We start from the raw sequence: 144,179 nt of genomic DNA, 5'->3' as shown, positions 1-144,179 counted from the left end.
TATTTTTTATTACATCTTCATCATTTTTTAACTCTATTGATGGAAACAAGACATACAATTCATATGCCTTCATACCTTTATTGTCCTTCAAGTATTTCTCCCTATGTCTAACAAGTCTCAATTGCTCTTGACCCTTCTAGTGTGATGTCTCAATTTCGTAACGAGTTCAAATTCTCTCGACCAAATGACACTTTTGTGCCCAACAAATTAAAACTAAGAACATCTCTCCTAGTTTTGTTAACCTTTCTAAAAAGTATATAATGTATTAATGGTCCATTAAATATTATATTCGTCTCTATTATTTAAAATAAATTAACATTTAAAATATAATATTGACCCTTACTGAACTAAGAGAGATGCTATTAATTTTAATTTGTTGGACATGAAAGTGTCATTTGGTTAGAGAGAATTTGACCTCATTATGGAATTGAGACATCAAACTAGATAGGTATGGAGCTATAGTAATATACGAACAAAAATGAGGATATGAAGGGATATGAATTGGATCCTTGTTTTCATCAATAGAAATGATGAAGATGCAATAAAAATAGCATTGTTTTATTTTATTAAGTTCGCACTGATGGGGAAAGACCAAAAACAACAAATGAACTTTTAAGTTTCTTGAGCACATTGATGACTGGGAGGCATTCTATAACAAAGACTGGGGGAAATATTTAATGATAATGAAACACCTAAGAAAGAATTTGAAAGATAAAGTAGACAAATACAAGGAGAGTACGAACATGAAACAACAAACATATAATTTGTATGGCTTCCCACTTGCTTTATAAGTTTGTTATTATATCTGGTTTAAATTATTATTACCCTCGTTGTATTATTATTCGTCAAACAAACAATATTTTACATAGGTATGGGCATATGAAACTGTATCCTCTTTAACTAAATGTATTGCTAATCAGTTGAACGAGGATGCCATACCACGTATTCTTCGTTGGTCTTGCTCGCACTCTCATTCATACGTTGGGATTAGAGATGAAATGTTTGGTTCTGAAGCGATATGTTTCTTTATAATGTTTTCATAATGATCACAGTATATGTTATTTATAGTTATTGATTTATTGTAGGCAATGATCATGTTGGAGCTTGTGCCCATCGAGCAAGAGATTGCGTTTATGGATTGCATTGATGAGCCACCTCGTGCATCCTGTTACCACCAGCACCATTGACACCACCTAGCGCACCTAATGATGGTGGCAAGCCTTCAACAACTCACACTCCTGAGGATGGTGATGTGAATGATGATGGAAAGAGGAAGAGGAAGCAGAAGTTGATTAAGTTACTTAAAGACATTAGTCGTCACGTTGATGTTCTTGATCAGTGTGTGTAAGGTCTCGAAAAGAACATGAAAGCAATTAAAAAATATTTTCACTGGTTGTCTAAGGTATGAAAAAATTTAAGGAGTTGTATTAGTTAGGCTTCTGTTTGCTTGTTTATGCCAAAACTAAAATCATATCAGTTAGTGTTTAATTGTTTATGCATGTGATGTATGTAATAATTAAATAAATCATGTATGTGCATACAATATGCTATGTAGATTTAAAACCTCACTGTAGGAAGCATGATACATGCATTGAAAGTATGTTATAAAATGTTATAATATATAGTATGCATGTTAGGGTTATATTTAATATAATGGTTATATTAGATATGGAATGTCTTTGTTGAATGTTGTGAATGTTTAGCATGTCTAAAATTTTATAAGTTGTTATAAAATTGGGTTAGATGTTTATAAACTATAACAAAGAACAGTTGCATGCTTACTTAGGTTAACAACTAGTTTTAATCATTAAAATAGATTGTTACCTTATAAGATTTGATTACAAACTCAAATCGGTCCATAAACCTGTCTAAGGCTGGGGGTACTTAAGTTGACGGTTTATGGAACACCTCCTACCTGGGGATTATGATCGAAAGATTGAGTGTTGTTTATTGATTTTATGAGCTTACATGAGCAATATGAAGTAATAAAATGGTTTATCACCTAGACATTGTAGGTTAAAATCCAATTATAAGCGTTATACTTGGATAAACCACTTAGACTTAGGTTGTTTAAATTTAGCCATTATAACTAAGTAAATACCCAAACACATAGAACACTTCAGTGAGAGATTAACAATATATTCGATATATAGTTATTAGCTCTCACGTCCTCAAGAGTTCACACCGTGAGATCCATGCTCGGCTTCGTGTCACTTTTATCGTGACTGCTCCATTCGAAAGTGTTTGCATGTGTCAATAATAAGGTGAATGAGGGAAGTAGTTCATAGTAAGTGGGTGAAGGAAATGTGTCAACATTGTCCTATGGTCTCCTCCATTAGTTTGAACCGTGAGATTCCTATGTTGCACCTACTGTCGTTTTTAGGCGGCACTAGCTAGTCGTTAACCACGACGATCCCCCTAGGAGGGTTGTAACATAGGATTCGGAACAACCCAGACTTTAGTAAAATGAATAGGGTCTTATAGTTCCATCTTGGGTATTGTCTTCTATTTCGGGGGCATATTCATATTGTTCTATAAGATCTAAAAATGGCGGGTTACACTTACAAGAATTACTAATTGTTAATAAAGATCTTGACCGAAAACGATAACCAAAAGAACAATAGGAGTAAAGAGTTATTTTGATATAGTATTTGGTCAAGAATTGTCTTGCTTCTATGAAGGAATTATTGACTGCCCCTCGGTAGCAATTGTTCTCAATCACTAAAATATCGTTGCAAATAAATAAAGATTTATTGGGTACTTTATTATTTTGCTAAAAATGGATTTAGATGCATTATTTAATAGAGTTTGTTTAAAATATTTCAGCAATTCGAATTCAATCATACAATTACTAGCTTCCGATAAATTTAACGGTGAAGGATATTGGAACTGGAAATCCAACATCAATACAATATTAGTTGTGGATGATTTGAGGTTTATATTGACGGAGGAATGTCCTCCAGTTCCCAGTTCAACATCAAACCTAAATGTTGAGACATCTATGATAGGTGGGTAAGGGCTAATGAGAAAACTTGGGCCTATATCTTAGCAAGTATATCTGATGTACTTAATAAGAAGCATGAGGTTATACCCACCGCCCGTGAGATAATGGCATCGCTTTAGGAGATGTTCGGGCAACCGTCATCCTCTGTTCGACATGAAGCCATTAAGTATGTCTACTTACGTGCATGAAAGATGGAACCAACGTAAGAGAACATGTTCTCAATATGATGGTCCATTTTAATGTTGCAGAGGCTCATGGGGCGATGATAAATGAGACGGACCTATTAAGGTTGCAAACTCTTTGCTCTTGATCTGGAATAATGAAACCCTCTGGTTAAGCCATATAGATGGTCTTCTTAAGATTACCATTAAGAAAGGAAGTCTTGACGTCAATTTGCCATATCTCATAATCATAAAATGTGGCTATGGATAGGAGTATACTGATAGACTTGAGCATGACAACAAGTGAGAAAGTTTCCTCATAGCTCACTCCCTCGACCTGGGTGTAACCCTTTGCCATGAGTCTAGCCTTAAAGGTTTGCACCTTTCCATCTACACCTCGCTTTCTCTTGTAGATCCACTTACACCCTATAGGTTTTACCTCATTAGGCTGATCCACAAGCTCCCAGACGTTATTGAAGTACATAGACTCCATCTCTTGGTTCATGGCCTTAATCCGCTATCCTTGTCAACATCCTCCATTGCTTGCTTAAAAGATAATGGATCCTCGACCCCATCATTAGAAATGACATTCTAGGCTTCAGTCAAACCCATGTAGCGATCTAGTGGGTTCATAACCCTTCTACTACGTCAAGACAACTCAACTTTGAGATGGTTAACTAGATGAACCGACCTCAACAACTTTTATTGATCTGTCAATCTGTTCAACAACTCTTTTTGAACTCTCAGTAATCTCATTCTCACTAGAAATCTCACGTAAAATAAGCTTACTTCGTGGTTTATGATCCCTGATGTGGTCTTCTTCCAAGAAGATAGCATTTATAGAAATAAACACTTTGTTCTCACTCGGATCATAGAAGTATCCAACCCTCGTTTCCCTGGGGTAGTCTACAAAGAGGCAAACTTTCGAACGCGGTTCTAACTTCTTCGGGTTAGTCACAAGCACATGGGTCGGACATTCTCAAATTCTGAAGTGGCGTAAACTACCTTTACGACCTCTCCACAACTCAAATGGTATTTCAGAAACACTTTTCTAGGGAACGTTGTTCAGAATATAACATGCAGCAAAACCCCAAAATGAGTTTGGAAGATGAGCATAACTCATCATAGACCGAACCATGTCCAACAAGGTTCTGTTTCTCCTTTCCCATACACCATTCTGCTGAGGTGTACCTGGGGCCGAGAGTTGGGACGTAATTCCATGTTCTATCATACAGTTTTGGAATTGGAGATCCATATACTCTCTACCACGATCAGATCGTAGTGTTTTTATCTTCTTACCTAACAAGTTTTCAACTTCAGTTTTATACTTCTTAAACTTGTCAAGGGCTTCAGACTTACGTTGCATTAGGTAAAGATACCCGTACCTTGAATAATCATCTATGAAAGAGATGAAATATTCATACCCACCTCGAGCCCTAACACTCATCGGTCCACAGAGGTCTGAATGTACAAGCTCCAAGGCTTTCTTGGCTCTGTAACCTTTTACAGTAAAAGGTCGTTTGGTCATCTTGTCTTCGAGGCATGACTCACACACTGACAAGGAGTTTTCTTCTAAACTCTTTAGAAGTTCACATTTCACCAACTGCTCAATCCTATTGAAGTTGATGTGACCTAACCTTAAATGCCAAAGATGGACGTTTTCCTTAGGAGAAACTTTTGGTCTTTTAGCTATTGTTGCTGTACTAAACATTTCAATATTAAGCAAGGATTTTATGACTAATGGCCTTAGTACATATAAGTTACTTTCCATTGAACCAAAATCAATCTCCATTCCATTCTTGCAAATAAATACTTTACTTTTAGAAAAGGAGATGGCATAACTTTGTACAACGAGACAAGAAACCGAGATTAAGTTCCTCTTGATATGAGGAACTACGAAAACATTATCCAGTAACAGATAACGTTTCTTATCCAAAAATAACTTCAGCCTACCTATAGCAACAGTTGGAACAACCTCACTAGTACCGACTTGAAGAGTCATCTCTCCCTGTGGCAACATTTTTCAAGAACTAAATCCTTGGTAAGAGGAACTAACGTGATTAGTAGCACCCGAATCAAGGATCCGGGAAGAATCATCATTCTCTACCAAACACGTCTCCAAGACCAATAAATCATATTTATTGTCTTTAGACATCCTTCTCTTTCAGAGAGTAGTGGGATCAGTATTAGAACCTAAATAAACTTCAAGTTTCATTTCAGAGAACACTTTTCGTCAATGAACTTCAACAAAGTCAGCAACACTTGCTTTCTCTTCTTGGAGTTTAACTTGGGAACTGACACTATTGGTTTTGTCATCCATCCCTCTGTGCTTGAAAAGTAAGAATGACGTTCAAACAAATCTTGCAACGAGTCCATGATCTCACACACAATGACCATGTTCTCAACCTTTTTGGCCAAAGCATTAGGTATGCTAGCCAATATGTGAAGTCGGGCCAATGAATTAGCCTTCATCCACACCTCATATGCACTACAAATACTTCGCGGTGCATCAAGGGCCGGGACTTGAGGACACTCCTCAACCATGACAAACTCGAGGTCATTTACCACGAAATACATTTTACAAGACTCTTTCCACTGTATGTAAGCGGTCAAACTAGAGGCATTTAACGGAAAATCAAACATGTTGTTGAAACAAAAACATATTGACCTACGTTAGGTTTTAAGCAAATACTCATTAAAAAAACAAACAACATCCAATCTGGTTTAGCAAAACTAACACGAACCCCGTGTGACATCTAGTTTCGCAATGATGCTTCAAAGGTTTAGGACAAAAGTCGTCGAAGGGTGGTCAACTTATCCCTCCTCTGAATTGAGACATTCTCAACCAGTCATTAATACCAGAAAAACTTTTGCTCTTATAATGACTAGCCATCATTGATTTGGTCAAGAAATCATTAACTTACTTAACAATTTTCCATAAGTGTGATCCATCATTTTAAGCCCTAGAGTTCCGTCCCAAGCAGCCAATCCAAAGAGAAAAAATCCGATTGAGGAAAAAACTAAAGTGACCCTATCCATTTCTGGAGTTCACCTTGATATTGACCAACTGCACAAAACCCATCCAAAGGGGGACGCTCCTAGGGCGCCATGAGGGAATGCAAGAATGATCTCACGGTGTGAACCAATGAAGGAGACCGTAGGACGTGTTGACACACACCCTTCACCCACTTACTATAAATACTCTCTCCGTCCACCTTGATATTGACTCATGCAAACACCATCCGAAGGGGGATGTTCCTTGGGCACCATGAGGCCAAGCATGAATCTCACGGCATGAACATTCAGGGAGAAACGTGAGTGGAATCATCGATATATCACATATATCTCTTCCTCCCACTGATTATTTTATAACCTAGGATTTAGTTTACTTAAAAAAAACACGGCTAAGAATTTTAACTAAGTGACTTTTTAGATTTGCCCAAGAGTAACTTTTACCTTGGATAGTTGAACAACTTTTGATCATCATCCATTAAACTCTTTAACGAAGTCTTTTACCAACTGTTGCATGCTTGCAGAAAACCTATCTAATTCACCTTTCCAGGTAGGTTCCCAGGTAGGGGTGTTCTGTCTCCGTCAGCTTAAGTACCCCAGTCTAAACAGAACCCACCTTAGACAAAAGGTCCCTTATAGATAGATTTAATACAATTTTAATATTTTATGCCGATCAATTTAATCCCATTAAACCGATTTAAAAAGATTAAACTAGGTTGTTAATCCAATTAGAATCTTGAACTTAGGTCTATCTCAATCCAATTTTAAAACCCTTTTAAAACATGAGTTCGCCTAAGTCCGCATGCAACTATTTCTTATCGATTTTAGTTTTAGTTTTCATTATAACACTTATAACCAAAAACAACCAAAACCATTCACAATGCAAAGCAAACACATACAAGACATTTATAACAATTTACAAACAGCCTAAGTGTCATGCTCCATGCATTTTTCATTCATTGCTACTTTTATATAACTCTATACAAAAAGCAACGAACCAAGTAAATATGCTTCCATTCACCCTTATATTGTAATGCTTATAATATAAAGATGATGCATGAATATGCTTACTGCAAGTATAAATATAACTCTTATATTTCATGATGCATGCACACGTTTTCTTGTAATTTCATCATGTCATATTATAACACTTATAATACATGATGCATGAATAATTGCACAACCTAAGGTGGGTTTCAAATCTATATGTTATACATTATGCCATATAAACCACATACATCTCATGTATATTAAATAAAAGTTAATGAACTGGGATAATTAGCCTCAAATCCACAAAACCAAAAGCTAACTATTACAGAAGCAAAGAGTCTCCGGTTCAAATAGGCGAATCGAGTCTTTAACCGTCTGGTCGAAGTCAGTGACTCCACTGATCGTGTACCAAAACTGAGTGATCGCCTACACGAAAGAGTAAACACTTTACTCAATTATTTACCTACGCTTCTAGAGCTAAAAGATCATTTATCAACGATCGTGTACCTTTTACTGTGTAATGAAGCATAAGGTACCCGATCGTGCAGCGCGCCGCGCATAACGCAAACCTTAAACGATCGTTTAAACGACAACAATGTAGTGAAGCACAATCGTCTAAACGATCGCTGATTTAGTGCCAAAGTATCGTATACCGCGTGATCGTGTAGTCAGTAACTATGCAATGAGGCATGCTAACTACACGATCGTTTAGTGCTCGTGTCTTTTATTAAACGATGAGCATCAAATGCTCCCACTCGATCGTTTACCTCCAGCGTCCACGCGATCGGGCAACCAACACTACACGATAGAACAAATACTTTACCCCATCATTTAGCATTAGCTAAACGATCGTTTAGTAAATACTACACGATCGTTTAGCAAAGTCCCAACAATCATTTACTTGAGGCTACATGATACGACCAACACTTGGTCTTCTTCCTCGCCGATAACCGCATCTCCATGCTTCGAAACTTCATCACGAACGACTCGACAAACTCAAACACTTTGAATTCCAGACTAGATTGCTTCTTAATGATGTCCAAAAACATAGAGGACCTTACAAATTAACACTTTGTAATCGAAAAGAAAGCTTTAAACAAAGGCAATTATACCCGTAGACATTCATCAACACCATCTACAAACACAGTTAACACTTAAACACAAATGCAAAAAACCCACCACGACTGTAAAAGAAGTTCAAGACAAAAGTGAAATTTAGGATATTGAACAACCTAACTCTGATACCAATTGAAGGAAATTAGACATGAGGATTTCCATGAGCAGCGGAACGATCGTTCCAGATTTCATTCGAAATTGAACACTAACAATTATAGGCAATAAACAGAAACTTACAGGCCATGCACAATACGAAATTGCAGCATGCTATACAATAAGATCAAGGGATAAAGTATCATACCTTTGAAGACTCATGCTTCAAAATCCTTCGATCATGAATGCTCGTTCAGTCTCCAAGATAGCAACACACGAACGCTCAAACACTATAACCGCAACACAATAGGATCAACAGCAAACTCGAACTCAACGATCTCTAAGATCACGAACCCAACGAACGGCGTCCAAAACCTAGAACTCAGTCGAGTTGAGTAAAGACACCACCAAAATGGCTACCTTGGTATTCTTGGTGTGAGAATCTAGAAGTGTGGGCTTTTTGTGGACTTGGTTAGAGGAAGAGACTGGAGGAATAATAATCGCGTAGACGATTGAGCAAGTGGGAAATGAGAAGAGTCTATCGTATAGACGAATGCTCAATCGTTTAGAAGAAGGAAATCTATTGTATAGAAAAAGCCCTGTGATTGTTTAGCTATGACCGGCTGATTGAACTATCATATAGTAACACTCCACGATCGTTTAGTCTCTCTTTCAGCTATCGTTTAGTGAAACCAATTCACCTTACAGCAATTACGTGAGTACTTTTCGAGAATAAAAACTCTTCTAAAAATAGGAAAACATTTTTTCTTTTATCTCACGGTTACCATAAATCCACCAATAACCTCCCACTCAATTGGTTATTAGAGAAAAAGATATCCAATATTATTATAAATATATATGATAACCAACTTACCGTATTATATTTATAACCTATAGTTTTAATATTTATCTCATGAAACATATAAACCATAGCTCTTTTTCTATTTTATGGTACTTAATGTAAATCTCATTTACATTAATCCTCCACTTGATGTATCTCATACATCATACCAATCATATCATATATAATCAAATTTCCTCTTGTCAATTTGAACATTTCAAATCAACACCAATAACTGATTCTGAACTCGAATCCATTGATCTACCAAGGGGACCTTATGGACCTATAGCTTGAAGCTCCAATAGTATGTGAATAACTGACTAAACTCTTTAGTCACGGGATCCATCATCCATTAATTGTCGAGCACTCCACTAAAGACTGAAAGCTGCACTCTCCTCACTACAGATATATTTTGTGTCTATATCAACCAATCAACAGTGTGATAACCCTTCACAGATCGCTCATAAGTACAACTGGGTTAATTTACTGTTATGCCCTTATAGTTACATTTAACTCCTTAAGTACCACTGATCCCTCTAATGAACATAAGTCATAGTCCTACTATGACCGAGTCCTCTCTTCCAAAGAGAAGTTGTGGCCACTATGTTTAAGACCCAGAATCAGCCCTTAAGAGAGCATTTTATCTACTTACCCCTACTTCGGGGAAGGAGTGAATTCCATCTTGTTTAATTGAGTTCCCAGCTCCCAGATCAGACAAATCCTCAAAAAGGTAGGCTTGTTGAATTGGCAATCTGGCTACTCTCACCTATACTAATCAAAGAATCGCCCTCAAAGGCAAAACTTCTCAAAACATCCAGGATTGAGGTCATGTCACCTATGGTCGTTTAGGTGAGATGTAAGTCTCTAGTATCAATGGCGTTATATAAAGAGACGAATCATCTCGTGGTCCGGTCTTATACAAACTCTTTGTATAGGATACCCCCGCTCGCATGTCTCCACATGAATGGTCAGGATCTACCATCTGTAGTAGTTCACAACACTTGTAAACCTCTACAAAACGGGTCGTATCCGTAGTGTCACAAGAATCAGGTATCCCTCCTTAATCCTTATACTACAGACCTTTTTAAGTTATCACTTTAGGCATGATCCACTTGTATATCTCATATGCATGCTTAAGTTTACATACAATAACCATGGAGCTTTGTTTATTGGATATGAGTAAATGCCAGATAAAATAACTCTTATTTTATTTATAACAATGTGTATAATTTACAAACTATGAGACTTCGAGAGAATTAGGACACCAATCCCAACAACTTATACAATAATAAGAGGGTTTTAAGTAATACCTTTGTATAACCTCTTTAATCTCGAATTCAGCTGCAAATTTTCTCTAATTCTTCTTGTGAATCACCTCAAGATCTTCCCCACTATTCTTTTGGAGCTTTAGATTGAGTTGTGGGACTCAAAATAAGCTTGAATGAAGGGAACTTGGAGAAGAACACACTGCTGCACCCACTTGAAGAACACCTTCTTCAACTCAAAATTTTCAGCAAAAACTCAACTGATGCATGCTTCATTTCCACTTCAATCCTCTATTTATTGCAGGACTATCATGCAAAGGAGAAGGCTGCATGAGGTGCAACTCATGCTTGGTGAATTGAAGCAAGAGTCAAATGGGTTTAGTGTGAGCAACTTGATAAAGGTGAGTGGATAAATCCCATATTTCTCATTTTTGTGTTTTTTTTCAATTTTGATTTCAATTTGTTTTATAAATTGATTTCCAAATTTAATTTATTTTTCAAAATTAAAACTTTATTAATTTTACAAAATTAATTTTCTAATAAAATTAATGATAAATAAATAATTAAACAATTTAATTAATTCTAATTAATTTAATATCAACTATTAAATTAATTTTACACAAATTCTACCTTCATGAATTTAATATTTAAATCATATTTAAATATTAATTAATTCTCCAATTTCATTTAATTCCAAAATTAAACATGTAATTATATCTCATATAATTACTAATTCCCTTAATTCTAATTTGAATGTTTCAAATTAACTTATCACGCTACTCTAAAGCTAATTCATTTACGAGCTAGTAGAGGGACCTCGTGGACCTACAAATCATGGGCTCCAACGATCCGAGATTAATTGGCTAAACTCTTTACACCGAATTAACCCTCATTCGTTAACTAATAGGTCACTCCACTAAAGCCCATAGTTGCACTCCTCTCACTATAGATATATTATGTCCACTCGATATAACCATGAGTAGTAAGCTAACCCTTCACAGGTTGTTTGTAATAACGGTTGGGTAAAATGTCTATTTTACCCCCGAAATTACCTCTAGTCCCTTAAGTCCCACTGATCCTCTAATGAATAATTGATTTATGATCCAATCAACAAACCGAGTCCCTCTCAAGCCAATGAGAGGGTGAGGCCCCTTGTTCAAGACCCGAAGTCAACACTTAAGGGAACAACCTCTCTACTATTCCTAAAAGCAGGTAGGAGTGAATTCCATCTTGTACCCTATTTCCCCAGCGATCTACCTGGTCTTACCCCTGAAATGGAGGTTTATTGAGTTGGCACTGTTGAGCCAACCCTTACCTATGAAAATCTAAGGATAATCCCGAATAAACAGGAGTTCATAGTTAGCTCAAGATTAAGGTCAAGTTACCTAGGTCATCGCTTTGAAATAGTCAATCTTAAACATTAAACATCTTTATAAAGTAAGAGTGACTTATTTCGTGGTCTGATATTATACAAACCCATTGCACATGATGTTCCCACTCCTCATGTCATAACATGAACGAATCAGGATCACATCGTCTGTAGCACTTTACAACTCTCTTTAACAACTATAGAGTGGGCCGCATCCAATAGTGTTACCAGAATAAGGCACAAAATCTCATTCATATACTATAGATCATTTTGACTATTTACTCGAACCTGATCCACTTTTATATTTCTACATAAAGTTCAAGTACTCATGTAATAGTCATGGATCTTTGTAGTTTATTGGATTTATTTCTAAAACGAAATAAGCAATTCATATATTCAATAACAACTTATTGAATTTTTAGAATAAGTTTTATTATTTACAAACCACGAGTTTTAGGACATAAAACCCAACACCCCTCTCTTGACCTGAGAGGGGTTTGGTCATAGTTGGACTATGACTTATTGTTCATTAGAAAGATCAGTGGTACTTAAGAAGTTAGATGTAACTATAGGGGCAAAACGATAATTTTTGCCCCAACAGTACTTAGGAGTAATTTGTGAAGGGTCATCACACAATTGACTGGTTGTATTCAATGGACACAAAAATATATTTGTAGTGCGAAGAGTTCAGTTGTCGGTCTTTAGTGGAATAACCGGTAGTTAATGGATGTTGAATAATTTAATTAAAAGAGTTTAATTAATTATTCAAGTACCATTGGAGCTTCAATCTATAGGTCCTCTCTGTAGCTCAATAAGGATTATTAAGAATCAAGTTTGGATTAATTTTAATTGTTCAAATTAATTTAGGGAATTAATTATATGTGATATAATTAAATTAAATATATATGATATAATTAATATAATGTATTTGATACATTATAATATAAAATTAACTATAGGTTATAATGTATTTGATACAATTTAAAAGCTATAGATTATGTGCCTTTATCGATGATCCTCCTTAGGATGCTATAGAGAATAGGATTGATTCGGAGAAGAGGACTCGGGAAGATTAGAATGGCTAGTTCAAAAGTATAACTAATCCCCCCATCTTAAAATTCTTGAAATGGAATTTTCACCATACCCAAATTTGTCTATCTCTTCACCCCCTCTAAAATATGGATACCCTTAGGACTCAAACCTAAAGCCCAAGATTGGAATATAAGAAGAAGACTTCTCTTTAAAAAATAATCAATGTGGGATTCTTAACCAAAAGTTTTTTTCCTTTTCTTTTAAAACTTGAAATTTCACCAAATAGGTTATATGCGAAAAATTTCTAAAATTATGGGAATAGAAAATTTTTCATACTCATTCCATTTATTGTGTGTCACATCAGCATATTTTTTAAAATAGTGTATATATATATATACCATGACATAGTCTATCACAAACAATAAATTTTTGCTATATTTATAAATATTTTAGTTCATTTTTCTATATTTAAAAACAGTCCTATATAAAACTACATCATTTTTGCAAAAAAGAGAAAAAAAACACCCACATATAAATTATAAATCCATAGAAAATAGTAAGAAAAAGGAATAAACTTGTCGGGGACAACCAAAATCCAAGTTACCAAAGCCGACTCCCTCCCACCTCACTGGGCCCTTTCGAGCGGCAAAGAAAAGAAAAAAAACGGTTACCATTTCAAAATCACAAACTTAAAATCTTAACCATGGTTAATAGGCGACCAATTAAAAATATTTAAAATTAATTACTCTTAACTAACCTTAGTTAACCTCCACTCGTCCAAATATCTCCCTTCTATTTTTTCAACTATAAAATGCTTCATCTTCTTCCTCATTTTCCATTGAAACATACATTTTCAAAAGAAGGCGTCTTCATAAACGCCTTCGTCTCCATTTTCGGTCTCTTTCTTCTTCGGAATCGTTTGATCGTGTTTTCTGTTTGTTATTCGTTGTTCGTTCTTTCGGCCGGAGAAAAATGAGGGAATGCATCTCGATTCACATCGGTCAGGCAGGGATTCAGGTCGGCAATGCATGCTGGGAACTGTACTGCCTTGAACATGGAATTCAGGTATATCTCTTTATGTTTTTTTTGTTTCACTTTTTGGTTTATGATGTATTTGAATCCGTTTTTATTTTAATCTGCTTTAATTTGTTCGCTTGTTGTATCTTTCCTTATTGCATGTTTGCTTGATCGATTTTGAATTAATTTCTGAACGGTACTTCTCGATTGCGTGATTTTGGTTTGGTAATGTTTTGATCATCTGCTAATTTTCTGGTTATTTCGATTTATGTATGTTTTTCTTTTGAATTCTTGTATGGATTTTTTATTTAGGATATCTGATAGGATCTTTTTAGGACTATATTCGATTATCAGTTCTTGTTTTACATTTGATATGTGGATCTTAATATTTCTATTTTCTCTTTAAATTTACGAAGATCAGGTTGATATTTGTGGAAGTAGTTCATTGTTTCTTATTACAATTTCTAGCTTTAGAACTTTCACGTGATAAGAAATGAATGGTAGTGATTGATTATTTGTAGGTTTGGAATTCAATGCAAGTGTGCGAATGCTCTTTCTTTTCTTTTTCCATAAGAATCGTAATGACTTTTGAACTTGAGTTTCATTCTGTCTAAATTTTGTCGTCTGTATTTCAGCCTGATGGTCAAATGCCGAGTGATACGACTGTAGGTGGAGGCGATGATGCGTTCAACACCTTCTTCAGTGAAACCGGTGCAGGGAAGCATGTTCCTCGTGCTGTTTTCGTCGATCTCGAGCCTACTGTCATTGATGAGGTGAGGACTGGAATGTATCGCCAATTGTTCCATCCTGAACAGCTAATCAGCGGCAAGGAAGATGCTGCCAACAACTTTGCTCGTGGCCATTATACCAGTAAGCATCTCAAATTGTAACATCCGTATGAACTAATTCAATCAATATTTGAACGTACATCATAGTTTTTTTAATGAATTGTGTAATGATAATTGGAAAATTTGTGTTTCAGTTGGCAAGGAGATTGTTGATCTCTGTTTGGATCGCATTAGAAAGCTCGCTGATAACTGCACTGGACTTCAAGGCTTCCTGGTGTTTAACGCTGTTGGTGGGGGTACTGGGTCTGGTCTTGGCTCCCTCCTTTTGGAGCGTTTGTCTGTTGACTATGGCAAGAAATCAAAGCTTGGTTTTACGGTGTATCCCTCCCCACAAGTTTCCACCTCTGTTGTTGAACCTTACAATAGTGTTCTTTCAACCCATTCCCTCCTTGAACATACAGATGTTTCTGTGCTTCTTGACAATGAGGCCATTTATGACATTTGTAGACGCTCCCTTGACATTGAACGACCCACATACACAAACCTCAACCGTCTCATCTCTCAGGTACATTTTGCCTTTGATTTTCACGACTGTTGTGGCGATAAATTGGTTAAAATATCGTTTTCATCCCTGTACATTGGGACCGATTGAATTTTTTAGTACCTATACCTTCAAATGTCAAATTTGACTAGATTTTTATAACAGATTACTGCTCTTTTGATGAGATGTTCAGGTTATTTCATCCTTGACAGCCTCTCTACGGTTTGATGGAGCTCTAAATGTGGATGTCACTGAGTTCCAAACGAATTTAGTCCCTTACCCTAGAATCCACTTCATGCTTTCTTCCTATGCCCCAGTGATCTCTGCAGAGAAAGCATACCATGAACAGCTCTCTGTAGCGGAGATCACCAACAGTGCATTCGAGCCGTCTTCCATGATGGCCAAGTGCGATCCTCGCCATGGGAAGTACATGGCTTGCTGTCTGATGTATCGAGGAGACGTTGTGCCAAAGGACGTCAACGCCGCTGTTGCAACCATCAAAACCAAGCGCACGATCCAGTTTGTGGATTGGTGCCCCACAGGTTTCAAGTGCGGCATCAACTACCAGCCGCCAACTGTGGTTCCGGGCGGTGACCTTGCCAAAGTGCAGAGGGCTGTCTGTATGATCTCCAACTCAACGAGCGTGGCGGAGGTGTTCTCTCGCATAGACCACAAGTTTGATCTGATGTATGCGAAGAGGGCCTTCGTGCATTGGTATGTGGGGGAAGGCATGGAGGAGGGCGAGTTCTCTGAAGCTCGTGAGGATCTTGCGGCGCTCGAGAAGGATTATGAGGAAGTGGGGGCTGAGTCTGCTGAAGGTGATGATGATGATCAGGAGGAGTACTGAGACAAATGGAAGGAAACTCAATTCTTCTAATAGGTTTGTGTTTGAGTTTGTGCCTTGTCTTGTTTATGTGCTCTCTTTGTTGGGAGTTTTGGCTTGGAGCTGTGTTTTGTTGAATGTTTGTTGTATGCCATTGTTGATAAACCTTGGTGTTTCTGTTTTGCTGAAGTTTGCATTCTTGTGATTTGTGAAGAGGATGGTTCTTTCTTTATGGAGACTTTGAATTTTGCCTCAAGGTGTTTTTTTTAAGTTAACAATACTTGGATTTGAACTTCCATCTTCTTGGGTGAGAAAATGTATCTAAATGAAAAAAATTTCTAATATGACTTCATTTACCATTTAAGTATTACGTGAAGTCTACGAAATAAATGAATAAATCATTTGATGACATGTTGAATGAGGAAGTAGGTATTAGTCCAGTCATGTTTATGTTGGGTTCCGTGAAGAGTGCTGAAAAAAAAAATGTCTAAAATGTGATGATTGATGAGTACCATGAGTTTGAAATCATCTCAAAAGTTTCTGATTTGTTTTTTGTTTTCTAACGATTATCTCATTGCTAGTTGGATAACATTTTTATATTTATATTTTTAGGAAATTATTTTAAATTGTTGTGAAAAATATTTGCTATTATTCAGTTTATGTGCAATAGAGAAATTTTACTATATTTGCGAATATTTTTGTTCATTTTCTATATTGTCAAAGAGAGTATAACTCAGCTAGTTATCTAATCATGAAAATCGGTTCAAATCCCCCGACCTATTTTACTAAAAAAAAAATAATAATACTGAAGGGATATTTTAAAATTAAATAAAGGATAAAACTCAAGAAGGTTTGAATATAAATGAGATATTCCAACTTGAACGTTGGTTGAGGCATTTCATTGTTAAGTTCAAACTGTTATATTCATAGGTCCAAACTTCCAGATGTTATGAACTACAATGTGAGTGTAATTAAATGAGGAATAGGTATAGGAGTGTCAAAACTAATTTTTACTCAATTGAAATTGAAAGTCTTATCTTAAAATATACAAGTTATAGAAAATATCGTGAATTTTATACATTATTCAAAAACACCTATGGATTTTTAAAAATTGTTCTAAAAAATACCTCCATCATTAAACTTTTTTTAGTGGTTTTGAAAATGACAAAAGAAATGTTTAGTTGTCAAGTTTCAATATTATTTTTAAAAATTAAATATAATTTTAATTTTTAGAATTATAATGTAACTTTTTTCATAAATTTATATAGATATAGAGTTGGAAAGCAATACAGAAGGCTCCATAAATGGTGAAAAATATGAAGCAGAGCTGGAATATTTTCCATTAAAACATGAATTGAATCTTCGAACGAGTTATAGTAGCAATATATATATATATAGCCACAAAGTCCACCCATTTTGTTAAACATTTATAGTACTTTTAGATCTCTTTTACCTCTAGTGCAATTACTTTTCAAATATAAACTCATCACCAGAAACATTACCTTCTTTATACTTGTTTTTGCTACGTGAAGTATAAAGCCTTGTAAATAAATCTCTTATTCCAAAATCTTGAAGGTTCGTCGATGATTTATTAAAAAGATTGGGAAATTTTCGGTTTTGATCCAAAAAGTTTTTTTTTTCATTTAAAAAGTAACTTCATTTTTAAAATCTACATTTTTTTAATATTTTTTTTCCATTTTTTCAGACTTTAAGTGGAGGGACCCACCACATAAAAATACAATTTTGCCCCTTAATTGAATTCAAAAGGATAAATCTTATCGCAAAGACTTCATCTTCCCATAGAAGTTAGGGTTTTCTATTTCTTGTTGAGTTTTCAACCATTGTTGGACTCTCTCCATGCAAAGATTCCCTTACCTCTATAAAAAAAAAAAAAAAAAAAAAAAAAAAAAAAAAAAAAAAAAAAAAAAAATCTTTTGTGATCATTGGATGTCTTCCGTTTTCCATTCATTCGATTAAGATTTTGACAAAAGGTAAACAATTACCTTTTCTATTTTCTTTCTTTTTAAATGATTAATCAATTTTATTGTTTAGGGGAGGGGGAAGTCTGTGTGATTTTTTATAGGAATGTGTAGTGAAAAGCCCAAAACTCTTTTTTATCAACGAGATATTGCTATTCCATCCTTTGAACTTTAATGAATTTAAAAGAACCTGTAAAATATGTGGGGCAATGGGGTAAATGTTCATCTGGGTTTGATTTCACATTTTTTAGGTGTATTGAATTTCACGAGACAAATATCTCGTGAAGTTGTTGCGAATATTTGTCTCGTAAAGTAGTCCCAACAGTGGGAAGTCTGTAAAATAGCTTGAAAGCTCTCTATCGTTTGTCTCGTAATGTTGTAAGTTTGCTTATGAAGCTTATGAATTTACTTGATGAAACAAAAGACAGAAATCAACTCAACTTTACGAGATAAAAGACAGAAATCAACTCAACTTTACAAGAGACAAAAGTCAGTCTTTTGTCTCGTAAAGTTGAGTTGATTTTTGTCTTTTGTCTCATGAAGGAACTTTATAAGACAAACTTATAACTTTACGAGACAAATGACAGATTATCTCGTTTATCTCATAATGTTGTAAGTTTGTCTTGAGAAGTTACTTCATGAGACAAAAGGCTTACTTATCAACTCAATTTTACGAGATAAATGATAGTTTGTAGTCTCGTAAAGTTGAGTTGATTTCTGTCTTTTTTCTCATGAAATAACTTCACAAGACGTTTAGAACATTACGACACAAACAATAGAGAGCGCAACTCAAGCTATTTTACAAACTTCATGAGATGTTGTGAATACACCCAAATAACTTTGATGATGGCTATCTGGCTTCTTTCTCGTGAAGTTCGTCCTTTTTAAGGGTCTTTTCTTTCACTAGAGATTTTAACATTGCACCATGTTTTGTGGCACTTATAGGCAATTATTATGGAGTCGAGAATCGATCATGCAGGATACTTTAAGGCTTCGTTATCTTCGTGTTCTCATTTGGCTAAGACCTATATGATGATCCGTATGAAGTTAACGTGGGTTCAGTTAGACATGTTTAGGCAAACCATATTCAGACCCATATTAGATAGTACTTTTTCCTTCAGTGGACAATTGATACATCACCTACTTCTCAGAGAGGTCGTGGATGATAGACCAAACGTAATTTCCTTTAATATGTTTGGGTATAGGGTGTCATTTGGTAAAGATGATGTTGACCTCATCACTAGGTTTAGGTTACGGATATGAGTGGTGCGGAATAATCCTAACCCTACCAGGCTTAGAAACCTACACGTCAACAATAGACCTAGATTGAAACAGACTCAAGCCGAAGAACATTTTTTTGCTATGGACTTTAGGAGTGACGAGGATGTGGTGAAAGTGGCACTTGCCTATTTCATAGAGTTAGTTATGATGGGTAGGGAGAAAAAGCAAGTGTTTGACTATACCATCCTTGGTATTGTGGATGATTGGGAAATTTTTTGCAACTACGACTGGAGTAGTATGATTTTCAAGAAGATAATTAGTAGTCTTAAGAGATCTTTCACTGATGCTATCGATCGAGCAGAACGCGGGACATTAGTTAGATATAGCCGGTATGGATTTCCATTTGCCTTACAGGTTAGTCCACATACATATTCTATGCATGCTTCCTTCTCCATTATCATTAATTGTTTTTCATGATTTGATTTTATCTTCTTATTTGTAGGTGTGGGCATGTGAGACGATTTTTTCGCTCAGAAATTTTGTGGCAACTCGTATTAGTGAGATAGTCATTCCACGTTTGTCTTGATGGAAGAGCAGGAAAACCCAACATACGCCTTATTAGACATAGATCTTTTCAATCCATAATGGGTAATGGATTTAAAATTCTTTTGATATATTGTTCTAAGTTAATGTTGCTTAGACCTTAACTTTTCACATACAGGGAAACCCTGTTATAACAGTACAATTGGTACCAACAAAGAACGAGATATCTCATATGCACCATATAGTTCTTGCCCCTAAAGTACATGTATTTTCACCGAGGCCTATTGGTGAGGATGATGATCGTCGTGTTGAGGGTGGGGTCATAATGACAAGGGTAATGACGAAGGTGATCATAGCTTCAAACTGGATCATGTCCACACTGAGGGTAATCATGGTGACGATGAGGGTGATCATGAACATGATGATCACCAGGATCAGAATGGGATTGATGTTGAAATGAGTCGGGTGGAAGAAAATCCCTCCCGTTCAAACATCGACATTAACAATTCTCCACATTCGACACATTGTGGAATACCAGATACACATGTTACAGATAAGCTCAAACCGCGTCAGGCGCGTATAGATATATTTGAGGCTGATCCGAGGTCTAAGTTTAATGCCTTGAAATCGACATCTAAAGTAATGGGAGAAATAAGATGATTGGAAGGTCGTTTAGATCGGTTTGAGGCCAGTGTTAAGTTTGAGTTCGATACCCTCCAAGGTCGCTAATGTATAGCACGATGTCTCTATTATGATGGGATATCTAAGGCAACTACTAAAGGTATGATTTCCGTTGAACCTATATGCTTTTTAAAATTTTGTATGTTTGCTTACAGTTTCTTTAACGTGCCTGCAAGGAAATGATGTTGCGTAGTTTGATGATACGGATGTAGAACTCGAAACCGATTTCCCTCATATCATGAATGAGGATGTTCGTGGCCCATCAAGAGTTGGAGGGGGGAGGGGGGATATTTCATCGAATCCCTTTAGAGTATGAGCTCAGGGAGCAAATGATAACTCAATTGTCCTCGGTGTTCAAATTGTTCCTAACACCATTGAGGATATTCGTAGTCCTCAGGAACTGACACACAGAAGACAGAAGATAATTATATTTGACTCACAGGACATTAGTGTCATGAGGACTGTGTCTTCAGGTGTCGGTGGAACAAGTAAGGATGAATCAAATTACTCACCCGCAAATTCCTATTTCAACTAATTTATGTTGTTATTAAAATAGAAATCATATGTTCATCTCGATGACGTGGCAGAATAAATGAAGACTGACGCCTCGTTCATCGTACCTAGTTTGCATAAACAAGGCCCGAGAACAGAACGTAGACACAAAGCATACAATATATCAGTTACTGAGACTCAACCGATTGGTACTCTGCATGTTTTACGTACGCTGTTATATTAAGTTTATTCATTTCGGTTAATCTGGTTTTGTAATTCAGACAATACAAATGGTGGACCATGAGGAAGAGGATAAAAAAAGGAAGACAACCAATCGTAAGGGCAAGATATCCATAACCTCAATTACCGAAGTTGTTGAGGTTAGTATTTTACGATGTCGATGTGTGCTTTCGAATGTCGTACTACATTCCTAATAGTTATTTGGCAGGATACATCCACGAAAACACTAGATTGTTCGAAAATGGACAAGGAATGTCAAAAGTACCTCAAGGCCTTGGAGAAACAATGGAAAGCTACTCAATTGAAGGGAAACAGGAGGTAGTTGAGATACTGGATGACCCAATTTCAGTTCCTGTACTTATTCTAGTTATATCGCACGTTCCAATGGCGTTACAAGGAGACCGATCCGGATTGGTGCGTACACGTTGAGTTTCGTGGAAACTATCATCACTATATAAAGCCCCTAAATCTCAACTAAACTAGGGTAAGGGGAAATAAACGGGATATAATCCAATGGTCTCAATTTCAAAACAAAGTGATAAGTACATGATGAAGTGGGTAAATCATCCACAAATAACACAGTCAAGCTTGTGGCGACTATGTATACTGCCTATGAAAGGGAATGACTAATGGAAGTCCCTAATCTGTCCTCAATGGTCGGATGACGAGGTAATCATCTTAATCTTTTCATTATTTACTTTTTTTTATATAGTCTTTATTAATATATATTTTAACCTCCACATATAGCTATGGATCTCTTGTTCATATTCTTACAAAACAAAATACCAAGTGAAAAGTCTCCAACCCAGGGTATTCATTCGTTCACGACAGCTGATCGAGTAGTTACTGTAAGTTATCGTCATTTAAGTATAATAGTTTATCTACGACATTTTTAATGTTCATCGTAACTAATTTTGTCGATAGAACTTCTTCCGTCGTCCACAAACACTACACTCTAGGTGGAAAAAATCAAAATGCACCACAACATATGACTAAAATAAAGCAAGCACAATACTGAAGTATGCTTAACGCAAACTGACTGACTAAAGTATTCCATAGTCCACGATTGATGCCAAATACATGCCTTACAACATATCTGATGTACATTGGATCCTGGTCAAGTTAGACATGGTGCGAGCAAGGTTAGCTATTTCCGATTCATACAAGAGAATATGTATTTTCTGGAGTTAGAGTATCATTTGGGGGTCATGCAAACGGTTGTACCCACATTACTTTACAGAGCAGTTGTGATGTTGGTTCGCCCTAAACTCCCACTGACTCCTTTGGAGGAGGAGCGAGTTGTGGATGCACTACATCAATCAGTTAGTGGAGATTTATGTATATTTTGTGCTAAGACTTTTGAGTATGTTGTAACTGGGTGTAATATGTCCACGTTGACCCAATCAAATATGGATTTCATCAGACGTCAGTTTGCTATACAAATATATATGAACAAAGCTATTTATTAGTACATTTGTTTATCTTCAATGGTGTTTATTTTTTATTTAATATTAATACTTCATTTGAGATAATTAAATATTACACCGTCACGTTAGTTTAATTACAGGATGTTACATCATAAATAACACAAATAAATTGGATTCATGTCGTTGTCAACTGTTGTCAGCATGTTACTCGATTGTGGCCACGCATACTGCACCTAGTACATTTCTGAATTTGAGTGACCTCACTTGCAGACGATAATCTTATCTCCTGGCGATGGCTAACTTGAGCAGCACGCATCGGTGGTAATATTTGGATGTCTTCGTAATCATCGCCCCGAGGCCATTCTGAAATAGGACCTATAGCCATTCTAAGATAGGACCTACAGGTAAAATGGGTTTTGCATATGATCCATAAACAACCTAAATGTTGTAACAAGGAGAACAAAGCATGTATGGGTCAATGTTCCAGTTACAGGCTGCTGCAATCGCATGGGAGCATGGAATGTCGTAATAATCGAAATCCTTGTACGTACAACTACACGCATTCAAGTCAACAACTCCATAAGGGTGATTATCAATAACTCCAAAAATGGGTTGATCAATTGGCCTTACAAAATGCCTTCTAGATTTATACTTTACCATCGCCTCCATAGAATCTAAAAGCATCGTTTGACGACTCGACGTGTAGGTTCTTTGACAATGAAACCAATTTTGCAAAATACCCCTTTTTTTCTATCATGAAATTTGGTTATTAGCAATGTTCTGGCATCCTTCAATACAACGTTCAAATTCTCAGTTTTATTAGTAGTCATCTTATCGATCCTTCATCTATATTGAAATACCCTAGCCCATTTTTCAAATCCAATTTCCTATAAGTATTGAGTCATTCCTCTGATTGGGATAATTTTGGCCCAATGTACATGAAAAGTAATCTAGCAAGGGTGATTTTGTAGCTAGGAAAAAATGGGGAGGGGAGCTTTTTTTCCATAAATACTTGAGTAGGTTTAGACTTATATGATAAATATAGAAATAGCAGAAGAAAATATCTTATCAATTGCCTCGCCAATGCTTGCTTTACGATCCGATACAATGAGAAGTTCAGATATAACCCCAACCGCCTCTTTAACCTGCTAAAAAAACCATGTCTATGCGTCTTCTGTTTCACCATCCACAACAGAAAATGAACCTAGATATATTTTACCGTTCCCATCCACCGAATTCGCACTCACATGACACCCTTAAACTTACCTTGTAAGTATGTCCCGTCAACAACCAAAACACGCCTTATGTAGTTCAAGAAGCCTCGTACTAACCGACTCAAAGCCATGAAGACGTACTTGAAGTAGCTATCATCTTGAAGCTTCAATTTGTAAACAATGTTAGGGTTTGTTATCTTCAAAGCATCCTCATAAGCATTTAACTGGCTAAAAAACTCCCCTAGCCTACGTCGAACCATTATTAACAACTCTTTTCTAGACCGTCAACCTTTCGTATGACTAATGTGATATCATATCCCTTCCACATATCCTACATGTCCTTTAGTCTATACATCCTACTAACGTTCATGAACTTGGACTTAATCAGATGACCAACTAACTTGTTTCTAGCTTGATGGTGGTCATGATCCATTAGTTGTTGTGAGCATGTATGGACATCATGATACCTTGTTATTTTGAACAACTTCGAATCCTTAAGCTTTCGAGCCCGAATCCTCTAATGACAGGCATCACGTCTACACTTAACAACCAGTAGTGATTTCGTGGATTTGTTAACCCTATGTTCAAAATTTCGAAGTATAGTGAATAGGGACAATGCGAATCAAAGTTCTTCCTTTGACAGATATACCTATCCTACCTTAATATCAATGTCCTCGCTCTCAAACATCTGACCTGACAATCATTGCCACTTCAGGGCAAGCACTCAGAGGTTCTGCATAAGTGTTTCCCAAGTATAGGCTGGTATCTTCACATTGATGGTTAGCACATTCACCCTTCAAACGCCTCTGTCATCCTCTTCCGTCAGATCATCAGACTCATCATCCAATTCCTCTGGTAATTCCAATTCATAGTCTGAATTGTCTTCAACTACGTTCTCCTCTTGGTTCACATTTTCTTCAACGACACCATGCTAAAAAATCCCTTCAACATGTACATTTTCAACTTCCATCTTATTCTTCTCACTTACATTATGTCTCAACCCCCCATTTGCACAAACATTATCCTCCTTACCATACATTTAGGATGATGGATCATTATCCTCGGGATTGTATGGATAAACAAAGAAACTGTCATTGTATAGGTTATAGGGGGCAACATTATTATTTAAAGGGTTATTAATGTAACATAACCTGATGGATAATTTTGTTCGAAAGAAGGTTATATAGGATAGTAAGGAGTGGACATTCTTAGGCTGAATTGTATGGAAAGTTTGGTTGGTATAAGTAGTTGGAGTTCTTTAAGTCACTATCGCCATACATAGGTTTGCACTTCGTTGATAAATAGATAAGGGGCTTACATGCATCCTCACTATTTAAAACTAACCAAAGTTCTTAATCATTTCGTACAAATACATACAAACCCTAGATCCAAAATTGTATAAACATCTTAGGGTGAGAACTATTGGGATTGGTGTCCTAATTCTCTCAGAGTCTTGTAGCTTGAAAACATTGTACACATTGTTATGAATAAAATAAGAGTTATTTTTCTTTTTGCATTTACTCATATCCAGTAAACAAAGTTTCATGGTTATTGTATGTAATTTTAAGCATGTATATGAGATATACAAGTGGATCATTCCTTAAGTAATAACCTAAAAAGTCTGTAGTATATGGATTAAGGAGGGATACCTTATCCTAGGGACACTACGAATATGGCTTGCTTTGTAGAGGTTTATAAGTATTATAAACTACTATAAATGTTTGATCCTGACCATTCATGTGAAGACATGCGAGCGGGGGTGTCCTATACAAAGAGTTTATATAAAATCGGATCACGAGATGATTCGTCTCATTATATAACGTCGTTGATACTTGAGACTTATATCTCACCTAAATGATCATAGGTGACATGACCTTAATCTTGAGTAGTTTGGGAACTCTTGCCTTTAAAAGCGGTCCTTTGATTAGTATGGGTGAGAATGGTCATATCGCCAACTCAACAAGCCTACCTTTTTGGGGATTTGTCTGATTTAGGAGCTAGAAACTCAGTTATACAAGATGGAATTCACTCATTCCCCGAAGCAGGGTAAGTAGATAGATTTCTCCCTTAAGGGCTGATTCCAGGTCTTGAACATAGTGGCCACATCCTCTTTTTGGAAGAGAGGACTCAATCATAGTAGAACTATGACTTATGTTCATTAGAGGAATTAGTGGCACTTAAGGAGTTAGATGTAACTACAGGGGCAAAACGGTAAATTGGCCCAATTGTACTTACGATTGATCTGTGAAGGGTTATCGCATTGTTGATTGGTTGATATGGACACAAAATATATCTGTAGTGAGAAAAGTGCAGCTGTCGGTCTTTAGTGGAGTGCCCTACAGTTAACGGATGGTGGATCCCGTAACTAAAGAGTCTAGTTAATTATTCACGTACCGTTGGAGCTTCAAGCTACAAGTCCATAAGGTCCCCTTGGTAGCTCAATAGATTGAAGTTGAGATTCAGTTCTTGGGGTTGATTTGAAATATTCAAATTGACAATAGAAAGTTCGATTATATATGATATAATCGATATGATGTATGAGATACATCAAGTGGAGGATTAATGTAAATATGATTTACATTAAGTACCATAAGAAAGAAAAAGAACTATGGTTTATATGTTTCATGAGATGAAATATTAAAACTCTAAGTTATAAATATCATATGGTAAGTTGGTTATCATATTTATTTATAATAATATTAATTATTTGATAATTATCTCTTTTTCTCCAATAACCGATTGAGTGGGATGTTATTGGTGGTTTATGGTAACCGTGAGATAAAAGAAAAAATGTTTTCCTAAAATTAGGAGTTACTAGATTCGGAAAGAAACTCACGGAAAAAGCTATCAGGTGAAAGTGTTTCACTAAATGATAGCTAGTAGAGAGACTAAACGATCGTGGAGTTTAACTATACGATAGTTCACTCAGCTGATCGTAGCTAAACGATCGCGTGGCATTGTCTATACGATAGGCTGCCATCTTCTACATGATTGAGCACATCGTCTATATGATAGACAACTCTTATATCCCACTTGCTCAATCATCTACACGATTTTTGTTCTCCAGTCTCTTCCTTTAACTAAGATCATACAGAGCCCACAACTCATGGATTCTCACACTGAGAATATCAAGGTAACTATTGTGGTGGTGTCCTCACTCAACTCGATTGATTTCGAGGTTCTAGAGGCCATTTGTTGGGTTCGTGATCATTGTGTTCATGCTGTGCACCGATCATGTTGTTCGAGGACTGTGTATTGCTGTCTTGAATGCTTGGAGATTGATCGAGGGAGTTGTGAAGAATGTTTCTTCAAAGGTATGTATATTCTATCCCTTGACACTCTCTTAAAGCATGTTGTAATTTCTTGTTGTGCATGACCTGTTAGTTTTTGTTGTTGTACTATAATTGATTATGTTCAATTTCGAATGGAATTTGGAATGATCCTTCTGCTACTCATGGAAATCCTCATGTCTGATTTCCTTCAAGAACATGGTTGTTTGGGTTAATCCCACTTAGATTATACGACTCCAACAAAAAGTCCTGAAGGCAAATGTCACCTCTTACGTCCAAACCCCCTAGATTACCGTCTGCATATACTCGTTCATCCTCATTCCAAATACCACAGTAGCAAACCAACACATGAGGCATTCTACATGTCACACCCCCTCCCAGATTACCCCTTTTAACTTGAAAGGGAATATGACTGCAGCAGTTACCAACCCTTTTGCTGGCACTTACTGCCTAATATACGTTCCTAACCTGTCTAGAAACCTTGATATGCATATACAACATTTAACCATCAACATTTACATACACAGAACCATTAGAGCATTCACATTCATAACCACATGGTTTCATAACATTTAACATACAACTAACACATATGTACAGAACTAGATGCAGTGGGTCCCAAAACATAGTTACTAGTCCCTGAAAACCCTCACTTAACATGTGTACAGTATATACAGATATCTACCTAGGTTCTTCTCTTCTAAGTTATGTCCTCGGGTGGCAGAGCAGCAGCAGAATAAACTTCTAGGAACTTGACCACTACTTGGAGGTGGAAAAACATTTAGAAATAGAGTGAGCTAATTGCCTAGTGAGTGACTTAAATAAAACTGAAGATCTCATGCTTAAAACATTAACATAAACATTTAAGGTTTAAGCTAGAAAACATATCAAGCAACTTTTCATAAATCATAAAGCATAAAACATAACATCATTTCCCTTTTTAGAACTAACTGAACTTTAGTTGAGAATGAACATCCATCGCTCTAATTCCCAATGTCAAGCCATGGCCATAAGAGATCCCTACTTCGATCTCTTCATACTGAACTGTGGCCAGGAGAGACCCCTACGTCGATCTCTTTATTGAACTATCTACGTGCACGTGGTGTTTAATAAGTACTATCAACACCTTAGGTACATTTACTCAGATACCTTCCTTACCTTTAGTATCCGGTTCACTTAAGCTATCGAGTTCTCAAAGAGCATTAATAAAAATAGTTTCCAAATATAGCATAGAAATTTCTTTAGGATACCTTCTCCACCGTCAGTATCCTTTTTCATTGTGTTTAGAAATACCAACGCATATACTTCGACAACCTTAGGTATTTAAAACATAGTACATCAAGTTTCATTAATTCTTAGTTTTAACCCTAACGCATGCTTGCATTTTTACAAGCTAGTTCAACATGATTGAAGCTAACTTGTTTTACAAAGTATGAAGCATGCATTAGACATGGAAAACTCATACATTAGTAAACATCAAGTGTTGGTCATGCTTTCAATCATAGAAATAGGTTGCTTGAAATCACATAAAAGGTTAGCATGACAATAACGTTGCAAAACATAAACTTTATCATTTAGAAACATTAATCACTCACACTTGTCCCAACCCTTAATGGTTTATAGGCTTCTTCTAGCTCTTCTCGGCCTCAAATTTTTAGTTCCAAACTTGATCTCTACAGCTTGTTATCTTTCGAACATCATACCTTATCCAGATTACTCGAAATCCAGACCAATCGCTTTTTCCTACAATTTCACCTCAAAATTTCAGCTCAAAATTCCTCGTGGTTTGGTCAGGAGCTTCTGATCTTTGAGCTTTTCTCAAGCAGCTGCCTGCTTGTTCAATAATTTCCAGATTCAACTTCCAAAGCAAATAACTCGAATTCCATACTTTATCTTAAGAAATTTCCTTCAACAAACTTGTTTAGAATTAAGTTAACAATACCTGAAAATTTCAGCTCAAAATTCCTCGTGGTTTGGTCAGGAGCTTTTGATCTTTGAGCTGCTTGCTTATCTTTCCCAAGCAGCTGCCTACTTGCAACAATTTTCAGATTCAACTTCTAGAGTAAATAACTTGAATTCCAAACTTCATCTTAAGAAATTTCCTTCTACAAAGTTGTTTAGAATTGAGCAAACAACCCTACCTTAAAATTTCAGCTTGAAATTCTTCATGATTTGGTCTAGAGCTTCAAATCTTCATCGTTGGCCCCGATGCACCCGAGACTGGACCTTCTGGCAAATTCTTCACTCTCCGACCCTCTTCTTTGAAGATCTCTCTCTGATTGCCCAACCTCTGAAACTAGACTTCCTCATCTTTCCAATGACACTGAAATCTCTCAAGTGTCCAAAATGAGCCTCAGAATATTCCCCCTTCCTTTTATACCACCAGCTACCCTTACTGCATGAAATCTTAAGTTGCCACTTCACCCCCTAATGGGTTTTAAGACACAAGATTAAGCTAGTTGTTAGGTTAAACGGTGCTTAAGGCACTAATTCAACCTTAACTCCCTCATTAACGCTTTACTTCAGCTTGTCACGCCTAGCCGCACCATCACCATTGCTAACGCCCAACTCATCACCTAAAGCATGTCACACGAAAAACACTTAAGACAATTTTGGCCTGCCTAAATTTTCTAACACCAAACTCATCACCTAAGCCTTCTTTCACGCCAAGGATTCCTTCAAGCTTCCATACTCACCCAAAATTTCTACTCCTCTAACCACACACACTTCACCCGAGGCCTAACATAACTCAAGTTTCCTTCTTCACATTCTTCCTTGTTTTCCTACATTATGCCATACTTTCATCTATCACTTAGCATTATAATCACATGGCTATCATACTTAGGTAGGGAAAATAGGGTTCGGAGTTTACATTGTAAATGAAGATAAAACTTACTTGCCGAAAGAAAATGTATAAATAAATATTTAAAAAAAAATCTTAGAAGAAAGTTGACTTAAGTTGACCAAGTCAACTTTACAAGAGAGTTAACTTGGTCAACTTTATGAGAAAGTTGCCTTAACCCACTTTACAAGAAAGTTGCCTTAGATAACTTTATGAGAAAGTTGACTTGATCAACTTTACGAGACAGATTGATTGGTTCAACTTCACAAAAGTGAATAAATGAGTTGTTTCGTAAAGTTGAACCAACTAAACTTTTACATAAAATTGGAAATCTTTACGAAAAAAACAATTTCATGAGACATCTACTTTGAACTTTACAAAACAAACCACAAAACGGCAACAACTTTTCCATGTTCAACAATGTTCCAATACTTTTCATTTTTCAATTCTATCAACATTTTCTATTAAAACGTAAAAAATCTCCTTTATGATGTAAATAAGTGAGAGAAGTAAGATTTTCATTAGTTACTGAAAGCTTTCTTTAAAAAGTATTTTTTTTTTATCTATTTTGTCTGACTTTCTAAAAAAAAAAAAAAAGATTATTTTTCGACATACCCAACTCTTTTGGAACTCTATAAGAGAAAAGTAATTGTTCGGATTATTCCTCTAAAGTTGAGACTCTCGTGTAAAACATTTTTATATTGAAAACAAAATGTAAAATTGAAAATTGAAGTTTCTAATTTAAGATATGTTAGGTACGTTCGGTAAGTTCGATAAGTTTGGTGATTTCATATTCAAGGCAATAACCATTTGTTGAGAGACAAGGTAGATTTCTCCATTTCAAGATTTCAAGTCTGAAAAGTTGGAAAAAATATTAAAAAGAAATGAAGTTACTTTTGAACGGAAAAAATATTTTTGGGTCCAAACGGACAATTTCCCTAAAAAGATTTGGATGTAATGTTTCTCATGCTCCAAAAACATCAATAAGTAACCCTGTATTTTAAGATCCTCAAGTTAACGATCAAAGCCATAATTATTAAGATTATATATTTTACGTAAGGTATTGTACATGATTTGCAAGAGTATGTTTACATAATTTACATAGAGAAATGATATATACAGAAACTGATATACAATTGGGGGGTCGCTTCTGGACTACCAAAACGGGCACCACCTGCGCGAAGAACAGTTGCAGTTAGATGTCAAAGTACTAGATAACAATGACTAGAATACGATTTACAACAAATACATACGCCACCGCCCACCAGTTGTACACGGCGATGGCATTATAGTAAAAGATGTACAAGATAGTAAATTTGTACCCCAGGCAATCATTATTGTCATAACAGTTGGTTTTCCAAATAAAAGGATGAAGGGAGGCAGGAAAAGGAATGAACTTTACCCGACGTAATTTTGACATAGGTTTTCGTGTGACATAGCTTGACCGATCAACTTCTCAACTTGAAGCTTAACAGAGAGACCATGATCAACTTCACGGGAATCCCCAGATATTAACGTGCTATGGTCTACTGCATGCTGAACCGAAGCAGTTGACATAGAAGAACAAGTGGGGAAATCCCGTCCGGTCAGTTTATTACTCATTCGAGCCATCACAACAACAGCACGCTCATTCAAGACCTCGTTGGCATCACCAAGTTGATTAACAGCCTACAGAATGTGAAGGATCAGGAATCATCCTAAGAAAACTTAAGAATGTTGATGTCTCAACTTTTTACCTGAAGAAGTTCTCTTTCACGAGCACCTCTTTGAGGTTGAAGAAGTTCACGACTTTGAGCAGAATCTTCAGCATTCACGACAGTAGGGGCATGAGTGCTTGCAAACATCGACATTTGTGGGACTTCATTGAAGTTGAAAAGACGCCAATTTATGAGAGGGTCGTGAACAAAAGCCTGAGAACAATATACGTCAAGGGCCAATACCTCTACTTCTATCATCATGTATTGAAACAGAGAGTGGGAGAGAGAACAGTAAATCAAAGTATGTGTGCTCCATCAATGAAAGTTTTGATGGAGAAAATTTCACACAGAACTATTTCATTCAAGAATTTGAAGGAAAGAAACTTTGATGCAGCATAATTAGTTATATACTTGTAGACTTGTAGTCTTATAATTCCTAGTTTTTGCATGTTCTGTATTAGTTAGGGAGGAAGACCAATACTGATTGAATTAGTCCTCTCTTAGCGTTTTAATTTACTATACGTTCCCTTCCAAATCAGTACTGAAGTCCAAGATCGTGGAGAAAAGATGAGTGACTTCATTTGGGCCGGAGAAAAAAGGGTTTGGAGGAATCACATCAGCAAAATGCCCCCGATCACCCAAAAAAAAAAAAAAGAGAGAGAGAGAGAGAAGAAAAGAAAAGAAAAAAAAAAAGCAAAAAAAACGCGTCCAAGCTCAACATATCAAAATACTCAAACCTAACTAAAGCAAGTGCTGAACACAACCGTTGATATAACTTCATTCAGTCATAAATGCACCCACATCCAGCTATACACCATGATCCGAAAAGAAAACTGAACAAATAAAAAACTATTTCATCACCAGGTTCACTATAGTAAAACTCACAATGAAGTTAAATCATCAAGTGAGTGGGAGTACAATAGTAAAAGACAGTTTATTTTTCTAATCAGTTCTCATACTTATAGTCTGGACAAGGGAGGTTGGGTTAGGCCTAAAAGCTTCCAGCCCTTGGGGGTTTGTGGAATAAGATCTGTGAGCGGTTTTGGCAATCAATGTTAGCAGACTTTAAACAGTTGATAAGCTTTTGGGAATGAACAGTAAGCATCTCCAAGACTTCCCTTCTGGTCCTTCATCTTACAATCAGAGGATATTCTTGGTAAAAGTCTCCAAAATAATCTAGCAAAAGGTGTGGCCAAAGTTCATTCCTTTGTTTTTTGGGTGGGATTTGGAGATGGGGCGCATAAAAAATGCAACAGGGATGGATATCATACAGAGAAGCATGCAGTAGTCTGTTTTCATAACTATGCCTCATTATTTACAAAGTACGCATAATAATAATAGTCAAGTTTTCAAGACTGTACCTCCATCATAGCCATAACACTATCCTTGTTCGATCGAAGAACCTGCATCACATTTTCACAGGTGGAACGGAAGTTTCCCTCAATACCACTAACCTCCATAGCTTTGACAAGCATTCTAGTCAGTCGGAAGGGCACCTTAATCAAGAAACAAGAGATTAAAAACAGAAAATCGTGGAAATAAAAACTAAACATAAGAAACTAAAAGTTCGGAAAAACCTTCTCGGGAAACTTCTCTCTGTTCATTGAAGCTTCAAAGCAATCTCCAAAATCAATATGCAAAATCTTACCACTGTAAGAGCCTCAAAAGCCAAGGAAAATGAGGATATGTTTAAGCAAGAAATCGGTATGCATACTTGTAATATAAAAACTTACGTATAACGATGAAGCATAAGGTTACTTGGGTGTCGATCACCCAAACCAAGAAGATAACCAACCTGAAAAAATTAATAACCATGAGATTAAAGAACAAATTAAAAAAGAAAAGCAAGAAATAAAGACAAACGGCCATAGCAAGCAAGCCAAAGGTTAAGTAAGCAAGTCAGATGTAACTAGAAATTGAATCAGTGCCACCACTTTGTTCGTATAATAGTTCTAAGTGTAATTTCATATTTATTTATTTTATGTTCCTCTTATTTTATTAGTATATTTTTTTCTCGTACGAGAATTATAACAAAAGGGAGTCATCACTAGGGAAGATACAAAAGGGACGTAAGTATCAACTTTTCCCCAAAAGCACAGAACAAAAGTTATTGTTGGTGGAAGCAAGTAAATATCAACTAGCCTTGACAAGGAGTACTGAATGGCAAGAACTCATTTGGGTGTGAAAGGACCATAAGAAACGAATAAACAAAAGAATGAAATATCATTTCCGTCTTTGTTCTTCGGGATCCATTCTACTTTAGACCCTATACTTTCAATTGTCCAATTTTAGTCTCTACACTTTCAATAAATATTAAAATCAGTCCATATACTCTTAATAAATCTTAAATCTAGTTCTCAAAGTTAATTTTTATTGAATGGTTGAATAATAATAATTTTCCATGCAATAAAAGACAATGTGAATATTTTTTTCAAAATTTATAAAAGGAATGCTAATAGTGACTATTTTTTTTTCTTTTGAAAAAATCAATAATAAACTACCTGCATAAAGTAGAAAGTATAGACTAAAATTGGACATTTAGAAGTACAAGAACCAAAATGAAACAAAAACCAAAACACCGAGAACCAAATTATATTTTAACCACAGATAGATAAACAAGTACCAATTAACATACCATACTCATGACTGCCAAACTTCGGGTATAATTGGTCCTCCTCTCTAACCATACCTCAGACGTGCGACTTTTCAACCATAGAACCTACAAGAGGATAATATACCCTGAGATCGTATCTTCAAATAAAATTCAAGCAAAGTTTAACAGTAACATTATATGAAGTACCCTTGCAAGGTCATTTCCTTCGGTATTGAATAGCGCATACTCAAACACTTCCACTTTAGCTATGAGCGGTAAGTGATCGTAATCGGGGGCAAAACTAAGCATGTATTTGTGCTCTTGGTTCAACGTAATCTGGAACCACGAAGCGATATCAATACTCCCAAGTAATGAATAAAAATAAACCCCACAGCCTCATGCTAAAATCAAATGAATTCCAAATTTTAGGGATGCTTCCATTAAATGTTAACTGACCTTCCTGGCATCTCTATACTCACGAATAAGATGATGCAGGGTGTCACAATGTGGGACCCAACCAATCAATCCACTATTTGGGGATAGTGGAATAACATCATACCGTTGAATGGAAAGATCCTTTTCAGCAGTTTTTCTTGAATTGTCCAGCAATGTATTAACCAAACCAAACAGCTGGACAAAGCCAGAATGTCAGATTAGTACGGGGTAACTAAAATAAGTGAACTTTCAATGCAAAAAGTAAAAGCTGAAGTCTTGGAAACTAGCAATCGTGCTAACTTTTTAGAGCACAATACCTGCATGACACGTTCATCTTGCCGTAAGTCTTCATGCCCCTTCAGTAAGAATGCATAATCCTCACCATCACTCCCATGAATTGTCAACTTTCGGGGCCGCTGTTTTGATGTTATCACAACAAGCTGTGTTGCAAATGATGCAATTGTCACGACCGGTGACTCTAGAACATAGAAATTAGATGTGTAAGAAACACTTGTGCTATGTCCATATTCCTTGGAAAAACACATGCTAAAAAACCATATGCTAATGTACCTGCACGATAAGTACCAGGAACGGCAAGCTCCAGATTACGACATTCAAGTAACTCTGGTGAAACAGACTACAATACATTTGTAATGACAAGATCAATACCACTTACATAGTTGCATGATAAGATATAAATTTAAAGAACTTCGTTTCAAAAAGGTAAACTAACCTGAAGATCCAGGGTTGTTAGGCTCTGAAGTTGCTTGTCTATTCGTCTAAATACGTGGTAATACAGATCCCAAGCCTGACCACATAATTATTATTGCTGTTAAGTCAGATGCAAAAGCAAAGCCATGCACGTAGATATAAACTACAGATATTCATTAACCTGTGGAGACCATCCCCAATTAGACAAGGATTTGGGAGAATTTTTTTCCTGTTGGGTAAATGGGAACAGGGATTATATTTCCCATCCCCACCCCCAATTAATTAATTAATTACATTATATTATATCAAAATATATATTATATTACGTTGAAGACTAGAATATGTTATTGTAGTATTTAAACTTTAATTATGGACACTGAAGATTTTATAATTATCTTTACACATTTAATATTATTGTTTTTAGTAAGAAATTTTATGACATTATATTTAAACAAAAATTGTTTTGGAAGTGACCCATTTAATGCAAAAAATATCGAAGATTTTATTTCGTTGAGAATAAATTTAACAATTGATTTAAAAAAAACACACGCAGATACTCAAATGGGGAATTTTGCAGGGATGGGGATTGACATAGGGGTTGGGGGCGTATACAGGAAAGCCTTCCTTGTCGATGTCTCATGAACATCTCTAACAGAAACTAAAAAAACCACTAAACTATCACAAACAAAAAGCTTGTGAATGTACACAAATGCACAAAGCCCGTTTTCTTACATAAATATTTTTAATGGAGAAAGAATGGGAAACAGATAACAGACCTGAGTAAGTTCAGCATCTTTCCCCGTTTTCTTATATTTCATGCAACATTCATAGGCCTCGAGCAACTCGCGGCGATATGCCTGAGAAAAAATAGTTATAATTTGACTACAAGAAATATGAAAATCTAAAATCTTATCAATGATAAGAAATCGTTAGAAAAAACTTACACTATTAGACAGAGAAAGTTATTTAGAACACATGAAATAAACTATTTAATCGGTAAAAGGTACCAATATCTTTTAAACTAAAAGGTTTAGGTCATGCGAAAAGTTTTAAGCAGTTAACTGGGGAAAAAAAAAAAAAAGCGACATCACAACCAAAAATTGAATTGATAAGTTTTGTAACATTATAGTAGAGAGAAGAAAATTAATGATACAACCTCAATGAATGCCCTTTCCTTTATAGTTGTGTTATTCTTCATAGCCCCATCTTCAAGCATTTCATGCAAGGGCTCCAGAACCTTGAGCATCCCCTCAATGTTATGTTCACCAAAGTACAAACGACTAGCTTCCTCTAGAGCCTCATGCCATGTTTCATGCCAAAGTATGGCAACTCGAATCAATTCTTTAGATACAAGTTGAGCCTACAGGTAAGAATATGTATAGATTACTGGTTAAACAAGGGCCAAAAGTACAAAATTGTAAAATCTATTTTACACTGAAAGAACCTGATCAACAAGAACACCACTATGTTGTCGAACTTTGTCAACAACTTCTTGAGCTGCAGCTCGGCGCAAATTGCTAATTGATTTACATGCTACAAGGAGAGGGTACATGAGTGCCTGTTAAAATAAACAAAATCATGTAACTGCCAACTTAAAAAAAAAGTCATCCCCCTCAACACCTTTCCATAGAAAATTTTTAATCAACCTTGTTTTTTATTATTATTTTTGTTTTTTTATAATTTTTACCAACCAGAGGATTATGACAAAGAAATGACACGTTACAATTTAACTAAATCAAGGAACACTTAGATCCAGTAAGCTTAAGACTAGGCACCTCTTCAAACACAAGCAACAAGAGTAGTTCTATATCAACATTCATTGGAACGATGGCCAATGAAATAACACCAACAAAATTTGATGTTGCTACTCAGTATGTGCTTTTTTTTAATTTTTTTTCTAAAGACAACCCGCCTAACCCTACAACATTTAGGTGTCAAGAAAACTCATAATATTAAATCCTAGGTAGGTGATCACCATGGATTGAACCCCATGACCTCTTTAGCCCTTTATCAAGGGAATGTTCTCTTATTTACCATCATGAACCCATGATGGTTGCTCCAGTATGTGCATTGATTTTCGTTTTGTAGGAATTTTGAGCCTGGTAAGTTCCAATGCCTCTTGGATTAAGAATTTTTAGCAATTCCATCTGGAATTCTGTAAGGTTCTACTTTCCTTGATATTAATATGAAAAACGGAAAGGAAAGCCGTAAGGCAATTACAAACTCTTCCCAGCCCATTCAAGAGGGCTGGTAAGCTCTCCTCCTGACAATGGCTTTTCTCACAAGAAAATCCGTACCACTCTAGGTCTCACTATGCATTTTTTTTTTTTTTTTTTGGGTTTGAAACTCTAGAGGCAAGTTATGCCGTGCCATTACTTCTTTTTGGTATAAGACACAATTCATTGATATGTAAAAGGGGGAAACCCCAAGCAAATAACAACAGAGACTTGCCAAATTACTGAATAAAAAGGATAAACTGAAATGAGTGAAAGGGTGCTTTAGTTTACACCAAGAAAAAGTCGTGGATAGAACAAGCTCCAAGAACCGAAAACTAGAAGAAAAAGTATCAATAAATAGTCCTTTGTTGCATTCACCCATAAGCACCAAAAGAATGCACAAAAGAAGGCCAACCAAATCGTCTTCTTAGTACCACCAAAAGGATGACCCACAAATAATGAAGCCAAAACATCATAGATATTATTAGGACAAGTAAAAGACCAACCAATGCAGGCAAAATAAGATCCCAGAAGCTGGTAGCAAAAGAACAATGGAAAAATAGACGGCCCAATGATTCATCATGCTTGCCACACATATGACACCAAGAGGGAGAAAGAGACATTCCCTTACTTTAGCTCGGGACGTACTGGAAAAAATGATTCAATTATGTAATGATAAAACTAAAAAATATTATTTACCAAAAACATATGATCCATTGTTAAGCGGACCTTACTGCAGACGAATTCATTTTGTTTTTTCATTCTCAATGATAAATGAAACATCTAGAAAAAAATTATAGTGAAGACGTTTGGACAAATAAGATTCATGCTATCTTAAGGTATACGGTGCTGCAAACAGTCAGTAATATTAATGACATCCAACTGAGTTCCCAAAGAAAGATTTTAATTATTTTGGGATATCCATCTTTCCAAATCACTGAATAAAAACCAGTCAAATCAGGATTCATGTCACCAACCAAGTCATCCATAAAAGATTTAATAATAAAACCCATGGAAGGATCAACCGGCCACAACCAAGTATCAGGAGAGGAACGCAAACGGATAGAGACCAGATAAAGGGATAATGAAGCCCATTCAGCAATCTCCAACTCAGTAAGATTACGACGTAAGTTCAAGTTCCATGCAGATGTAGAAGGAATCGAAGCATTAGCAACAGTAACCTCAAGCTACTGTACAAGACGAAAAAGTCTCGGATAAGCGTTGGCAAGAACAACAAAAGTTTCAGCAGTAGAGAACAACAAAGTGCCATCAGCAAACTATAAATGGTTCAAAGAAAAAGTCGATTGACCAATAGATGAGCATCAGTAAGACCCAACGTGGAGTTAAGATCAAGAAGACGACTCAAACAATCAACAACTAAAATAAATAAGGGAGAGGGAGGGTCTCCCTGTCTAATGCTGCGTGAGGGAATAATCTTGCCATGAGAGCGACCATTAATAATGATGGAATAATTCACACTAGTGATGCAACCTCTGATCCAAGTGCGCCAATGACAACCAAAACCTTTAATCTGGAGAATGGAGTCAAGAAAGTCCCAATCAACCGTATGAAAGGCCTTCTTAAGGTCAATTTTAAGACAACTCCTAGTTTTTTACTAAAAGTCCAATTATCAATGAGTTCATTAGCCATCAAGGAAGCATCAAGAATCGATCTGTTAGCCACAAAAGCAAGCTGATTGATAGCAAGGGTGAAAGAAAGAACATTCTTCAGATGACTCGATTAAACTAATCTTGTAAGCACATGGAATGAGACTAATCAAATGATAATCAGAAACAAATTTAGAGTTAACTTTCTTAGGAATCAAGCAGATATAAGTCTCATTCATCTTAACATTAATGACCCCAGATGTGTAAAAATCATTAATAAGGAACATCATATCAAGTTTAAGAGTAGTCCAGAAAACTTGAAAACTCGACTGTAAAACCATCAGGGCCAGGGGATTTACTAGTGCCAAGGGAGGAGACAGCAGAAAAAACCTCATCTTTAGTAATGAGGCATTCCAAATCCATGGCTTGAGAGGAAGAAATAGGATTCCAATCAAGATTAGTTGGAAGAAAGCGCTGACCACCAATTTTTGGGAAGAGATGAATAAAACGTCAAGAATTTAGTCTCAATATCATAAGAAGTCAAAATACTAGTGCATCCATAGATAGAATTTCAGTAATGGAGGATTTACGACTGCGGACAGCAACAATTCTACAGACAAACTGGGTGTTTTCATCACCTTCAAGAAGCCATTTAAGCTTATAACACTGCTGTCAATGGATGTGATCTTGAACAGGCAAGTTTTCGATCTGTTCCCCAAGTAAGCAACATCTATTAAGGTGTCTTTATCTTTCAGATCATCTAAAGCTTTTAACTGTGACACAAGTGAAGGAAGCTTTGTAACCTCGCTGCACCGAGAGTTATTCCATTCACGAATAATTGTTTTCAAACCCTGTAGCTTCAACATAAAACCATGGCTAGGCCAATCAGTAATAGGGTGGTGATTCCGCCAATCCTCCACCAAGGGAGGGAAAGAAGGAATCTGAAGCCATGAGCCATGAATTCTCAAATCTAATGGGGCAAGGACCCCAATCAATATTTCCTGAAGATGAGACCAATGGGAAGTAGACAAATGTGATTCGATCCAAGCGCTTGAGAGTAACTAATCCAAATTTACGAAGAAAATTATCTGTAAGTAAAAATCAATCAAGAGACAAATATTATATAGGATCAGTGCTAGACCAAGTAAAGCAACCATTCGTCAACTGAATATTCCGTAATTGATAGACAGATATCCATTGATTGAAAGCACGCAAACTAGAGGATATTGTTCTGTCATATGATTTCACCCAAGACCATCTAGTGACGTTGAAGTCACCACCAATAACCCAATTTTCATCTCCCAGTCCAGCTAAATAATTGAGCTCTTGCAAAAAACCAGCTCTAAAAGCATTACCTAATGGGCCATAGATTGCTGTAAGCCATAAAGAGAATCCATTTTTCAATGATACATGAATTGAAACAGAAAAGTGGCTCTGGATAACCTCGAGGATAGAGAAATCAGGCACACTCCAAAGAATAAGAATACCAATGATGTATCAATGGAATCTAAGGCAGTCCAACCAATGTAGGAAGAGCTCCAAATAGATTTAATCAAAAAGGAATCAACTGATGACAGCTTTGTTTCTTGTAGGAGAACAATACCAGGGTTATGCTACTAAATAAGCTTCTTAACCAAACAAAGCTTCCTCCAAAAATTAAGACCTCGGACATTCCAAATGAGGAATTTCATTGGTTGTCGGACGTGCCCTCCCTAATAGCCAAGGATGCAGATTTATCATAATGGATCGAGGAGAAAAGGCCTTGTAATTCTCGTTGAAGCTTGGGTTTTTTGCTAGTAGTATTTATGCTTTTTTTGGTTTTGGAAGTAGGAGGGATAGTTGGAACAGCCATAACACAAACCATGGAAGGACAATAGAGATGCCAATTCATGAAGACTGATGAGATGATGGCTGCAGTTGGTTAATTGGGTGGAGGGCATTAATTGGGGTGTGTGTGTCTTGGTCAATAGGAAAATCAGATGGGGTCCAGATTGGGGCTTAAGTCTGGTGGGGAAAGGGGGGGAAGAGTATGTATTGGCAAATGGTGAATTTCATCCGGCTGGTCACCAAAGATGGTCATATCAAGGGGGTGAGTGGTGAATTTTGTTTCTTTGGTGGGGCTAGAAAGATAACCCTCTATTATGAGAACTGGCAGAGGGAAGATTTGGTTTGTTGGCTGATCCCCACCCCCCAAAAAAGCATAACTAACTCTCTCCCTCAATAATGACTCGGCTTGCCCCTCCTATATTGTTGTATACTCGAGGGCCTAATAGACTCATCTAGTAGGGCGCCTTATCTTGCACTCATTCTCTTTTTTCACCCTTGTATAGTCCCTAAAATCTAAATGAACGAGTTATTCAGGATGCCTACTCAATTAACTATTATTATCAACTGAAATAAATAAAAGATGTAAATTCCAATGTCGAACACAGCTTGAACCTTCATTAATTCAAACTTATGTCAAGAGAAGGAAAATCTGATGGGCGGCAAAAGAAAACTCAATGTACATACCCCATCCTAAAAATAATGCAAAAGGATAATATAGGAAACAAACCTGAGGATGGCTTTGCCCAATTCGAACCAATAGTGACTGTATGAGTTCTCTTACTGCATGGTTATTTGAATGTATCCTTGCAATTATCTGAGGTAAGACTACCAGCCATGTGTTGATATTTACATGAGCAAATCCTTTTTGTAGTGCCATTTGGACATCTGCAGTGGCTCCATGGTTGAACCATAAAGTGAGAAGACGGAGGATATCCTGAAGTAGATAGAGAGACAGAGTATTGTGAGTTGGAGAAAAGAATCAAATAAACCAGTAAAAAGAGCTTGATCAAGAAAATGTGAAAGGCAAGAAGGATAGATAGTTCCTTTGAACAAAGTATATGATAAAATAAAGCTTGAATAAAGAACTTTGTGATTCAAGATATTTAAATAATTCAACCGATATTTATACTTCAACGTCAACTTAAGCTAAAATGTGCACGCCTGCATATTTTTTTTCTCAACAGAATGGGCCAATACTATAATGTCAATTGAAGAATCAGACAGCTCTTACCAATTGACATTCAGATAATTCTTAGGCCAATGATTTGAAAACGGAATGAAACCAGATACAGTTGACTAACCGAGTTATCTTATCTACATATCAAAAATAAATCTAAAAGACATTATTCATCAGAGAAGTATTCTTTTCTATTCTTTTTTTTTTTTATTTTTTTAAATAAAAAATTGATTAAAGGTCCAATAGAAAACTTTCTAGTTCCTAAACATGACAACAGCAGCATCTGAATGAGATCTCATGGGAAGGCCTAGAAATTTGAAATTCATTTAAAATCTGCAGATGGAACTCTGTATACCTGTAAACTGTCATCTACACCTTTAGAATTCGCAGCACATGCTATAGAGTGAAAATATCCTGTTACTGCAGCAACAACAAACTGTGCTGCAACATCAGGGAAACCTCTCATTGTATAATGAGACATCACAGCAGTATTAAACAGCGCCCACATGTGCCATGCCTTGGCCCAAGTATTTGCACACTGGGTGGCATTCCGGAATGCAGTCAGAATTTCTACAACAAAAATCACCCGCAACAAAACTCAGCAATAGATATAAAACCAAAGGTTAAATTAATGAAGGTAATAATACCTTGTATAGAATCATCATCTAATCCAGGAGACAGGGCCCATTGCCAGGTTCCAAGTTCAAGGCATACACGAGCAAGCAGTGGCACAGTTGAACTTCTACCACTTGACAAGCTACTGGGCTTGACAGGTTGAATAATAGGTGAAGATGAAAGCTCCCTAGACAAAACCTAAAGGAGACAAGTCGCAATTCAACCATGTAGGCAGATAAATATTGAAGTAAATCATACGGAACACAGTGAGAAGTAGCTTTACTGGAGGAGAAAACCTTACTTGTAACCTAGCAAATGCTTCCTTGCGTTTAATATCCTCCCCAAGTGACCATTGGTATTTCAAGTATGCCAACATTACTTGAGGTGGCCCTGAATACCATCCATTTTCTGAAGTTTCAGGATCGTACTGTGCAAAATCATGAGTAATATTGTTAGAAGATAATTGTAAAACTAGGAGCAGCAGCAACCTAAAAGTTCTTACACATATACAATAAATATGAAACACTGACCTGTAAGAGCTTAACAAGAGTAGATCTTGCCTGGCTAACTCTCCCACTTTTCCGACAAAGAGAAGCAAACTTTAGCCATGTGTCAATATCTTCTGTTGGAGGTAGCACAAGGGCTCTAACAGCCAATACTGCTTGCCAGACCTACCAAAATTGATAGTAATAGTAAGGAAGGTAACATCTAAAATCAATATTTTGAAAATAAAAAATTGAGAGAATATCAAGAGAAGATTAAACTTTTCACTTAAGCTTTTGCCATTTGGAGCTAGTGCAACTTAATATTAAGGGAGAAAATAATCAACGTTCAAACCTACACAATAATATTCCTTACTAATACTTAATAGTTCACTCATAGGCCCTAGACTAATTTTTTTTTTAAATGGAAACGAGACTCTTCATTAATAAAATGAAATGAGACTAATGCTCAAAGTACAAGAGAATTATACAAAGAGCAAAAGGGCCTAAAGATAAAAAACAAGGTAAACTCAGCCACACAAAAGAGTAACAAGCAAACAGCTCCAACATAAACCCTAGACAAAACAGAACGAATAATTACAGAAAAAAACTCAAAACTAAATTAACTATAGGAGATCTGATCCGAGAAGCAATCCAAATTGCCTTATCTACTGAACGATCAGAACAAGATAGGATAACAACGCTTCCCTTGTGGTCTGAAACAGCAATAGTGTCAACAACCAAAATAGAACAATTAACAATTATCCTCTGTGGAGGATCAGAGTAAAAATGCTCCAACTAATTAGCATCCCCAAAGTATCAACTTCCACAACAACATCTTGTTCAGCTACTTTCCCAAAATAAACTGTCTTCAAACAAATAGATTCAAAAGTGCATGGTCATCCAAAAACTAATCCACATTCTTCAACTATGGACTTCAGATGTGGTGGAATTTCAGAATGATGCAAAGGAGAAAGACATGAAGTACCCGCCACTTTTAAATTCAATTCTCTTCCTCGTGAAACAAAGCGTTCAAATCTTCTCCCAAGTTATCGTAATGCGCTGGTGTTTCTTGGTCAAATTTATCCTCAAAGCAAACTGTATCCTCACTGCTTATACTAAATGGAGAATCACTGGCATAATCAGAACTCCTTTTCTGGTGCAAAGTCAAAGGAGTGCAAAGGGTACCTCTTGGAAATTGAACCTCTGAATTAGGATTAAAAGTAGAGTAATTAAATTTCTAGGCTGAAGCTAAGATAGAAACCGACTTCTTGGCGTGTTTTGGCTGTTGAGCACGCACAAAATAGGCTTCTAAATAGTCCGGGTTAGTCTCTGAAACAGATGATTTAAGGTTGGATCTCCTTTTTCTTGAGAAATGCTTGGGATATGGTTTAAGAAGTCTCAAAAACTTGTGATATTTAGGAAACGGCTTTAGAAGACTTGAAGACTTGTTTTTGCTGGAAATCCTTTTACTATGTGCTTGAGTTTTAGCAGGGAGAGCATCATTAAATGAACATATTTGCTGAGGCAAGACATCCTTTGGAAAAGGCAAATTCATGTCATTTGAAACGTTGAAAGAAGTGGGGATAGTGGGCCGTTGTTTGTCCTTTGGAGAAGCAATTTCAATAGTATCATTAGACAATTAAATGGTCTCATTGATCTCTTGGCTGACTTCCTTCTCTTTCTGTAATAAGTGAGTCTCTTTAGATTCTTGAACTAAGTTCACACCAGACAAATTCTTTATCTTCATGGGATTGTCAAGGGACACAATATTAACAGCTTTATCAGTAGCTAATACGTTCCGACTAAGTAAGTCAATGGGCTCGGTAGCTTTGTTCTCCCTCAATAAATTAGACTCTTCAGTTACCTCATTTGCAATCACACCAGGTTGCCTTAATGAATTCTTCGGGTCCCGCGAGAAAACGGCTTCAGGAAAGGAGATCTTAACTTCTGGTGAAGCTTGCTTCATGTCCCAATCTTGATGCATCATCTGAGAATCATACTTAGCTAGAGCCGCAAATGGATTCCTTGAAATATTCAACAAGTTCTGAGATAGATCGAGGAATTTCCATTCTGGATTTAACAAATTTATGTCAATATGTTCATCTTGTAAGACATGATTCAGTCGAACTGAATCAATGGGATTATTAAAATCTTAACAAAAGGATCACCCTGAACTGATAAAGGAGCCTCCATCAACTCAATATCGCCAAAAAAAATTTTAAAAAAATGTTAGCTCGTTGTTAAGGTTTATGTTCAATAGTTGCTGGCATGAAACCACACAAATTTTCCTTTAACTCAAATTTTTGCTTCAGAACAATTCAGAAGATTCAGTGTTTCAATTGCACTACTCTCAAGACCACCAAAATAAGCTCCAGTGACTTCAAACGTGTTTCTGCTCCAATAATCTAAAGGGAGGTTTTTTATCGACAACCATCCCACAAAACCTTTCATGAATAAGGGCCTGCAATGAATGGACATGGACCTATTCCACTTTTTGAACAACAAATGAAAAGGGACACGTTCTTGCCATTTGCCAGGACATTCGATCAACTCCTCCATCTTGCCTTCAATGAATTTAATCAAAGCCTTGTTCGCAAACAAGGGATTGATAATTAATTTAGTATTGAAGTAAAGATCGAGTGCTTTAGCAATTTCCTTCCATTCATTGAACACAAACCGCCTTGAGACAATCCATAAATTACTAAAATCTTCTTTGAAAACATCATGATTCTTTTGAATCCAAGAAGAGGTCATATTCTGTTTTTCCAGCTAAAACAAAGTTATTTGACTTCGTGTTGCACAGTGCAATTTCCTTGCTCTGTTTTATCGAGTATGAAACAGAGGATTGTGAGTAACTTGATTTCTTCAACCCACAAGTGGAGGGGAGGGTTGAAAAAGAAGAAAGATGTTAAATTTACCCTAACCTATCACCTTTAATCTTTTGGGTCTAGTGGAGAATAACAAGACATGCGAGATTTATTTATTTACTTATGTACTTTAATGGAAGGAATGATATTTCAGTAAATGGGTTATGGATTCTCTATACTCTTGAGAACTGTTTGACATGATAAAACTCCGACATACACCTCTAAAGTTCATCACAAAAAGCTTAGCAATTAGGCATTTTTTAAAATTTTCTGCAGTCACTTGAAGAAAAATGAACAGATTAATAAACAACATTTGACGATTCACTAAGCCAAATAAGTAATTCTTTTTTGAAAAAGAAACAATTTCATTGATTGATGCAATGATTGAGTGAAAACACCCAGCACCTATTGGTGATTACAACAAATATCTCGAATTAGAGATTAAATATGTTAAGCTGTAACACTAAGCCAACTAGGTAATTCCTACCGTCTACTTTTGAGAACTGATTAACATGGTATATATACTTTGCACAACACAATTATGAATACATAAATAACATATAATAGCAATTCAGCAATTTACCAAGAAATTTAGCAAGCCATCTCAAAAAGAAAATTCAAGAAATTAATAATAATTATATTGAGCATGGGGTTCCAATTAGCAACGAAAGAAGTGGTCTATGTATCTTGGTGTAAACAAGTCGAAGAGTTCTTAAAATTTGAATAATACCTCAGTTATCTTAGTCATATAGAGGAACGACTACTTATATAGGCAAACCCAAAACAGCCCAACACTTGAAACTAAAGTTACCACATTGTAACAAAAGGAAAATTACAAACAGAAAGTAATAAAAGAACTGAAAGAACTAAAGTATTACAAAGAAAACATTGAAGAAAATACCACGAAAGAACCTTAAAGAAAATACCAAGAAACAACTTTAAGGAAGCATCAGTACCTCTACATTCCGTTTTGCTCCTTGTATGCGTTCTGTCCACATATTTCGAATAAGAGCTCGTCGCCCTTCAGCAACAGAATTCCCAACGGGCAGTGTGCAGTAATCAATGACCTAAGTGAACACAATCATCAAATATCCGTTACTTTACCTAAAGAAGAAAAGGATGATGAAGGAATTAGATGGTATTTTTTAATCATAAACCACCTCCTCTAGTTCTGAAAGTTGTTGAACTCTGACCATATTGCTATAAGCACGCTCATAACTCTCCAGTACCTAAAGATACAGATGTCTAGTTAAAGCACCACCAAAAAAAAAAAAAAAAAAAAAAAGTATGCTTCTTGGGTTCACAAGAACATATATGACTCCACCATATCATATGCTTATGTGAATTAGTAGAACTGTAGAAGTAGATCTCATCCAAACAGAAAAGATTCGAGTGCCCTGAACCTCATTCCAGGTGACATGAACCATAGCCAGCTCCTTAATTTAAATGTTTAAAAAAGAAAGAGTGGCTGCTCATACACTCTGCAAGCTCAAAAATTGAGAAAGGCCCTCGATAATATCTAAATAATCCATTGGAACTTCTCATAGAGCTGAGTGCAGCACTCATGAAACAGGAAATTCCTTTTAAAGAATGAAAAAGTCAAGGTTTGCTTTTTCTTTTTTAAAAACAAGAAACAACACCTTTTATTGATGTAATCAAATGAGACTAATGCTCAAAAAGATCCAACCCCACAAAGAAGTGAAAAGGAAAAAAAAACACAAAAAAAAGTAAATGAAATATTAAAGAGAATTACAAAGGATGAATAAAAGCATTCCAATTTAAATCAATATCCTAAAGAGAAAAAGCTTATTTGACAAACTCACGTGTTCACAAAGTGAAAGTTATTGAAGGTTTAACAATGGTAAGTCTTTGAAAAATAATACTTGAATTTTGAACTCCAAATCCATTTAACCCTGTGACTTTCCTCGTATATAGGCCATAAAACCAAAAATATATGAGTATTAAATCACCAATCAACCTAAAAGCTTAAGCTTATGGGTTACAACTTATAATAAATTTAATATTATGTCAACACTCTAACACTCCATCTCACTTGTGGCTTAAAATTTGTTGAAAAGACAAGAAAAATTCAATATTAATTGAGGAAGAAATTCCTTTACAGGGGTCAAACCTAGGACCTCCTACTCTACACCATGTTAAATCACGGGTCAACTCAAAAGCTTGAGCAGATGGATTATGACAAATTTAAAATTATTTAAGCACTAACAAAAAGAATAAGAAGCAACAATCATTAGCACGAAGAGAATTTGACTCATTATAATAATTTAGTAAATGATAAGGTATAAAATAGAATATAATTTTTTCGGTTGGAGAGTGTTAGTGGGAGAGGTTACTAACCAAAGCAGCAAGTTCTGTTGCTAAACATTTTCTAGCTCTGTCAACATACTCACGTGCTTCATCATACTGGAACAGAAACATTGGCGTCAGAAACCCCCCATGAAAAATAGTGCAAATGGAACACAAGTACAAAATAGCAAAAAAAATATAGACCTCCGATTAACGGTACCTTTCCCTTACGAATTAATAAGACAGCCCTGTAGAAGGTTCCACTACTGCTTCCATCACCACTAGCAGCAGTGTTACCCAAGCTACGAAGTTTGGTTTCATCACCATCATCTAACCGAGAAACATATTCTGCCATTTGGTCCCACTCTCCCATGTTCCACGCAGCACTTGCAGCCTGGAGCACCCTTAGAAATAGATAAGTAAGAACTGTAATGATTCAAACATTGTTAGGTCAACGTCAAACACTAACCATAGGAGCCATTTCTAACCGAGCAGCTGGCTCGGCAGGGGTCCAATACTCCTTGCATAGATTGTTAAGCTCTTCCCAACGAGCCAATGCAGCAAGGCATCTCATCCGCCCTATTAAACATCCAGATTATATTCAAAATAACCTCCAGCAGTGGCTGCCATAGGGTTTTCACAATTATAAGATAAATAATAAAATAGTCTGATTGTTTTCCATTTCTGTATGATAGAAAGATGAGACCATTGGAAGAATGGACAAAGATTAAGAATCATATAAAGGTTTCTTCAAGTCAATAGAACTTTATTTCTCACAAGCTTCATTTCACTGAGAGCAAAATAAGAGATCCTAGAAGTTAGTGGGCAACACATGGTGTCTACGCACCAATCCAATCCTAAGAAGCAGAGATATGGATACGAGTATGGGAAACAGGTACGATAGGATATGCTGACATGTCAGTTTCTAAAAAACTAAGATACAATACATTGAAGATACATTATTTTTTATATATTATTTCTTTAGGATTGGCAGTTAGTTGGGCGAGGTTGAGTGGTGATAGGGTGTGAATGGAAGGGCATTCAAGAAATAGAAGATGAATGAGGGGGGTCATGAATCCCAAAATCGAAAGCTATAGGGCAGTGCTAGGAGTGAGAGAGAAGATTTAATTATCAGTCTGTGCTTCTTAAAATGCATTTGAGGATCTTGACCATCTTTTCGGAAAATGTCATTAACTTTTCAGTTTGGAGCTGTCTTTTAGGCTTCTTTTAGGCATTCAATTTCCATTTATATTGACCAAGAGGTTGTAATTCTATGGTCGAGTAGCTCGTAAATATCCCTTTTCTTGTTTAGTTTGGCTCCTTTTGATTTGGGCTTTATTTTTTATTTTTTAAAAAGAAACAAGACTCGAAAAGAGGTTAATGCTCAAAATACAATAAATAAAAGATAAAACACAAGATTACAACAGATAATACAAAATTATACTGGAATTTTTTCTTTTATAGAAACAACTCTCATTAAGAAAAATGAAAGATAAAAGTACTCCAATTCAAACTAATATCCTGAATAGAACAATCAGTAAAAGACTTGGATGGATAACACTATGAAGAAGCAAGAAGACAAGCTGAATCCAGACAAACAATCCAAGAAAGTGATTTATCATGCAAAACCCTGTGATTACGTTCAAACCAAATCTCATATAGAAGCTTTAACTGTACTGGACCATAATAGTTGAGAACTAGTAGCCAAGTGTGGACCAACCAAAGTCTGAAAGATATATACCCATATTCATATCTATGTATATAAGTAAATATGTGTATAATCATGAGGAAATTCTTATCTGTAACTGTATCTTTATCAGTTAAAAAAGTAAATATGTGTATAAGAGAAAAAAGAGAAAACAGGCTTGGAGCCATTGGCATCCTTCAAGTTTTGATCACCAAAATATTCATATCCACAAATTAGTCGAGTTGTTATTAGTTTTATTACATCTTGTCAGAAATATATTGAATCTACATACCGAAAAAGAAATAATCAGGGGCTCTACCATCTTCAAGGCTGGGCATTAAAATTATTGAAGTAAAATTTTAATTCTGAAATTTTGTTTGTTCTTTACAAAACTATAGGTACAAGTACAACTCCCTACCAAGCGCCTAGTGCACATAAGTTATACGAGGATACATACATTTATAACAGGGTAACGGAACAAGCCATAATTGTAAGGAATGAGATGTGTCAACAAGTCACAAACCTAACATGGCATCTAATACAAGATGTGGATTTGATGCTTGCGATGCCTTAGCAGTATATGCCTTAAGAGCATCTTCCCAGCGTTGCAATTTCTCGTACCTTAAAAATAGCAAATAAGGTGATTACTTATCATTTCACATTCACCAAATTTAAAGCTAACATTGCTAAATTAAGGATTATAAAAGAATACAACAAAATGAATTCCTAATAGTAGGGAAATGGGGGAAAATCCTATTCCAACACTATTTCCTTCTAAGAAGCACTGATACAAATACGAGACATAGAATCAAAAGAATAATATTTTTCATTTTTGTAATTAGCTCCACAAGGTAATTTTAATTTTAAACTTTCAATTTCATTAAACTACATACATAACGAGAGTGAGTTAGTCCTTCGAAGAACCAAATTGGCAAATTGCCTAACCCAACAAATAATTCAAATGAAAAAGCAAGAAGAAAAACAAAACATTCTAAATTACCAAGATTCTTTCAGCTGAACGCCCAAATGTTGTTGAGCATATGTCAATATTCCAACGGCAGCCTAGAGAACGGAAACATGTATCACTAAAATGGCAATGAATATTTCAAGATATCCCATTCCAAAGGAATGAGAGTATGCAATCGAACCATGTGAAATATCAGCTTAAAGTATATGCTTGGAAAAAATTGACAAAGAGAAAAAAAAAATGGTTAACCTCATGCTGGTGCAACTGATTGTTGATATGAATAAGTGCTTCTACTACAGCAACAGGATTAGCATCCATCTTCTTGGACCTTGCACCCTCAAATTCCATTTCTTTGTAATGCAGAGCTTTGGCAAACGCACGACACTGAACAAATTCTCAAAATAAACTGCCTATTTGTTCCTCTTCAGACACATCTGAGCTATAAATTCAGAAAAAAGAATGACGGAATCATAGAGTTTACCTTCTCTGCAAGAGCACCAAGAAGACGAATGTCAATAGGAAGAGGCTTCTCATCATGTTCCATAAACTCCGCCTGCCAAATTTCCAACATATTCCGCAATACAAAGAATAAAAATAGCAGTTAAGAATTTATGCAGGAGATGTTTGAATTTGTTGCATTGAAAACATAAGTACAAATGCAGTAATTTACTGCCGAAAATTACAAATTAAGAAGATCCTTAAGCCTTCAGTCATAGGTTGATGAATACAAAAGTTACTTCCAACCATTTATATATATATAGTAGCCATAACACATGCGATCCCACATGGAATTTATAGTTTCATTTTAGTTCACAAAATTTTTTTAACTAATTCATTATTTCACATTGTTTGACCCAAAAAGTTGTAACCATTCTAATGACCGACGTAGAAATTTATAAAAATTTAAACGGCTGACTGTTATATATAGTTTTTATGAGAAACAAAAAATATTATTTAGAAGATAGCAAAAGCTCTTTATCCCCCTCCCTAAAGATATACTATTTTAACCTGAATAGTTGTAATGAGGCAAAGGACATGACCGTTAAATGGTGATGTTGTGTATCTATGTCTTAGATCACAACCATACACACAAGACACCACTTTGTCATGTAACAATTCCAACCCAAAAAGTTGTAACAGAGTATTTATGATGATTGTTCGTTCAAACATGTCTCCACTATTAGATCGTGATGTTCCATATCTATCGTGTAACCACTTCGACCCAAATAGTTGTAACGAGACAAAGAACATGACTGTTAGTTAAAACATATTTCCACTGTAAGATCATGACTTTTTATATCTATAGTCTAGATCACACTTCACACCTATACATGGAAAATACACAACATTTTGTTGTGTGACCACTTTGACCCAAATAGTTGACTAATTGCAATGGTTGACAAAATAGGAATATAAAAGGAAAAAAAATGCAATCATTTATATATATATTCTTTCATAGAGCACATAAACGTGCCAAACCAAAGAAAGAAGAGAGCTCCAACTATTAAGATAAAGAAGCAAGGAATATTTACAAAGACAAATCTCCTCCTGGATCTTTCCTCCCTGTAAAAATACTCCTATTCCTCTTAGCCAAGATGTTCCATTCCATAAGACAAGTTGATCTCCACAAAACTCTTCCCCCACACCCTTGGGGGGTGGGGGATGAAGACAACACCTCCTCAACAGTTGGGCAATATTAACTATTATAAGCTGACGGAATAATAAAAGATTCCAAAAATGCATCTGAAGTTGAGGAACCAAGGTTGCAACTTTAATGAATGTCCGTTCTCCTTGTTCTTACACAAAATACACCACTGCGGACCCACCATCAAGGAAGACCCCTTTGAATCAAAACGAAAGAGTTTATCTTCTTATGCATGACCAGGTTGGTCAGAGATCTAGTCACACAAGAGGTAAAAGAAAGCCAACAATTAAGAAATCAAGGAAGAGATATCAAAGGCCTCCCCATCTACAAAATCAAACTTGAAAGATATAAAATCCCTTAACCAAAGCAGATTCCAAGGAAGATGGGGAAAACAAAGCAAAGGAGAGGTACCTCCAATCCACCCAAGCTTCAAACCGACAAAGGAGAGGTACCTCCAATCCACCAAAGCTCAAACCATCTTTGACAGAAAATTTAAATAAATTCAAAGGAGTAACTAAATGAGAAGGTAGGTCTTCCAAGATTTCCCACAAGTGCCTCTCACCCACGAATTGACCCACTTAGAAGGCCAACCGACAATGATCCAATGCCACAAAGCATTAGGCTCTAAAGAAAAACACCAACACCACCCGGCTATGTGGGGCCTCATTGTGTACTTACAAGCTTCCTATGCCTGACCAACCCTCCTCAACCAACTTTGGCATAGCCACCTATCTAACTAGGACCCCGCCCTATTCAATGCCCTACCACAAAAAGTACAGCATGAAAGAATCAACGATTCCTCCCTTCATAATACTCCAGGAAGACTTTGTCCAAATCCTAGTTAATCCCTCAATCCTGTTGATAAAGCATTCTATCAAAACCAGGTGCCTTAACATCATTAAAGCTAAAGACCGCCTTTTTTTATCTCCTCCAACATGAAAGGAGCATCCAATCCTTCCCTATCCCTCAAGAAGATGAGACACCAAATGTCTAGGACAAGCCAATGAGAGCAAAGAGAGGAAATTTCCCCTTCTACTGGCCACCGTCCTTGCATTTTCTCCATCAAGGGACACAATGGCATTCTCAGTCTTCAAACTGGAAATTCTACTTAAGAAAGACGTATGTTGGTCACCGACTTCAGTTTAGCCTTTTGTCTCAAGCACAGATCTCCTCCCTTATGAAGGATGTCCTCCCAAAAAACCGTTTTAAGCTAGCCCAATCACACGCCAGATTAATCCAAACCATCCAAAACACTGATCCACTTCAGCACCTATGCATTTTTAAGGTGAAATACTGCATCCCAGTAATTAACTAGTTTATTGTTAGCAGATGTAAAATGGTATTACCTAATGTCATCAAATAAGTGAAGTATTTGTACCAACAGAATTTAACTGCATGAATTAAACAATAAATCCTGCTTAAGAAACAAACCAGGTTTAGAAGTGTCGCCAAAATTTCAGGAGGAATATTTGGGGATGAAAATGCCATCTCCAAGCTCCGGACTAACTGCTTCTGACTTGTCTCATTTAGTTGTGCCCAACAGCTAACAAAACCAGCTGCAAATAACTCACGCCCGACAAAAGGCTGCCAACATCTTACAATCAGAATCCATCTTCTGAAGATATAAATGCATATAAATGTCATAAATTAACCTGCAACTGTGCAAGTCTTGCACAGGTCCGTAATGCAGGTGAAGGTGATTCCTTAAGAAGCTCAATGCTGAAATGCCTCATCCATTCAGCCCAATCTTCCTTAGTACTTCGCTGGGATGCCTCTCCAGCAGTGCGCAATCTGCCATCATTAACCTACACAAAAAACGGTAATTTCAAAAGATTTGTACAAATTTGGCATCTCAAAAAACTGTCAATTTTGCTGATCTTGGTATCTTGTATTTTTTAGCACTAGACTCTCTTTATTATTTCAATGAAAAGTAGCGTTTCCTTCAAAAAAAATTACAATATCTGGAAACAGTAAGGCAGAATTAACACAGACACATGCAAAAAAATAAATAAATAAATAAATCATAAATATGATGTAGTAGGACTACTTTCAATCATCTAGACAACTTCCCTTGTTGATTCCAACTGGGACCACCACCCTATCTCTCATTCCTGATTCCTGAATTGGAGACTGAGATTTATTTCATACTCTAACCTTGATGAGTATACTTCTTCAATAATCTACAGATACCAAAATCTCCCTAAGCTGAAAAAGTGGGCTTTCAACGAATGTTGTGAGAGAAATGTGAAAATGACTACAACATTTTCTCTTCCAGTTTGAAGAAATCATTTGAGAAATGATGAAAAAAGCTTGTATCCAACAAAGCAACAATTATATCCATGATAAAGAAGACTTAAACATGGAAACTAACAACTTCAAGGTAAAATGAACTGAAAACCTCAGACTACAACTACAAGAAAAAAATTAATTGGAATTGATCATAAAATCAAATCATTAGATCTTTTCTTTTTTTCTTCTTTTTTTGTTTTTGGGGGGGGGGGGGGGGGGGGAACACGACTCAATGAAAAGAGACTCTCGCTCAAAATACAAGGAAACAAAAAGAATACAAAGGCATACAAGAAGAAAATGGCCACAAAGGGAGGCAAACTATATGAAAGGGCTCCAATCAAGAGATAAGACCTAGCGAATAATAATATTTGAACTATTATTAGCACTCAGAATGATTATTTCCATTCCATGACTTTATTTTGAGCATCTCTCACTCTCACTTCTACATAAAATAGATGCTTTATTTCTGCTGTCATAGAACTACAACACCAACCATGAAATCTTGAGTTTGCATAGGCATTAACTAACTATAGAAATGCACATTTCAAAATGTTTGCACGAGCTCAGTTTACATTATATACTAAATAACAAAATAGATGCAAATCACATATCACAAATACCTGGTGACCTCTGAACTGTTTATGTACATCAGACCTATCTTCATAAGGGTCAATGTCAACATCATTTAGAGGATCACTGATGACTTCCACTGGAACTCGCCGACTCAACCGTTGAGCAGTAGTGCTCCCCAAGATCAGTGGCTCCCGTCTTCGCAAACGTCCCTCGATTTCCTCAAATTCTTTATGCTGAAAACAAGTAACATTCACTTGTCACACTCCAAATACAACTAAACAGACATAATAAATAAATTAAATGTTGTCAGAAGAGTAACAAAACCCGCAATCGATGTTTCAATAGAAGCTTGTGTATTGATGGAATAAAGACAGTGAAATCTTCCCCAAGGGCCTGGGCTAGGCAACAAAGTGCGTCAACAGCATCTTTTTGGAGCTCATCATTCCTCCTGTACGCGTAAAAATTTAAAATCAAAGGATTAATGAAAAGAGAAAAATGAGTAAATCAAAGGCACAAATGTGTATAATTCATGATTGTTCCAAATTAACAGCCAAATATAACTGCAAAACATAAATAGTCCTTAAGATGAAATGGCCCTTTTTTAATGAGAAATAGTTAAAATAATTTTATTGATGGAATGAAATTACAAAAAGGTAAAATGCCATGAGATTACATAATAGTATTCCACTACGAAGTATGAGATGTAGGACTATAATCACAGAAAGATGGGGTGAGTTTACACGAAGTGAAAGAAATTTACAAAAGATGATCGAAGAAGCGAGTAAAATTCTTCAGGTCTTCAAAGACTCAATTGTTCCATTCATTCTATATGAGCCATAGATAGGCTTTGATGAGGAAGGTCCACAATATGTACCTCTTAGCTTTGAATGGCTAGCCAATAAGAAGCATATTCAATAAAGTGAGAGGATCATTTGGAAAGGTCATATGATAATTGAAGCTGTGAAGGATTCTTTCCCTAAAAGATTGAGCAAATTCGCAAAAGACCAGTAAATGCATAATGGATTCATTATTTTGATGGCAAAGAACACACCAATTAGGAGCGGATGAAATCCAAGGGGCCTTTTGGATGAGAACATGCGCAGTATTTATGCTGTCATAACTAACTTCCCATAGGAAAAATCGAACCTTTTTGGGGATGGGACCTTTCCAAATATTCTTGTAGAGAGAAGCATTTGCTAGAGGCAATGTGTTGAGTGATCGAATTTGATGTAAATTGACCTGATTTATCAAGATTTCATCTCCAAGTGTCATCCACCATGGGGTTGATTGAGCCCTTTATTTTTATTATTATTATTTTTAGATAAGAAAATTTTCATTCATTAATGAAATAGGAAAAACCCCAAAATCCAAAAGGTAATTACGAGAAACATGTCCAATTGGAGACTAAAAAAGATAAACGGAAATGACTAAAAAGGTGCTTATCTTTGCACCAATAAAAAGCAGCAGACAAAACTTTATCCAGAAAACTATCGAAAGATGAGAAAAAAAAAATCCTTGAACAGATGACAATTGCGCTCACACCAGAGGGTCCAAAAAAGGCACGTGTAATGACCATCCAAATCAATCGTTTAGTACCACCAAAAAGATGACCCACTAGGAGGGATGCCAAAGTATAAAAGATAAAGTTAGATCTGTCAGAGACCAATCAAAAGCTCCCAAAACAATGTGTCAAAAACGAGAAGCAAAAGGGTAGTGCATAAACAAATGAGCAAGAGATTCCCCATCGCACTTATACATAATACACCAAGAAGGCGAAAGGGACATATACGACATACGGCGTTGTAAACGGTCTGCTACTCTTGGGATAAAAAAGTTTAATCTTCTTGGGATAAAAATCTTTCCAAATAACTGAGTAGAGGTCCTGGACAAGTGGTTCAGCTACTCCAACCAAATCATCAATCAGAGATTTAACAGAGAATGATGAACAGGAGTCCAAACACCAAGATCATGAATCAAGAATAGGATGCAACCTGATCGTTGAAAAATATGAGACAAAAAAGCCCACTCATAATCATTAAGATTACAGCGAAGATCTAAGTCCCAAGCTTCAGATTCAGTAACTCAAGCATTAGCGACCTTAAAATAAGGTTGAAGCGCAAGACGATATAATCGAGGAAGAACATTACAAAGAATACCACAATCCAGCCAGGGATCTTTCCAAAAAGAAATAGAGGTACCATTACCAAGACAATTCCAAGTTCGAGAGGCATTCAATCTAAGAGTCTAAGAAATAAACTTCCAATGAGAACGTGCAGATCTGCCTCAAACAGATGAAGGCCAGGTACAAGAGGGGGAGTAATACTTAGCCACAATAAAATCTCGCCACGAGCTCACCACACAAAGAATCTCTCATCAACTTAACTAGGGACCCAAAAGAGAGAGAGGAAGTAAGTCAAGATTGACTCAAAACCGACTACATAAGAGTTTATCCTACCATGTATCTCCCTTAGAGGAGAAGCTCCTCTTCCAAGAGGCAAGAACCTTTATTTTTATATATTTATTTATTTTTAATAGAAACAAGCCTCATCATTGAATTAATGAAATGAGACTAATGCTCAAAGTACAAGCAAAGGTAAAATAGTAGAAAGAGCTAGAGGATCAACAAGGGGCAATCCCCATAGCACCCCTTAGCAAGACCAAATACAAGAACAAGCTATCAACAACAAGGGGCAAAGGAATACAAAAGAAAATATTAAGATCCAACAATACAATTTAAATAAATATTCAATAACAGTAATTTGGAAAAATAAAAGCATTCCGAATTATGTTTAGGACTTGGATAGAGAAATCAGCAAAATCTTTGAAGAAAGTACCTCTCGAGAAAAAATTAAACTGAGCAACTTCAACGTGAATTGTCCAATCAAAGGACAAGCCAAGAAAGACCCTTTGATCCACCTTTCTGAATAAAACTACTAAAAACAGACTAGAAAACTTGAGAATATTCCCAATTGCACTATCTAAGCTAGCAAACTCAGCAAGAAACTTTATCCAAGACTGGGTCCCAAAAACCAGAACATTTAGAATTATTTCCAAATGATAAACCTAATTACAAGAAGGTAAAAGCTGATAATCCACTAAGGATGCCCATCTAGCTAAATTCGAAGGATCATAAATCAAGCCTAGCATTGGATATTTACTCTGATTAATCTTCAAGTCTAGACGGGAAAATGAGTAACCCTCGTGAGTTGGCCTAATGGTAAATAAGGGAACATCCCCTTAATGAAGAGCTAAGAGGTCATGGGTTCAATCCATGGTGGCCATCAACCTAAGATTTAATATCCTACGAGTTTCCTTGACAATCAAATATTGTAGGATCAGACAGGTTGTCTTGTGAGATTAGTCGAAGTACGCATAAGTTGACCTGGACACTCGCAGATATAAAAAGAATAATAAATATAATAAACGGGAAGAGGAGTGTAATCCAAGAAGTGGTTTAGATTAGTAAAAGAGTCTTCCTTTCCCAAATTGAAAATGTTTATGTTTGATTTTTCTGAACAAGGAACGAATTTTCTCAACTACTTGAAATCCCTCATTGGTTCAGATTAGTAAAAGAGCCTTCCTTGATAGGGAGTGTAATTTTGAGGACCAGTGCTCAATCTTTAAGTGCAAATCTCCATATGGATTTCATTTTTTAATGAAAGTGAAAGAAACAAAATCCTTGCTCCTCAGGCATCTTAGTCAAAGCTTTGTCGTCCGTAAAAGGACTGATCGAAATGACAACTTGGAAATACTCCTCTATTGTAGCCTTAACCTCCATCCATGAATAATGGGCCATTAGTCTTGTCACAACTGAAACAGATTCCAAATTCAAATACAACATTTCCCTTTCTTGTCTAACCCAGAAAAAATAATCTTCAATTGAAGAGTTCATAAAACCCAACTTTCTGGAGCGCTTGGGTTGCTGAGGAGATGGAATCATACAAACAGCTTCAGCATAGGATCTTGGGATACTTACTGCTATGGTCTTCCATCTAACTTATCAGATAACTTCTAACAGGTAATAATGTTCCATCTTTATCAGCCTGAGTGCTTGACACACTGTTGAGAACTTGAAGCAAAGATCATGCTTTCACAAATCAAAGGTCTGAAGGAATGCCAGCCTCGTTTGTCAACTCCAACAGGTATATGTATATTCTGTCTGCCTCCCGAGGATGGCCAAACTGCACATTCCACGTACCAACCCGCCGGAGAACGAAATTTAGATAGTTTAATAACCCCAGCATTAACACAAAAAAGCCAAAAAAGGAATCATCTTTGTCATGCCAAATGCAAAAATATTGATTGTTAATACAGCAACTCTTGACTTCCATTCTAGCAAGAATTATCAGTGACGGAGGAGAGAAACATATGGAGTGAACGGAAGAGAGGCAGAAGAACGTCAGAAGTTACTGAAGACAGGAGAGAGAAAGGAGGAGCGAGGGGAGAGCATACTTACCTTGACTTCTCAATTGTAGAAGGAAGTTTACTTGGCTTCAACGAGTTCAGAAAATAAATAAAATGTCATATTAAAAGTGCGAATTATCTTTGATTTCTTGGGATGCTGATTGTGATTCTTGAAAATTAACTACACGAAGAAACTTTGAGGTAAATGCCAATGGAGAGACCTTGATGGAAAATGCCAATGGACAAATCTATGTTGACTTTTGCCTCTGACCACTGCATGAAATGACTCAAGCGTAGAGGATAACCTAGGGCAAGTTGTGTCAAGCACAAGCACAAGCCCCCGCCAAACTAATTTCTTGGAACATGGCCAAACTTCTTGTCTTCAGACGCTGTTTTTTTAGTATGCTTTAAATATTGAGTTTGTTTGAGTAGAAGGTTCTCCATTATCCCCCATTTTCATTGCTTCAGTACTAAATGAACATTTGGCATTCAAAGATTCTTTTCATACAAAGCTGACATCTTGAACATTTGTTCCTTTACGTATATATTTATATATTTGTATATACAAAGAAAGAAGAGAGAAAGAGACTGACCCATCCAAGACGAGCTTCAGGTGATGCACAAGAGAAGATATATGGCCAGTTACCTGACAAAATGATTACAGAAAGAATAACTGAGACAAGAAATATAAAACATTATTTAAAGATTTTGATTTTCTTTTGGAGAAAAGAAGTTAAAGATGCTATTTCATTTCTTCTTTTTTCTAATTGATATAGCATATACCTTTGATCGTGCAGATTCTTTAAATTATTTTTATTATGAATCACTACAGTTGTAAGCAAAAGTTTGTACAAAATCACCAACGCGTGATATTACCACAAAAACTCCACATCTAAAAGAATGGATATTTGCATAAGGCTTTGTTCAAGATTGCCAACTAGTGATATTAGACCTCAGTCAATCCGGGAACTAGAGAGAAGATGCATAATAAACATCTGTCCATCATACAAAAAAATCTCCTCTCTCCAACTCTAAATTTAGAAATGATAAATACTTTGATTTCTAAACTGTACAACAACTAATCTCTTTACTTTGGGGATTCCTTTAATTCACTCATTCTTGTACATCTTATTAATAGATCAATAATATTTTGTTCCTAACAATAAAAGTATCAAAAATAAATAAATAAATAAATAATAGAAGCAACACTTCTACTTGTGTATAAAAGAGAAAACAACTTGCACATGCACAAGGGGGATCAATCATGAACCTGAACACGAGGGATTAATCTTGTCAAAGTTCTGATTGCAGCACGTCTTATGTCTGCCGGAGCATCCACCTTGAATAAACGAATAAGTGCAGGAAGAAGAAGATGCATATGTTCGTCCAAAGTGCCTACAACATGAATTATATGATTAAGCACGATTACATTAAATAATAAAGAATAACGACATGAACCAATAGAAACCTCACTTCACATAAAACATAAAGAAGAATGCAAGAATTACTTCCATTCATAATACAATATTTGAAATCTTTTTTAAAACAAGAAACAATTTCTCATTGATGTAATGAAAAGAAATATATTATTAGAAATCATAATAAAATGAAAAAGGAAAAAAAAAATCATTTAAGAAATTTTATTATAAGGCAACTACAATATATATATATATATATATATATTTTTACGAGAAACATTAATCATAATTCCATCACCATTGCCATGAATTAAATGGGTTTCTCTGAAGTACGCAAGGGGCCTTGCTTATGGGATAATACAGCTCCTAATCCTGCTGCAAAAAGTCGATTAAAATTGGAAAGAGCCAGCACGAGTAGAGAAACCACCGCGTCCTTCAATTTCTCAAAAGCCTCAGTAGCCTCCTCTTTCAATTCAGAGCCCACTCCCTTGAGCAGAGCACTCAAAGGTGTTGATAGGCTTCCATATCCCTCTACAAACTTCCTGTACTAGCCTGAGAGACCCAAGAATGCTCTCACATCTTTGATATGTTGTGGTCGCAACCATTTAATCATTGCCCTCAGCTTCTCAAGGTCAGCTTCAATTCCATTCCCTGAAATTAGGAGCCCAAGACATTTGATCTTGTCACTAGCAAACTAGCATTTACCTTCGTCTGCGTAAAGTGCATTCTTCTTTAGCACATTGAAAACTATTCTCAGGTGTTGCATATGATCATCCATACTCTTACTATAGATCAAAACGTCATCAAAGAAAACTAGCACAAACTTCCTCAGATACGGCCTGAAAGTTTGATTCAATAAGGACTAAAGGTGGTCAGGGCAATGGTCAATCCACACAACACCACTAAAAACTCATAATGTCCCTTATTAGTCCAAAAGGCTATTTTCTCCGCACCCTCTGTGTGGACTCTAATTAGATGGTACCCTGACTTCAGGTCTACCTTTGAAAATACTTGAGTCCCAAACAATTCATCAAATAGCTCTTCTACTACCAGTATTGAGAACTTGTCTGGAACGGCCACTTGATTTAAGGCTTTATACTCCACACAAAATCGCCACCCCCCATCCTTCTTTTGAACAAGCAACACAAGATTGGAGTAAGGGTTTGTGCTCGACCGAATGATCTTTGCTACCAACATTTCATCCACCATTCTGTGAGTTACAGAGGTTTGACGTTTGACATTAACAGGGGAGGTGCCTTCATTCATGAATACTGTGATCTATCTCTGGACAAGGAGGTAAGGTGTTTGGCCACTGGAAAATTTCTTGAACTCTTGCCAAATGTTTCCTAGGCCCACATGAACTTGACGAACCATAATCCCATTGCCATCAGCCTCTTCTATCCTCCATTCTGTCACTTTCAGGGCTCTACATTCCACAAGGAATCTATAATCCTCACTCTCCCAAGACTTTGCCATTCGTTTAAGGGTGAACTGAGTTTTCGTGAAGTCGGGTTCCCATTCAAGATCACCGTGGAATCCCCCATATTCACACTCATCGTGAGGCCCTTCCAATCAAACCTCTGTAACTCTCAAGGTCAAGAGCCATTGCATCCTAAGAACTACTTCAACTCCCTTCAGCTGTAGTGGCAGGAAACTCTGAACTATAGTCAACTCACTGGCCTTCAATAATACTCCCTAACCCCCCTCCCCCCCCCAAATGACTGCCTGTGCCCATAATGACCACATAATTGGTCACGTCCGTTAATGGTAATTCAGGAAGTGCACCCGGACATCTCAACTAGGTTGATACCCCCTTAGCGCCTTCATCATGTCCATACAAAAGTACAACTTCAATAACGAGGATGAACACCGAAGAAAAAATAAAAAAACTTAAGGCACGGGGAAAATAAAAGCCTGCCAATTTAAAGATATGTCTTGTATTGAAAAGCCATCAAATTCAATGTTCAAGGAGCACCAAGCTGAAGCATTCCTTTTAGCTGAATCGAAGCAGACCTCCCAACTCGTTTCAGCATCATGGAAAATTCTCTGATTCCTTTCAAACCAAATATCTGCTAGAATGGCCTTAACCATGTTGATCCACAGTAACCGTGGCTTCTTTGAGAAGGAGGGACTCGAAAGAAGATACGTTATATTGCCTCTGAAGCCATCACCAAAAACCCCAACGAAATTGAACATGTGAAAAAAGGACCACCAGCACTTTTCTGCAAAGGTACAGGTGAAGAAAAGGTGTTGTAAATCTTCACCTGCCATTTTGCATAGAGGGCAAGCAGAAGGTAGTAAGGCAACCGATTGTAGCTTTCTTTGCAATACCATGGAGCAGTTTAAAAGGCCAAAGAGCATAATCCAAATCTGAATGTTAACTCTCCTTGGGCTCTTAGATTTCCAAAGAGCTTTAAAAAGGGAGATTGTCCATTGGATGCTTCAAGGAAAGGTGGGCTGTGAGGGACTTAACTATGAAGGAGCCTGAAGCTTCCAAAGACCAATAGCGGCTGTCCGGGCTTGCTGAAACTGATTTTTCTGATAAGGCAAGCATCAAGGCTTGAAAGTGTGCGATCTCATCTTTTAGCAAATGACGAAAAATGATGGACCAAGAGCTTAAGGAGTGGTCCCAATCATCAGCTATGGAGCCCCTTGGCAATAAGGAAATTCTTAACAGCCAGGGAAAAAGAGTGGACAGGGTAGAAGAATCTAGCCAAGGATCTGTCCAAAAACTGACTCTATTTCCATCTCCAACCACCTTTTGAGCAATGAAATTGTGAATGGCCCACAATTAATAAAAATTGTCACCTTCCTTCCTTCCATCGTTCCTCTCAACTTAATGGTTCCTAGATTCGACAAACCAACCACTGAATTCAGAGACAACTCGGCTGTGGCCTCAACCTTCGTCGCATCCTTAAACTCTATTGTCTTCAACTCTGCTAGACAGTTCCCTTTGTTCATATCGTCAAACAACTTCGATTCCTTTTCATCTGGGTGCACCACAAAGACCCTAAGTTCTTGAGTATCTTTCACTATACAACGATGACTGAGGGAAAACTTCTCTTCACATCGAAACCACTACCCCCTTTCCTTTCATGCCTGAAATTCCACATCAAACAACCACTGCGCCACACCGTTGTGCTTCCCTCTCAAAGTTGAACTTGCTCTCAACGTAATAGTCCGCATTGGAAATGCCCTAGTTGTCTTCATCATGTCTCGAGCATGGGTAGATATGTTCAATTTAAGAAAAGTCCCTTGGGCCTTATTTCCACTTGGGCTTTTTCCCTTGCATCCATTCAAACTAACTCTCGGTCCCCCGCCTTCTGGGCCAGCCTCATCATCTGGGCTACACCGACCGATTCCCAACAATTGAGTTTGACCTTCATCAACAAATCCACGCCCTTTTAAGGAATGTCTCCTCCAAAACTTCATCTGTGAGTTGCTTCAATGTCGAAACCAATTTATTAGAAAAATTCTAGTAGGATTCAACTGTCGTTCTGCTTGATCGCCAAGAATTGGCCACATAACGTTCATTTCCTGGTCGACCAAAATCGAGCTAATAACCTCATTTTTAGATACTTCCAGTCGAAAAACGACTCTCTCCTCTTTCGATCAATACCAATCGAGGGCCATCACACCATAGCTTATCACTGCCACATTTAATTTTTCAGTATCAGAGAGTTTATAGATTTGGAAATATCTATCAGCACAAAACAACCATGAATCAGGTTCCTCTCCTTTGAAGACTAGCATCTCCACCTTCTTGAGCTGGCTCCAATCTCTTTTTTCTTCTAACCATTCTTTAATCACTAATTATAGGATCCATCTACACGTTGCGTCGTCCCTCCTGACTTCTTCGCCTTTGCCTGTGGAGTTGCTTCATCTGCTACTGAAGGCGTACTCCCACGTCGGCACGACGTAAGATCTATCTTTAGCATCCCCATCATCTTTCGCCTCCAAGTTACGTTGTTGGTTCCACTTGGATGCTGAACTTTTCCACTCTTGGTCAGGTTTGCCAATGTTCCTTCAACCCCAAGGATCTTCTTAACTCCCTCTTTAATTCCTTCACTCTCACGATCAATGGCATCCTTTCTTTCTTCTAAATTCCAAGCTATTTCCATCAATCTTCCCAGATCGACACTCTCTTATACCAATTTCTAAGGTATATCCCTTACAAGATGAGTATTATTGAATGGAAATCTGCCCTAAGGAAATATATACTCCTTTCTCGCCCTGGGAAGTCTCGGCAAAGCTAAGGATAAAAGATATCAGCCTTCTAACCTCACTATATACTTTGATCCGTTCTTTCTTCTAAATTCCAAGCTATTGCCATCAATCTTCCCAGATCGACACTCTCTTATACCAATTTGTAAGGTATATCCCTTACAAGATGAGTATTATTGAATGGAAACCTGCCCTAAGGAAATATATACTCCTTTCTCACCATGAGAAGACTCGGCAAAGCTAAGGATAAAAGATATCAGCCTTCTAACCTCACTGTATACTCACACTCTCCCTTACATCTCATCATTCCTTCTCTCTCTTAATGGTCCCCACTAACCAATCCCCAACATGCTCTCACGTTCCTCACTCCCAAAATCAGCAAACCAGATTTTGATACTCTCTTCTACTTGATGGATAATTGGTGTTGGTGGCCTAACCTCCTCAAAATCAGCAAACCAGCCCTATTGCTTCTCTAAAAAAAATCAGCAAACCAGCCCAACCACTGGATTGGTTAACCTCAACACCATTCTTCATCACTTTGCACCACTCAAAATTCAGCAACCAAGCATGCCCTTTGTGGTTCTGCCAAGAGGAAATCGTTCATAAGCCCACCAAGTAAAGTTGAAGTCACACCAAAACACCATGGTTCAAGGCAGTAATGTGATAAAGAGATGAGTCTCGGCCAGAGAAATTTTCTTTCTTTATAAACAGTAGCTCCATAAACAATGGTCACCCAACAAATATTCTTACATTACTGCCTTGAACCAGATTTTGATACTCTTAAGGTCAAGAAGAACTTTTGAAATCGGGCTTTTTTTCAAGGAAGGGAAGTCCTTAGACCAACATTTAATTCACTGTTGTTTTTCCCGAAAAAGCTTGAATTTTATTTTGTAAGTCTTTGAGTTAACTATTTTCTTGTCAAGAACCGTGGATGATTGGCAGCTTGAGGCTCGCATTTGAAGGGAAAGACCAAGTTTTTGTGTAATTGGACAGCTCTGGCTCTTTTTGGAGTCATTGGAGGGAAAGAAATGGAAGAATTTCCAAGGAAAATTCGGCCTGCACTGAATTTGTTTGTCATAATATACAGCTCACTCAATTTCAAGGAAAAATGGACCCACAGTGAATTCTTTTTTTAATTTTTGTAAGGAAACAATTTTTCATCAATAAAATGAAAAGAGACTAATGCTCAAAGTACAAGGAAACCAAAAGTAAAAATTCTAAAATTTCCAAAACGAGTACATAGAAAAAACGAGGAGAAAATGACTGAGTAGAAGAAAAATAATCAATCCAAAGCAAGCAATCCAATGAAGAAGCTTATCCTGTAAAGACCGTTGAATTCTCTCTCCCTCTCTTCTTTTTTTTTTTAAATAAGAGAAAGTAAGAACTTAAAACCCATTTTCTGTAACCTATTTCAGTTTTCCATGATTACATTATTTACAGAAAGCTTCCCATTTAATGTTTACACAGATAACTCTTTAATCTCCATCCCCAAATTGTGCTAAAACAGTATCAACCACCATAAACTTCACATTGTAAGCTAAAGAAAATAATAATAAAGAACAGTAGCTCCAAATATGATGAGTACTAACCACCAAAAACTTCAAGAGTGTGAAGAATATCAAGAACATAGGTATAATCATTACACCGTTCGGCATCACTTAGTACTTGAATACAACAAGGAAGAATAATGTGGAGAATCATTCTGAACTCATCATTGAGGGCTAAGCAAAGTTGTTCCACTAAGTGAAGAACCTAAACGAACAAATTAAAATAAAATATCAGCCAGATGATTTTTTCCTTTTTCTTTTTTCTTTCTTTATCTTTTTTTTTTTTTTTTTTTTTTGTTGGAAGGAAACAAAACTTTGTATTGATATGATGAAAAGAAGCTTTGTTTATGTTTTGTATTTGTGTTAATTTTCTGAACAAGTGCAGCTTTGGGTTTTTTCCGGTTGTATTTGATTTATCTTGCTTATTTCATTTCATTGTACTCTGAGCATTAGCATTTTCTATTTCTTCAATGAAAAGTTTTGTTTCTGTTTCAAAAAAAAATTAAAATGAAAAGAGGTCATTGCTCAAAATACAATGACACTAAAACAAAAAGTACAAGATAATTAAACACCTAGACTGAAAAAATGAAAGCACACCAAGTATATTTTAGTGAAATGGAAAGGTATAAAGCATGAAGAATGAAACGGAAAGGTGATTGGAATGTTATTAAGGCTATATTAGTAATTAGCTAGAGAAGTTGTTAGGGTAGTTGGTTATAAATAGAGAGGGTGAGGAAGGAAGAAGTTAGGAAATATTTTAGTGAGTGATTTAAGGCATGACAAAGATCTCAAGAGAGAGGGTCTAAGTACCTTGAACACACACTTGGTTTATCTTGTAATTCTATTATTGTTTAAATTTCAATTGACCACCACCACCAACCCCCCAACACAAAAATAATAAAAAAAAGTAAAGAAAATAAATAATCGAAAGGAGAAAACATGCTCACTGGATAGCCGAGTGGAGGGCGACTGGTAGAGGGAAAAGTGAAGGATGACCACAATTCTGATATGAGAGAGAGCAATTCTGGTAAATATTTGCGAATGTGCTGCATAATCATAAGCATGAGCTTTAGAAGGTTTTTTGATAACCGCATCATAGCACGGATAGAATGCCAAAACACTGCAGTTTGTTATAAACCTGGCGGACAATAGAAACTAAAGTTCCAAGTTTCCACGTTATGAAGTCCTTTAAAGTATCATCACATGTACTAACAGTGTGGAACAGATCAGGCAAAACCTGAAGTTGAAAGAAGGAAAGAATTTAAAGTATTGAAGAAAATTCCAAATTAATGAAATTCATCATCACATTAACTGACCTTTGGTAAGTATGGAACAGAACCGAGGCCCATAGACTATATTTGTACAGAGAAAATTTGGAGAAATTAGTTATTATGGAGCTACTCAAGTGAAAGATCAACTAAATAGAAAATAATTGCTTCATCTGCATACCTTGAATATGAACATTAGCGATCCAACCACCTTAAGATGATAACTTGCAAGAGAAGGATCCCGAAGTATTCTTAAGAGTGAATTAATTGCCACCTGGAAATTTAAATATAGATGAATAAACAAGTACATATACCTGAAACATCTATCCTTGCCATTCCTCTATTTACGTCTTATTTTCAATTTAAATATCATATAATATAGAAACCTAGTGGAATTTATATAGTCAGCTGGTAGTCCCAAATGGGAACTAAATCTGTGCCACTTCATTGAATCCAATGTTTAATTGAAACCTTAACAATCTTTTAGAGTTAGGTATCTATGTATTATACTTCATTGAGCAGATTACCGTGGAATAATAATCCTCAGATGTCGCAAATGAGGGCCACAGCTCCATGGGAAGTTCATCCACAGACTGAATATGTTGACCGGAATCACTTGCTGCACGTGTTACTTCTCCATGTGACCCTGGCAAGCTTAGTTGGTTCCTTTTATGCACATGAGGATCCAGAGCACCCATTATTCCTAGAACCTGATGAAAGTAATTTAGAATTGAGCACGTTAATGATACAAACTTCTAGTTTGTTTGGAATAAATTTTGGGATAAAATGCTTATTAGTAAGCTGTTTAGTATAGCTTCTTGAATGATTTTAAATTGGGTTAATTTAAACTTTTGAAGCAAAGCTTAGAGATAAATTATACAAAAATAACTTCAACGAGATGAAATTAAAATCTTGAAAATATGTAGTATGAAAAATAAACATTGGTGTAATTAATAGACAAACATTGGTGTAATTAATAGACACACTTTTTGAACATAGCGCAACAAAAGAAATTGTGTCGAAGATAGCACTATTTAAAATATGATAATGTAAAAGCAATTTTGTTAAAGATATTTTGAAGAAGTGCTCAAACTAGAAGGTATTCTAAACAAACACTTCGTCTGGGTATGGTATACCAACCTTTAATACTTCACGTCTAGTAGACCAAGCTAGCTCACCATTCAGCAATTTTAACAGTAGGCCAAGCAACAACGGGTACTCAATGTACGGAGTTATAACGTACCTATCATGACAGTGAAAAATATTAATTATTCTGCCATCATCAGGGGTAAATTACTAGGCAAATAAAAGAGAATGCCAATCAAGACTTTTTCCAACAGAAAATTATATATTTATTTTATTGAGTTGAACAACATGGGTAAGATAAAGGAAAAATGACCTGCAATTTTTTGAACAAGATACGAAAATTATGAAAAGTGATTGAAACTCAAAAGATACAAAAGAATTATAAAAGCATTCCAAATTTAAACATAGATCCTGTAACACACCAAGATCACCATTCATTACAGAGAATGTTGGTTCAAGAGGATTCAAAGGGATTTCTATGTTATTCTCCTACATTGATTTATCGTTTTGAAAGTGCAAGGACCTCCACTTTCCCTTAGTGCCATCTTTCTAAGATATTTATGTATTTTTCTAGTCAAGATTGTTGTTTATTTGCAGGGTTTTTCCTTCTAGCTAATCTATGTCCTCGTGAATGGTTCTCTTGGGATTCTAATTTTTATGTTTTCTAGTTCTTCATCCCGTACCCTTGTATTTTGAGCAATAGTCTCTTTTCATTCTATCAATGAAAAGTTGTGTTTTCTTTCCCAATAAAAAATAGAAGAAAAAACATCAATCCTATAACAAAAAATCAGCATAAGGCTTCAAAGGAGAACACCAACACCAACATGAGCCCTAAATCTAGCAGACGTTTGGTTCAATCAAGCCAATGAACATGCTAGCTTTGGAAGATCATCTTATTTCTTTCCCACCATAATTTTGATAAAAGGTGCATTAACCCATAATTTGTTGGCCTTTGGGAGCCAAAGAAGGACGACCAATGATAACCAGGAGAAAAGTTTCTTTCCCTTTTCAACTGACAACCCGCCTGATCCTACAACATTTGGGTGTCAAGGAAACTTGTAGAAAATTAATTCCTAGGTAGGATTGAACTTTTGACCTTTTAGCCATAGGAGAAAAGTTTCTTTGAAAATGTTTTCTCCATGGTCCATAATATTGAAATCAACAATCCAGAGAATATGAGCAACCAAAAAACACATGCTTGGTGGGTATCCTCCAGCAAAGGGAACTACCGAAGTATTGATACAATTAAATTTACCATAACCCATCCGCTTACACTTTAGGGTTGATTGGTGATTCGACATTGTATCAAAACCAAAGGTTTTGTGTTTGAATTCTTGTAAAGTCATTTCCTATAATTTTTTTGAACATATTTTTTTTCAACAAAAGTAATTTCTTATCCAATTAAAATTAATTTCCACTTGTTGGGCCTTTGACAAATTTTCAAGTCTACAAGTGAGAAAGAGCGATGAAGTATTGATATAATTAAATTTTCATTAGCTTAAGCTTTTGGGTTGTTTGGTGATTTAATCAGAGCAAATAGAAGGCATAAGATGGATGGAAGTTTGCTTTGGATAACATCAGTGGAATAGTATTAAGACTACCATTTAATTTAAACCTAATACACAATAGATATTAGTTCTCCAATGGCTTTGGATTTCCATAAAGCTGCGATAATCTCCTCCTGCAATGAGGAGGAAGCCTCATATACACCTAGATAAAGATTCCTTTGACAGAGTACCAGCAATACAATTAAATTTTCAAAAATAAGAACAGAGAAAATACTTCACAAAACCAGGAAACGATATCCCAGAGGGATTGAGGAGGCAATCCTAAAACTATTGAGTGGTTCAATTCATTAGGACCATCATGAGATCAAATTTATCAATCTTCCATCGGCAACCTACCCAAATAAAATGTATGGTTTAATATATATTTGTTGAACTTATTGATTGGATTTTTTTAACAAGGAACGAAAAAATTCTATTGAAAAGAGACTTATAAATAAAATAAAATAAAATAAGATACTAATATTCAAAAGATACAAAGCTCCACATAAGAGTGAAAAGAAACAGCTAAGAAGGATTACAAAAGAAATAAATAACAGACCAAATCAAACTAAATCCACTTCATCAAAGAACCAAAAACAATAGTCCAACCAAAACACTGAAAAGAAGCCAAGAACTCTGAGCTCCGAGCAAAAGAGACAGAAGGGGGGAGAAACCAAGGGAAACTGAAGAACCTTGGAAGCTGAAAAGAAAACCCAAACCACACAGAAAATACATATCAAAAGCAGAAACCCATGAAAAGCATAATCAAATTCCAAAAGGAAAACCAACTCAAAAACACCCAGCCTCCCAGCCACAATAAACTCCAATCCACCAAAATCAATGCCCCCGTAATCTTCCAAGAAAGGTTTCATTAAACCGATTGGCAAACTTCGAACTTCAAAATGAATTATATCGAAACTAAAAAAGTTATTCACGGTAACAAAAAAAGAACAGCCCCTAAAGCTTTTGCATACCAAGAAGTAGGGGTGAGCATTAGTCGAAAGGTGTCAGCTTTAGGCACAAACCAACCAATCGTTTCAGTTGTTCGATGGTTGTCAGTTTTGGGTGGCTGTTTAAAATCAATCCACCGATTAGGACGGACGGTCCGTCAGCTTCAACCAAAACCGAGGAGAATGAGCAGATGAGATGCAAGAGGCTTCAGTGACAAAATGGAAATAGCTTGCCATACATGAGAAGATGGAGAACTGTGGGGTTTCAGTAAAGGAAGAAAAAGAGAGGAAAAACGAAGAAAAATGAAGGCGAAAAATAAGAAGAAAAAGAAGGGGAAGGGAGAACATGAAGAAGACGAAGAGAAACAAAAGGGGTTAGAGAGAAGATGTTGGATAGGTTTGTAAAAAAGTATTTTTTATACTAATTTAATATTTAGCATATTCTGGAAATCGAGGAAAATAAAAGCACGACAATTTAAACATATATCTTGCGCCAAGAGAAACACCAAGAGAGAAGAGAACACCAAGATAAAGCAAAGAGCCATGTAGCTTCAAACTTGTTTCTACTTCCTTTTGAAATAAGTTTGCAATATCTTCCCAAAAGTATCTCCGAATCAACCTCCTCATGAATTATCTCCAAATTATGGGATTCAGGATCGTCACTGCAGAAGCATCATCCGACATGTTGAAGAGAAGAATCACTTGAAGTTGGAGATAGCATATTCTGGAAACCACAACTTTTTTATTTTACAAACATATTTTCAGAAACCAAGGTGACTTTTGCAATGCAAAAGTCTGCATATCAGTCACAATGATACATCACATCAAGCTCATCATCTCCAACTCTCTACACAATCTTCTCACTTTAAAGGAAAAAGGGTATAGCTAGTTGGTTGGAAAGATGCTTTCTGGCTACTCTGACCAACCAACTTGTTGATTTTCATGTTTGCAAAACCGATGCCACCCGAAACTTAAGCTACAACAACCAATCGATGTTGGTTCGATCGGTTTTTTTCAATCGGCGTGGTTTTTTGGATCGTTCTGACCAGCCCTACCAAGAAGTACTTCTAGATAATCATAACAAACAAATGAAACACAGTTAAATATTAATTTGTGGTGACTGATCCTTAATCCTTCCCCCATATTAGTTGGCTAGAGAGTTATTGGTTTGAAATGTTACATGTACCAGTTCATTCGAGTTTCCTCAAGCAAATTAGACATCTTGCAGGAATTTTCCATTCATCAAAGATTAAATCTCCTCTAGGGTGGATGTCGGAGTGGTTATTTGGCCTCCCAACTCCTAAACAGAAAAACCAATTGATCTCGACCCGTCCCCTACCCAACCCACACACAAGCAATTAATGCTCTAATTGGCAAACCATTAATCGAACTGACCAAACCATCAATATATGCAATTCGGTTTGGTGTGATTTCAACACCTTGGCAGTTTAACTTTAGTTTTCAGTAATTCTCTAATAAATAACCAATTCGATTTTAGTTTTTCACAAAAATCAATCGCACCAAGCCACCTGCACTCCTATTGCGTTAATGTTTTAGAAAAAAAATTATTGCTCATCAAATATTCTATTGTTCCTCTCAATCCAGAGAAGCAAGAGGGGACCTACTTTTAATTACATGTGGGAAAATGGGTAATAGATACTTAAAAGTACTACTACTCCACAATTGTTTTCAATAAATTTGAAAAATAAATTACCCGAGGATCTTGTAAACAATCCAATGAAAATGTTAATTCATTTCATTCAATTTGGTCTGCCGCCTAGTTGGAATCATTATAAATTTTCAACCTAAAGGATTAGGTTGGGTTGGGTCCAAATACACATCTTAACAAACACCCTAAAGTAAACCTGAGAATTCATAAACATTAAAGGCATTATGAAAAGGTTGTGTACCCTGTGCTTTGAACAACTTGACCAAGGGTAGAAACAGCCACTTCACGTTTTGCAACAGCAGCTCCATCCAACAGGGCTTCAACAATCAATGGCATGAGTTCAGGGAGGTATTGTCTCATTGCAAAACCACCCTGTCAACAACCATAGAGCAAATAAAGAAAAAAATAATTGCATCACATTTGACTATGCTCTAATTTTTTTCTTCTTTTTTTTAATTATTTTTTTAATAAACATTTGACTGCACTCTAAATTGAGAAACCATAAACAAGAGGAACAAGTACGAAAGCAAGTTTTTTCTATAGGTTTACAGACACTTTTTTTTTCACTTTCGTTTTCATGGTAAGAAACAAGATACTCTCACAAGTTAATAACATGTATAAGTAGGTCCAAAAAAAAAAATAACAAGCCAAATAGTTATTGGTTCACAATTTCTAGACTTTCAGATCTCTGCAATTAAGTAGTACCAACATTTAAAAGTAGACATAATAAGAGACTACCACCAAATTCAAGAGGGGAGGATTGGAAGATAACCTTTACAACTAAAGCACTTTATAAGTGGTTAGTCACATCCTTTCAGTTAACAAATGAATCCACATATCAAAAAAAACAAATGAACCCATATATCTATATGCCCTTACAACTGAAACCCTTCAGCCATTTTTGGACACGACTGGATGCCTAATTTGATCATCTACATACAGTAAAGCAGAGGAAGAAACATTTACCATAAAAGCTTTTATTGTTTAACAAACCAATGAACTGTACATCAATAACTCAAAGTGCAATTTCCTCGTTGACAGTTTATTCTTATACCTAGGTTCAATGCAAATTAGGTGGAATCAAAGACAAGACAACCCCCCCCCCCCAAAAAAAAAAAAAACTTTTTTATTGAGAACTGTAGATATCCGTTAAATTAAAAAAAAATCATGACATGACAAAAAACATTAACACTTGAAAAACAATCCTGACTAGCAAGAAATTGAGATCACAGTACACCCTTTATACTTGAAAAACATTTAGAAGGGGAGGGGAGGGGCAGGGCAAAAGGACGCTAAAATTTCCTGCCTCCTGAACAAAACGATGTAATTTGTAAAATTGAGTAATTATGTGGAATGTTCACTGACAGAAACTTGTAAAAGGTTACCCACCACTCTAGCAAGATCTCCAACAGTTACAAGAACTCCCGTGATAATGCCATTATTGGCATTCACCCCAGTGCCTTCGCTAAGCCTTGCCACAAGTGCCTAAAGAAAATATCCAGCATACAGATGAGAGAAAAGAAACAGAGAGAGCAAGAGAGAGTGTGATAGTGTTCGAATGAAAGAGAGCACAGAAGTTCATGAGTAACATCTGATTTACTAAACCTTGTGAACAGGAGCAATGTAAGGAAGTATTAAACGTTCACAATTGCGTATCAAACAACCCAGCAACTTCGCACTTTCTTCTCGGCATTTGTTATCTGCACTGCTAACTTTAAAAATTTTAACTAAGGCCTTGGCAATCAATCAAACATCTAGAAATTATGATATTCGTCATCAATTTAAAATGGTAGATTTGGCCATCCAATACAAAAACCTGCTTCAGATTACCTCTGGTCCAAATAGGTTAACAATTGTATAAGATGGCGACGAAGAGCTGGAAGAACATATGCAGGATTTTTTTCAGATAACCTCCCAGCAACAGATATCGCATACTCTCGAACATCAAAATCCTGTACCATTACATCAAATCTTTTAACAAACAAAACATCAACAACTATTCAAAAAGTTTGAGTCATCCACTGCTCTGAAAATTGTGTCCTTACACCCAGCATATTAACGCACCAAAGTAAACTGACAAGACATCCTCAAACTAGAATCTACAAGTACTGAATTACCTCATCATTTAGTGCAGCAAAGACTGCACTCAAACTATCCGCCTGTGCTATAAAATCGTCAAAACCCCTATTTCCATGCAGAGAGACAAAGATGGAATTGCGAACAGCAACATCAGCATCTGCAACAGCTGCAATAAGAAGCTTTTCCACAAGCTGTAAGAAGACTCGTATTAGTACAAAACCATAGTGGAGAGTACAGGTCCTGGAACAACATATTCTATGGAAAAACCAAGGGGCAAAAACAGAAGTGACGAATACAAAAACAAAACTAACAAGAAAATCCCAAATTTTAGTAATAAGAAACGATAATTTCAAGAGTCATTAATTATATACATCCATTGATGCCCTCCCTCTGCCACCATCCACAGTCGACACTATTTGTGTGATGGGTCTTGGTTTTTTCCCTAAATTGGTTGCATCTGCTTCATCCTCCACGGCTGCTTTTGCAATGGGCTTTGTGAAATCTCTCCCTGCCATGTTCAATCATCCTTGTGTGGCTCTCATAACTGGCACACATTGGGTAAAGTTTGTAGAAGCCTTAGAAGTCCTTGGATTAATATCTCCCAACCATGGTTGCAAGTTGAAGATCTTGCTTCTTTTAAACTCGGCTGCAGCACAAGAATCTCTTTTTAGCATGACATTTGGCTCTTCATTGAGCTCTCTGGTTCCCAGGTTAGCCCGAATTGCTTCAATTCCGAATGGTTCGGTCTCCAATCATTGGGATTGGATATTCTCTCTTGGTTAATTAATTTTAGGAGATTTTTGAAGGACGGAGAACGGCTAGAATTTCAGAATTTATTGGCAGTTTTAGAGATCCAAAGAGTGGTTGACAGACAAGATTCAAGATGTTGGAAGTTGGAAGCTTCAGGTCTTTCTTTCTTTCTTTTTATTTTTAAAAAGAAACATGACTTTTCATTGAATAAATGAAAAGAAACTAATGCTAAAAATACAAGGACATGAAACAAAACAAGAACTTCCAGATATGATTTAAAGTAATATATAGATCAATACAAGATAATTTAAAAAAAAAAAAAAAAAAAAAAACACACAACCCCAATTAAGCATAAGCCAGAAAAATTTGCAAATACATTGGAGAGAGAAAACCAAGAAGAAGAAGCTCTAACTCTGGCAACTATAAAGCAAGGACACGAACACGAGACACAAGACAACACAGAGACATGCCAATTTCAGAAAATGTAGGACACGGACACGTTGAGAACATGTTATTTATTATTATTACTGTTATAATTATTATTTAAATAATATTAAAAGATAAAACCCAAAATAGTTTTTTTTTTTTTTACAAACTATTAAAATAATTATAAAGAAATTGTGAATGAAAAGTAACTACAAATATGCCGTTTATTAAGTTGCTTAAAAAAACGACTAATTTAGTTTAAAATGTTAATGGTGCATGAAACCCAATAAATTATTGCCCACTAAAACTAAATAAGACAAAAGCCCAACAACCCAAAACCCACATTAAAAGGCCCAACAAACACTAAAACAAAAAGACCCTAACATCTAATTCTCCATTTAGTCGTCGATCTTCTGTTCCCCCTCCCCCGATTTTATTCTCCCCTCTCCCCCAATTTCGTTCAATCTCCCTCCCTTCACCACTGATCCGCCGCTGTCATCGTCCTGACAAATGTTGAAGTTAGTCAGTGCTCTCCAGCATCTGATGACGCAACAGTTGTCCTCTTGCAAAAGAAGAGAATCGAAGGGAAGGGAAATAGAATATGGAGTTCTCTTTGGCATGTCTGCACGTGTTGCCCGATGTTCGATTATTAGGAGGAAGAAGAAAAAGAAAAAACATGCAAAATATTGTGTCCGACACAGACACTCCATCAAAAATGAAGTGTTTGTGCTTCCTAGTCTGGCAACAATAAACTGAACAAGCTAATGTCAATACTTGTCTTGAAAAAATAATGGAACCTTGGAAAAGCAGCACTCAAAGAAAAGATATTGAATCCCTTCAATAACCACCAATCAAACAGAACAAAATGAGGGAGACAAACAGTAATATGGAAGCTTCCACAAGCATTAATAGGGAAGTTTTAACTTTGGATAAGAGGCAACCAAAAGCTTCAAGTAAGAAATAACGGAAAACAGTCCTGAAGGCCATCAAACTTCAGCTACACATAACAAGGTGAACAACCACTTTTTACCTTCTTATAAGATCAATAGATGTTGAAAAACCATCTCTTCTTCATCCTTTAGAACTGATTAAAAAGAGAAAATGCGAAGCTTCAGGTCAGTTTTTTGTGAAATCCTTGTTCAAGCACTTGGCTGAATCAGTACAAAGCTTTGTGGAAATTAAGTTGCCCAAGAAGAGTTAATATCATCATTTGGGTTACAATTTTTGGGGCTCTTAATTGTTCAGTCTCTTCAAAGAAAGCTTCCAAGCCACTCACTTTCACCATCAATTTGCCCTTCGCGTATGAAGGATAATGAAGACTGCCAGCTCCTTTTCTTTGGGTGTAGTTTCTCTCAAAATTTTTGGAGGAAATTATTTTCTTCTTTAATCTCCAATGTGTGTGGTGCAATGACTTCAAGGATAATGTAATTCAAATATTATTGGGGCCTTCCTTAAAAGCTCATCCTCAGTTATGGGTTGATGGACTTAAAGCCAACCTATCAGAATGGTTTGAAAGGAACCCCAACACATTTTTCACGACAAGTCACTTCCTTTTGGTTTGATCATTATGAGATTGCTCGAGTCAAGGCTTCTTCATTGTGTTCTCTTTTCAAGTTCATTGTTGATTATTCTATTCAAAACATTAGTTTTAAATTGGAGCACATTTATATCAACTCTCCCGCTAATGGGTTCTTTCCTAATCACATCAGAGAACTCTCTTTTAAAAGAATCCCTTTCAACTTTCAAGTTCTAAATCCAAAGGCTCATCCACCTCCTGCATATCAATCTCATCAATTCTTTTTTCAAAAAGAAAACAACTTCCATTGAACAAAAATGGAAGAATACAAGCGCATACAAAAATAATACCCACATAAGAAGGAAACCCCACTAAAGAAAAGAGCTCCAACTATACAAAATAGTGCCAACTAAAGAATAATAAAAAGTTTTCGAAATTTAATCCCAATGGGAAACATGATATCTAACAAGGGAACAAACATCACAAGGATCCCTTTTCAACCCCCTAAACACCCAAATATTCTGCTCTCCCAAAGAACTCACAATAAAGCACAAACCTCTATAAGCCATAAAACCGACCCTTCTCACAAACAAGTCGATGGAGAAGGAACCATCTGATCATATCATTGGTATCTCTATGTCAAGCTAGTATGAAACCAAACATCTGAAAAAATTAGTCCCACACAGAACTCGCATCTCCATAGGATATGGTCCAGATCCTCCACCTTCCGACAAAGAATACAGCAGAAATGCCCAACTAACATGGGGCAACTTCCTCTCAAGCTGATCTTGTTGGCGCATTCGTGTATAACTTATCTGGTAAAAAAAACATACTTCTGTAAGGATCCTAATCCCCCAAAGTTGGATTGATGTCATGTGTTGTGATGTGGATGCTTCCTTCTTACCTACGCTTGCCTCTTGAAAGCAATCCAAAGTCTCTTTCCTTTTGGACTCCAATGGTGGACAAAATTAGGAAGAGACTTGCCACCTGAAAAGGGAAAAATAAGTTTCTTCTCTAAAGTTGGTAGACTTACTCTTATTCGATATGTTCCAAGTGCTACCCTCATCTACTATTTTTCCTTTTTCAGAGCTCGAGTGAGATGTGTAAGAACATCGAGAAGCTTTTGTGTAATTAGCTTTGGGGTTTCCCCCTTGAACACTATTCTCTCAGGCACAAGGTCATTGCTAGCAAGTATGCCCCTCATCCTTTCAAATGGCTAGCAAGTGGGGTCAAAGGCACCTACCAGAATTTGTGGAAGGATATTTCTAAGGAGCTCCCGACTTTTACTCCCTTGGTCATTTGTGTGGTGGGAGAGGGAAAGGAAACTTATTTGGGAAGATCAATGGGTGCAAGATAAACCTCTTTGCTCCTTATTTCCTTTGTCTTTATCAATCTCAATAATTCTATTAAGGAGCCCTTGTTTCTTAGTCTACAAATCTCCAAAACCCTCCCATTCCAAGGTTTAAAGAGCTTACCCATAAACTGATAATCTTTCCAAGTATTGAGAATTGATCTTTGGAAAGATATCTCGAAAGAGCTCCCTGCCTTTGTTCTTTGGGTTCGGTGTGTGGTGGGGGAAGGGAGAGAGATGTATTTTTGGCAAGATCACTGGATGGGGAAGAGACCACTCTCTGGGTTATTTCCTTGGTTGTATCACTTGTCTTCATTTTTTTTTTTTAAAAGAAACAACACTTTTCATTGATGAGATACAAAAATGCTCAAATTACAAGAAACTACGAAGTAATCACTTGTCTTCTTTTAAGAATCATTTTGAGACAGATTTTCTTGTGTGGATAGCAAGCTCTTGTATGTTTTCCTTCGGGTTCCGTAGTGCTCTTTCCAATAGGGAAACGACAGATCTGGGGGGTCTCTTCTCTGTTCATGAGAGTCACCCCTTTCGTCTTAGGGAAAAGAGATGTGAGAGTTTGGAGCCCTAATCCTCCAGATGAGTTTTCGTGTAAGTGTTTCTTCCAATGTTTGGTTAACCCTTCTCCCGTGGGTGAGTCTATCTTTTTGTTGCTATGGAGGATTATGATTCCTAGAAAGGTGAGATTCTTCACTTGGCAAGTTATTCGCGGCTGTATTAATACATTGGACAGGCTTGTGAGGAAGATGTCGTCGATGGTTGGGCCTTTCTGCTATATTCTTTATCGAAAGATGGAGGAAGACTTAGACCATATTCTTTGGCATTGTGATTTTGCGAGCTTTGTCTGGGATTCTTTTTTCCAGACGTTTGGCATGATGTGCGTACGTCACAGAGATGTTAGAGATATGATCGAGTAGTTCCTCCTCAATCTGCCTTTCCGAGAGAGAGGTTGTTTTCTGGGTGTTGTGGGGTGAGAGGAATAGCAGGGTGTTTAAGGGGTTGAGAGGGATGCTAGAGAAATATGGTCACTTGTTCACTTTCATGCTTCTCACTGGGCTTCAATTTCAAAGGCTTTTTGTAATTTTCCTCCTTGTAGAGGGAATCTCTCCTTTTTGTGGGCCTGATTTTTGTATGCCCCTATATTCTTTCATTTTTTTCTCAATGAAAGTTGTTCTTACCAAAAAAAAAAAAAAAAAAAAAGTATCAAGAACTGATACGTTCCACCGTGAAGAGAAGTGAGCCTTTTAAAGGAGGGGTGTTCCAGCCATATGTTCCTTAAGCGAAACAGGCTCTAACCCCACTTATGAGAACCCAAGGTTAAAATGACCGACCAATGATCTGATGCGACTCTCGACCCCAACAATTGCCTACGATTACCAAATCTCTCGACCCAATCTTCCGACACCATAAACCTGTCCATCCTACTAGCCACCCTACAATTAGCCCACATAAACTTTCCGTCCACCAAAGGAGGGTCAAACAAATTACAGCCTTCGATAAAACTATTTAACTGTCTTGCAAATCAAGTGGACCTTCCTCCTAAAGCTTGCTCATAACAGAAGCTAATAACATGACAATCACCACTCACACACCACGTCAAACCACAAAGCCAAAAATGCTACCCAACTTCTCCATAAAAGCTTTTCTACCTTTGATCCTCTAAGGACCACAAACCCCAGAAACCTAGAAAACTTTGGAAGCGTTCTTCGTATCCACCTTACCAATCCCCAAATTCCCTCGTCCCTAAACCAAGACATCGATCTCCAATTAACCAAATGTGAACCACCTCATTCATCCGTAGGTACAGAAAAGTTCTCATATGCTTTTCTAGGTATCCTTTACTGTCACATAAAAGAGTCCTCATATGCTTTTCTAGATATCTTTAATCGTCGCAAGAATTTGAACCTAGATATAAAGCATATAAGAATTCCTCAACATGGATGGTAACAAAGTAGCATGCCACTATTGGAAACATAAACTATCACCAAGAAGACAGACCTCATCCATTTCAAGAAGAATTAGTACAAAGGTGTTAGTTAATTAATTTCAAAACAAATGAGTACAAAAGGGAAACACCCATTTATAAATGGGAAAGGGAATTAAATTACAAAACTCGCTCTTAAAAGTAATAATAAAAATAACCCCAGGTAAAACTAACTTTAAAATCTAAAATAAACCAAAGTTAAAACAATTACGAGTTAACCCATCAACCTATATCACTAGTTTAACATTGAAGAGTGAAGGGAGAAGTAAGAGTGTCCCACGGCAAACAAAATAATAATAACAATAACAATAATAATAATTCAATGACCATCAAATAAAACAAAACTACTTTGTCAAAATACTATACCTCCTCAACAAGGCGACGACGTCTCCCACCTGCGCGACTAGACCTACTAGTACCAAACTGTGTGCATGTCATGACAGAAAAGGAATTTGCAACTAATTTGCAACAACATAGTGCAGCATCTTTTCGTGTTGCTCCATCTTCATCATCCAGATACACAACGACTGATTCCCGAGCAAACTCAAGAAGGTCATGACCCTAAACCAAATAAACAAAATTGTAGATTAAAGAAATTTTGTACATAGAGTTAATTTCCAACTGTACACAATGAACCTTGAAGTTAAAACGAGCAAGTGTTTGCAATGCAAGCTGCACAAGAGATGAACCACAAAGGTCTGAAACTGGTTGAGGTACTGTCATCACATTTCCCCGCCCCACCACAGCAGCAGGCCTACCTTGAGGAGAATGTGATTTTGATAGAACCACTGAAATGCTATCTAAAAGGCGCTCTTGAATACTGGGAAGCAAAGTGGGAATACTGATACAAATAAAAGTAAATGGAAGCAACCATGAGAATTTTTTAAAGAATATTAAACAACAGCATATACAAGGAAAAAAGTTGGTGAAAGAATTATGTCTACCTGATAGTAATTTGCTCCAGGGATTCTACAAGTGTAGGGGAAAGACCAGCTGAGAACATGACGTCCAGGAGACCCCGAACATGAGATTCCATAGCAGGCCCCATGGCTTTTGCAATGCTTCCAACACAAGCCAAAGCCTCAAGTGAGGGTCTACCACGACGTGGAGCAATCTGAAGATTAAGATATTTTATAATTTTCACAAACCATCAAACTAGCTAACAAAATCACCATACTGCGAAAAATAAATAACTGGCATGTAGGGCAGAAAAATGCTAGCAAAATGTTGACATACTGCATCACGTAAGTGATTTGTAATAGTCGGCAAATAGAGTTTGAGTTCCCCATCTAAAGCACCAGCCATCTCTCCAAGGGCAATGAACCCACTGGCCCGCTCAGCTGGTGTTCTCAAAACAGTGAGAATATGATTCATGCATATCTACAAATTGTACACACATATTGTGAATTTCAAAGCAAATAAGCTCCAAAACAATTTGATCAGCAGCCAAGCTAAGACAGTATCACAAATAAGAAGGCAAAATTAACTAACCGTTAAATAGTTTGTCACAAATCTATCACGTAAAAAATGAGCGATTCTAGGTAATAATGAAGTTATGCTCAAGCGAACAAGACGGTCCCGGTGTTCCAGGTACCTAAGGACAATTTCAGCAACTTCTCTATATCTTGACATCATGAATTCACCGGTATTCCTATCAAAATAGAGAATATATCAATCAACAAGTGGTTGCCAAAAAGACTAAATAGAGAAGAACGCACTGCAGTTTACACTAGGGTCCTACAAATCATATGAGAAGTCTCAACATGAGTAAAGATTAAAAATAGTAAGGAAAAAATTTAATATTTCAAGAAAATGAATTAGCATTCTATCATTTACTTGACTACATTATTCTAAACGGAACAGAAATGATAATTTATGCTATTAAACACGCTTTGACTTCGGCAGTTAAATGGAACATATTACTTTGATATTCTAACTTTTTCAACTAGTTTCACATGAGACAGAGAAGATGTACTGGTAAAGGCAAGGAAATTCTGTGCTACCAATGTACAGAAAGACAGAAGCAGCACTAAGAGATGCTGAGTCCAAATCGCTTTTAGATGGTTGGTTAGAGGACGCCTTACTCAACCAAACAGAAAATACTTGATTTAACTAAGATCAAAATGTAAGAAACTTTACAAGCATGGCTTATAAAAGTGAGAATAAGGATCACATTAATCAGTTGAGCAAAATTTTACTTTCATCTACTTCTTATTTTCTTCTTTCTTTTTTTTAGCTGGGAGTCTCAAGAAATATTTTATTGATGAGGTGAAATATCCAAAGGAGAAGAGAAAAGTTCCAATCCAAAATTCCGTGAATCAGAAGACGGAAAACAAAAGAAACCAATTCCACATTGAAAAGGTGAAAGATGCAGACATCCATCAATAAATGTTGATGAACTTCACAGAGAAATAATGAGAAGATTCAAAAATGTACAATGGAAATAAACTCCCAAAGTAAAAGAATAGGAAAAAGAAAACGAATGTAACAAATCCTTCCTCGTCGAAACTGCAAAGTAAAGTAAAAGAATAAATGCATATAAATATCATAACGAGAATAGTGAACAAGTACATTAGAGAGAACACGATTTTGAGAGCCTTGAATATAGTGATGTCAAATTCTTAAATCCCCGATTGACCCAAAAGCTTAAGTTGATAGGTGAAGGCAAATTTAACATCATATCATCTATCAATCCCCCTCACTTGTGGGCTTGAAATTTGGAGAAGACCCAACAAGTAGAATTCAATATTAATTGGAGAGAAAATAACATCGTAGGGGTTTGGACACAAAACCTCTAGGACCACCTGCTCTGATACCATCTTAAATCACCAATTGGTTAAGCTGATGAGTGAAGGCAAATTTAATATCATATTATCTGATACAAATCTTTCCATCGAAACTTTAGTCTTATCTTCGAAGATACTTTGATTTCTAGCAAATCAAAGCTCGGAAGTTAAAGCTTCAATGGCATTAACCCAAAGTAGATGACCATGTGAAGATGAACCCGAGCAAATATAATATAGAAGGTTTTTTTTTTTTGTGAAACTACTTTTATTGAGAAAAAAATGAAAGAATGCAAGAGCATCCAAAAAAACAACCCACAAAAAACCCACTAAAGAAAGGGTTTCCAACTAGGTAAAATAAAGCCTAGAGAATAATTACAAAAAACTTTCGAAACCGAAACCCAAAGAAAAACATGAAACCTCACCAAACACCAGATCTCGCTATGGTCCCTCTCCACACCCCTAAACACTCGACTATTCCTTTTCCCCCAAAGATCCCACAAAAAAGTGCACACCCCCACAAACCACAGAAAACGGCCTTTCTCTTTGAAAGGCGGATGGAGAAGAAAATCCTCGATCGTTAACCACACATCCCTTTGGCAAGCAAACTTCTGCAAGAAACTATTCCAAACAGATCTCGAGAACTCATACTCCCAAAAAGAAAACCAAACACACTAAATCTTAAATAGCAAAAAAGAGAGAAGACCACAAACAAGTAGCAAAATGGCAAAAAAAAAAAAAAGAGGTGCCATTGATTTTAACCACTGCCCAAACATAATAAACATAGTGATGTTTGAAAAAAAATTCACAACTAAAGAAAGGAATATCATAAGATATTGTGTGAAAAAATTAAGACATTACAAATGACCCTTCCCCAAACACGAATACCAAGGAAAGACATCACTACCATAATTGACGCATACAAAATATAAATCTACACTAACCTCAAAAGCTCGCCAACTGCAAGTAAGGAACCATGTATACTGTGAACAGGAGCATTTTTACCCAACCCATCTTGTGTGGCTTCAAACATTCGATAGTACCTATCAGATGAAAGCAAAACATATACAGTTTCTTTTATCAAATAGAGTAGCAGTGAAGAGACGCATTTGCCAAATGCACACTAACAAAAAGATGCAAGCAAGTCAATTCTATGAACAGATATTCAAAACCCACGGGCATGCAGATACAAACACAGATAACAAAATAGTTCCTGAAAGCCAGAATTCACATCTCCAAAAAGATTTGCCTCTTGTTCAAAAAAAATAAAAATACACATATCCACAATCAACCAAGCCAACAATGAAAAACCAATAAGAAATGGACACACAAAAATCTTGCAATCGATTGTTCCTCACTTTCGGCCAAATTATTTAGTGCACTCAATCTTTGAAATTCTTCGGTATAATCCTCAATATTTTGATTCCTTGTTTGCAATGTTGAAATTGACCATAACGAAGCCTTTGATGACTTGGAAGAAATCTTTTCTTCATTATCCAAAGCATCTTAGGCCAACTTTGAATTGGACGCTTGCCATATAAATGTCTATTATTTTGTAGTTGATCCTACCATGTCGATGCTCCAATTTTCAATTTAAAGGTCACCAATTTAACTTTTTTGAGAAAAAAAATTCAATATTCATTCTTCCATTATAGTTTGGAATGTCAATCTTCATCTTGTAATCCGGCTCTTGTCCCCAAGGAGGTCCTCGGAAGTTATACCAATTTTGATTGGGATCTTCATCTTCTCCTCTATAATCTTGGATTCTTGTTTGATGTCCTTGATAAGATTGATGAAATCTCGGGTATTCTTGATAAGGTTGATGACAATTTGATTGATAGGTTTGGACCAAGTAATCTTAATTGTCTGAAGAATCTGAATCATAGCCTAGAAGATAGTGAGGAATTGTTCTTACTTGGTAATGGTAATTTGGCACTTGGTTTTGTAGGTGTTGTGGCGGATAAGTCCTTCGGTTCAACTCTCTTGGAGGGGTTCTTGTACGTTCTTGATGTTTTAGTCCCCTGGAAAGAAGGTCTTCTGGATTTCCAATGGTTTGAAATTGTTGCCTTCTATTTTCTTGGTTTTCTTGAACTTTACCTACCTTTTCTTGTTCAGGTTCTTTTGCTTTACTCATTATACTAACCTCCTGAGTAAGATGCTCAATAGCTAGATGCATATCAGCCAAAGTAGTTTGAATTCGGTGTTCTCAAAACACAAGGCACACTCTAAAGCGAAAAGCCTTCTAATCGCCTTAAAGCGAGAGGCGATAAAAAAGCATTGCATGGATGAAGCGAGGCGCATATAATAAAATGCTGATAAATATTATATATAACTATTTTATAGGTAAAATAAATAAATAATCAATATTAGATATATGAAAATAAGATCAAAATTATTCATATTTAAATAAAGTTTGGAAAAAGTGGGGATCTATTAAAATAAAGTAGAGAATATTGTAAAAGCCCAGTTCTACAAGCATAACCAAACAAGCTTCAAACAGTGCCACCTGTTGGTCATGTAAGAAAATATTGTTGCTTTAAATTTAATGGAAGAGATAGACTGCCATCTGTCACACACATGCAACATGCAGATTTGATGTTCCTGACTTTTCTTCTTATTCTTCAATTTATTTTTTTCATGTCAATTCTTATTGATTGAGATTAACACTTCATCATCTTCGTCTTCTCTTTCTTTTTCTTCTCCGTTCTCTCTTCTTTTTTGGTCTTACGTCTTCTTCTTGTTATATGTTCTTCTCATCTTCCTAGTTTTCTTTTATTCTTCAAGCTTTGATACTCATTCTTTTTCTTCATCCTTGTATTATTATCTTTCCTCTCCCGACTCTTCCAAATTTCATGTTAATAGAGTTCTTTATCGCCCATGTTAATAAGTGCTCACCTGGCTTTATGGTGATGGTACAAAAGGTGAGAAATGGCGCACCAAGACGAGCGCCTTGTTGAAGGCACTCGCCTTGGATACTTCCAAGGCACAGAGGCTTCATCTCACCTCGCCTCTCGCCATAGGTGCTCGCCTCAACAACACTAGTTTGAATTCCAGCCATGTTTTCATTGATGGTACCGACTGCGACTTCTACTTGGGAAAGTTGCCAATTAATTGATCTTGGAGATGAGGAAGAAGCTTTTTCTTCTGGAGGGAATGGGTAGGTTTGGTGTTCTTGCCCATCATCAGGTCTCCTTTCACAAGCATGCTCTGATACCAAAGTTGATGTAGAACCAATTCTAGGAGAACTTAGAAACTAAGAATTTTATTATATCATTCAAATGAAGACCATCCCTCTTTAAATAAACCCAAAGAGGAAGGGTTTGATCACACCTAATTTAAAACAAACCTTACCTCTTTAAATAGACCCGAAAAAGGAAGAACTTGTTAACACATAAACTAAATTTAAACTTTAATCAAAACTTGAAAAACTGAAAATAGTAAAAATAACAATACAAAGGAAAGAATAGAAATATCCTATACAAACAGTAAACTACCCAAAAGCCCCTACATCAATAATCTCGCAAAGTCGTCTTTGAAAATATCCCAAAATTGGACAAAGAACTCGATTGTAAAGCCATCAGGCCGGGGGCCTTGTTTTTACCCAAATTAAGTACTACATGCCAAATTTCTCCATCTGAAAAACCTACCACTAACATTCTGTTATCACTGTGAGAGACCAAGACCAGCAAAGGTTGAAAGGAAAAGCTCGATGACCTGGAATTCTTGTGTATAATGTTGAGAAAAAACCTAGTATCTCTTCCTCTATATCATCATAAGTTGATAAAGGTGCACCCAAAACTAATTGAAGTTCAGAGAGCAAGACTTGCCATTTCTTTGTTGCCAAATAACGATGAAAGAAACCAGAATTGGCATCCCTTCTTTTAGCCACTAAAGCTTGCATTTTTTAATTTAGTTACGCTCTTCAATGAGGTAAAAGATTCATCAATTCACCTTTGGCAAAGTAACAGCTTGTAATTCTTTAGAAGAAAGAACATCTGAAATGCTTCAATTTCAACTAAGAGATTCTGCTCCACTTACTTGCTGAGATTCTTGGTTGTGATGCTAATTCTTAAGCACTGACTTGAGGTTTCAAAGCTTAGAGTGGAAAGTAAAACTAGTCCAACCACTAAAGGAATCTCCAATAAAGTTTTTCAAATAATCTCACAGCATTCTTTGTTAGATAACCAAGAATTGTAAAAACAAAAAAGAAGATGGTCCCCATGTGAAATTTCCAGTTTCTAACACAATTGAAAAGTGATCTGAGAAGATTTGAATTAGTCTACGAACCTCGGAGTTGACAAACATTAAATAGTCCTTTGAAATAAAGAATTTCTTTCAAAGCTCCTTTCTTTTCATCAATGAAAAGTTATATTTCCTTTTCAAAAAAAATTAATTGAAAAGTGATCAGAGAAGATTCGATTTAGTCTACGAACCTTGGAGTTCACAAACATTAAAGCCCAATCCTTTGAAATGAAAATTTGATCCAGCAAGGAGTGAAGAATGCAATCCCCTGATCTTGACCAAGTAAAATCACAATCGGACAGGGAAAGCTCTACAAGACTTACATCGTCAATTAAGCCTTTTTTTATTTGATAGAAACAAATGTTTTCATTGACGTATAAGCCTCTTTTTTGGAACAATAGAATCCAAGGAAGGTTGGTTAGACAAATCACACCATAAAAGAACAGAATCAACCTTAAAAACCAGTGACTTTTCACAAACGATTGGTCGTAATAAAAGCTGAGATTGATGCATTGCACTTGTCATTAGTGAGTCTTTGGACATTGAAGATGAAATAATGGGAGTTATCGTTTCCACACTTTTTCACTCCAACAGGAGACTCGTGCACTGCTTGTATCATTAATTCCTTTGTGGTAGCAGCAGAAGGAGGATTATTAATGTTCATGGGACCAACTACCTTTTCATTAATGATTCTCTCACCAAAACCACGTTTTGGACAAATAACCTCCGCACGAAATTTGTCATAATTACTACTCTTCATGCAACAGGGGAACGCTCAGACTGCCCAAATAAACCCACGGCAATCTTCAAACTGCATTCTAAAATTTCAGGCGCCAAGATATTCTCCTCAACCAGAGACTTTCCATCTAACATTACCGAACAAATTTGAAAAGCATCAAGAGAACTTGAAAAGTCCATCGCAAATAACATGCCATGACTTGAGGACTTCACACTCAAGGCTTCCACTGGAACGATCTCTCCAAATTTAAGAGAATTCACCGAGAAAGAAATCTTTTAAGAATTTGTGAAGAAATACAAATGAAACCCCTTAATTGCCTACCAGTGGCTTCAAAGATTGATCTCTTCCAATATGGAAAAGGTAAGTTCTTGATGCAAATTCAACCCCCGTAACTTCTGATAAACTCTTGTATGAGAATGAAGCCAACTGGACCAATTTTCTACATTCAAATGCAAATTCTCGTCTAACTTCCAGTTCCATTTTCCATCAAAAGTGAGATATCCAAGGTCTTTATTCAATTTAATCAAAGTCTTGTCCTCCATGAATGGATTGATCGACGATTGAGATTGAAAATAACCTTCAAGTACTGCCTTAATCATCTTCCAAGAATAATGCGCTAATAGTCTGGTAACCAAATCAAGCTTCAAATTCACTACTTCCTTCTCTTTTCGAACCCAAACAAGAATGATCTTGGACTGAATACTATCAAAAGCCAAGAGGGAATCTCTGATCATCTTCCAAAAAACTAACCATCCTTTCTTATCTATACCAGTAAGGACATGAAGATTTTTCCTTCCACCAATAGCAGGCCAAACCGCACACTCAAAAAACCAACCGACCAAAGAACAAACTTAGCTAAACGAACAAGTTTTTTTCGTATCTGTTTTTTCTTCCTTTTGCAAAATATATGTGTGCATATTTCACAATATGTCAACATATGCACATATATATTTATTTTTGTAGAAAAAAAAATAATGTGTCATCGACGTTTCGTGTCCTACTTTTTTTTAAATTGACATGTCACTGTGTCGGTGCCGTGTTGCATTTGTATCGCATGTCCATGTCTGATTCTTAGCCAATGTCAATCGAAGAGGGAGGCTAATCGGAAAGGGGTGAGGAAGGACAGGAGAGGAGAAAGGAGAAAGCATTATCTTTTGGCTTTTGTCATGACAAAACTGTTCTACTAGTTCCCTCAAGCCGCTTGTAACTAACCAAAAGAAAAGAAGTTGGTCGTGTTTCACAGGGATCAAATGCATGCCACAGTCCATCTTGGGAGTCTTCGAAGCCAACTGGACTGCCAATACCTTATTGTCCATATTACGAATTTTAATATAAACATAATCGTTTGGTATAGGTATGTTCAATTTTTTTTCTTTCCAAAACCCAAAACCAATTGAATTTATACCAGAAAGGCCAAACGAACCGGTTTCAACCCAAACCAATAGTGGTTTAAGTCGGTTTGAGCAAATCTTTTACTTTTCCCTTGCACCCCTAGCTTCCCCATCAGACAAAGAGAAATGAAACTTAAACGAATAGGAAACCAAGCTCCTTGAGCATACCAAAAGTCAATATGAAACGATATTTAAAGGAAGATGGATGATAGAGACAGGGAAGTGTAGAGCAAATGGTGTATCCCCCCCCCACCCACAAACTTATCTTCCCAAAAGTACGTTTTCTTTCCCTCCTCCACCACACAATGAACCATGAGGGTGTTTACTATCATCAAATAGAATCAAATACAAGGGATTAGCCCTATATTTATAGATAATTTAAGCTAACTAATCAACTAAACTGACTCAACCAAATAAAACAAAATTACAAAGTAATCCTCACATAATATGTGCTACATCATTTATCCTCTTATGACTTTGTAATTTCTTTTACTTCTTCACTTTACAGTAAGTTTCTATACTATGACAAACGAAACTTAACATAACATTAATCATCTACCTATTATATTTTTCATAACTGACCATTGCACACAACTACATGTCTCACCCTTTTCAATAACACGGAGGAAAGCTCGAGTGGCTTTATTCTATCAAGTAAAGAAAGGTAATATTTATTCTATCAAACATAAAGAAATTAACAAAACATTAAACAATCTACCTACTATGTTTTCTATAACTGACCATTGCACACGCCAACGTGTCTCACGCTTTTCAATAACACGAAGGCAAGCACGCAATGCCTCCACAGCCCGCTCCCGAACAGCTAGTTGTGGATCCCGCAAAGCAACCCAAATGGCATCCACAAATTCTGGTACATGAACATTGAAAACTGTTGAAGCATTTTCGGCCATTTCCTACAATAATTTACAATGAGAAAATAATAATGTCGATTAGTTCACGTGATCAAAATCCTTATATAATTTTCCACAAGTTCATATCAAAAATAAACTCCACTTCATTTTTCTCATTTAAACATCAAAACTCCATTTAAACAGAAAATAATCTTTAAGAATTTAACAATTCCTACCAAGGATATAACATACACTTCATTTGGGTTCATAAATAGATCCAAGTAGAAGGTTAATAATCAAATTTTATTTACTACAATTAAAACGATGAATTACCTTCAGGATTAAGACAGCAGCAAAGCGACGATACTCGATCCTTTCCCCACGCAACCATTCCAAAGCAATTTTTACCTGAGAATGGAAGACAATATAGCACTTGCTTGTACAAACTAATCATATTAGATAAGAAAAGTTTAGCACAGACCTGGCGTTCAACTTCATCTGCTGTCATTGCTCCACCCGCTCTAGCTAGATGACCCAAAACTCGGCTAGCGAGGACCAAAATTTCAGGATCACGCTTCAATTCAAATACATTCCTAATATAATTAGAAAATTTTGAAACTTTCGAAGCATTTTCACCCAGAGCCACATCAATCAACTCATCAATAGCCCTTAAAGCTCCCAAATTTTCAGCTACATCATTACTTTCTAAAAGAGTAGAAATACGATCATATAATTGATCCATGAACCGGGAAAATGTTTCCCCGTTAAGATCACGAGCTGCTTCTTCAATGTGTTTCTTTAATGCTGATGGAGCCCCCTCCTATAAACAAATGATGGTTAAGAAAAGAATTCAACAGAACATAAGAAGCAAACTAGTAAATTATCCATCATTCATTATACCAGAAAAACAATTAATAGTTGAAAGCATGAAAAGATTCACAAAATTTTCAAAGACCTTAAAGGCAAATCCATTATATGCTATCGAACAAATAAATGGTAAAAGCAAATAAACTATTACGCCGGTGAACTAAATTATAATGCCCATTGTACCAACAGTAGGAAACTTTTACTACTGACGCCGCTAGCCCAAATCAATGAAACCTAAACTACATGTTCCACTGATCTCCAACTACCTTAAGCTAAAATTTATCAGAACTTCCTCCACCGAATTTAGCAAAGCACAAAACAGGGCTCGATAGCAACAAACGCAACTTACGAAAACAAAACCAAATCACTTATTGTCGAGTATATCAAGAATTGGGCATTTTCAGCTCTCTTGTAAGGTTTCGACGAGTCTGAAAACAAAACAGCAAACAAAGAAGAAAGAACTCGAAGCGTACCTTGGGATGACCGCGAATGCAGAGGTCGGAGAGGATACGGTTGAGAGAGTCGAAGTTGCCTCCGCTAGTGGCAGCGGAGGAGGAGCGGAGCGACTGGCCTGAAGTTGCCATCAGGCCACAAAACCCTAAACCCCAGAAGAAGCTTTCTTGAACTAAAACGTTTTCTAGCTCATTCCTTGGCTTTTTTGAGCCCTAAATCTTCAGAATCATTGAAAACAGCATAATATCATAGTGAGAGCTCTCCTGTTGAGCGTGATAACGAAGGCTCTGTTAATTTGTCCGCTCGCATGCCAGCCGCGTCCTGGTCTAAGCGCTCTGGAAACCTTGGATCATTTGTTTGCTTCTTTTTCCCTTTTTTTTTTTATTTCTTTTTGGAAATTGCAAAACACATCCTCGAATTGTAGAGTTTTACAATCAAGACCTCGAATTTTCGATTTGATCCATCACCCGCAAAAGATGGGAATTTTTAACAGATGCCCAAATGAAAAAATGTTACTTTTTAGAAAATTAAGTGGAATTGTAACATCTAGGTTGCGCCTCAGACTTATAATGATAAGTGATGTGGAGTCTTTGTGTCGTCGTTTTATTCTCGAAAAGAGTTGATCAATTTTATTCTCGAAAAGAGTCGATCAAAAGAATTTTATATTGTACTGAACTCAACTGATATTACGAAGACATAGCAACAGTGGTAAGCACATATCGATCTGTAAGAAAGTGTTAAATTTATATCATTAAGTTAATTCTATAGTTATAGCAGTAAATGGGAGGAGGATTTGGTGTGGATAGGAATAAATTGTGTAAAATAAAAATGCATAAAGTAAGATAAAGGTAAATGTAACTATAGATTAGAAGATCTAGTTAGGGGAGTAAAGGGATTTCTAAGTAATTTTGATCATTGAAATTGTTGATTAAGCATACATTCAACATATATGTTCACAACTAATTGCTTGGAAGATCAAATTAGCCTTGTGGACAAAATAATTTTGAACGAACCAAGAAAGCGCCCTAATTATTAATTAAAGTCTAAGCTCTAATTAAACTACAAGCCTCGAGTTTTATTGGGTTCTAAGCCACCATATGAAACTCAAGTCATGAGCATTAAGATTAAGGGTTCAATTGTGTGGTTAATCACCTTGGAAAGCCTAATTAATTAACCAAATTCTCCTTTGAACTAAGCTAAGACATGCATAACTAAGACCCAAGAAAAGCTATAAGCCCTAGTATACAATTCTTTATCCTTTACTATTTAGTTGATTCCAAGCATTGACGAATAACTAGGAAACATGCGAGCCTAAAATCATTTAGCCAATACATACTTTCGAGGGGAGGGGTGTTAATCTATTTAAGAACATCTAGATATGCACAAGATTCAAAAGAAACATAGATCAAATGTCATTAACTTAATCAAAAAAATCTCACAAGATTACAAAGGGTTTACTTCCACAATTTAGATACAACTTACATCATGAATCCATAAACAAATCGAGAAGGAAGTTTCAATAAATTGTTACAACCCAAAAGAAAATAAAGAACCTAAGTAAAAGATGAAAAAGAAGAGAAAAATTGTTGCATCTTTTCTTTAAAATTCATCCTCTTTTGCCCTAAAAATCGAGGGAATATTTATAAAAATCTGCCAAGCGTCGGTGTACTATTGGAGAGCACAGCTGCGCTCTAGACCTTTTTTACCGTAGCGCCAGCCTTTTGCATAGGGGTTTATGCTGCCCGATGTGTAGAGTGTCGTTGCACTATTGGAGAACGCAGTCACGCTCACGGCAAGTGGGCATTCTGCCTTTGAGTATAGCGCACGGCGCCAAGCAGGGCACCATTGTGCTCCTTCCGAGGGCAAAATGGTAATTTTGCTCCTTTTGCTGCTATTTGCTCCATTTTGATTCAAAAATGCATCTAAAACGTCCTAAGGGTCTCATTTGCTCGTTTATCCATCAAAACACTAAATAAAACATTAAATTCTTAAGAATTAACATGATTTAGGTGGGAATAAATCGTTCTTTTAGAGAGTTATCAATAAATAGCAAATTTATAAATATTGAGTTTGTGAAACATTTTCTTATATTTCACTAGTGGTTGGATTTTAGAGTGGTTTAAATTTGTCATCTTAATTATTTTAATATAGTTAAGTTTAAAATAATTTGAAAAAAAAATTGAAGAATATTTGTTTTTTTTGGATTTTAAAATATAGATTTGACTAAAATTATAATTTTATTTGATTGATTATTTTAATAATTTCATATTGATTTTTGGATAATTAGCCTTTGGACTCATTAATCGGTTTGGATCGGCGTTTGGCTTGTTGATTGATTTGGATCAATCATGGCTTGTTGATTGGTTCGAATTGACCCATGGCTTGTTGATCGACTTGGATTGGCCTCTTGCTTGTTGAATAACTTGGGTTGATCTCTAGCTTGTTGATTAGTTTGAATTAGTTTGTGGCTTATCAATCGGCTAAGATTGGCCTCTAGCTTTTTTATGAGCTTGGATCGACCTTTGGCTTATTGATCAACTAAGATTAGCCTTTGGTTTGTTGATCGGCTTGGATCTGCATCTGGCTTGTTCATTAGCTTTAGAGTGTACACGGGTTGCGTTGGGGTAAATTTTGGACCAACCCAAAAATTCAGGATGGACGGGTTGGCTAGTCAAATGACCCGAGTAGGGTAACCAACCTAACCCTTTAAAATTTGGGTCGGGTTGTCAGGTTGTACACTTTTTTTCTCCCTTCCTTTTTTTTTTTTTTTTTTGTTAAATTTAAAAATAGTATCACCCTTGTGGTTAGTAACTTGACAAAAGTTCAAATTTTTCTTATGCAAAACCCATTATGGATCAATGAAGTGTGCAGTGAGTACCATGTAGTTAACATTTTGCAATGAAGTCCATGTGTCAGTTGTAAGACAAATCCTTTGAGAATTGCTAGCTAAAAATGCTTTCAACTTCTTTTTTTCCTCAAGATAAAGTTGATAGATAGATGTCTAGCAATTGTTACTCTTGAAGAAGGGTCAAACTTAGGACAAGACACACTGCAAAAAATTGTCTAAAACCCTCATTCTCAATAAATTTGAATGGAAACTCATCAACAATTAATATCTTAGCACACGCTTCTCTACAAGTTTGTTGATTAAAAAATGTAGTCACAGAATTACTACCACGTTTTCCACTATTGGAAGGTTGAGGAGTCAAAATAATTTGTCCTTTTTCTTCCTCCTTATATGGATACTTCTTACACTAGTTTTTTAAATGCTTCATAAGTCCCCAAGAAGTAGTATCACAACAATGCTATTTACCACAATAATTACATGTGCACCTAGTACTATTCTCTTCCAACTTTGTGAATCGATCTCATATAGTAGAGATTGTCTTCTTAATGGTTCTAGTTCTCTTCTTATTAGGTAGTGGAGTAAACCACACAATTCCAGTTGCGTTAGCAATGGAGGGAGTAGGGGCAGGACTAAGACTAAGGCTAGGACTAGGGCTAATGCGAGGGCTATAACTAGTTTGACTATGTTGTCTGCTACTACTTTCTATGATCTATAAATGTAGAAAAGCTAGAGTCAAAACAAAATAACCACTCACATGAAAAAGATTCAACTAATTCAAAATAAATACTAGAACTGAATTCAAATTTCTTCAATTTTAAATATATATTTGAAAGTAAACCATTAAAAATTCACATGATTTGAAGCATTTTACACACACTTGAGAAAGTTCATATAGATACGATCAATAAGAATCTTTCATTCACAATTCTAAGACTTTTAACACATATTATGTAAAACCCGAACCTTAGTTACCTTAAGCAAGCAAGTGTAAGTTATGTGATGTCTTCCAATGAGTTGTAATGAGATTATCTTTTGGTTAGGAGTGATGGAGAAAGAAAGTAAACTAAAGAGCAAGAGAACTCTCGGATGGCTATATAGGAAAGAATGGTTAAATTTTGGCTAAGTATGGAAAATCAAAAGGAGACCATGCTATCCTATGAGATTTAATGCTGAATTGTATTGTGATGGAGTGGGAAGAAAATGGCTTAATCAAATCTCAACCGTTAATCTTCATTAGTGGACTAAGTGGCCCAAGGAGATTTCATGCAAGAAGTTTGGCGGTCGCATAGGAAGAAAGGCCAAATTCATTTAAATGGTTTGGATAGATTACTCGGGCTATTTGTGTAATTCTAGTGGCATTCAAAAGCTCCGTGTGTCTATTTTCTGTGATTGTGCTACTGGAAGGAAAAATCATCGGAATAATCCGAAGGAACAAAATAAAGACGAAGGGTTTGTTTCTCGGGTGAATCTAGGCCATCAGTGAAGAATTGAAGCTCCAAGACGAATCAAGAAGATTTTTGAGCTAAACTTTTGAGGTAATATTGTTAACTCAGTTATAAATAACTTTGTAGAATGAAACTTTTTAAGATGGGGCCTGAAAATCGAGTTATATATTTTTGGAATTTGAACTAGAAATTGTTGAACAAGCAGGCAGCTGCTTGAATTGGGGCCAATGATGAAGCTTTGAATCTCTAGATAAAAGGACGAGGAATTTCGAGCTGAAATTTCGGTAATGTTGCTAACTTGATTCTAAGAAAGTTTGTAGAAGGAATTTCCTTGAGATGAGTTCTAGAAATTTAGTTATGAATTGTTGAAATTGAATCTACAGTTTGATGATCCAAAATTTTTCTAAGTGTGGGGAGTGTGGGCGATCAAATGGTGCATTCTTTTGATACCCAATCCCTCCAAATTGGCTAAGTGTCCGACCCTCAAAATGAATGGTAGGAGGCACAATGTGATGGTTTGGCATGTGAGCTTGATTTATTGAGTAGGCCTAAAAGGAAGTCTAATGTAAACACTAAGTAGTATGTTTATACGTGTAGGTTCAACGCCCATTGGAAAAGCCTATCAAGCCTTAAGGAAGCAAACTTGAAGGACCTGTGAGTGACTATAAATGATTTATAAATATTTTTAATAATCCATGCTTTATTGACAATTACTTTTATGTTGGTTATTTTACAAGAAGTTCCAAGCAACGCATTTCCCTAAAGTTTATAAACGCATGCTAGTTACAAAGTTTATGAAATATGCTTTGGTACAATAGTTGAACCACGGTAGTTTTCAAAAGAAGATTCTATGACATGTTTAAGTTACAAGTATTTGTATTATGTTTTAAAGCATATATGTTCTTAATGTTGTTGACCATGCGTTAGCAAATGATATTCTTATGAAAACTATGTTTTATGAGATTAAGCTTTTAGTAAGCTTGTTTTATGAAAATGTTTTCCTATCAAGTATTTCAGCTCAATACTGAAGTACAAGGAGAAGGTATCTGAGTTGTATTACCCGGTTTCAGTTATGTTATGATTCTGGTACTGAAGTACTTAGAGAAGGTATCAGAATAATTCACTCAGTTCAGTGATAAGCAGTGGTGCCCTTCTTCAGTTATGATCCTGGAAATCAGGATCTAGTTTGCTCTACGTGCACGTATGACAGTTAATCAGCTCAGTAGGATTGAACCATGAAGGTTCTTTCCTAGCATTGGTTGAAAGGTGCTGAACAAAAAGGTTCTCACCCTAGCCCAGGCTTATGTTTGAGAGATCGAACAAAAGGGTTCTCTCTTAAACATGATATCCGACAATGAGATTAAACCACGAGGGTTCTTTCCTAGCATTGGCTAAAAGGTGTTGAACAAAAGGGTTCTCACCCCAGCCCAGGCTTATGTTTGAGAAATTGAACAAAAGGGTTCTCTCTTGAACATGATATCCGACGTTGAGATTGAACCACGAGGGTTCTCTCTCATCCGAGAATCAGTTTAGCTATGTTTTCATATATAATGGTTTTAAAAGTTTTATGTACATGTTTGTTTGGCATGTTTTAGTTCCAGTATTCTGTTTTCTAGCTTTCAGTTTAAGCATGAGATTTATGTTTTTATTAAGTCACTCACTGGGCAAGTAGCTCATTCTTTCAAATGTTTTTCTTTTCCCAGGTAGTGGTCATCTCCCCAGAGGTTAGCTGTCATCCTACTCTGCCACTCAAGGACTCTAGTTAAAAGTTCAAAGTCTAAAGAGCAGTTTTAGGTGTTTATTTTGTAAATGTCTGTACATATGTGTTGCTCATATTAGGGACTAGTAAAGTGTGTTGGGACCCACTGAACTCTATACCTGTTAATATAATGTAGTTATGTTGTTGTTGATCCCTGGTGTTATAAGGTTAGTTTTAAAGTTTCCTTAGTTTGGTGAATGTTATATAAGTATACCAAGGATCTAAGCACGTTAAGGATGTTAGTTAGATAGTAAGTGCCACAAAAAGGTTGATAACTACTGTCGTCACATTCACTTCTAGATTAAGAAGGGTAATTTGGAAGGGGGTGTGACATATTGTATGTAACATCCAATAGCACCTTCAAAATATACCTAAAAAATTAAAAAAGTAAACTAACCTAACCTAGATAAGCACATGTTGCTACTTTAGTATGAATATAAGAGAGAAATGGAGTAAAAAGAATTCTAAATAGAAAAAATGATTGGAAAACTCCATTCTCAATGTCTTAACAACAACATAAGAGACCAATGTTTTGAAGATAGTACTGAATTTTGCTCCCTTTTAATAGTTAATATGTACATCTCATTGAGACAGACATCCACTTCATTACATTTACAATTTAAAGCAGAGAAATAGCCTTAGAATACCATAAGTTCAATAGAAAAACAAACAAAATACCATAAATGAACACAAAACACAGTTCCCCCTTTTTCAGAAATCACAATCAAATCCATAAGTTCAATAGAAAATAAACAGAACACCATAAACGAATTTACATTTTTACTAACCTCGAAATCGACCACTGGAACTGGAAGTCTGAAAAAACTTGTGGAGATCTAAAATTAAAAAAAAAAATGTAAGAAAGAAAGGAAGAAAACATGTATTTTAGATCTGAAATTAAACTTAAGTGATTTAAATTAAAAAATAAAAATGGAAAACGACGAACGGCGACAGGGAGACGAATCGCGATGAATGAAAGTTAGGCTGAGATGATGCAATAGTGAACGACAATGAACAACGATGAATATATGAGAACCCTAAAATGCAACACTCGACAAAGAGAGAGGCTGAAAACATGAAAGTTGATAGAGACTAAGAAGTGAGACATGTTTGGGCTTGATGGCTAGAGTTCGAAAACTAACAACCTTAAAATGGAAAATAGTTATACATATATATTAAATAGTAATATTAGTAATTCAGGTTGGTTTGTAATTTAAAATGTGTATATATATATATATATATATACACACACACACACACACACACACACACACACATCTACATATATTATATTTTTTAAATTTGGGTCAACTCAAATTTTTTATAATGCCAACTCGAGACCCGACCCAACCCAAAAAAATTATAAAAAAAACCCAACCTAACCTTATAATTCGGGTTAGGTAGTCCAGGTTATTCGGGTTGTCAGGTCATATGAACACCCCTACATCAGCTTGGATTGACCTTTGGCTTGTTGATCGATCCGGATCAACCTCTGGCCTCTAGCTTCTCCCCATTTCTCCTATTCGCTATTCTCACTTTTTCCTAATTTCATACTGTTTTCTTGTTGGTACATCTATGAACGACAACAAAGAACAAACAAGGACACACCCTCACATCGCAAATCTCCTTTGACCGCATGTTGTGAAAAAATAACACATTTCCTTTTATTCTAAGTTTAAAGTTGCAGTTGTTGTCGTGGTTTGTCTTCTATCTTTATTATTTACCCTTTCAAACAATGTCTTCTTATTTTGAACTAAAGGGTAAAATCGATATAACAAAGTACCTAGGTCAAGGAAATGGCAACAAAATTAAATATATCAAGATTTTGTTATATACAAAATTGATAGTTTAGGTGATTTTGGATGAAATGGTAAAATTGACATAACGAAGTAACTAGGTCAAGAATATGACAATAAATGCACAAGCAACAATGCCCAAAAAATGAAATGGATCTAGGGAGAAGGGATAACTAGGCCCAAAGCCAAATTAGTTTGATCAGCCTTGACCTTAAGCCCATCATATCATACATCTCATGCATGAGCCGACCCGACATGGGCTGAGAGAGTAGAGATGTCACAGGATGACCCGGGATATGGAGGTTTCCTCGTCTTCGTCCCTTCCCTCTATTTCGATCCCTATCCCCAATATATATGAACAAATGTATTTATTATATTTTTCAGGCAGGGACAAGGATGAAGAATGTAATCTTAGTTAACGGGGAGAAAATTCTCCCTGCTTACTCCCTGCTCACTCCCTAATTTCTCGTCTAGTCAGGAACTCCCCACCTGAAGGAACTTTAAAACTAGAGAACTAGTGAGCGGAAGCGGATCGTTCCAAACTCCATTGTGAAAGAACAAGTACATTTACAGTTAAACAGAAAAAATTATGCATAAAGAGTAAATTAGCATGCTTCTAATTAAAGACAAAGGGATCGAGTATAATACCTTTGAAGAACTCTTTCTTCTAGTATTCCCTCGATCAAACTCGAACACGTCCAAACAGGAACTCGAACGCAATGATCAGAACTCGATCTCAATGAGCAACTAAAAGATCCTCGATCACCAGCAAGTTCAACTCAATCCTTGATCCTCGTCAAGTAAAACTTGATCTACAAACACCACGAATAAACAGGACACCACCACAAAAGTTACCTTGGTATTCTCAGTGTGAGAATCTAGGAGTTGTGGGCTTTGTATGACTTTGGATAGAGGAATGGAGGATGTAAACGATCGAGTATGCAATAGAAGAAGGAAGTCTATCGTATAGACTTAAGAAGCTTATAGTATAGACTTGCTACTCGAACGTGTAGCAATAGTAACTATCGTATAGAATACTCGACACTTATCGTTTACTCTCTCTAGAGTAATCTGATTACTTAATGTTTGTAGCGTGTGTTATGACAAAATGAAAACTATTTTCATCTTTATCCAATAGTTAGCCATAAACCATAAATAACCTCTCATTCAAGTCGGTTATTGAAGAAAAAATGATATTAATTATCTCATAATTAATATATTATAAATAAATACAATAACTAACTTATCATATTATATTTATATTCTATAGTTATAATATTTCATCATATGAAACACATAAACCATAGTTCTTTTTCACTTTTATGGCATTTAAGATAAATCATATTTATATTAATTCATCCAATCAAATAATGTATCAAATACATCATATCAATTATATCACATATAACTAAATCAATTTAATTATATCATATATAATCAAATTTCCTCTTGTTAATTTGAACACTTCAAACTAAACCAAAATCTGATCCTCAACTTGAACCCATTGAGCTACCAAGGGGACCTTATGGATTTATAGCTTGAAGCTCCAACCGTAGGTGAATAACTGACTAAACTCTTTAATCACGATATCCACCATCTATTAACTGTCGGGCACTCCATTAAAGACCGACAACTGCACTCTTCGCAATACAAATATATTTCTGTATCCATATAACCAATCAACAGTGCGATGACCCTTCACAAATCGCTCGTAAGTATAGTTGGGCTAATTTACTGTTTTGCCCTTGTAGTTACATCTAACTCCTTAAGTACCACTGATTCCTCTAAGGAACAATAAGTCATAGTCCTGAGTCCTCTCTTCCTAAGAGAGGGTGCGACCACTAGACTCGAAATCAGCCCTTAAGGGAGTAATTTATCTACATACTGTCTTGTGTGACTGAGTTCCCAACTCCCCAATCATACGAATCCCTAAAATGGTAAGCTTGTTGAGTTAGCAATCTGGCCACTCTCACCCATACAAATCAAAAGACCGCCATCATAGGCAGGAGTTTCCAACTCACTCAGGATTAAGGTCATGTCATCTATGGTCATCCTAGTGAAATGTAAATTTCTATTATCAACGACGTTATATAAAGAGACTAATAATTTTGTGCTTCAGTCTTATATAAAACTCTTTGTATAGGATATCCCCGCTCGCATGTCTCCACATGAATGATCAGGATCAGATCATTTGTAGCACTTTACAACACTTGTAACATCTACAAAGTGGGTTTTATCCATAGTGTCACCAGGATAAAATATCTCTCTTTTATCTATATACTACAGACCATTTAGGTTATCACTTAAGGTATGATCCATTTGCTTTTCTCCACATACATGTTTAAGTTATATATAATAACATCGGATCTTAGTTTATTGGATTAAGTAAATGCTTATAAAATAACATTTATTTTATTAATAACAATATGTTCATAGAGTTACAAACTATGAGACCACCAAGAGATTTAGGACACCATTCCCAACAATCTTCCATTTGTCCTAAAGCCTAGGGAGACTAATGTACAATACAAAAACAGTACACAATATAATAAACTAGGGCATACACTATATCGCAATAACATCTCCCATTTGCCCTAGACAAGATGCTGCATATCCCGTAGACCCATTCTCTCCAGATAAACCTCGAACACTTTAACCATGAGAGTCTTTGTAAACGGATCAACAATGTTGTGCTCCGACGTGATCTTCGTGACAATCACATCACCACGAGGCACAATCTCCCGGATCAAATGATATTTCCATTCTATGTGCTTGCCTCTTCGGTGACTCCGAGGTTCCTTAGAATTTGCCATAGCCCCATTGTTATCACAATAAAGTGTGATCAGTAAAGACATATTTGGAACAACGTCCAAATCAGTAAGAAACTTCCGAAGCCAAACAACCTCTTTAGCAGCTTCACAAGCAGCTACGTATTTTACTACCATGGTGGAGTCCGCGATGCATCCTTGCTTGATGCTTCACCATACTATAGACCCTCCATTTAGAGTAAACACTGACCCTGATGTCAATTTCCAAAAATCTCTATTAGTCTGAAAGTTAGAGTCTGTATATCTTGTAAGGATCAAATCCTTGTCTTCATACACGAGCATATAGTCCCTCATTCTCTGAAGATACTTGAGGATCGTTTTGACTGCAGTCCAGTGATCTAATCCTGGATTGGACTGATATCGACTGGGAATCCCTACTGCATAGCAAATGTCCGGTCTAGTATATAACATTACATACATAAGGCTGCCAACAACCGATACATAGGGAACCCGTCTCATTTTCTCAACCTCTTGAGGTGTCTTAGAACACTATTCCTTAGACAAAACAATTCCATGTCTGAAAGGTAATAAACCCCTCTTGGAATTCTACATCGAGTACTTGATCAACATCTTATCAATGTACGATGCCTGTGACAAGGTCAACCTTTTGTTCTTATGATCTCTTATGATCTAGATCCCTAGAACAAACTACGCCTCTCCCAAATCCTTCATTTGGAATTGGACGGCTCAACATTTCTTAACGTCAGTAAAAAAAACCTACATCATTCCCAATGAGTAGGATATCATCCATATACAACACAAGAAAAACTATTGAGTTGTTGATTATTTTCTTGTAAACACAAGGCTCATCAATATTCTGATCAAAGCCATAAGATTTGATCGTAGTTTCAATCTTATATTCCAAAATCTAGATGCTTGTTTCAATCCATAAATGGAGCGATTAAGCTTGTAAACTTTTTGCTCTTGATCTTGCTCAATGAATCCTTCTGTTGAGCCATGTAGATGGTCTCCTCAAGATTACCATTCAAAAAGGCAGTCTTGACATCAATTGTCATATCTCATAATCATAAAATGTGGCTATGGACAGGAGAATCCTGATAGACTTTAACATGACAACAGGTGAGAAAGTTTCTTCATAGTCCACTCCCTCGACCTGGGTATAACCCTTTGCCACAAGTCTAGCCTTAAAGGTCTGCACCTTTCCATCTACACCTCTTTTCCTCTTGTAGATTCACTTACAACCTATAAGTTTTACCTCATCAAGTTGATCTACAAGCTCCCGGACAGAATTCAATTACATAGACTCGATTTCCTAATTCATGGCCTTAATCCACTCATCTTTGTCAACATCTTCCATTGCTTACTTATAAGACAACTGATCCTCAACTCCATCATCAAATATGATGTTTTGGGGCTTCTATTAAACCCATGTAACATACATGTGGGTTCACAATCCTCCCACTATGTCGAAGCAATCTCCTAAGATGGTTGACTAGATGAACATCAACAACTCTTGTTGATCTATCAGCCTGTTCAACAACTCTTGTTGAAGTCTCAGTAGTCTCATTAGAAATCTCATTTAAAAAAGCTTACTTCGTGGCTTATGATCCTTTATGTGGTCTTTTTCCAAGAAGATAGCATTTGTCGATATAAACACTTTGTTCTCACTTGGATCATAAAAGTATCCACCTCTCGTTTCTTTAGGATAACCTACAAAATAGGCATACTTTTGAATGAGGTTCCAACTTTTTAGGGTTAGCCACAAGCACGTGGGTTGGACATCCCCAAATCCTAAAGTGGCATAAGCTACCTTTACAGCCTCTCCATAACTCAAAAGGCATTTCAGAAACACTCTTTCAGGGAATACTGTTCAAAATGTAGACAGTCTCTACTGCATATCCCCAAAATGAGTCTGGAAGATAAGAACTCATCATAGATCGAACCATGTTCAACAGGGTTCTATTTCTCCTTTCTGTCACACCAATCTACTGAGGTGTACTTGCAGTTGAGAGTTAGGACATGATTCCATGTTCTATCATATAGTTCTGGAATTCTAAGTCCATATACTCTCCACCACGATCAAATCGTAGTGTTTTTATCTTTTTACCTAACAAGTTTTCAACTTCGGTCTTATACTCCTTGAACTTTTTAAGAGCATCAGACTTATATTGCATTAGGTATAGATACCCATATCTTGAATAATCATCTATGAAAGAGATGAAATATTCAAACCCACCTTGTGCTTTTACATTCATCGTACCACAGAAGTCTGAATGTATAAGCTCCAAGGTTTCCTTGGCTCTATAACCTTTTCTAGTAAAAGGTCATTTGGTCATTTTGCCTTCAAGGAAAGATTCATATACTGGCAAAGAGTTTTGTTCTAAACCATTTAGAATTCCACATTTCACCAACTTCTTAATCCTATTGAGATTGATGTGACTTAACCTTAGATGCCAAAGATGACCATTTTCTTTAGGAGAAACCCTTGGTCTTTTTACAGTTTTTGTTGTCTTGAAAATTTCAATATTAAGCAAGGCTTTTATGACTAACAACCTTAGTACATACAAGTTTCAAAACCAATCTTCATATCATTCTTAAAAATAAACACTTTATTCTCAGAAAAGGAGAAGGAATAACTTTGTTTAATCAGACAAGAAACTGAAATTAAGTTCCTCTTGATATGAGGAATGACATAAACATTATCCAATAACAGATACTGTTTCTTGTCCAAAAATAACTTAAGCTTGCCTACAACAATAGCTGAAACGACCTCACCAGTACCGATTCTAAGAGTCAACTCTCCAGCTTCCAACTTTTTCTAGGAACTAAATCCTTGATGGGAAGAACACACGTGGTTAGTAGCCCTTTAATCAAGTATACAGGCAGAATCATCATTCTCTACCAAACACGTCTCCAAGACAAATAAATCACATTTATCGTCTTTAGATTTCTTCCTTTTTTGGAAAGTAGTGGGATCAGTATCATAACCTATCTTATAAACTCCAGTTCTCGTCGATGAACTTCATCAGAGTCAGCAACAATTGCTTTCTCTATCAGTCCCTTGACATTCAAGAAGGACTGGAGATTATATTGGGAACTGACACTACTGGTTTATTTGTCATCAATCCCATTTTACTTAAAAAGTAAGAACTTACGTTCAAACAATTCTTACAATGAGTCCATGATCTCACGTGCAATGACCATGTTCTCAACCCTTTTGGCCAATGCTTCAGGTATACTTGCCAAAATGTGAAGTCAGGCCATCGAAATAGCCTTCATCCACACCTCATATGCATTAAGAATAATCGCAATGCATCAGGAGTTGGGACTTAAGGACACTCCTGAAACATGGCAAAATCGAGGTTCTTTACCACGAAATATGTTTTAATAGACTCTTTCCAACGTATGTAATCGATCAAAGAAGAAAAGGAAACTAACGGAAAATCAAGCATTGACATGTTTCTGAAAAAACCAACATATTGATCTATGTTAGATTTTAGCAATTACTCTTTAAAATACAAATCCAATCAGGTTTAGCAAAATCTAAATGAACTCCGTAACACATCTAGTTTTACAATGACCCTTCAGTGGTTTAGGACAAAAGCCACCAAAGGGTAGTCAATTTATCCCTCCTCTGAATTGAGACACTCTCAACTAACCATTACACTAGAACAACTCTTGTTCCTATAACAGCTAGCCATCATTGATTTGGTCAAGAAGTCATTAATTTTCTTAACAATTTCCTGTAAGTGTGACCTTTAATTTTAGATCCTAGAGTTCCGTCCCAAGCAGCCAACCAAAGGGAAAAACCGAATGGAGCAAAAACTAAAGCGATCCTATCCATTTATGGAGTTCGCCTTGATATAAACCAACTACACAAACCATCCGAAGGGGGACGCTCCTAGGGCGCCACGAGGCTGTGCAAGAAGGTCTCACGATGTAAACCAATGAAAGAGACCGCAGGACATGTTGAAACACATCCTTCTCCCACTTACTATAAATACTCTCTCCGTTCACCTTGATATTGACCCATGCAAACACCATTCGAAGGGGGACGCTCCCAAGACACCATGAGGCCAAACATGAATCTCACAGTGTGAACATTAAGGAAGAAACGTGAGTGGAATTGATATATCATATATATCTTTTCCTTCCACTAAGTATTTTAACAACCTAGGGTTTAGTTTACTTAGAAAAACACGACTAATTATTTTTACTAAGTGACTGTTTAGGTTTGCCCAAAAGTAACATTTAATTTGGAAAGTCAAACAACTTTTGATCATCATTCATTAAACACTTTAACGAACTTTAATCAACTGTTGCATGCTTGTAACAAATCTATCTAATTCACCTTTCCAAGTAGGTTCCCAGGTAGGGTATTCTGTTTCCATCAGCTTAAATACCCCAGCCTAGCCAGAACCCGTCTTAGACAAAAGGTCCCTTATAGATAGATTTATTATAATTTTAGTCTTTTATTCAAATCAATTTAATCCTATTAAACCAATTTAAAAGATTAAACTTCGGTATCTAATCTCATTAGAACCATGATCTTAGGTCTATCTCAATCAAATTTTAAAATCCTTTTAAAACATGATCTTACCTAAGTTTGCATGCAACTCTTGGTTATTGATTTTAATTCTAATTTAATTAATTATAATAGTTATAAAAAATGAAACAATCAAAATCAACCACAATGCGAAGCTAGACATTCACAAGGCATTTATAACTCTTATAAATAAACCTAAGTGTCATGCTTCATGCAATGTTCATTCATTACTACTTTATATAACTCTTATATAGCAAAGTAATGAACTAAGCATACATGCTTTCATACACCCTTATATTATAACACTTATAATATAAAGATGATGCATGGATAATGCTTACATGCATGCATATATTATCACTCTTATATTATATGATGCATGAGCATGCTTTAAAGTAATTTAATCATGCAAACTTCTATATTATAACATTTATAATATAAAGATGATGCATGAATAAAATGCATAACCTATGGTGGGTTTTAAATTTACATGTCATATATTATGGCATATAAACAAACATACATCTCATGTACATTAAATAAAAGTTGATGGACCAGGACAACTAGCCTAAAAAACCCGAAAATAAAGCTAACTATTACAAAGAGCATCGAGTCAACCAGTTCAAACAGGCATACTACCCGGGCGAAGTCTCTTCAGTTAATCATGTAGCAACTCCTTGTGATCGTCGAGTAATGCCTATCGAGTATAAATGATCGTGTAGCATGGATCGAGTGCCTTTTAACTATGCAATGATGAAGGCCACGCAATCGTGTAGTTCACATCGAGCAATGCATGCCTAAATGATCGAGTATAAGACGACTATGCGATGAAGCATGATCGTCTAAACGATCGAAGAGCAAGCGTCGAGTATCTTATACCGAGTGATTGAGTAGCCAGTGACTGTGCGATGAAGCGTGCTAGGCTACTCGATTGTTTAGTGCACGTGCCATGTGTCGAGTATCATATACTCTATGCGATCGTTTACCCCAAGCATCTACACGATCGAGTAGCCAACGCAACATGATCGATCGTTTAGCATCAACCATGCGATTGTTTAGCAAATGCTACAAGATCGAGCAGAACTTTTCTACACAATCGTTTAGCCAAATCTAAACGATCGTTTAGCCTGGGCTACACAATGCGACCAACCTTTGGTCTTCTTCCCCGAAGAGAACAACATCTCCATGCATCTTTGAAGCTTCATCACGAACGACTCAAACAAAACAAAAAACTTGAATACAGACTCGAATGCTTGTTAATTATGCCCAAAAAATTTAATTTAATTCCTCCAATCAAATAATGTATCAAATACATCATATCAATTATATCACATATAATTGAATCAATTTAATTATATCATATAAAATCAAATTTCCTCTTGTTAATTTTAACACTTCAAACTAACCCAAAATCTGATTCTCAACTTGAACCCCTTGAGCTACCAAGGGGACCTTATGGACCTATAGCTTGTGGCTCTAACAATGCGTGAATAACTGACTAAACTCTTTAATCACGATATCCACCATCCGTTAACTGCCAAGCACTCCATTAAAGACCGAAAATTGCACTCTTCGCACTACAGATATATTTCTATGTCCTTATAACTAATCAACAGTGCAATGACCCTTCACAAATCGCTTGTAAGTACAGCTGAACCAATTTACCGTTTTGCCCTTGTAGTTACATCTAACTTCTTAAGTACCACTGATTCCTCTAATGAACAATAAGTCATAGTCCCACTATGGCTGTGTCCTCTCTTCCTAAGAGAGGGTGCGACCACTATGTTCAAGACCTAGAATCAGCCCTTAAGGGAGTAATTTATCTACATACCCTAACTTCGGGGAAGGAGTGAATTTCGTCTTATGTAGTTGAGTTTCCAGCTCCCCAATCATACGAATCCCCAAAATGGTTGGCTTGTTGAGTTGGCATTCTGGTCACTCTCACCCATACAAATCAAAGGGCTGCCCTCATAGGCAGGAGTTTCCAACTCACTCAGGATTAAGATCATGTCATCTATGGTCATCCTAGTGAAATGTAAATATCTATTATCAGTGGCGTTATAGAAAAAGACTAATCATTTTGTGCTCCAGTCTTATACAAACTCTTTGTATAGGATACCCCCACTCACATGTCTCCACATGAATGATTAGGATCAGAACATTTGTAGCACTTTATAACACTTGTAACATCTACAAAGCGGGTTATATCCGTAGTGTCACAAGGATAAAGTATCTCTCCTTTATCCATATACTATAGACCATTTACGTTATCACTTAAGGTATGATCCATTTGTTTATCTCCAATACATGCTTAAGTTACATAAAATAACATCGGATCTTAGTTTATTGGATTGAGTAAATGCTTATAAAATAACACTTATTTTCTTAATAATAATATGTTCACAGAGTTTACAAACTACGAGACTACCAAGAGATTTAGGACACCATTACCAACACCACCTTGTTTAGAACAGTTTCTCATGGTTCTCGACCCACAGGGTAAATGGACATCTCTACCAGATAGGAGGACTAACCTGGCCGCTCGTTGAGTCCGATCTTATCAAATCATGCAGTTCTTGCGATGTAGCCCAATAAGGAAAGAAATTAAATAGGGAGAAATAGAAACAATATATATATACCAAATGTGATATGTAGAGATTTCTATTTAACTCTTAGGGTCTTACCTCGAATAAAGTGGAGAATCCCCTACTAGACGGGGATTGGGGAAGGGAATAGGGAGAAAATTTTCCCCATTGGCTAAATGGGGATGAAGACAAAGATTATATTCCCCACCCCACTTCCCTACCCCCACCTAACTATAAATATAATTTTTTATTTTTTTTAAATATATATAGTGATAAGTTAGTTTTGAATTTGATCTCATAGTTGGAAAAAAATAAAAGTCTATCTCAAAGAAAGAAATTCTTCAACTACCTTTTTGAGAAGAAATCAGAATTTTAATCCATGATAGTTTCATTATAAAAAAAAAAATGTCCAACTACCTTCTACAATACAATGTTTCTTTAAAAAAAGAAAAGAAGAAATCAATATACGATTGACACTTAGTTTTTAATCCATTTGAAGAGGAATAAAAAGTCGTATGTCGTGAATGGGTGAAGTTTCTTACAATTTGGCTGAGGAAGACTCTCAAAGCTTTTCCTCAATTGGACTTTCGTCTTTTCTTTGTTAACATTTTGTATTGCATTTTGTTTTCATAATGTGCATTGGTTATTGAGTACATTACAAAAATGGTAAATTTGTTGCCCGTCATATTTGTTAGAAATTTATACGAGATATAAATAAATATGGAATAAACTAAATTATATCTCAAACTTCCACTTCACAGGTTAGAGCTAAATAAGTAATCAATCATAAAATAACAAATAAATAAGATGAGAGAAAAAGAGAACGACACCGAAAAAATATATTGATTCGTTCCAAACTCGGGACTGCGTCTAGCCTTTTACAACTGTAGATTCTACTATGATGGAGATTGTAAAGACACCCAAACTCGCACTATAAATTTCTCCCCAAATAGCCCAACACGAACTATTTGAATCTTGTACCACAACTCGGTAACTTGGAACAAACAATAAGAGAAACCCTCAATCCAAGAAAAGTACACACTATCACACACTAAAATAACATTGGAATTTAGGGAACTTCAAACTGAAGTCTTAAATCTTCCATCTGGTGTAATTCCTCTCTTCGATGGCAAGAAGGATGTGACGGCATACCTTCTGCAATTTACTTCTTCATATGAAAATGCATATATATAAGTGTTTGATGCCACCTTTAACTACCAATAATGGGCAACTAATTAACCTTGAAGAAATAAATTAGCAATTGTAGTTTTTTTCTTCCACCGCTCTTAGCCATTTTAATTTCAAGAAAAAATCACCTTTAATTTTAACCAAAAAAACTAATTTATGGGTTAAGTAAAATAATTAGGCTTTGAGTTTTGGGCTCCAAATTTCCCAACAATCTCCCATTTGGAGACAAAACGACAATCTTGTCTTCCACTCCCACTCAACTGTTATTTTTTTTCTTCTTGGTAAACTCCAAGGATAAAAAAATCTACAAAATTAACAAAGTAATAAAATTGAAAACCACAAGAAATAACTGTAGTTCAATTATGCTACCTCGAGGAATAAACAAGCTATTTGGAATTGTCCCTCAGACATAAAGAACAATCATGTACTCCCACTTTAACTAAGTGGTACCAACTTATACATCTTCTTCAATCCTGAACACTTCTTAAAGAAGATATATTCTGAAAGTGGCTTGACTCCTTCCTTCAAGCCTACTGCCAAGTTAGAGACTTTGATGGATCTTAATCTGACTAATCGAAATTGGCTATCTTTGTTGGTGGCTCAACTGTACCTCTACACTTGCCATCTAAAGCTTTAATGGGCACCCATTGTCTCTCTGATCATTTGACAACATCAAATCAACATGAGTACAATGTGGAATCTCTTTGGCCAATGCCACTATCATAGATCCTGATTTCTCACACCCATTTGTAAGCATTTACATCAATTCCACTGCACTAGTCTCATTGACTATAAGACTGACAACATTCGTTGTAACGACTCGACTTTTTGAAATCTCTAGCAAGGGCCATTACTCATAAATGCATATTTAAAAACTCAAACATTATGACCATTGAAGTAAAATTCTTTAAAACCATCGGGACAACGTCCAAATCCATTTATAAAATTAATAAAAAAACAAATAAATAAAACCTTTGTTTGGGGCCCTAAAACAATTAAGAAATATAATAGTCAAACAAGTAAAAAATTTCAACCGACATTGAGTTCCAAATCCCAAACTTTTAAATAGCTTGAAAACGTAAACTAAGCAGAAGTGATTTCCTTGTCCCATATGGCACGATCACGAGTCTTTCTCGTCATTCATTGGTCTGTTCCCGTCCTTACCTGAAAATCACAAAGAAGAAAGAATGAGTATGAACTACTCAGTAAGTGACCCCCTACCGGGCCATTTGGGTGATCGATTAAACCCAACTTAACATTGGCATATTTTACATATCATAGTATAACATGTCATAGATATAAAATAGTGAACCTGTAAGTCCACAAAATATAGTTTAAGTAGTGGTCCCGAAGGATCATAAAAAATAGCCTAGGTAGTGGTCCCATAAAAACACAAGGCATTGTCTAGGCAGTGATCCTGTAGGAACACGAATCAGTCGTAAAATGGTGAATCTAGTGGTTCACAATCATAAAATTCACATAGCCCAATGGGAGAGTTAACAGCCTTCCATTAGCCTAGCATGCACATAACATTCAAAGAGGCTTAAACATAATGTCTTAGTTCATGGCTATCCTACATACTCATGGTGCTCTTTAAATCACATAGCTTAGTAAATCATTCCATCAGTCTATAACATGTTTTTATGGTACAATTTAGTTAACATTTTCATTTAATTTTGAATGTCCAACTCAAGGGCGTTTCATTAGAAAATCACTTACCTTAAATCAAACGAAGCAATCCAATCCTCTTAGCTTGAAAAACTTCTTGGCTCAATTCCTAAAACAAATTTTAATATTAATTTTACCCATTAATGTCAAACCTCCAACCTTTTAGATTCACTGTAAATAGTTCATAACACTTTACCCACATTGTCCTTCAATTCAACAATCGCTTCAAAATTGGTCTTCGACTTCACTCATCAACACACTAATTCCCAACAAAACTCAAATCTAAACCCAAAACCACATGAGTAAAGCAAGTTTAGTCCATAAACTTTATGGGAATTGAACCCCAAGCCAAAGCTCAACAATTAACCCAAAAAAATCTCTAAAATCTAACCCAACCCCAAGTCTGGCGAGATAACCTACAATGGCGGTGATAGAATGCAGATCAACATTTAGTGGACAACATTGTTGACGATGAGACCATACTACCACCAGCGAGGGACGGTTGGACGAAACTCACATCTGCACGACGGCACGCTTCGCGAAGGCCGATGATATGGGTGAATGATAAATCGAAGGTGCGATGATGGTTTCAACAGACACGTGTGACAGAGGTTGAGCGGCTTGCATATCCAGCAGTTAGACGAACAATACGACATTGACGACTGAACATACGAAGAATGGCTGGTGGTAGATGTGGTGGCTACAGATGATGGAGAGGAGTGATGCCTGGCGGTGCTAAGTGTGGCTAGTCGTTGGTTGAGAGAAGAGAAGGATCGTAAGATTGGGGGGGAGTGAAGGGCTGACGGCTGAGAAATTTGTACGGATGACTCAATTTTTGGGTCCAAAATGTCAAATGACCCATTTTTAAAAAATAATGTCAATTGACCCTCTACTGACATCATCGCCATACCAAATTACGTAAATTGCCTTTACTTCTTCGTCTTCTTATCTTTTTAATGAGAACCCACCAAAACTAAAAACTCTTCATTCAAATTTTCCAAGGCAAACGACTTCATATCGCTCATAAATTAAAAACTCTTTAGAATCCATCATTTCTGCTTGCAAACGATTCTACTGCCGCCGACAAATCGAATCTGATCGGTAAATCTTTCAATCTGTGTCTGAAAATGTCTTACACTGATCGGTAATGGGGCTTTGTGGGCCGTTCTGGGTTTAGAAATATTGTGAACATATAGTTTTTTTGTTTGTTTTTTTGGTTTTCGATGTGTTCTGTGGTTGAAGACGAGTAGAAAGAGTTTGTAACCAAGATAAGCGAGAGTGAAATCGGTAGAGCGATACTAGGGAGAGGGACACCAGAAAGGGCGGGTCGTTCTGGGGTTTAGAAATACTTTGAACCTATGGTTTTTTTGTTTATTTTTCGGGTTTTCGATGTGTTATGTGGTTGAAGACGTAAAAAGAGAGAATATAAGCGAGATAAGTAAGAGTTACTAGAGAGAGCGACACTAGAGAGAGCGATACCAGAGAGAGTGATACCGGAGAGAGCAACACCAGAGAGAGTGATACCGAAGAGAGCGATACCAGAGAGAGCGACACCAGAGAGAGCAACACTAGAGAGAGCGACACTAGAAAGAGCGATACTGGCGAGGTTGAATCCAGCGAGAGTGAATCTAGTGAGAACGAATCTAGCGAGAGTGAATCTAGGGAGATTTAAACAGAATGTTGTCTTACAATTTTTTTTTCTAAAGGAGTTCACTGATTGAATCTTTATTTCATGCAGGAATGATTTAAGATGGCAACATGTTTCAAAATACCCGAAGCCGACCGATTTCTCGATCAAGTAACGAGCTTGGCCCACATTGCTAATGCAAACAAGATTGTAAAGGAGAAGCTTACACCAAGGCAGTTAGACATGTTCAAGAGAATAGTTTTTGGGTGATTTTTGACGTTGACATGGTGTTTAACAACCCAATTATCCATCACATCTTGTTGAGAGAAGTGAAGAGGACAAGATCAGGCTCCATGTGATTTCTTTTTATGGAAAGGTTTTCACTTTTTCGAAGGATGACTTTTTGTTGATGACTGGTTTGTGGCAATCCTTAACACGGGTTGATCAGAACCAGCAGTCCTCGTATGAACTTGTTAGCAAGTATTTTGATAATCGGGTGACGAAGGGCACGTTACATCTCCGTCAACTTGAAGAAAAATACAAGGAGTTGGAGTTTGAAAATGATGAGGATGCTGTGAAGATCACAATAGTCTACTATACTGAGGTTCCAATGATGGGAAAAAACAAACAGAAAAATGCAGTGGACCTCAAACGTTTTAAGGACATTCAAAACTTAGAGTACTTCAATAGTCTTGATTGAGGTATCTATATTTGGGAGAGGACATTGGATGCCATAAAGAATTGTATGATAAGAGCAGTCTATACAAGACGAGGGTCAAAGGAAATAAAAATTACGTTGTGAAGTACTCTTTACGAGGATTTCCACAAGCGTTCCACGTAATTTTGCTTAACATAATATTCGTGTTGTTTGATTTAACATTACTATTGTTCTTAATATATTTTAAATTTTATTTAGGTATGGACGTACGAGATCCTAGCTTCATCGATAGCTGGGAACATTGCGGAGCAAAGGAGCAAGGTGGCTTTGCCCCGTATATTACGATGGTCATGCTCCCATTTAGTGTCCTTCAAAGTACTCGAGAGAGAGATGTTCGAGTTTAACAATGTACGTATACTCTATGCATAATATGTTTATCTGGTTGTTAAATTGACACTAACCAGTTTACTGGGTTGTTCATGCAGATAAAGGTTAAAGAGGATTCTGTCATGTCAGATGCTGAGAGGGAGTTTCGGGATACCCTAGTGGACAGACGACCTATATTTGATCTAGGTGGAGATGATGATAGTTCTGAAAGTTGCAATAGGTGACTAGTGATGGGGTTAGTCCTGAAAGTGAAAGTTACGGTGATGATCATCGTGGAGATGACAATTATGAAGTTGTTAGGGTGGAGGGAGGGGATGAACCTGAGCATTCTAAGCATGATGATGCTGAATATGGAAGGGTGGAAGGAAGGACATACATACTTAGTGATGATATGTTCCATTATGTGATGGGGGACGTACGCGATGAGGATGAGTTGAACTAACTTGATGATGTCTATCTTGCGGACTCCCGTAGAGAGCAACCTGTGGATGCGTAGTATCCTAAGTGTGCTGCCCGCCGTAGGGAGGGAGCCAATCCTAACGATTCTATTTATTCGTACCTGCGGACCATTGACAGCTCACTATCGAGGTTGGATGGTTGTATATCAGGTTTAGATAGTCGTGTATCCAGTATGGAGGAAAACATGATAGACATGAAAGGGCAATTGTCAGCCATCCTGTCACTGTTGCAGTCTATGTGTAAGGTTTGCATTTACTACCATTTTATGTCTTTATGTGTTTAGTTTTTACATGTTCGTGAACTCATCATTTTACTTTACTAATTTATGGGTTCCATGGTGAATGAGGAGATGACAAGGTCACCCATCCCATCTCGGGATCCCGATACTAATAATGCGTCTTTCTCTGACACTCCTATCCCCCCTCTACAGCCTGATACCACCACTTCACCTACTCCCATCCCCCCTCTACAGCTTGATACCACTACAACATTACCAACTAACGTCAAACCTATAGAGGCCGACGTCCCACAAAAATAGCCCGACATGTCTGCCTTACTCACCATGCCACATACAGAGGCTGACATGTCTGGAATCCCAGAGGCCGACACTTCTGGGATTGTTACAACCACAGAAGAAGTTACACTGGTGAGTAATTTATTGATCAGTAATCTTTGTTTATATTTTTATATTTCTTGATGATTAATCTTCTGTTATTTGTTTATGTAGGAATCTCGAAGAATTAGTCGTAAGAGGAAACCTGTTGATAAATATACACCTCCAGCTCAAGTAAAGAAGAAAAGTGTGGTTAAGCATCCTCTCCCAGGTGTAGCTACGTCACTATCCAGAGCGATTGTCACATATAATGTAGCACATGATGTTCCACACAATATCCTTACAGAAATGATGGGTTAGATCTCGGACGACAATACAGACAACGACGTCCGAGAGAACTTCTTTAAACCACTCGCCAAGCAATTCTTTAAGGAATTGATTACCTTGAGTTAGCTATCTTGTACTTTTACTGACATAGTATTTTTTCATGCATAGCATAAATACTTTATTTTATTTTATGAAAGAAAAATTTTATACTTGGCCCGACATGTGCATGCACATGTTCACCATCTTGCCAATTGGTGTAACGGTAAATTTTGATATTTCGTTTCTTAACTTCTCATTATATTTCGTTACTTAACTTCTCATTATATTTTGTCACCTTAATGCTCATGGCGGGGTATTTAAACGAATAAAGAATAAGACATTTCTGGAGGCTGCCCTAGCATGGGAAAATGAAGATATGTATAAGGACTATGTGGATTTCGTTTATACAGCGATGAATATTAGTGACCACTGGATTGTCCTTGCAATGGATATTAACAGAGGACACATATTCGTATTCGATTCACTTTCGTCATACACATTAGTGACAAAGCTGGTGAATTGGCTAGAGCCATTGACTGTCACAGTATCATCCCTACTTCACTACTGTGACATGGATCGTTCAAAGTCGGACCTATCCACAGCCCGTTGGAAAATCTCGCGACCTATGAACGTCGACATACAACACGGGTCGGTTGATTGTGGCATCTTCACAATCAAATTACTAGAACACCTGGTGACTGGTGCTGATCCGCCCATAATCACTCAAAAGAAGATGAGTGAATATAGGATGAAGTTAGCGTGTCAATTATGGGTAAACACTCCATATTTTTTATGTGTATAGAAGATGTATTTTTTATTGTATTTTTTATGTATATAAAAACATTTATTTTTAATATATAATGGAGCTACTGCTCTTTTCATTGTATAATTGAACATGTATTTTTTTATGTAAGTTCAAAGTTCAAAGTTCAATATCATAATTTTATCAGAACATGTATAATTGAGTTACTACTATTTTCATTGTATCAATGGTATGTAAAACATTATCTGGTTCAAGGTTCAAAGTTCAAACATTGAGAGAGCGAGACTTTGAAAGAGAGCAATATTTTGAGAGAGAGCGGGAGTTTGAGAGAGAGCGAGATTGAGGGAGCGAGATTGAGAGAGTATGAAGTTATTATTTTTTGTTACAAGTATGAAGATTGAGAGAGTATGAAGTTATTGTTTTTTGTTACAAGTATGAACATTGAGACAGTATGAAGTTATTGTTTTTTGTTACAAGTATAAAGATTGAGAGAGTACGAAGATGGAGAGAGTATGAAGATTGAGAGAGTATGAAGATTGAGAAAGTATGAAGATTGCTACTATAGAAATACTCCAGCTTGTTATTGTTTTTTGTTTACAAGATAAAAGTATGAAGTGTGAAATGTTACAAGTATGAAGTATGAAAAAATATGAAGTATGTTACAAGTATGAAAAATGATAAAGTATGTTACGAGTATGTTACAAGTATGACGTATGAAAAACTGATCAATGGGATTTATAACAAATGAAATGTTACAAGTTAGCTACAAACTAAACTAGATGAGGGGTGTTTGTGTCACGGTCTCTTGCATTTTCAGCACGTCCCATGGTTGTAAGTGGTTCGGTTCAATTTTGGCGATTATGCCCATAATTCCCACACCGACCACATTTCATTTGTCTGCAAAATTCTCCTCTGGATGGTATTCTTCTCACTCTCCGTCGCCCGACTTGTGCCACAAACTTCGGAGGAAGGGTAATCTTTTCTACATACCCAGGAGGTCTCTTCCATTCAGATATATGGCCAAATAGATTTATAGGCTCCGCATACGCAGTCATTAGAGAGTCCCCATATAAAATCGACTGTAAAGACTGTGGATGGGTATATTTCGTTCCTTGGCAGCAACAATTGCATGCGAACACGGGATACCAAGTGAGTCGAATTCCTTACACGTGCATTCCTTCGTGTGAAGATTGACAATACCATCCAATCGATTATCTCGCACGTGTACCCGATAACAATCAATAGGCTCAACCTGATATCGTCTGTCTTTATCGACCTCACTTGCCAATCGGGTTTCACAGTAGTCAGAGTGCAATTTCATTCGAGATGCCCAGTAATTCCTCCATTCGTAGAACCACAATTGGAGCATTCCTCTAACATGTTCAATTAAGCTTACTATGGGCAATATTCGATACTCTTTACTTAACGAATTGAAACACTCTGTACTGTTGGATGTCATGTTATCATATCTTCGTTCTATTTGGTAAACCCGTGCCCACCTTTGAAGATCGATGTCTTCCAAATATTTCGTGATAGCACCATCTCGAAAACTACGGAGTTTGTCTCATTTTTTCTGGAACTCTGTCATGCGAAATGCCTTTGCTGCATCTCTAAATATCCCAACAATCGTGCTATCCTTAAAGTTTGTAACCAGATTTTGTTCTATATGCCATGTGCACAATCCATGAAATGTTGTTGGGAAAAAAATTTACGAATAGCATTGTCGATAGATACCATCCGATCAGACACAAACACCAGATTATCGGGTTCTCCGATACTGCATTTCAAGTTTGACATAAACCATTTTCATCGATCGGTTTCATTGTCCACTATTATATATGCTAGTGGGTATAATTGATTGTTCTCGTCCATAGAAACCGCAACCAACATGGTGCCTTTGTATTTTTCTTTCAAGTACGACCCATCAACAATAATACAAGGCCGATAGCTTGCGAAACCTCTAATACAAGGCCCTAATGCCATAAACATATACTTAAAATGCACCTCATTTTCAAGTTTGATCTCAAAGATTGTACCCCGGATTCTCTATTTTTAATGCTTCTCCATAAGCATGTAATATAGAGTATGAATATTCTGGAGTACCTCAAGTGAGATCATACACGGCTTCCTTTGCACACCACGCTTTATCATAACTTATGTTCACGCCATAATCTCTCTTCATATCCTCAACGATATGACAAGGTCTATAAATATGTCCTATTCTCGTGAACTTATCTTTAATGAGCTGACCAACAACCGTAACAGTTGCTTGTCTATGATCATGATTCAAAATTCCAATGGAACATGTGTGCAAACTGTAGTACTATGTGATCTTGAATATATCAGACCGTTTAATTTTGACTGCACGAAGGCTCCACTTACATGTCTCCCTAATGCATTTGACAGTGAACAGAGATTTGATTGATTTCCTGACCTTAAATTCAAAATTTTTGTTGATGGATAGAATAGATAATCTCATTTTCAAGTCCTTTTTGCTCAAAAATAGTTGACCAACTTCAACGTTCTCTGTCCCCGATAAAGAGGTGCCAGGCATAATCAACTCTATCCTATGACTTGAAGACACAGATGGTGGAACCACTGAAGCTGCTGTAGAACGACGCACATATCCATGATCACGATCCATTTCATTCAATCCTGCTGGTTGCTCATTCACATCCACTAAAGGACCACAATCCATATAATCGAATCTAGATGGTCTCTCATTACTAACAACTGAAGTACCACCCAATTCTGAATTCAATCTTGTTGGATTAGTGCGGTCGTTGTCTAGTGATAATGTTGATGGTACAGTGTTGGTAGATAATGGAATATCATCCTCTTCTCGATGAAACTGATATAATTCCTCGTATTGTCTGTCCACAGCTGTATCATCATAACTCACATTTCCAAACCCCATTCCAATATTTTCGTCCTGATTAGATTTCAACGTTACAGCTATCTGAAGTCTATTAAGCTCTTCTCACAGAAGAAGAAAGCGAACATCATCATCATTCCTTATGCATTGTGGAGGGGCTTCAAATTCAAGTTTATATTTAACTTTCTGTATAAGGTTAAACTCTAAAGAATTGACATTTATAACCCCGTAAATGCGAGATTTACGTTCTTCATACTTCAATGTATGAGGCACAATGATTCCTGTCAATTGTCCCCTAATATACGAACTTTCATTCTCATCCCAATCACCTTCATATCGAATAAGCAGACATTTTTCTGTCATTCTACAAAGAAAGAGAACATTTGTCATTAAGTTGTACAAGCAATTGAAGTGTACTCTCACTCTCTCTCTCAATCTCGCTCTCTCTCAAAATCTCGCTCTCTCTTGTAATTTCTCTCTCTTTTAATCTCGCTCTCTCTCTTAGTCTTACTCTCTCTCTTACTCTTCCTCTTTCTTACTCTCTCCTAATACAAAATTTCGTAATGCTACCTTTCTAGAAATAATACAGCAAGAATAATTAAACAGACTCAAATTATTGAAACACCTTTCTAAAAAAGCTGTTCCGTTCTGAAAAAGCCTCGTCTTGAAAATCCCCGTTCGAAAAATCTCCGTTCAAAAAAGCACCGTCGAAAACCAGAGAAGTAATCACCTTAGAAATGGAGTTTGGAGTTTAAAGAAATCACCATTGTATTGTGTTTAGGTATTATTGATTTGATTTGAGGCTTCCGTCGTGAAAATTTTAAAATCATTCGTACACTGACGAACAATCACATCAAATTGGGAATTTCTAGTGAGAACGAGAACGTTTAATCAGACGAGAGTGAGATTTACTTCGTGTGGCTGGTGTAAAGGCAATTTATGTAATTTGGTATGACGATGATGTCAGTAGAGGGTCAATTGATATTATTTTTTAAAAATGGGTCATTTGACATTTTAGACCTAAAAACTGGGTCATCCATACAAATTTCCCCTAGTGGCTGAAGAAGAAGATGATGACTTTTCTTCTTTTATTTATCATTTAAAAAAAAAACCCTTGAAACCCTAATATATGTACTTCTATTTCCCCAAAACCTAACCCTAATTTGACTAGTCAACACCCAAATAGATATATATATCTCATTTCCCTTTCCTTCTTTAATTCTTAAAATCAAATCCACCAAAATTAAATCAATTCCTTCCAAAATTCTAAGTCTCTGCACCTTACCTCTAGTTTTCGAATTAATTCATCAATAGAAGTGAATGAATACTCAAACTTTCATTGCACGTAAAGATCTATACTTTCTCTTCATTTAAATAACATCTCCAAATTTCCAAAGCGATGACAATTAACGTTAAACACACATGCTCGTAAACACCCAACTCTTAACTTAGAAAGTAAAACAAAGCTTCAAACCTTTAGTATGGGATTATCCACAAGTTGACATTGCTTTTGAACTCCAAATATTTATATTTCTTCTTGGCATAGGTAATTAAACTTGAGCATTTTATTGCAACAAAAACATAGTTCAAATCCAAGCACCTTAAGAATAATTCAATCCAACAACTCGTTTTCTCCCATTTAAAGCCAACTATAATTTTAACCATCTTGGCCTTTCTTGACCAATTCATCTTACCTAGCTTTTGTAAAGAGTTCCTCATACTATCGCTTTATGCTCCTACTAGTAATTCTTCTTCCTTTCAGGCACATTACATGAAGAACCAAAACACCATACCTTACTCGATCCACCAACTTTGACACCGTGAAAGTGATCATGACCTATTAATCCTTTCAAAATTTCTCTTGAAACATTTTGACTCTAATATCTAGTAATATTTAATATAACTAAAGTATCTTCTTCACATCTTTCTTATCTTATAAAGAAACTTTAATCTCATATCTAAGAACATGTGCCTTGTGTATAAAATTTCTTGTAACACTACCAATTTTATTCTCTCAATGCAAAATTAATATTATTCCTCAGTGAATTCCCAACTCACCTGCCTTATTCTATGGCTTAAACAAATATATCCTTTTCTCTCTTTCCCATCACAAGTTCATAACACTTCATAGTTTTTGAAAGAGTGGATGACACTCTGTGTGGAAAGGATCGGTATCCCAAAATTGTTTACAGAACATATAATTAAACAACGAATGGAAAAGTAAATATTTGATATAATTCAACATGCCATCACATAGAAAATAAAGAAAAGATGAGATCGGAAGATCACTCACCTTTGAAGACCGAAACTCTTCACGTTCCTCTCAAAGTGACGAACTCTCGAACAACCAAAAGAATGCAACAATAAATCTCCAAATCGCGAATACAACCACACGACAACCTCGGTATTCTTGAAGGGTAGAGAATCAGTAAGAGTTTTGTGGGCTTCAAGATTAACTTGTAAAGGGATAAAATTCTACCATTTGAGAGAGAAATGCATACCTATTTATACTATAATGCAAAAGAAAGATGAAAGATTCAGTCCTTCTCACTTTCATATGTTAGTTAATGAGAGAATAATAGGGGGAGGGGAAAATTTGTCAAATAACTCTCTTCCCTAATGATTAAATTATTTAATTAAACAAAATTGATTTTTCTTTAATTAATTATATATATATAGTAACTATTTGATATATATATATATATCATTGAAAAACCATATTTTATATCTAATATAACACATAACTTATAGTTTATATTATATCAGATATAATATAACCCATAGTATAATATTCTTTCATTTAACCTATGGTATTTAATATGAATCAAATTCATATCAATTTTAATATTTGAACGATATTCAAAATTCATTTTCTCTCAATTAAAACTTTATATTATTATATCAACTTTATATTATTATATCTCATATAAATAATTTTATATTAATTATATCTTATATAATTAATTTCCTTTGTTAATTTGAACAATTCAAATTAATCCAAATCAATTTGATTCTCTTTAATCCCAATTGAGCTAACGAGGGGATCTTATGGATCTATAGATTGAAGCTCCAATGGTACTTGATTAATTAATTAAACTCTTTAATTGAATTATTCAACTTCCATTAACTTTCTATCACTCCACTAAAGACTGACAGCTACACTCTTCACACTATAGATAATTTCTGTGTCCATTGGATATAACCAATCAATAGTGTATTGACCCTTCACAAATTACTCGCAAGTACAGTTGGGCCAAAACTACTGTTTTGCCCCTGTAATTACATCTACTTCTTCAGTACCACTGATCCCTCTAATGAATAATAAGTTATAGTCCAACTATAACCAAACCCTTCTTGGGCCAAGATAGGGTGTGGCACCACATTGTTCAAGCCCCGGAATTAACCCTCAAGAGAGCAATTTCTCTACTTATCCTAATAGTTAGGGAATGAATGAATTCCTTCTTGTGTAGTTGCATTCTCAGCTCCCTAATACGATGAATCCCCAAAATAGTAGACATATTGAGTCAGCGAAACTGGCCACTCTCACCCACACAAATTAAAGGACCACATTTATAGGCAGGCATCACAAATCACTCAGATTTCAAGTCAACTCACCTATAGTTATCCAGATGAAATATGTTTCGGCTATGTGTGGGAAAAAAAAAGAAAAGGAGGAATTTTTTTAGAGAAGTAAAAAGTGTAGAATGATTCTTTTGAATCTCTATTTCTCCTATGTGATAAAACCAACTTTTGATAGAGAAGAAGATAAACGTGGGATCACCCACGTTTTTAGATATCTCCCCCACGTGGGAGTCATCTGATTAATTAATTAAATTAATTATTAATAAATAAATAAATAAATAAATAATCATTCATTAAATATAATTTAATTAATGATTTCATTTAAATTATATTAAATAAAACATCTCTCACATAATCTATAGTTTTAATTCAATTAATTAAATTAAATAATTATTTAATTCTCCAATTAAATTATCTCCAAATTAAATATTTGAAACATATTCAATTGTATTTCTCTCATAACCTATAATTTTACATCAAATATTCATTAATTTTAACCTATAGTTTTAATATGAATCTATTTCATTAATATTTGAACTCCTTTAAATATTGATTCTCCCATAAATTAATTTTGAATCATATCCAAAATTAAATTTACATTATAAATTTAAATAAAATATAAATTTTATATTATAATATATCATTATACGATATATTATTTCCTTAAGTGAATTTCAACATTTCAAACTCTATTCAAAGCATAGTTACCTCAATTCCTTTTACGAGCTAGGAAAGGGACCTCATGGACCTATATATCAGAAGCTCTAATGATATGAGATTAATTGGCTAAACTCATTAACCAAATTAAATAATATTCTTTAACTGTGGGTACACTCCATTAAAGATTCATAACTGCACTTTTCTCACTGCAGATATATTTTTGTGTCCACGAATATAGACCATCGACAACAAGTTAGTCATTCACTAATGTTTGTAACATCAGTTGAGTCAAATTATCGTTTTACCCCTAGATTACCTCTGTATCCTTAAGTACTGGTGTTCCTCGAAAGAACAACCTATTTATGGTCCAGAAACCCCTCTCGAGCTAGTGAGATGGTAGGACTCTTTGTTTAAATCTTGGAGACACCACTTAAGGGAACACTAATCTACTTACCCTAAAGTCGGGAAGGAGGGAATTCCATCTTGAAAATTATGTTTCCAGCTCCCCACTCGGTCTTGTCCCCAAAATGGAAGGCTTATTAAGTTGGAGAACTGGCCACTCTCACCCCATACAAATCAAAGGACAATCTCATAAACAAGAGTCCAAAACTGACTCAAGATTAAGACTAAGTTGCCTAGGTCATCCTTGTGAAATAGAAACCTAACTAGTCAACGGAGTTGCATCTAATGGTTACTATTTTGTAGTTTGATCTTATGCAAACTCATTGCATAGGATACCCCCACTCATACGTCCTTTACACGAATGCGTTGGATCATTACATTGATATTAAATACAAAGTGGGCTCTATCCATAGTGTCACCAAGTTAAGGTACCCAACCTTATCCATATACTATAGACCCTTTAGGCTGTATCTTGAATACTGATCCCCATATGTCTCCTCATACAGTTCAAGTAATTTATTGGATTAGGGTTATTTAGGCAAGATAAACAATAACTATTTATTGTAGTAGACATTAATAACACTTTATTAATGATAGGTCAAATGTTACATTTACTATCTACGAGTTTTAGGGCATAAAACCCAACAAACTTCCACTTGAACTAAAATTTTAGTTAGTGGGATGTACATATAATAAATTATCCAAAGTTGGAAATGTCAAATGTATAAGTGCATTACATGACAAGAAAATATACAAATATAATAAACTATGGCATCCTTATACCCATTACACATCTCCCACTTGCCTTAGATTATACTGTATACTTGTCTCGTAGACCTAGACTTTCTAGATGACTCTTGAACACTTTAGCCGAGAGAGCTTTTGTAAATGGATAAACAATGTTGTGCTCCAAAGCGATCTTCGTGACGATCACGTCCCCCTATTGCACTATCTCCTCTATTAGGTGATACTTCCTCTCTATATGCTTTCCTCGTTTATGGCTGTGAGGTTTTTTTGAGTTGGCTACAACCCCACGATTGTCACAGTGTAATGTAATGGGCAAGTCCATATTTGGAATAATCTGTAAGGAAATTTCTGAGTCAAACGGTTTCCTTAGCTGCGTCACAAGCAGCTACATACTTAACCTCCATAGTGGAATCTACTATGCATCCTTACTTAATGCTTCTTCAAACTACAGCTTCCTCATTAAGGGTGAACATTGACCCTAACGTGGATTTCCTAGAATCCTTGTCAGTCTGAAAGTCAGAATTAATGAATCCTGTAAGGATCAAATCCTTAGCCCGATACACCAGCATGTAGTCCTTCATTCTCCGAAGATATTTGAGGATGTTCTTAACCGTTGTCCAGTGGTCTAACCCTAAATTGGATTGGTACCTACTGACTATTCTCACTGTATAACAAATGTCAGGCCTAGTGTAGAGCATAGCATACATTAAGTTGCCCACGGCTGAGGCATAAGGAATGCATCTCATTGTTGGGATTGGTGTCTTAATTCTCCCAGAGTCTCGTTATTTTGTAAAGATACAGATTGTTCAATGAATAAAATAAGTGTTATTTAATTCTGGCATTTACTCATATCTAATAAACAAAGCTCCTTGGTTATCTTATGTGAACTTAAGCATGTATATGTGATATACAAGTGGGTCATGCCTTAAGTGATAACTGATGCTCGTATTTTATGAAATGGAAATATGGATACTATACGTTGATGAAATTGCATTTTGCACTCAAGTTTGCCCAGCAGAATCCAAGTGTAAATTCCTTTGAGTTTCCTGGTAAGTCTAGCGTCGAACATAGGGACTTGTGCAAACAGATTGCATTGGTAATTTTTATGAAGACCTTACGGTAACCAGATAAATAAATAAAGTGGTAGGTTTATTGTTTGCGTTGATAAAAAAAGAAATAAACAAAGACGACGGATTTGAGGAAAGACAGTTGCGTTGATAGATGCAATGAGTATGCGATGAACGGGTTGAGAAGATCTTTAGCTAGCGTTACTTGGGAATGCGTCAGACTATGCAATTATGTTACAACCATGCACAACAAGTCATTTTCCAATGGAAATGCGATGCTCCTAAATCTAGGACGCATGTGTTGAATGCAAAATGTCCATAGAGCTTATTCCTAAGTCTCTACTCTTGTCCTATGTGATGATGCAAAATGCATGAAAGTAAGGTGACCACATACAATCATATCCTATCTCTAGGATGCATACAATGCATTGATAACAAATAGTGCTCATTCCTAAGCGCCTATCTCTCGTTTATGCATTTTAATCTGACCCTTCCGAGTCTAGATTCTAATCTGACCTTCCCAAGTCTAGATCCTAGACTACCCTCCCGAGTATCTCTAATGGACGAATGAAACGTACATAAACAAGATAATCGTAAAGAATGAAGATTCCCTAATTGTGCTAGCTAAATGCTTCTCAACCCATTCAACTAATTTAGCTACACATGCGTGAATAACAGAGAGTGAATAGATATAGAGAAAAAAAATTCCATTCTTATAAATGCGTTGAGTACAAAATGATAATGGAAGCTAAAGGTAGAGAGCCTGATAGCAATTCCTTGTTGACCGATGCTTTTTACACTGAAATCTCTATTCAGATCTAAAGATGATTTGCTTTTACAGGCGTCAGCCCTCTCTCTGTCTTTGAAGCTTCCGACGCTCTCCCAAGCTTACCGGAACGATCTATCAGCACGACTTTCTCCCTCGCGTCCACCTTAAAATGAAAGAATACTAAAAACGTGCGAACTTGTGGAACAGAAGATTGTAAAAATGGTGAACTAATCAACCCATTAACTGAAGAATGCCCTTGGTATTTATAGAGCATCCATGGTGAAAGGCGACTTCTCTCTCCTGGTTGTATAGATAGGACAACTTTAATTCCTGACTGATGCGCCGAATAATTGTCACCGATGAAGCTGAATGTACTTTGTGACCGTTATCGGCTGTCAACTTAATTTGGATTCGACTGTCATTGGCTTTCTGTCCCATCGCTCTTAATTATCCTTTCACCCAGTTATGCCCACCATGTTGTGCTGACAAAGTTGTGGCGATCCTTCTCGGGCGAATGTTTGCGAGCACGATCAACGCAAAGCCTTGCGGTGAAGTTGCGCTCGACCAATGATAACGCATATTCTGCAAAAAAATACAAAGATCAACTGTTCTAATGTGCTGAACGCAAGCGACCGCAATATTACGAAATTGATGCTTAATGGACGCAAAGTAACATATTTCATCAACGCAATCCAACATTGTTTAAGAACTTAGCATTATGATAACGTGCATTTCTGCCCGTTATCACACCCCCAAATTTAAACAATGCTTGTCCCCCAATTTTTTTTAATTTTTTTTTTGTTTTTTTCAAAATAGCAAGGTCGAAAATAAATACCTCACCCTCAAATTTAAAATGCGGCAATGTCCTCATTGCCAAAAGACTAAAATAAGTCATGCGATGGTCATAGAATGCGTTGTAAAGAGAGTTTGAAAGAAAGCTAGCAAACCCCTAACTTCGAGAAATATTTCATGAGGTGACCATCTTAAGACTAAGTTGACTCTAATATAGACGAAAGAAATATAAGCATATTTTTCATCATTGAAATCATACTCGACAAAGAAACAGCATGCGGTAACCTACTAAATTTATCTATGTCAAATGATTGCGGTGATCAAAGAGGTGCGATGATAAAACTTTGAAAACTAAAATACATTGTGATAGCGCAAAATTGAAAAGAAAGATAAGGAATAATACACCCCCAAATTTGCGTTGTCGCCTCTATTGTGTATTGACACATCCATTTTTTCAGCGTTCTATCTTCTTTTGGTTGCGGTGATGGAGTAAGATAAGTGCTTCTTCATGTAACATCTCCGCAATGCAGTGCCTCGATCGTTGCTCGACAAACAGAGAGAGGGTCAAATAATTTTTAAACAAAACAAATGGTTTTTTTTTTTGTAGACTAAGAACAATGCTGGTAACAAAAAGGTAATTGCTATAATAGATAACGAGATGATAATAGTTCATGAAGTATTTGATGCAGGAAAAGGATATTCAAAAGGATTGCGTCCCTGATGAGGTTGAGTCATATATTAGCTCAGGGACCGTTTATTCCAAGTTGGCCTTTTCACGTCCATGGTGGCTTTTCCTTCTTTTCTTTGTCCTCAGAAATCTTGACTTCCTTAATCCGGAGCTTTTCCCCATGAATGTTCATTATGATCTCTCCCTTGCGCACATCAATTTGAGCGCGACCGGTTGAAAGGAATTGTCGTCCCAATATGATGGGCGCATCTTCGTCTGCTTTATAATAAAAAATGAGGAAGTCTGCCGGCAAGATGAATTTATCAATTGAGATTGCGACATTTTTCAACTCTCCTTCAGGGTGTATTCGAGATCTGTCTGCGAGCAGGAAAGTTTCCTTTGTGGGTGTGAGTGTGCCAACATTCAATTGTTTAAAGATTGATAGCGACATGATGTTTATACTTGCCCCAAGGTCACATAGTGCTTGGCCACTCTAGACCCCTCTAATGGAGCATGGTATCGTGAAGATTCCTGGGTTGCATATTTTTGGTGGGATCAACGCATTTTGCGCTGTGGCCACTATTGCGATCTTTTCTTCCTCCTTTTGTTTTTCTTTTAATCTTTGCGGAGCTGGTGGTAGCCGAACTTCTTCTGTCCTAAGATATAAAGGATTGAAGGTGGTAACAACTTCAGGGTCTATTTTCTCGGGCTTCTCCAAACTATAGGTCAACGAGTCTTCGATTGTCGCCGCATTCAAGTTTGTCGCAATGTGTTTCTCCCCTACTTCTGCAGTCATGTTGTCTCTTAGCAAGAAGACTGCTAGAAAGGAGACTGAATGTACTTTGTGACTGTTATCGGCTGCCAACTTAATTTGGATTCGACTATCATCAGCTTTCTGTCCCATCGCTCTTAATTATCCTTTCACCCGGATACGCCCACCATGTTGCACTGACAAGGTTGTGGCAATCCTTATTGGGCGAATGTTTGCGAGCACAATCAATGCAAAGCCTTGCAGTGAAGTTGCGCTCGACCAATGATAACGCACATTCTGCATAAAAATACAAAGATCAACTGTTCTAATGCGCTGAACGCAAGCGACCACAATATTACGAAATTGATGCTTAATGGACGCAAAGTAACATATTTCATCAATGCAATCCAACATTGTTTAAGAACTTAGCACTATGATAATGTGCATTTCTGCCCGTTATCACACCCCCAAATTTAAACAATGCTTGTCCTCCAATTTTTAAATTTTTTTTTTCAAAATAGTAAGGTCAGAAATAAATACCTCACCCTCAAATTTAAAATGTGACAATGTCCTCATTGCCAAAAGATTAAAATAAGTCATGCGATGGTCATAGAATGCGTTGTAAAAAAAGTTTGAAAGAAAACTAGCAAACCCCTAACTTCGAGAAATGTTTCATGAGGTGACTATCTTAAGACTAAATTGACTCTAATATATACGAAATAAATAGAAGCATATTTTTCATCATTGAAATCATACTCGACAAAGAAACAACATGCGGTAACCTACTAAATTTATCTATGTCAAATGATTGCGGTGATAAAAGAGGATGCGATGATAAAACTTTGAAAACTAAAATACACTGTGATAGCGCAAAATTGAAAAGAAAGATAAGGAATAATACACCTCCAAATTTGCGCTGTCTCCTCCATTGTGTATTGACGTATCCATCTTTTCAGCGATCTATCTTCTTTGGGTTGCAGTGATGGAGTAAGATAAGTGCTTTTTCATGTAACATCTCCACAATCCAGTGCCTCGATCGTTGCTCGACAAATAGAGAGAGGGTCAAATAATTTTTAAACAAAACAAATGGTTTTTTTTTTGTAGACTGAGAACAATGCTGGTAACAAAAAGGTAATTGCGATAATAAATAACGAGATGATAATAGTTCATGAAGTATTTGATGTAGGAAAAGGATATTCAAAAGGATTGCGTCCCTAATGAGGTTGAGTCATATATTAGCTCAGGGACCGCTTATTCCAAGCTGGCCTTTTCACGTTCATGGTGGCTTTTCCTTCTTTTCTTTGTCCTAAAAAATCTTGACTTCCTTAATCCGGAGCTTTTCCCCATGAATGTTCATTACGATCTCTCCTTGCACACATCAATTTGAGCACGACTGGTTGAAAGGAATTTTCGTCCCAATATGATGGGCGCATCTTCGTCTGCTTTATAATAAAAAAAGAGGAAGTCTGCCGGCAAGATGAATTTATCAATTGAGATTGCGACATTTTTCAACACTTCTTCAGGGTGTATTCGAGATCTGTCCGCGAGCAGGAGAGTTTCCTTTGTGGGTTTGAGTGTGCCAACATTCAATTGTTTAAAGATTGATAGCGACATGATGTTTATACTTGCCCCAAGGTCTCATAGTGCTTGGCCACTCTAGACCCCTCTAATGGAGCATGGTATCGTGATGATTCCTGGGTCACACATTTTTGGTGGGATCAACGCATTTTACACTGTGGCCACTATTATGATATTTTCTTCCTTCTTTTGTTTTTCTTTTAATCTTTGCAGAGCTGGTGGTAGCTGGACTTCTTTTGTCCCAAGATTTAGAGGCTTAAAGGTAGTAGCAACCTCAGGGTTTATTTTCTCGAGCTTCTCCAAACTATAGGTCAACGAGTCTTCGGTTGTCGCCACATTTAAGTTCGTCGCAATGTGCTTCTCCCCTACTTCTGCAGTCATGTTATCGCTTAGCAAGGAGACTGCTAAGCATTGTTCCTTCTCATTACCCCCAGCATTGCAAGGGAGCTCAGTTGAGCTCGGTAACACTCCTTGCGATCTTTTTTCAACTCAGCCGCAATTTGTCACATTTAGATTTCGAGACTTCTAATGGAAGTAGCTTGGTTCTGAAGCACTGATTTCTTTTTCTCAATGTATTGCGTCAGCAAGCTCTCTAAGGACGAAGATTGCAGTGGTTTTGAGCTGCTAGCTTGACTTTGCGCTGGACCGTTATTTTGCGGAAAAATCCAGGTGGCCCTCCTTTTTGTGCCACAAGTTATCGTTTTCTCTCGTAGATCCACTTACAACCAATTGATTTTACATCATTTGGTTGATCTACAAGTTCCCAGACTGAATTAAAGTACGTAGACTCTATTTAGAGGTCCATGGCTTTGACCCACTGATCACGGTCCACATCTTTTATCGTTTGTTTATAGGTTGATGGATCCTCTATTCCGTCATTAGGTATGAAGACTTATGTTTTTGTTAAACCCAAGTAACGATCAGGCTGATAAACAATCCTCCCACTACGTCGAGGCATTCTCAACTCTTGAGAATGATTTGACCGACTAGATGTACTAGTTTTATCTACTACTTTAGTAGATGAACTAGTTCTATCTGTAGCGTCTTTGGGAATTTCGTTCAATACTAGTCTACTGCGAGGTTGATGACTTCTTATGTGGTCTTCCTCTAAGAATGTGGCATTTGTTGATACAAATACCTTATTCTCTTGAGGATCGTAAAATAGACCACCTTTTGTTTCTTTTGGATAACCTACAAATAGGCATAGTTTTGAACGATGTTCCAATTTTTTAGGATTTGCACCAACACGTGTGCCGGGCATCCCCAAATCCTAAAGTGACATAAACTATATTTACGCCCTTTCTATAGCTCATAAGGTGTTTCTAAAACACTTTTAGAGGAAACACTTTTCAAAATATAGACAGCAATTTCTAATGCATGTCCCCAAAAGGAATCAAGTAACTTAGCAAAGCTCATCATTGAGCAAACCTTGTCCAACAAGGTTCTGTTTCTTCTTTCAGATACACCATTCTGCTGAGGCATATTAGGTGCAGAGAGTTGTGACTTGATTCCGTGTTCTATCATATAGTCCTGGAATCTTAAATCCATGTATTTCCCACCTCGATCTGATTGTAGTGTCTTAATTGTTTTACCTAACTCGTTCTCAACCTCAGCCTTATATTCTTTGAAGTTTTAAAAGAATTAGACTTGTGATGCATTAGGTAAATATGACCATACCTTGAATAATCATCAATAAAATTGATGAAATATTCATACCCATCTAAAGCTTTGACATTCATCAGTCCACAGAGGTTTGAATGTACGAGCTCTAAGGGTATTGTGGCTCTGAGACCTTTTCCAATAGAAGATCTCTTAGTCATTTTCCCTCAAGACAAGACTCACATGGGGGTAAAGAATTGTCTTCTAACTAATTTAGGAGTCCATTCTTACCCAATCTCTCAATCGTTTTGAGATTTATGTGGCCATGTCTTAGGTGCCATAGATAGGCATTAGAAGAAATTTTTTGTCTTTTATTCTGAGTTTCTGCTATTCTAAACATCTCTGTATTTAAGACAAATTTTGCTTTAGTTGGTCTTAACTTATATAAGTTGTTTTCAAGTATAACAGAACAAATTTGAATACCTTTTTTTGAAAATGTACGCTTAATTAATTTCAAAAGATATTTTATACATTTGTTCCAATATACATGTGATAGATATTAAATTTCGTCTCATTTTAGGAGAATACAAAACATTTTTAAGTATGATATATCTATCGTTGAAAAATAACTTCAAGTCTCCCATTGCTTCGACTGAGACAACCTCTCATGTTCCAACCTTAAGGGTGATCTCGCCTTTTTCAAGCTTTTTCCAGGAACTAGTTTCCTGAAAAGAGAAGCAAATATGATTAGTGGCTTCTGAATCCAATATCCAGGTTGAGGTATCATACTTCACTAAACATGTTTCCACAACTAGTAAATCATATTTACCTTGTGCTTCTTTCGAGGCAGGGGCCTGAAGACATTCATCAGTTAAGAAAAATCTCAGGTCATCTATTACTAGTGTTGAATTCAGATTTGTTTTCCATGTTGGGTAGTTGTCACCGTTAAGTTTTTTAGAAGCTAATAGTTGAACTAAAGAGCTAGTCATGCTGAAAATAAAAATATATCATTTTTAGTAAAAAACATTAATCTTTTAAATCTGATCAAGTTTAGCCAAAAAATAATGTACCCATCATTATTTATATTTGCAATGATATTTCAACGATTTAGAATAACTTTCACCGAGGGGTGATCGACTATTCCTCCATTGAACCAAGACTATCTTGACCAGATATGATATTTCAACGGTTTAGAATAACCTTCACCTTCACAAACGGTTATGCGAAATACATAAATTATAGCATGCTATACAAAGGATCAAGGACAAGAGCAACACAGTTTAGTAGAATCATCTACAAGCTCCTTGATCACGAACGCTCGATCATAGCAACACAGCAACATACGAACGTTCGTCCAACACGACCACTACACTGCACGAACACCGCACACTCGAACTAAGCAATTATCAAGGTCACGAACACCCCAAACACCACGAACAACCTCCACAAAACCTCAACAGTGTCGAGTTGAGTATGACACCACCAAGAAGGCTACCTTGGTATTCTCGGTGTGAGAATCCAGAGGGTTGGCTCTGTGTGGACTTTGTTTGAGGCAGAAAGCAAGAGGAAACACAATCATGTAAATGATTGAGCAAGTGGGAGATGGACGAACCTATCATATAGGTCGATGCCCAATCGTTTAGGAAAAGCTAGGTGATCGTCTAGCAAAAGCTATGCAATCGTTTAGCTCATCGCTTAGCTGAGTATCTATCATCTAAGAACACTCCACGATCGTTTAGCTAACTTTAAGCTTTCACTTAGTAAATCTAATTTACTTGACAACTTCTCGTGAGTATTTTCCGAGATTGGAAATCTTAAATCAACATTTTTACAAATCTTACTAAAATTAGGAAAACATTTTTTCTTTTATCTCACAGTTACCATGAAACAACCAATAACCTCCCACTCAATTGGTTATTAGAGAAATAGAGATAATTATCCAATAATTAATATTATAAATATAAATGATAACCAACTTATCATACTATATTTATAACCTATAGTTTTAATATTTCATCTCATGAAACATACAAACCATAACTCTTTTTCTATTTCATGGCACTTAATGTAAATCTCATTTACATTAATCCTCCACTTGATGTATCTTATACACCATACCGATTATATCATATATAATTGAATTACCTCTTGTCAATTTGAACATTTCAAATTAACACCAAGAATTGATCTTCAATTTGAATCCATTGAGCTACCAAGGGGACTTTATGGACCTGTAGCTTGAAGCTCCAATGGTACGTGAATAACTGACTAAACTCTTTATTCACGGGATCCACCATCCGTTAACTGCCAGACACTCCACTAAAGATCGACAGTTGAACTCTCCTTACCACAGATATATTATGTGTGTTGGGATTGGTGTCCTAATTCTCCTGGAGTCTCGTTATTTTGTAAAGATACACATTGTTCAATGAATAAAATAAGTGTTATTTAATTCTGGCATTTACTCATATCCAATAAACAAAGTTCCTTGGTTATCTTATGTGAACTTAAGCATGTATATGTGATATATAAGTGGATCACGCCTTAAGTGATAACTTAAATCGGTCTGTAGTGTAAGGATTAAGGTGGGATACCTGATCCTGGTGACACTACGGATACGACCCACTTTGTAGAGGTTTGCAAGTGTTGTAAACTACTACAGATGGTAGATCCTGACCATTCATGTGGAGACGTGGAGTGGTGGTGTCCTATACAAAGAGTTTGTATAAGACATGGACCACGAGATAACTAGACTCTGTATATAACGCCGTTGATACTAGAGACTTGCATCTCACCTAAATGACCATAGGTGACACGACCTCAAATTTGAGTGTTTTATGCCTACATTTGAGGGCGGTCCTTTGATTAGTATGGGTGAGAGTGGCCAGATTGCCGACTCAACATGCCTACCCTTTTGGAGAATTGTCTGATCTGGGAGCTGGGAACTCAATGCACAATATGAAATTCACTCATTTCTCGAAGTAGGGATAAGTAGAGAGATTGCTCCTTTAAGGGCTGATTCCGGGGCTTGAACATAGTGGCCACAACTTCTCTTTGGAAGAGAAGACTCAGTCATAGTAGGACTATGATTTTTGTTTATTAGAGGGATCAGTGGTACTTAAGGAGACAGATGTAACTACAGGGGCATAACGATTATTGGCCCAACTGTACTTAAGAGCGATCTGTGAAGGGTTGTTGCACTGCTGATTGGTTAAGATGGACACATAATAGTAGTGAGGAGACTTCAGCTATCGGTCTTTAGTTGAGTGCCTGGCAGTTAACGGATGGTGGATCCTGTGACTAAAGAGTTTAGTCAGTTATTCACGTACCGTTGGAGCTTCGAATCTACAGGTCTATGAGGTCCCCTTGGTAGCTTGGATTCTGTTAAGGATTAATTCTTGATGTTGATTTGAAATGTTCAAATTGACAAGAGGTATTTTGATTATATGTGATATAATCGACATGATGTATAAGATACATCTAGTGAAGGATTGATGTAAATGAGATTTACATTAAGTACCATGGAATAGAAAAAGAACTATGATTTATATGTTTCATGAGATGAAATATTAAAACTATAGGTTATAAATATAGTATGATAAGTTGGTTATCATTTATAATTATAATAATATTAATTATTAGATAATTAATACTTTTTCTTTTAAATAACCAAAGTAGTGGGTGATTATTGGATCATGGTAACCGTGAGTATAAAGGAAAGTGGTTTACTATTTTGAAGAACAGGTTTTTTCACAAAAGTTTGAAAAAGAATTTTTGAGTTTTCTCTTCGGCGAAAAGAAACTCACGGAAGTCGTCAAGTAAATACAGATTTACTAAACGACGGTTGGGTGAGCTAAACGATCGTGTAGGTGCGAGCTAAACGATCGTGCAGTGTTTACTAAATGATCGCATAATTTTGCTAGACGATTGCTGGCCCAAGGTAAACGATCGTGTAGAATTGACCGAGTTAGACGATAGAGCTTAACGATTGCATATATTTTGTTAGACGATCGCATAGTTTTATCTAAACGATTGGGCATCGACCTATACGATAGGTCTCTGACTTCTCCCACTTGCCTAATCATGTACGCGCTTACTGTTTCCTCTATTCGTCTGCCTCACACCAAGTCTGAACAGAGGCCACCCTCTGGATTCTCACACTAAGAATACCAAGGTCTTCTTGTTGATGGTGTCAGACTCAACTCGACACCGTCGAGGTTTTCTGAAGGCCGTTCGTGGTGCGGCGGAGGAGTTCGTGTTACGGAGGAGTTCATGATCGAGGAGATCGTTGAGGACGAGTGTGAAGTGTTTGTGCGGTGTTCGTGCTATGTAGCGATCATGTAGATCGAGTGCTTGTGGTTGCTGTTGTTCGATCAGAGTTGGGCAACGGAGCGTGGAGATGTTTTTGCCTTTGTGCGAAGAGTTTGTCTCTTTATGCATTTGTTGTTCATGCTGTAATTTCTGTATTATTTGCATAATCGCTTGTATTGAAGTCGACTGTAAATGATTTGTTGATCCATGATTGTAAATTGGAAGAGTCTTGTTCCGCTGCCAGTGTAAATAATTTGGGTTTAAAATTGCCTTTTTGTTAAATCTTTTGGTATTACAAAGTGTTAATTGTAAGGGCCCCTGCGTTTTTGGGCGAAATTAACTTCACAATCGAGTCTGTAATTCAAAAAGTTCGAGTTTGTCGAGTCTTTCATTATGAAGCTTCGGCGCATGGCAATGCAATTCTCAACGAAGAAGAAGATCAAGCATTGATCGGATCGTGTAGCCTCAGGTAAACGATTGTAGGGATTTTACTAAGCGATCATTTAGTATTTTTTCTAGACGATCGTATAGTATTTTCTAATCGATTGTTTAGCTAATGCTAAGCGATGGGTAAATCGTTTACCATATCGCGTAACGTTGGTTGCGCGATCGTGTAAGCACTGGAGGTAGGCGATCGTAGTGGGAGCATGCGATGCTCGTCATTTAGTAGAGGGCGCGCGCTAGACGATCGTGTAGTTAGCAAGCTTTATCACTTAGTTACTACCTATGCGATCACATGTATGCGATACGGAGGCATTAGCTGAGCGATTGCTTAGGCAATGGTGCTTCGTGGCATCGTAGTCGCTTAAAAGATTGCAGAAGGCGGGCGCTGTGCGAAGCGCGCTAAGCGATCGTGTATTTCAGGCTTCATCGCTTAGTTACGGTACACGATTGTGTTGTAATATCTAAACGATCGGTTGAATTTTTCTAGATATAGTAAATGCTAAACGATCGTTTAACTTTGGAGCGCTGGTAAGCGATAGAACAAAGAGTTTGTTTTATTGGTTAGACAATCGCGGGGTGCTTAGTACACGATGGATGGTTGAAGAAGCGATGCTTTGTCAAGCGGTTCAAGACCCGGTTCGCCTGTTTGAACCAGAGATTCCTTATCTTATAATAGTTAGCTTTCGTTTTTGTGTTTTAAGGCAATTTTACCCGGTTCATCAAAATTTTTTTTTGCTTATACATGTGATGTATGGTATTTATATGTCAAAGTGTTTGTCATATAGTGAAAAACCCACCTAAGGTTATCAATTACTCATGCATCATGTATTATAAATGTTATAATCTTGTATGAATGAAAGCATGCGCATGCATCATGAAATATAAGAGTTATATTTTGCATGCATTGAGTATTATCTTGCATCATCCTTTTATTATAATTGTTATAGTCTAAGGGTGAATGGAAGCATGTCTTGCTTGTTTCATTGCGTTTTTTTGTATAAGTGTTATATAAAAGAAGTAGTAATGAATGGACAATGCATTGAGCATGACACTTAGGCCGTTTATAAGCGTTATGAATGCCTTGCATGTGTTAGCTTCACATTATGGTTGTTTCTTTTTATAAGTGTTATAAAGAAAATTAGACCTAAAATCAATAATTCAGAGTTACATGCGGACTTAAAGTGAACTCAAGTTTTTTAAAAGGGTTTTAAATTGGATTGAGATAGACCTAAGTTCATTTGGTTCTAAAGAGTTTAGTAACCTAGCTTAATCTTTTAAAATCGGTTTAATAGTATTAAATTGGTTGGAATAAAGATTAAATTTGTTGTAAACCTATCTATAAGGGACCTTTTGTCTAAGGCGAGTTCTGGCTAGGCTGGGGTTCTTAAGTTGACGAAAACGTAACACCCCTACCTGGGAACCTACCTGGAAAGGTGAATTAGATAGATTTTCAACAAGCATGCGACGTTTTGGTCAAAGACTCCGTTAAAGAGTTTAATGGATGATGATCAAAAGTTGTTCAACTATCCAAGGTACAAATTACTCTTGGGAAAACCTAAAAGTCACTTAGTTAAAATCCTTAGCCGTGTTTTTTCTAAGTAAACTAAACCCTAGTTTATAAAATACTCAGTGGGAGTAGGAGGCGTATCAGATATGTCTATGATTCCACTCACATTTCTCCCTATATGCTCACACCGTGAGATTCATGCTTGGCCTCGAGATGCCAAAGGATGCATCCTCCTTCGGATGGTGTTTGCATGAGTTAATATCAAAGTGGACGGAGAAAGTATTTATAGTAAGTGGGTAAAGGGTGTGTGCCAACACGTCCTATGGACTCTGTCATTGGTTCACACCGTGAGATCATTCTGTACGCCCTCGAGTCGCCTTCGATGCGGCCCCCTTCGGATAGGTTTTGTGCAGTTGGTCAATATCAAGGTGAACTCCAGAAATGGATAGGGCTGCTTTAGGTTTTGCCCTAATCGGATTTTCCCCTTCGGATTGGCCTTTTGGGACGGACTTATAGGGCTTAAAATGGTGGGTCACACTTACGAGAGATTGTTAAGTAAGTTAATGATCTCTTGGCCAAATCAATGATGACTTGCCGTTATAGGAACAAGAGTTGTTCTGGTATTAATGACTGGTTGAGATCTTCTCAATTCAGAGGAGGGATAACTAACCTCCCTTCGGTGGCTTTTGTCCTAAACTTTTGAAGCGTCAATGCGAAACTAGATGCCACACGGGGTTCATGTTAGTTTTGCTAAAACCTTATTGGATGTTGTTTTGTTTTACAACGGGTATTTGCTTAAAACCTAACGTAGGTCAATGTGTTTTTCTTTCAGCAACTCGTTAATATTTCCGTTTAAGCTTTTAAAAATGACCGATTTACTACAGTGGAAAGAATTGTGTGAGACAAATTTCATGGTAAACGACCTCCATCCCACTACTATCCAAAAGAGGTGACAAGACAGTAAATATGATTTATTGGTCATGGAGACATGTCTGGTAGAGAATGATGATTCTGCCTGGATCCTTGATTTAGATGCTACCCATCATGTTAATTCTCTTACCAAGGATTTAGTTCTTGGCAAACGTTTCCACAGGGAGAGATGACTCTTCGAGTCGGTAATGGTGAGGTTGTTTCAGTTGTTACTATAGGCAAGCTGAAGTTATTTATTGACAAGAAACGTTATCTGTTACTGGATAATGTTTTTGTAGTTCCTCATATCAAGAGGAACTTAATCTCGGTTTCTTGTCTCATTGAACAAGGCTATACCCTATCCTTTTTTTAGAATAAAATGTTTATTTTCAAGAATGGAATGGAGATTGGTTATGGTTCAATGGAAAATAACTTATATGTACTAAGGCCGTTGGTCATAAAAGCCTTGTTTAATACTGAAATGTTAAGTACGAAAACAACAGCTAAAGGACCAAAGGTTTCTCCAAATGAAAACGCCCATCTTTAGCATCTAAGGTTAGGTCACATCAACCTCAATAGGATTGAGAAGTTAGTGAAAAGTGGACTTCTAAAGAGTTTAGAAGAAAACTCCTTACTGGTTTGTGAATCATGCCTTGAAGGCAAGATGACCAAACGACCTTTTATTGGAAAAGGTTATAGAGCCAAGGAAGCCTTGGAGCTTGTACATTCAGACCTTTGTGGTCCGATGAATGTTAGAGCTCGAGGTGGGTATGAAGACTTCTTCTCTTTCATATATGATTTTTCAAGGTTTGGGTATCTCTTCCTAATGCAACAGTCTGAAGCTCTTGACAAGTTCAAGGAGTATAAATCTGAAGTTGAAAACTTGTTAGGTAAGAAGATAAAAACACTACAATTTGATCATGGTGGAGAGTATATGGACCTCCAATTCCAGAACTATATGATAGAACATGGGATTGCATCTCAACTCTCGGCCCCAGGTACACTTCAGCGGAATGGTGTATCAGAAAGAAGAAACAGAGCCTTGTTGGACATGGTTCAGTCTATGATGAGTTATGCTCATCTTCCAGACTCGTTTTAGGGTTATACAGTGCAGACTGCATGTTATATCCTGAACAACGTTCCCTTGAAAAGTGTTTCTGAAACACCTATTGAGTTATGGAGAGGCCGTAAAGGTAGTTTATGCCTCTTCAGGATTTGGGGCTGTCCGACACATGTGCTAGTGACTAACCCAAAGAAGTTGGAACTGCGTTCCAAGGTTTGCCTCTTTATGGGCTATCCCAAGGAAACGAGAGGAGGATACTTCTATATCCAAGTGAGAACAAAGTGTTTGTTTCCACTAATGTTATCTTCTTGGAAGAAGATCACATGAGGTATCATAAGCCACGAAGTAAGCTCGTTTTACGTGAGATCTCAAGTGAGACTGAGACTGCTGAGGGTTCACTAAGAGTTGTTGAACAGGCCGACAGATCAATAAAAGTTGTTGAGGTCAGAATGTTTAGTCAACCAGCTCAAGAGTTGAGATTGCCTCGACGTAGTGGGAGGGTTAGGAACCGACCAGATCGCTACATGGGTTTGACTGAAGCCCAAAACATCATTATGAATGATGGGATCGAGGATCCATTGTCTTTTAAGAAAGCGTGGATACAAGTTGAGAGTCAGTTTTTGGGTCGATTTGACATGTTCAAATTGACAAGAGGGAGTTCGATTATATATGATATAATTGAACGAGTTAATTAAATATGATATAATTAACTTTATGTATGAGATACATTAATTTGGAGGAAATTGGATATAAATATGATTTATATCTAGTAGAGGAAAAAATATTATAATTAATATTTGCTATTAATTTATAAGTTATAAATGTGATAAGATCACATTAATTGGACGATTTTAAAGGAAATAGGAAGGCACCTCTTCGTTTGAAATAATGGACGAGTGCATTATAAATAACAGATGGTATGTTGATCTCGGGGTGCGCGGGTATTGTGAAAAATATATTGTCATCGTTTAGAAAATCAGTGCCTATACGATAGGACTGCACGATCGTTTACATATACGATATTGTTAAGCGATCGCATACCAAGTACACCATTGTGCACTATTATCTAAACGATCGTTTACCTTTTTACTAAGCGATCGTTTAGCTCCCGGTATTTACTAAACAATCGTATAGACGATCGCTTAGTTTTTCCTCTGCGATCGTATTGGACGATCGCTCACATATTTCCTGCACGTTGTATAGACGATCGTTTACCTTTTCCTATACGATCGTATAGACAATCGTTTACTTTTTCTACACGATCGTATACTTCACCTAAATGATCAAGCATCCTGTCTATGTGATAGATGACGTCTTCTCCCACTTGCTTGATCGTTGTGTACGGTCGCTCTTCCTTCTTCCCTCTACCAAATCCGAACAAAGCCCACACTTTGGATTCTCACTCCAAGAATACTGAGGGCTCTAAGTGGTGTTGTCTTCTCCAATTCCTTCAGTTCGAGTGGTGACTATTCGAGGTAGACGGTTGGGCTTCAGACTCGAGAAATCTTCATCTGGTGTGACTTCTTGATTCCTTTTGCATCATGAAAATATGTTTGAGTGTATATGCGATAATTCTGTCACAATGAATTGGAAAGATCCGCTTCCGCTCGTAGTTACTCTTGAATAAGAGTTCCTTCAATTGGCATTAGAGCACTCGGTTTTTTGATATTCCAATTCATTGCTGTAAAAGAATTGCAAATACGTTCTTGGTGGGTGCATTTCTACACTGTTTAATCATTAAATTGTTGTGGATGTGTGGAATTATGGATGTTTCGTAGAT

The 144,179-nt window shown here is 36.5% G+C and overlaps 2 protein-coding genes across 4 annotated transcripts; one reads left to right on the top strand and one right to left on the bottom strand.

Annotated features, from left to right (window-relative positions):
* Positions 1 to 13,701: 13,701 nt before the first annotated feature.
* Positions 13,702 to 16,308, top strand: LOC120069801 (tubulin alpha-4 chain). Its single transcript, XM_039021613.2, has 4 exons — positions 13,702 to 13,948; positions 14,536 to 14,770; positions 14,883 to 15,253; positions 15,423 to 16,308. Exons 1-4 carry the CDS (start codon positions 13,856 to 13,858, stop codon positions 16,074 to 16,076), a joined length of 1,353 nt encoding a protein of 450 aa, XP_038877541.1. The 5' UTR covers positions 13,702 to 13,855; the 3' UTR covers positions 16,077 to 16,308.
* A 14,687-nt stretch (positions 16,309 to 30,995) lies between these two features.
* On the bottom strand, positions 30,996 to 93,678 carry TOR (target of rapamycin). 3 transcript variants are annotated; one of them, XM_039021615.2, is made up of 57 exons: positions 93,260 to 93,678; positions 92,401 to 92,739; positions 92,253 to 92,327; positions 91,810 to 91,982; positions 85,641 to 85,739; positions 83,405 to 83,564; positions 83,150 to 83,293; positions 82,858 to 83,027; positions 82,550 to 82,754; positions 82,280 to 82,474; positions 75,910 to 76,062; positions 75,623 to 75,744; positions 75,398 to 75,497; positions 75,182 to 75,277; positions 74,034 to 74,164; positions 69,681 to 69,783; positions 69,068 to 69,250; positions 68,722 to 68,814; positions 68,589 to 68,624; positions 68,411 to 68,509; positions 68,220 to 68,318; positions 67,315 to 67,477; positions 61,354 to 61,478; positions 60,677 to 60,729; positions 56,004 to 56,127; positions 55,727 to 55,912; positions 54,470 to 54,622; positions 54,249 to 54,401; positions 51,654 to 51,725; positions 51,422 to 51,556; positions 51,206 to 51,267; positions 50,729 to 50,826; positions 48,988 to 49,097; positions 48,739 to 48,912; positions 48,570 to 48,635; positions 47,372 to 47,440; positions 47,168 to 47,278; positions 43,390 to 43,530; positions 43,161 to 43,286; positions 42,892 to 43,057; positions 42,600 to 42,814; positions 41,795 to 42,001; positions 36,862 to 36,975; positions 36,574 to 36,777; positions 36,194 to 36,274; positions 35,440 to 35,514; positions 35,277 to 35,343; positions 35,024 to 35,184; positions 34,728 to 34,901; positions 34,479 to 34,607; positions 34,314 to 34,397; positions 33,412 to 33,473; positions 33,256 to 33,328; positions 33,040 to 33,174; positions 31,718 to 31,891; positions 31,384 to 31,649; positions 30,996 to 31,155 (listed from the first exon to the last, which is right to left on the bottom strand). In XM_039021615.2, the coding sequence occupies exons 1-57, from the start codon at positions 93,368 to 93,370 to the stop codon at positions 31,137 to 31,139; spliced, it is 7,413 nt and encodes a 2,470-aa protein (XP_038877543.1). In that variant the 5' UTR covers positions 93,371 to 93,678; the 3' UTR covers positions 30,996 to 31,136. The 3 variants fall into 3 exon arrangements, with proteins under 3 accessions (XP_038877543.1, XP_038877546.1, XP_038877544.1); XM_039021618.2 differs by having other exon boundaries at positions 91,791 to 91,982; positions 93,260 to 93,562; XM_039021616.2 differs by lacking the exons at positions 92,253 to 92,327; positions 92,401 to 92,739; positions 93,260 to 93,678 and having other exon boundaries at positions 91,787 to 91,827.
* Between the last annotated feature and the right edge of the window lie 50,501 nt (positions 93,679 to 144,179).

The sequence above is a fragment of the Benincasa hispida genome, chromosome 5 (genome assembly GCF_027475165.1).
Source record: "Benincasa hispida cultivar pf3 chromosome 5, pf3_genome.v1.1, whole genome shotgun sequence".
Taxonomy (NCBI): domain Eukaryota; kingdom Viridiplantae; phylum Streptophyta; class Magnoliopsida; order Cucurbitales; family Cucurbitaceae; genus Benincasa; species Benincasa hispida.
Note: the sequence above shows the minus strand (reverse complement) of the source record. Positions and strands in the feature narration are given on the sequence as shown.

Coding starts and splice junctions, on each gene's coding strand:
- TOR (XM_039021615.2), bottom strand. CDS start 93,370: ATGGCAACTTCAGGCCAGTCGCTCCGCTCCTCCTCCGCTGCCACTAGC. Junction 43,531..47,167: donor GAGCAAAACGGAATGTAGAG/GTACTGATGCTT, acceptor CAATTTTGGTAG/GTCTGGCAAGCAGTATTGGC. Junction 31,892..33,039: donor GTGTTATGGCTATGATGGAG/GTACAGTCTTGA, acceptor TATTGTTCTCAG/GCTTTTGTTCACGACCCTCT.
- LOC120069801 (XM_039021613.2), top strand. CDS start 13,856: ATGAGGGAATGCATCTCGATTCACATCGGTCAGGCAGGGATTCAGGTC. Junction 13,949..14,535: donor GCCTTGAACATGGAATTCAG/GTATATCTCTTT, acceptor TCTGTATTTCAG/CCTGATGGTCAAATGCCGAG. Junction 15,254..15,422: donor TCAACCGTCTCATCTCTCAG/GTACATTTTGCC, acceptor TGAGATGTTCAG/GTTATTTCATCCTTGACAGC.